This window comes from Triturus cristatus, chromosome 8 (genome assembly GCF_964204655.1).
Source record: "Triturus cristatus chromosome 8, aTriCri1.1, whole genome shotgun sequence".
In the NCBI taxonomy this organism is placed as follows: Eukaryota; Metazoa; Chordata; class Amphibia; order Caudata; family Salamandridae; genus Triturus; species Triturus cristatus.
Genome location: NC_140591.1, coordinates 794,426,216 through 794,570,394, shown reverse-complemented (window position 1 = coordinate 794,570,394; position 144,179 = coordinate 794,426,216).

The following is a 144,179-nucleotide window of genomic DNA, read 5'->3' as shown; positions in this document are numbered from 1 at the left end:
CTTACCATCAATCTTGTTAACTATCTACTATCTTTTCACACTTTGGTGTGTTTAATAAATCGGACGTTGGCCTCTGTTCACATTCTTTGGTACTATTTTTAAACTCAATCGGTGCCTTTTCATGATTTCATTTTTTTGGTACCGTCTTCTGGGTTATATTACTTAATGTATATGTTTTATGTCAATTTTTATATATCTAGTTTTTTATACTTTATTTGTTTGTTTACAGCCTTGAGAAAGTCTTTAGTACCAATAATGTACTGACGAAACACGTGTTGGCTGTTTTCGCTTTTGGATTCTGATACAACTATCAAATAAAAGAATATTTTGCATCACAAACAACATGGACCTTCATCATACTTTTTCTGAATAGAAGATTTCCACAGACGAACTTTTGATATATATATATATATCTGTTTCTGTTCCTGAATAACGCATGTGTTTATTATTGGTTATTCAGTTTGACTTCATATATACTATTCATGGTTGTGCTGTAATAGCTTTATTTTTTCATGTTATACAGGTAGATTTTACATCTACCTTATTGGCACTTTTGGGTAGTGAGTGCCTATAGCTAGCTAAGCACCCAAATCGATTGTTCATATAACCAACTGTTTGACGCCATCTTACGGAATTGTATACAACTGTGTGCTCTTTGGTGTGCAGGTCTTTTCCTTTTAGGAACACCACTACCCTTCTTTATTTGTTTATAGTGTGTGATGTTAGTGCAATACTAAAGCTAAGGAAAGAGCTAAAGAAAAGCAGATAAATTGCCATTGCTTCCCAGCCCAAAGAAATTGTAGAAATGGGTGATACTTGTACTAGATGCGAATTGTACGACAGGCATGTTCCAGATCAAACCTGATAATCCAATCTCACGCCAGCCTCGACTCCTAGAAGCGGCAAATGCAATCTATTTTGGGATATGCTTAAACAACCCATTGTTATTGGACTCAAAGGCTAATGACAGGACACATGCCAGCAGTGTCCTTTTCTATGAGAAGGACACCATCTAAAGTAGTTAGTATTTCTGTGTCTCTAGTGAGATTGTCAGAATCCCTATATTCATAAGGAATCTCCGACTACAATGAAAAAGGTATAGGAATGAAAGACAGAGCTGAAGGCTGCAGCCTCTCAGTTCTTTATGACAGCCCCTTCTGGCTTTGAGAAACCGGGGGGTTGAAGGAAATGAGAACCCACCACTGCTTGTTGGTGTGGTGTACTATTTGTCAGACAAACGACAGCTGCCAAGAAACAGTGTTCACCTACGGCTGGTAGAGAAAAGTTGGAAGGCCTTAGTAAGGGAATTACATTAAAGAGAAGAAGGTGAACATTTAAGATCAGGGTTTCCCTTTAAACAATGATTGTTCTTTAGAGTGCCTTAGGTTACTGATCACAGAAAACATGCTTATAAGGTGCTCAGATGACTGAGACACTCATTCACAATCCAGCGCACTCCCAAATGCAAATTGCAGACGTGGTACCAGCAGCTAAGAGCGGCGGGGCCAGCTGAGGGGGATTTCGAGAAACGACCATGAGGGGAAATTAGTTATTTATTTAATTTTCCCTTGTGGTCATCTCCAGCCACGGTCGGTAGTAGGAGTAACTGCAGGGCGGTGATGTGGGGAGGGGGAGGGGCAGGGTGGGGGGTAGTAAACTATGGATTACGGAGGTTTACAGGTAAATTAACATATACATTTGTTTTATTAATTTATATGTTAACTTACCTGTAAACCTCGTAATCCATAGTTTAAAACCCCCCACCCTGCCCCTCCCCCTCCCCACATCACCGCCCTGCAGTTACTTCTACTACCGACCGCGGCTGGTCATCTCTCGAAATTCCCCCTTCTCAGCCGGCCCTCCGCTCTTACCTGCAGCAGCCACAGCTGGCAAATTGTACACACAATAAATTCTGATTATATGGGGGCATGGTATTAATTGGATGTACAAGGCTTGCACCGTTCAAAGATTCATATCTAGGAATAGGGGATAACAAACAAATGGCACATATTTTCACCTGCCCTGAGGATCTGAAATACAAAAGAAGTGCTAGTAGGAGTTGCAGCAGGTTTTACCTGTAACAAATCATACAGGTAAAAAAGGTCTGGAATTACCACCCGAATTGTTTTTTTTAACAATTACAAATTCGATCTTCAGTGTCACTGGCAACACTGATTCAATCTTGAGTTTATTTTTCACAATACAGCATATATTAGCTGAATATTTCATTGTATAAATCTATGTTATAGGTTTCAGACTGTGCATGTGTGTAAAACTCTGTACTATGTGAGAATCATTTCCTATGTGAGGCTGTCTGTGTAAGAATATGTGTGAGACTCACTGCCTCAATGGGAAACTCCATGTGAATATGTGTGTGGCTGTAAGAATATCCATTGGTGAGACTGCATGTGTGAATCTGTGGATTTGGGTGTTAAACCATCTGTGTGTGAGAGATTGAATTTGTTTTATTCAGCACACGTGAAGATCTGTTTTACCAGTGGTGAGCAAAAAGGTGGGGGCTGGTACCCGCGTGCATTCACAATTTTGCACACATATGCCCACTATTAACAAGCTCACACACACCGATTCACAGCATGCTCTCACAAATACACATAGATTCACACATACACACCCATACCAAACATTGACCCCCACTCTGAGAAACCACAGCGGTCAGAGACCTCTATATGCGCTGGGGCCTGGCTATTGTTTCTGACACCTCTCAGTGACATCTGTTGGTTGTTGTCCTTCTGGACAGAGTTCTCCTTGGGTTGGGGACAGAGGTCTGATCCAAGGGGTGGACTGGACCACATCACCTTGCTGGCCATGGTGGTACTGTCTAACTAATGGGATGCATCTGTGAGCAAGGTAAGGTTGGGTGCTGCACAGATGGGGTCCACAGGTGGGGAGAATGGTTCCCCATGGGTCAACTCAGTGGTCCCTGAGAATATAGACAGAGGGATCCAACTGGGATCAGAGGGGCATAGAACTGGCAGGTCCCCTGCATGTTCATGCATCTTCATGTTCTATCAACCTAAGTAGGGACATTCATCAAGATATTAATTATTCTATCCTAGCGTTAGGCTGGAGGTGGGTTGTGTTGGAAAATCGCCCTCCCTGAAGGGTCACCCCAAACTTTTTGCCTTCCTCTGTCTCTTATTCTGGCCTTGTTGTTGTTGGCTTTAGGACTCTAAGCACTTTGCCACTGCTAACCAGTGCTAAAGTGTGTGTGCTCTTTCCTCTAAACATAGTAACATTGGCTCATATCCAATTGACACATTTGATTTAAGTGGAAGACCCTAGTAAAGTGCACTACATGTGCCCAGGGACTGTAAATTAAATGCTACTAGTGTGCCTGCAGCACTGATTTTGCCACCCACTTAAGTAGCCCCTTAACTATGTCTCAGGCCTGTGCATGCAGTTTTACTCGGCCATGTCAACCTGGCAAGTTAAGCCTTATGCCAAGCCTAAAACTTGCTTTTTAATACATATAATTCACCCCATAAAGTAGGCCATTGACAGCCCATGGGCAGGGTGCAGTGTATTTAAAGAGTAGGACATGTACTTTTAAGTTTTACATGTCCTGCAGTGAAAACCCTTAAATTTGTTTTTTCACTACTGCAAGGCCTATCTCTCCCATAGGATAATATTGGGATTATCTTACATTTTATGAGTGAAATTTCCAAATAGGAAGCAAAAAGACCTCCAAGTCTGGTGTTTCTGGAATCACAATTTTAAATCACTACTTATGGTGAAGTTAGACTTTAAATTGCAATTCTGAAAATGCCACATTTAGAAAGTTGTTGCAGCAACTGCTCACTGCGCCACTGGATTTAAGCTAGCCTGGCTGATGAGGGGTGATGCCCTAAAACCGGTCCCAGGATGCTTGTTTCTGGTCCAGCGAGGACCTGGCTTGATAGTTTGGGCTGGACTATTCCAATGAGAAACAGGGTCTAGATTGTTTTGCATATAGCTGGGTCCAAACTGGGGTGGCGAGGTGAGCAAAAGAAAGATGGCTTAAACCCAGATATTCGTGACTGGGGGTGAATGTTGGCATTGTTCAGCATGCCATCCATCACTTGTTCTTTTTACTTTTACTTGGTGCCTGCAGCCTGTCTCTGATCAGTATGGGGTGACAGCTAGTCTTTATTTATTCCCTCTAGACAGCCACACACAGAGGGGACTTAGGTGTAACTTGATGGATCTTAATGGGTGGATGGGAGGGAGGATCTGGGCACAGTCTTACACCTGAATATGATGTGTCCTGTTCAAACACAAAGGGCTACATACCCCCCCTGTGGTGAGTCTGGAGCAGTGGCAGGAAGGGAGGACCTCACTGCACTCTTAAGACTCTTTTATGAAGTCTCCCTCACTTCAGAGGCACATCTGAGTATATGTACTGGATCTCTGACACTACCACTGCAGTACACTTCTGGACCTGAAACCACTTTGCAAGGACGAAGAACTGCTGTGCTAAAGGACTGCCACTCTGCTGGACAACTGCACTGGGAGACTGCTGCTTTGCTGTGTTTTACTGTTGCCTGCTACTCTCTCTGACTGGGTAAAGACTGGACCTTCATCTCTTAAACTCACAGTGACTTGAAGGGCTACCTGACTTACCTGCTGATCTGAAGTCTCAGAGGCATAACATGCTTTAACCCCTCCTCCTGCACCTGGAAAATTGGAAGTGGACCTAAGATGTTTGCTCCAGCATAACCAACGCATCATCAGCTGTGACAGAATTGACACATCGCTGCTTTCACGGACACAGGACCGATGCATCGCACATGGAAGCACCACATTGCCGTTGGAACCACTAGATCGGATCCACCGCCTCTCCAGCACTGTAGAGAGACAACTGAGACATCCCCTCAACTATGTGGCTTCAAAACCATCACATCTCAGAACTGGCACATCATCTTCAGAACAGGCGCATTGCCATTATTGCATGGATAAAATCGATGCATCACATCGATTACGCAATTGACACCAAAGCATCACTCGGCTTAACCACGCCTCTTCGCTGTTGCGACCAAGATTAAGGTACTTTTGTTCAGCGTGCCTTTCAGGGGCCCTGTATCCAGCCCGTGCTCCATCACAGTTGGCCTGAACTTTTGACTTTGTTCTGGTCCGGCCCAATCTGATATCCCAAATAGGTGCTTATCGCTAAGCTCTATTTTCACATCTAATCTTTAAAAATTAATATCTCGAATTCTTCCTCTTGGATTTTTTGTCAATTTGGCCTTGCTTTATTTATATAATTACGTTTTATTTTTCTAACAGGTGTGGAGTCTTTTTGTGGTATTTTCATTATTTTAATGGAAGTGTTCAACAAATACTTTACACATTGCCTCGTAAGTTAAGCCTGGCTGCTCTATGGCAAGCTACCAGAGGGTGAGCACAGGTTAATTTAGGGTGTTTTTGTGACTTACCCGGAACAACATTTTGATTCCTGCTTGGACAGGGTGCATGCTTCTGCCAACCAGAAATCCAATTTCTAACAATAATACATAAGCGTACAAAGATACAAATGGGTTTTGCGTAAGCCTTCCTTTGCTGTTAGATAAATGACTGTCAAATAAAAGTAAGAACCTACAGGACTATATGAAGAATGCTGAAATGGATGGAAACTTATCAGTCATTAGTTATCTTGGTTTATAAGCCATTTTCTTTTTAGTTAAGTGAAATGATGGCAATTTGTTTGTGGACACAAGAGTGGTATTTCATTGGCTGGTGAAGACATTTTCTTTCATGTGACCTCTGAGACTATTTGTTATTTTTTTCTTTCTGGAAATTGTATTTGTTTTCACTTGCATTAAAATATTTTGCTGAACAGTTGTTAAAGGAAGTATTTCCAGTTACATGGTTAGAAGTGTTTCTTTAGAAATCTACTGCTCTGTCCATTCTCTGTAATTTAAAAACATGTTAATAGTCTGCACTTGGCTTGCTGAAATGGTTATTGGATGTTTTGATCCCTACCCATCTTTATCAATCTGCCTGTAACTATCTATCTGCCTCTATATCTCGATGTCTCTGTATCTGGCTCTAGCAATCAGTCTTTATTTAATTAGTGTTGTAGCTAAGTTATCATGGACCCTAGTACAAGCAATCAAATTTGCCTCCTCACCAGGGTTACTTTTCTGTCTGTCTGCTGCCCCCGACACTCCTCAACTTCCTTGACTGAGTTTGAATCTGCCATATAAAAATGAATTCCCATTCTGACATACACTATTGTATATACACTCCCTGCACTGCATTTTCGCAATTCGAGGTTTTAACACTAAAAAGCATTTCCAAAGCCGATAGGCTTGATCCTTGTAAAGTGCATGCACACAAAGCATATCATGGCACATCGCTAACTCTGCTCTCAGACAGGCATGTGCCTTACACTGCACTTTCACAGACACAGCTTTCAACCTGTAGGACTCGTATCCCGCGCTCGCAAAGCAAGTTAATCCTGCAGTCACACAAGCACATCACTCAAAATTGCACTTACAAAACATGGTAACTATCTGGTACTCACACAAGCACACTGCTCACACACAGGTACACTGCTCACTAAGAAGGAGCAGAGTTTAGACAGATGGTGGCATAGGAGACACATGCTGAGTGTCTGGTGCATTGGTCCACTAGTGTAATTCAAAGCTGTTGAGGTAAACTACACTGAAGTCTGAATGCCCACTGAGGTTATGTAATCTCCCATGAACCACACTTGGACCAGCACTGCAGACTATGTGAGTCTGATCTTGGTAGACTTTTGCAGGAAAGAGTCTTGGCATTAAAAAGTCCCATTTCCCTTCTAAAAACAAGGTAGTGGTTTTCTTTGTAGTGCAAACATATGATCAAATAAATAAAGACAGAAATTATGAAAACAAAAGAAAAAACATGCTAACTAAATATGGAGGGCATGTGCTTCAATAAAACAAACAAAAAGTAAAGATTCACACTTATGAGTATGAAAAATACCATTTCAAGATGGTGGCATGGTTTAGAAGCTTACAACAGTGTTGCTCAGTGCTTTGCATAAGAAAATAGTGGTAGAGTAACAATGGTGGCACAGCTGCTGGTGCTCCCATTACTCAAGTATCACTGATCTTCATTTTCTGGGGGAGTTGTTAGAAATTGGGTTTCTGGTTGGCAGAAGCATACACCCTGTCAAAGCAGGAACCACAATCCTAGTCAGGGTAAGTCAGATACACACTTTAATTTAACTTGTGCTCACCCTCTAGTACCTTGGCACAGAGCAGGCAGGCTTATCTTGAGAGGCAATGTGTAAAGTATTTGGGCAACACTTCAAACAGTTACGCAGCGAAAAATGCCACAAAAGACTCCACACCAGTTTAGAAAAACAGATTATGAATTTATGAAAAAATAAGTCTGAAATTACAAAAACCCAAAGAGTAGAAGTCTGGATATGAATTTGTAAAGATTAAATGTAAAAATAGCGCTTAGAAGCAGTAAGCGCCTATAGCAGCTATCTGGTCATGCTGGACCTGGGCAAAGTCAAGAGTTTAGGTCGATCACAATGGAGCACTGGCCGGATACAGGAGCCATGCAAGGCCTGCTGAAAAAGTACCTAGGTCTGGGAAGAGTTCTGATGCAGAGTGACTGAAAAACTCAGTCGCGCTATGCAGACTTCCGCAAGCGGCTGAGTGCGCTAGTTTGCACCATTCAGGCTGATTTTTAGTACCGGTTATTTGTCATGTGCTCGAAAATCAGCACAAATGGCACCATGCACAGCGCAAGAGGGTGCTGCTTCTTTCTGCCACTCGAGTACATGTTCTACTTGAGTGGAAGCTGCTCGAGTGGCAGCTTCCTCAATGCGAATGGAAGGTTTCTCAATGCGAGCTGTAGCCACCATCTGTGACCACCCGTGTTGAGAAATCACACCGGGAGGTGGTCTGGAGTAAGGTTTCCTCGTTCACCAACTTAACATAGGTGACCGAGGAAAAAAGTCTGCGGTCGTTTTTTGGAACTCTGGGTGCTACACGGAGGCAGAGAAGGAAACTGCTAGCAGAGTGGAATTTCACAGCCAGACCTAAAAGTACCTTGATCCTGGTGGTTGCAACAGAGAGATGAGGGGTGCAGCTGACCGATGCTTCCCTATTGATCCCACAGTCAAGGTGATGTGCCAATTTTCTACATTCAGTGGTAGTGATGCAAAGGTTAAAAAGACCATGTTCCGAGCCAAAAGACATTAGTTTCATAGATTATGTGCAATGTTTTTCCACACAGTCGATCTTTGCGGCAGCGATGCAGGGGTTCTGAAGCATCAGTTCTTTAAGGCGATGTACTGATTGCGAGTGCAATGCACCAATTCTGCTCCTGCAACTGTGACAATGCATTGGTTCTGCTTCTTGTACACAGGAAATGCATGATTCAACTGAAGCAGGCACCTGGGTCCACTTCCAATGGACCAGGCACAGGATCAGGTGGTGAGACTTATATATCTCGGAATCTCAAAAACAGGAGGCAAGCCAATAAGCCATTGGAGATCCCTTGGGTTCATGCAAAGTCCAGTTAACCCTCAGCAAGGACGGGGTTAGAAGGCAGAAGAGCAACAAAGCAGAAAAGCAGAGTCATAATCCATATAGCACCACAGCAGCGCTTCTTCCAGACAGAGTTTCTTTACAAGTCCAGAAGTGTCTGATTTGATGGGGTCAGAGACCCAGTTATGCTTTTAAAGTTGAGGTGATTTCAAAGAAGGTTTTTTGAAGTGCACTGAGGCCTCTTCTTCCTAGCCCTGACTCCAGACTCACTACAGGGGGGTAATCAACCCTTTGTGTGGGGACAAGACACTGCCTATTCAGGCATAAGTATCAGCTCCTCTCTTCCATCCTTCCTAGGATGAGCCATCAGGATGCAGATGGGAACTCAGACTCACCTAACCTTCCTTTGTGTGTGGCTATCTGGAGAGAACGCACAAAGTCCAGCGGTCACCTACCACAGATGTGTATTGGACACAGGATTCAGACCCACATAGCTTTAAGAGCAAAGAAATGCCATATTTCCAAAAGCGGCATTTCTAAAATAGTATTGTTAAATCCAAATTTGCCAACAAAAAAAGATTTATCGTTACCATTCCAATGTTAACAAACATGACAGAACTACTCCTTCTCAATAAGGAATTAGAACTTTAAAGTGTAATAAGGAATTCCCAATGTTAACCTATGAGAGGAGTGACCCTCACAGTAGTGCAAACTGCATGTAGGTTTGTTTCACTTCCAGGACATGCAAAACTTAAAAGTACATGTCCTACCTTTTACTTAAACAGCACCCTGCCATATTGGCTACATAGGGCCTACCTTAGGGGTGACATGTGTAATACAAGAGGATTTTAAGAATTGGCAAGGGGTTTTAAATGCCAAGTCAACATGGCAGTAAACCTGCTGTAGAATGTGTCTATATAACATAATAAGAAAGAGACTCCAGGTAAGTGTCCAAGTAAAGGAATCTTTATTCCAGATGCAGAGACCCAGGACAGCTCCAGTAAGCAGAGAGGCAAAGAATGAATAGACCACAGCTAGGATTCTAGAATACAGAGTACAGTGACCTAATACATTCTTACAACCTCACATTAGATTACATACAACTTTATTGATAAGGAGTAAATACATAAGATAAACAGATAAACACTCTCTACACACCCCCTTCCTGTAACAATGAAAAACAAAGACAAAATAAAAGCAAAACAAAACAATTAATAATACACAAAATCGTTAGAACGAAAAGGAGCAAATCTGATACGAGAACTACTCCTCAATTGTCTGCTATCACCCGATCCACTTGAGAATTTTGGCTTAGCATTTTCATCTATATTACTAGAACATGAAATAACACAGCCATCACCTCTGTCCCCTAAAGAATGAGAAAGACAAGCCATGTTCTCATTTAAGTTGCGCACACGAGTGAGATCACCCAGATCAAACCAATCAGTATCAGATTGAGTTTTAACTCGGTCATAAATTATCTTGGCTTGTTCATCAGTTAGTTTTATTAAAACATTTTGATTCCATCATCCACGATCTTGTAATAGAACAGCCATTTTATCCCATTCTTGTCGCCAATATATGTAGAATATGTCTCTATAACATAATAAGAAGGAGACTCCAGGTACAGAGTACAGAGAGCAGAAGCACAGGGGGTCCTTGGCTTCCAAGTGTAAGTCATACAACACTGGTCAAGAGCATCGCAATGTTCCTTGAAAGACATTGAACAAGTATGGCACTGCTGGGCCTGTGCAAAGACACACCATTTTTATGGTACTACGGGTGACTGTAATCTTGCTTCAAAGACATAGAACAAGTGCGGTGCTGCAGGGTCAGCCAGTGCTAGAGCCCTTTAAAGGCATGAAAAAAGTGTGGTATTGTAGATCCACTGTAAGCTTCCTTCAAATACATGAAACAATGTTGGCATTGGGCAGCACCATTTAATGACTCCTGTAGATACAATGAACAAGCAATATTTCAGATTTGGTACAGGTGTAAGAAACAGCACTGGGGTGCATGGGTGAAAACTAGGCTCACAAGCATAGCAGTATTTCTACACACCAACAGGTACAGCAGTAGGCAGGAATACGTACGTCCTTCACACCCATAGAACACATAGCAATCTGGTCAGAAATAATGCAAGCTTCTCCTGCATGTACAGAACATGGACCACATTTGCAGCAGCAGTCAAGTGGTGTGTGAAAGCACACACACACACACACACACACACACTGTGCAACAGTGTAAGATACCCCGACTGTCTATCACTGTTTCAGTCTCATTCTTTCTCATCTGTTTCTGCCTGTCTCCATCTCTAACATCCTCTGTCACTGTCTAAATCTATCTGTGACTATCTGTGTCTGTCTACTATCTGTCTGTCCCTCTCTATATATACCTGACAATATCTATGGGTGCCTGTTTTTATATCTTTATCAGTTCATCTTTCTCTGTCTGTTGCTGCCTACTGCCTCTCTCAATCTATCTCTACCCTTTTCTATATGTCAATGGGCCGGCTCTAGGGCGGTGCGATCGGTACCACCGCACCGGGCGCTGACATGGGTGGGGTCGTCATTTTTGCAAGTATATTATCATTTACAAAACACCTGCTGCCGCGTTCCAGGCCTCCAGAAATTTCAGGGATCAATTAAAATGTCAAGATAACTCCAGTGATTAATCGTATTACTGGAAAGAGACAGAACTTTGTGTAGTGGAAGTTTTGACTCATCCAAAGGTAGCTCAGAGGGTTAAAATGCCTGCTACTAAGAACGTGTACCATGCAGATAACAAAGTTCCTATAATGAAAATAGGTCAGTGGGTTACTCCTTCTGTAAGAGAGCTCCTTTTGTTACTTGTTGTTTGTAAGTCAAACTCCTAATATAGAACATTGAGCTATTAACTGTCATCAAAGAGCTGTGTGTAAACTGCAAGGTATATGTTAGAGCTATATGCTTTCTTGCCTAGCCTTTCAATATCCTAATCTTATCAAAAGGGTTCATTTGGGTAGAAGACAATTCATGTTATTAAAGAGACCCTATACCATGTTACATTTTAAATTCTGAATTTGTGCTTTTCCAGCATAAGGACTCTTAAGCTATATTGCCTCAAAGTATTGATTACGTTACTCCTATACTACACCTTGTAGATCTGTCTGGTGTAACATTTCCTATACACTAATTTACACACCTATGATTGTTGCTGTGCAATGTGTGTGTGATGTAAAGTCTCTAAAACCTTACACTGGTATGAGTGGTGCTATAAAACTAAATGAATCCGAGAGACAGTGGTTCTGGAGACTTGCGGGGCACTGTTAAAGGGTGGTGGTGAGGGAATCCATGGCAGAGGTGGTCATTGGGGGAGGGTGGGGCTCCAACAAACATTGTTGCACAGGAAGCCACCAGTGTTAAAGCCAGTCCTGTATACGTCTCTACATGTATCTGCATTTATCTTTCTCTATCTACGTGTGCTCAGCTCTCTCAGTCTAAGTCTTTATGTCTCTATCTTTTTCTGCCTAGCTCTATCTGTCTCTATATATCTGTATCACTATCTGACTCTAACTTCTCTATCTATATGCCTGTCACTACCGATCTGTCTTTATCTCTATATGTCTCTCTCTCTTTCGCTTTCTGTCATTATTTCCATTTGTCTATTTCTGTCTGCAGTTTTCTGTATGTCAGATTCAACTGTCCTGTCTGTCTCACTTGTCTATCTATGTCTATGTTTCATCTGTCTCTCTGTGCTATCTGCACGTCTGCTTGTCTCTCTCGCTCAACTATATCATCTAGGCACTTTAAACGTTCACGTTCTAACAATAGCTTACACGTTTGTTTCTACACTGTTTAGTATTTAAAAATCTACTTTCCGTTTACACATTTGTGTTTCACTAAATATTCACATCATATGTAAAAGAAAACATATATTTTTCTACTTTCAAACAATAAAGCAATTTTAAAAACAACTAGATATTCTTTTCTTTATTATTTCAACAATCTATCAAATATATTAACCATTAAAAAAATTAATTAATGTTAGATGGGGAAGGGCGGCTGGATCTGAGATAAACATTAGAACTAAGACTGTGCTTTCCTTGCGAAATTGCTTTCTTAGTACAATGAAAGAATCAGTAAGTATCAAAAATACATTCACATCAAATCCGCATTCATTCGTTACAAAACAATCTTTGCATATTCAAGATTGAGTAGCAAAGAAATGTGAAATACCATATACTTTACAGTCCATTTCTCTGTTGTTTTTCATGTGGAAATTATTAAAATATTCATAAGCAAATTATGCCAAACGTACTTATTTTGCCATGTAATCCTGCAACAATGAGAACTAAAAGAACATCACTAACTTGAGAAACTTATTTGTGCGAAAGTGAGTGCATAACAAACCTAATAAAGTATATTTGCCCTCTAAACATATCAGTGTATCTTATTCAGGTGTCATAATCGCATGAAACCTGGATGTTGCACCAGTCCAGAACTTCTTTAGAAAGGGAACAATCTGTTACGTGAAAATGTTTTCACAGGTTCCTCGAACTGCTTAGTTGAGGCTCCAGGGCACGGATGTAAAAGGTCCTTTGGGCCACCATCCCTTGCTTGATAGGTTTTAGGTGCTGCAGGTAACTTGCCTTCAGGGCCCTAATTGCTAGAAGTATATAGTTGACATGTTTCAACCCCTGAAGTTTATACGGTCTCTACAGGACAGGTACATGATGTTTTCTATCTAGAGCGAAAGAATGGAAGCTTTGTTAGAGGTGTGGTCTGTGAGCTTTTTGGGAAGAAACCAAACCATAAGGAAACCATATATTTTTACTTAGCTGATAATTTTTCTCTTGTGGCTTCCGTCACAAGTTAAACAGAGGAATTTAAAAAAAATATTAAAGGTGTGATGAAGACACAGAATGCTACAGAGTCGTCAGGTTATAACTGATCCCATGTGTTTACATACTTTAAACTGGGAACTTCCTAAAACATCAGTCCTATGTGGGTCAGACCTGACCTATGGGTACAAACGGCTTGTTAAATCCATGGAAAGGATAAACTTATGCCAAGAAGAAACTTCAACCCATTATGGCAATCTGACCTGAACATACCTGTTGTGCATACTTGCAGATCTCTTTTTGGAGGTTCTTAGGCAGATTACCCTCAACACACTTCGTGGAGTTACTGAGAAAATGCACTGCTTTAGCCAGAAAATTATCTATGCCTCCAGTGTGACTCACTGGTTTGGTTTTACATCTAGAAAGGTGTCAGTGTGGCAAGTGTCGTGTGGCGAGGGCTCATGCTGTTCAATGCAATTGAAACATCTCTGTGAACTATTGGAGAGTCTGGAGATTCTCAGAACACCAGTTGTGGGATATGGTAGGAGCCTGTTCAAACTGTCTAAGTATAATGATATGTTTCCAACCAGAATGCTGGGTGCATCTTGGTTTGGATGCACCCATTGGTTTAAATGTCATGATGGGAATTGATGTCCATTCTCATGCAGTAAAATGATTCTGTGTCAACAAAATATTTTTTGAGTGTGTAGAAACAATTTATTCTTGAAGTAAACAAGATGATGTATTATTCATTGAGCAACAGAGAGCTCTTTGGAAAATTGTGTTGTAATTGTGTGTGCCTAATTTTGTGGTGCTAACAGTTTAGAATGGGCTGTGAGAAAGAAAACATGTGTACAATGCTTTGTAGAATAGTTAGTCCAAAAAATGAATTGGGACCCCAATTATTTTTGGGGAAAATTGGATACTCATTGTTATTGAAAAACGTATCAAGCAATAAACCCGAAAATGTAGATTTATTATGTGTGAAAATAAGTGTTGTACCTGACCCTTTAAGCAGGGTCATCCCAAAACGTTTTGCCTTCTTCCTCCTACTTTTTGCTGAATTTGTTTTTGTTGGCCTTAGGACCTTGTGCACTTTAACGCTGCTAACCAGTGCTAACGTGCTTGTGCTCTCTCTTTAAAACATGGTAGAATTGGCTTATACCCAATTGGCAATTTTCATTACTTACAGGTCCATAGTAAAGTGGTATTACGTGCATTGAGGGCCTGTATAATAACTACTACTAGTGGGTCTGCAGCACTGATTGTGCCACCCACTTAAATAGCCCTTTAAACATGTCTCAGGCCTGCCATTGCAGAATCTGTCTGTGCGTTTCAATCTGCCATGTCAGATCAGCAAAAAATAAAGAATTTTGCCAGACCCAAAGTTGGACGTGTCCTTTTATGTTTTACATGTCCTAGTAGTGAAAAGCTCTTATATTTGTTTTTCACTACTGCCAAGCCTATCTCTTCCATAGGATAACACTGGAGTTGCCTTATTACATTTTGTAAGTATAAGTTCTAAATGTAAAGAGATAACCAGAGCATGTTTGGTGTCTCTGGAATCCTAATTTAAAATCATATCTTATGGTGAAGTAGGGTTTTAAATTACAATTCTGAAAATGGTACTTTTGGAAAGTTGGCATTTTCTTGCATTGCCATTTGGTGCTTGCAGTCTGTCTCTGGTCACATGACTGTGTAGTTTGCAGTTGGGTTTTGTGTATTCCTCCTAGGCACCCACACACAATGGGAGCTTAGGTGTGACTAGATGGGCCATAACTTGCAGTATGGGAGAGATGAGCTGGGCCTAGCCTCCCTTACACCTAAATAGGCTGTGTCCTGTCTCCACACAAAGTGGTTAACAAGTCCGACCCTGCATTGTCACTTTAGTGAGCTTTGAGTAAGGGGAGGTACTCAATTCCAGGCACTTCAAAGACACTGTCTAGAAGCTTTTTCTACCTTCGGGACCCAGATCACCAGTGTATAGAAGAAGGACCTCAGACACCACCACTTCTGTAAACTTCTGGACCTTGGATTCCCTGCCAGGAAGAAAGACTGCTGTACAGCTACAAGGACAGAGACTGTGCTGGACTGCTGCTCTAAAGGAACTGTTGTCCTGCTGTGCTTATCTGCTGCCTGCTTCCCTCTTGCCTGGGATAGAAGAACTGACCAGCAACTCCATCTTGAACCCAGGACCCCAGAGTGACTCAAAGGGCTAGTCTGCTGGCCTCCTGGCAAGAGCCTCAGGGATATAATAAATTTTCCGGCAATTTCTGTACCTGTTTTCAGCACATTGTTGATCCCCAAGTGGAGCCATTCAGATCCTGGACTGGACCCTTGGTGTGGCTCTCAGGTTCTTCAATTCAAACTTTTGGGCTCTTTGTGAATGCAAAGGGGCCCGTTCACACCGGTACCGTGCCACTAGCTCGGACCATCAGCTCGAGCCGCAGCCAGCCCATCTCTTGGTACATCAGCATCATCAGTCAGTGGGGGGCCGCTAATACTAAACTCCAGCCCGCCCATCCGAGATACCGGCCTGCTTTTCGCGTCACGCTGACTGCTGCCCATGACACTCTCCTTGCTCCTGGTGACCCTCTCCAACATGAAAAGGACTCGTGGCACAAAACTTGAGAAGGTAAACCTTCAGTGGGACTAATCTGGGACTGTATATGACCTGCACTCTATTGTGTTCAGCCTGAACTTTTGACTTTGTCCCAGTCCAGTGTGACCAGAGAGCCACGTTGGCACTTTGAGCTTTTCGGTGCTGATTTGAAATTTATGCTTTAAAAAATCATAACTCTGGTTCTACTGACTGGATTTGTGTTTTTTTATCTTGTTTTATTTATTAAATTCTGTTCTATTTTTCTAACTTGGTGCCTGACCTTCTTGCTTGGTGATTTCACTTTTTTACTGTTTTTAGTGTTGCACAAATACTTTATACATTGCCTCTAAGTTACGCCTGACTGCTCTGGGCAAAGCTACCAAAGAGTAGAGCACATGTTCTTTTTGGGGTTGCTTGTGCCATACCTGACTATGATTGTGGTTGCAACTTGACCAGGGCTCACACCCCAGCCAACCAGTAAACCACTGTCTTACATTGGTGAGCAGCAGTGAGGATCAGGGCTTGTGTTTGTGCAGTGCCATATAGGGTATAGTGATTTTGTGTGCATAATAATGATAATAATTAATAAATATTTAATAATAATTTAAATTTTCAATTCTCCTTGATTGGTTTCTTTTTAGTTTTTTTCCAAATTCTTCCCCTGACTGTTTTAAGTGAAACCACACCTGCAAGAATAGAATTTGAGCTAACCAAATGAATGCCTACACTGTGGCTCAGCTTAATGCATTCTGCAATTAGAGGGGCTTCCCTGCAAAAAGCAACACCATGAAGAGAGAGTTGCAAACGGCACTGAGGGCCTGGGCAGAAGCCCACCAGTCAGGGGTTGAAACCACAGAAGGGGATGATATGATGAATGGACAAGGAAAGGGCCTCCCTGAGAACTAGGCTGCAGTTTAGGGGTATAACTTGGCCCCTGAAATGGAGCCCCCCACCAGGGCAGGGAGCAGTGTCTCTTTCTGCAGTCTGTCCCCAGTGGAGCTGGCGGAGAAGAGGAAGGAAATGGAATTCAGGGTGGAGATAGCGAAACTCAGGATTGCGGAAATGCAACTGGCCATGATGGCAGCAAAGGAGAAGGTTGAGAGAGTATTGGTAAACAAGAAGGTTGAGAGAGTCTTGGAGGATAGGAGACTAGCAATGAATGAAAGAAGAATGGCCAATGAGCTAAGTGTCAGAGAACTGGACTTCAGAGCTAAGCAGGTGGAGTCCAGCAGTAATGGTGGCAGCATACGTGCAGTTCCCTCGGAAGATGGGAGGGTTCATGTTCCTAAAGGTCTGGTGCCTGACTTTGTTGTGGGAGACAATATTGATAAGTGGTTTGAGGCTTATAAGATTGCCTCACACATGCACAAAATCCCTGAAGATGGCTGGGGAGGCTAGTCTGTGTAGGCATATCCCTAGCGAGAAGAGGGGCACCATGCTGGCCATAGAGAAGGGAGACAGGATGAGGTATCGCACAATGAACTATACTATCGTCAGGAAGTATGGTCTGATCCAGGAGAAGGACAGACAGAAGTTTAGAGACAGTCAGAAGCTGGCCCAACAGACCTGAGAGGATTGTGCGGATTCCTTTTGCAAGGCTCTGGATGGTTGGGTATAGATCAGTGAAGAAAAGGATTATCAGGGCTGTTCAACTTGATTTCAAAGGGGCACATGTTCGGTCTTTATTTTCCAGATCCGTGCCAACACCTGATTGATAGTAACCTCACTGACCCCAGTCGGATGTATGACATTACAACGCGTGTCATTACGACGCGTGCAGTTACATCGCATGCGTTACAACGCATGCGATGTTACAACGCTATGCCATTACAACGCAAGTCTTTACATCGACTTGCGCTAGATGGCGTGCTAACATTAGAAAAGTGTAATTTACTATTCCAACTCCAGTCCACTTAACAGTAGGGAAGGTGTTGGGATAGTAAACTACACTATTTGTAATGTTAGCACGCCATCTAGCGCAAGTTGATGTAAAGACTTGCGTTGTAATGGCATTGCGTTGTAACATCGCATGCGTTGTAACGCATGCGATGTAAAAGCTGCGCGTGGTAAAAACCGCGTTGTAATGGCTGTTCCCCACCCCAGTCAGCTTGCTAAGCAGGCAGACTGCTGGATCAGCTGCAGGGTCCAAAAGAATGTACCTGGGAGTGTCCCCAAGAAGGGTGGTTTTGGTTCCCTCCAGCAGGGTGAGGAATATATCCAGGAAGACACAGACAGGTCTGAAAATAAGAGGGAAGAAAAGGCTTCCCACATCACTTCTGAGAAACATAGAGTAGGCTCTAGTGGCAGGTGGCCCAATGTGCCCCTTTTCCAAACTGACTGCTTTGTGTTATCAGCTAGGACACAAGCAGGGGGACTATGTCTGTACTAAGAAACCATACATTGGTGAGACCTCTATAGGTATGTCCAATGTGGCCTTAGGGGTAAGAAGTCCCCAGGGGCAAGTCTTAGACAATGCCATGATGCCCCTTAGCTGGGAGGTGAACTTGAAGGGTGAGCTGGTGATCTCTGAGGGTGAAAGTCATCACTTCCACCAGGTGAAAGTGAATGAATTCTCAATCACTGCTCTGAAGGACACCGGGCTAGCCAGACCATGATAGTGGAATGTCTAGTTTCTCCAGAGCAGTACACTGGCCAGGTGTGTAGAATGACTCAGTCCCATGGGCAGGACTTTTTCTGCCCTATTACGCTGGTATTACACGAGTGGGGCAGATGTGACTCAGAGGAGGTTCATAGTAAGTCCCCAGATGCCTATAAACTACATTCTGGGGAATGAGTTGCGCCTGGTAAGTTAAACCTGACTGCTCTGTGCCAAGATACCAGGGGGTAGAGCACTGGTTAATTTGGAGTTTTCATGTGCTTTACCGTGACTAGGGTTGTGGTTGCTGCGTGACTAGGGCTCACACTGCAGTCAACCATTAACCCAATTTCTTACAGTACACATACTCTAAACACAATTAGTGATGGCTTAGTGACTTGAAGACTTTTCATGTGTGAGTACTTATCATCTTCTCAAAATGGGGTATCTACAATTTGGAACGAACCACTTCGGTAGATTGCAAGTACCAGTGCATGTATAATTACAAACAAATTTTCTTTGGATCTTTTACTCCAGACTTTAAATGTAATGTGTGTGTGTTATCTTTCCCACTGAAAATGGGATCACATTAAGGGGCTCATTACAATGTCGGGCGGAAACCCTCCGCCTGACACCGTCTTGGAATCGGGACTGACCGACTTGAGGTCGGAAGTTCCGAGCGACGGATTACGATGCGACCGAACACTATTTGGTCGAATTCCCATTGTTCCTATGGGAACCCATGTTACACCCGAGAACCGACTGTAACACTAGCTCCTGTGGTGAAATGCGGTGTTTTCAGGAAACCCTGCACCCTGTGGCATTATATTTGGGTCAACATGGGTTTAATAGGCTGTTTAGACTTACCTAAATTACTATAGCTAGAATGAATCTCTGACACCTTTGATGGGCCCATACGCAGAATTTGATTGTTTTAAATGCCATGTAAAAAAGAAATGACACTACATATAATCATGGGAGCAAGAAAGAGACATGCTACTGGTTAAAGAAACAATTCAGATAGAACCTAAAGACACAATTAAAAGCCAATAACAACAAACAATACAATTAACATTTACTGGAATTTCTCGTTTAGGTTCCAGAATACCAGGGCTTAGCAAGTGGATGCAGCTAAAACTTTTTGAGACTGGTCAACTGGAAAACTCAAGGGATTCATTTATTGGTTTAGCTCTCATGGTAGGACTGAAAACAGCCACATTTGGTGTAGCAGATTATTTTTTGGGGGGCAAAAGATGCATCTGTGTTTTTAACCTTGGTAATCTGGCGAAACACACTGATTCACATATTTAATATTTGCTAGCCCCGAGTAAAATATAATATTCATCCCCAATTGACAATCGCAGTATCTACTGAAAAACACAAAAATCTGTTTCTAAATTCTTGATTTAGTCAATAGAACCCAAGTGCTGAATGAAGAGCTAAGAATTCCTGGTGGTCAAGCAGGGTTCTCAAATCTATAATGTGTGCAAATGATACCATTTGATGTGCCGCCAACTTGCCACTCTTCATTCCGACCCGCGGTTTTTCTCCAGACCAATTTATTAATGCGCTCATTGACAAAAAAAGCCGTCTATTTCCTGCTGTCTTGTAAGAGAAAACAACAGAGCCTCGTGAACGGCTGGCGATGGAAAGAAAGCGCGCGCGCCTGTGTGTTTTTTTATTCGCGGAGACAATCCGTCATGCTTCCAGCGGCGAGTGGTACCTGTCTCGAAGGCCCTTTTGGGCGCCTCTTATAAGAGAGGTAATCACTCGGTCGCGCTGTCATTTTAGAAGCTTGTCTGGTGGGCCTGAGGCTGTTTACGAGCTGACAAATAACACGTTCACATTTTGCGATATGATATTAATTTTAAAAAAAAAAGGAATTCCGAAGGGAGCGGCCCATTGTTACATCCAGATGTAATTAGAATTCTATCTACCTGGCTGAGCATATCGATGCATTAGCGAGGCGACACATTGTCATGCAAATCCGTCCTTTAAATTGATTTGATTAACTAGGGAGTTGAGAAAATCTTGATAATTCTGAAAGTTATCTACCTTACCGAAATTAACATAGCGACGGATTGACATAGACGGGCAAGGCATACGAAATCAAAATGTGTTAATAATCTATTCATTTCGAGATTCTCCGGAGCAGAAATTGCGCACTTGCTAAACAATTATGTTCCAAGGTTAATGTACTGATTTGAAGTCAGCAGCGACGCGCGGGGCACCATCTCAGCTGTATAAACAAGGCGTGTGTAATAGCGTGACTTTTGGACAAGGCACATGAAAGTCAAGAACACGTATGGATTATCGATTATCAATCATTTCGGCTCGAGTGTTTACAAAGCTATGAATACCTTTTTTGTACGGCTCTGTACATGACACGTGCCGTCTCTATACGCTGTATTTAACAAGTGTTCATTGTTTGCTACGTCGAGAGAGCTACCGGTGTCGATTTCAAGTCCACAGACATCCGACATGACTACTAATTCATACTAATTCACATTTTCTGTTTATTTTCGTTATGGTAGGAATCAAAGGATGGTCCAATCTTTTTAAAATCACCCCGACCTCTGGTCTCTTACATATTTTGGGCCTCATTTATGAAAAGTGATGCATCGCTGCGCGAAAACAGCAATGCCTCACTTTTGATTGCGCTCTCCTTGCGACTCCAACGATGCGTCATATTTAGAGTATTATGCATCATGTCGCAAGGTGTTACAGATGCGTATCTGTAGGCGCAAAAATGACGCATTGCTGTAGTGTGTCACTAAAGTGGCGCAACTCCAGCAATGGGTCATTTCACATGGGCAAGTCCCATTTTAAATGTGCCTGCGTCAGTCTTACGCCTGCTGTGAGGCAGGCGTAAGATATTGTCGCATTTGCGTCCTAGAAGAGATGCAGAGAAATCTTATAGATTGCACTGCATCACTTCTACAAGGCTTATTTGCGTCAGAACGCCCACCCTGCGGGCCTAATTTATGAAAAGTGACACATCGCTTCGTGAAAACAGTGATGGGTCACTTTTCATTGCGCTCTCCTTGCGACATGCTGGATGCGTCATATTTACAGTATGACGCATCATGTCGCAAGGAGTTACAGATACGTCAGTATTTCTGACGTATCTGTAGGCGCAAAAATGACGCATTGCTGGAGTGTGTCACGAAAGTGACGCAACTTCATCAATGAGTCGTTTTACATGGGCAGGTCCCATTTCAAATGTACATGCGTCAGTCTTACGCCTGCTGTGAGGCAGGCGTAAGATATTGGTGCATTTGCATCCTAGAAGTGACGCAGTGAAATCTCATAGATGTCAAAATGTCAAAACGCCCACCCTGCATACATTATACCTGGCCCAGGTATAATGTGGTGCAGGGGTTTACAAAGTGACGCATCTATCCAGATGCGTCACTTTGTAAATATGATGCTACATGGCACATTACGATTGGCAGCAGCCTTTCTTTTAATTCATTCCATTTCGCTCTTCTGTGAACTCTTATGTCATCATGTTAAACCACAATGTTTTATTGCAGTAGTTATGTTTAAATTAATTTTAGTTACTAGAACACCATACCCCAGGTTACTTTTTAAAAAATATTGGCAAACAGATTATTTCTAGTTAATATGACTCTGGCACCTGCACATTTAACACAATTATACTCAGTGTTGGAATTAGAAAAATGTTACACCAGGAACCCATCATTTTGTGGTCAAGCTGTGGCAGAGGAAACGGGGGCAGCATCACGAGGGACAGAGCTTGAAAAGCAGTCAGTCAACGGATATATTTATTTTTAAAAACTCTGCTGCAAAGAAAGTGGTAATAAGGACATATGTAACAGCAGATCTATTCTACATTATTTTACTGGTCACAAAGAGACTGCATTTTAAAATATCCTACAGGGTTAAAACACATACTGCAGAGATCTTTGCGTTCCCAATAAGATCTTTACTTTCCCAATAATTTCGAGGGGATTATAAATAGTGGTAAGAGAACTCGAGTGGTTAACATAGTTCTTGGAGAGTTAAGTGTTTATCCAGTCACAGTTTTGAATCCTAAAGTAGCATCAAGGGTTAATGTGCCTGCTGCAAAGTGCATCATGTAACATGCAAATCACAGATATGTATTTTAAGTACATAGGGAAGTGGGCTACTACTTTTGACAACAAAATCATTTTGTTTACTTCCAGTTTATAAGTTGCAATACTTCTACTATAGCACAGTGTACTATTTACCGACATCAAGGAGCTGCGTGCAAACTGAAAGTCATGGGTTTAGGTCCTTATTGTTTTCCTTCTCAACCGATTGTTATTTGAAAATTGCAAAGAAGGGTTGCTTTGGGAAGTAATAAAGTATTTTTAGTACTGAAATCCACAGTCACTGTGTTACATTTTTATCCTGAGTTTGTGTTTCTCCTGTCTATTCACTCTTAATATATAATGTTTACAAGTATGGAAATGTGAGGCCAACACTTTATAACCCTTATTGGCCATCGTAACAATTATTGTACATTGATTTACACACGTGTATGATTTATTGTGCCTCTGTGTGCAATGTAAAGCGCTCTGGCACTGATGAGCAGCACTATAAAATAATTAATAACAAAATAGTAGGTGCCTTTTAAATTATTATTTGGGTAATTAATCATTCACGCAGATACATCTTGCATTCTTACAGTGCATGGACATCTTTTACATAGGGGTTGAACTAAGTAAAAAACCTGCATCCAAATGATAGTTTCTCTAAAGTACTTGTGAAATGATAAGTTGTATGCCTTTGTTTCATTGGTGTATTGATGTTAGACTCCAGATGGCTTCCAGCCAAAATGATAGTTCAACCAAAGAAGCACTGATGACCCATTAAACCAGGCCTTTGTTTTGGGGGTGATGGAAGTAAGAACAAGAAAGGCCCCTCATTGCCTGCAATGTCCTGGCCCATACAGAAAGTAGGCAAGGTGGGGGCACTGTCAAATTGTGTCCCCATGTCTGAAAATGATACCAGGACACAATATATCATGTTTCCCTGAAATAGCTGAGGGAGTCAGGTTTCGGTCATTTCCTCCTACTTTTCATCGCTGATTTTACTTTAAATATCTATCTGGCACATTTCGTGATTAAAAGAGAATATAGAAAACTGTTTGAACAGCACAGAAAAACAGTTGATGTTGAAAAACGTAATTCTAGTAAAATGTTAAGCACAGAGGAATAGCATAGGGAAACAAATCAGCCTTCATTTAAAACGTGGAATACAATGAGCTGCAAAATAAATTCTAATTTATAGTATGTGAAATATGTTGGTGCAGATGCACTCTTAGTGGCATGTGTTAAACTCTGAACCAAAAGCAGGATGTGGTTTGTGAAAACATAAGAAAGTTCAATGTTAGATGTGTGCAAGGAAGATGAATACCAGTTTCGTACTCCTATCCTCATGAGTTTGTTTTTTGAGTCTGTAGAAAATCTTCCAACTGTTGTCATCACAAACTGTATGCAAACAATCAATGTGTATACGCCAAGAATGTGTGTGGAGACTATAAATGAAGAGGCAAAATGAACACCACTGGTACCCTAATAGATGTACGTTCTGTAAAGTATGACACATTTTTCACTTTATAAATAAGTCACATAGAAATCAACATACTGCACAGAAATTTGCATATTCACTGAGCAATATGATGTAATTTTTTTAGTTTAACTAAAAAGTAACTTAATATTTTTATTATTGTTTTGCCATTTAATTTCTCCTGAATTAGCGTATCGTTCACTGAACTGACAAAATCAGATATGTTCTTAGCATGTAGAAATACATACTGCTTTTTCAGCATAATCATCTCATGGGGATACTTTGAACATGAAAGCTCACCCATTGACTGCATTTGATATATCATTGTGTATGTTAGTATTATTTATATGTCTTTGTATGCAGACAATTCCAAAAAGCAGGGAGAGGGAGAGAATAGCAGAGATTCATTCAGCTTCCGGAGCTAGTACTTAAATAATCAAGAAGAATGAATAACTTTGGTCGTTTTCCAGAGTCTCTTTGAAATTTTCTGAGGAGGACCCTCAGCCACACTGTCACGGCAGTGGTATCTCTGCTTATTTGATTAAGTGGGATGAATCATCATAGGGTCTTGGCACCTGAGTTTCCCTTTCTTCAGGTGTTCATCATCCTCCACCAGGAGGGAGACTGTCTGGTGTGTGATAATCGTGAGTGAGAAGAGTGTTGGAATAATAAAAAATTATTAAAAATATCTTCTTGCTTGTTGTTTGACCATGTGCCCGGTGAGCATTTTGTGTAGCCAGCCACTCTGCTTTTGCCATAGGCCTGCATGTATTCTTTGTTGTGGCCATGCGTCCTTGCTTGCTGTTGTTGTTTGACCATGTGGCCGGTGAATATTTTGTGTAGCCAGGCAGTGTGATTTTGCCATAGGCCTGCATGTGTTCTTGTTAGAGCCATGCCTCCGAGCTTGCTGTTGTTGTTTGACCATGTGGCCGGCAACCATTTTGTGTAGCCAGCCAGTGTGCTTTTGCCATAATGCTTGCATGTGTTCTTTCTTAGGGCCATTGCTCTTTGCTTGCTGATGATGTTTGACCATGTGGCCGATGGCCAGGTTGTTAGCCAGCTAGTGTGCTTTTGACATAAGCCTTCATGTTTTCTTAGTTGGGGCAATGCTTCCTTGTTTGTTGTTGCTATTTGACCATGTGGACGGAAACCATTTAGTGTGGCCAACGAGTGTGCTTTTGTAATCAGCCCACATGTGTTCTTTGATCTGGCCAAGCCTCCTTGCTTGCTGTTGTTGTTCAACCATGTGGCTGGTAGCCATTTTGTGTTGCCATTCAGTGTGCTTTTGCAATAGGCCTGCATGTACTCTTTGCTGGGGCCAGTCCTCCTTGTTTGTTGTTGTTGTTTTACCATTTGGCCAGAGACCATTTTGTGTAGCTAACCAGTATGCTTTTGCTATAGGTCTGCAAGTGTTCTTTGTTGTCGCTGTGACTCCTTACTTGTTGCTATTAGTTGATCATGTGGCCGACAGCCCTTTCGTACAGGCTGCCACTGTGTAAATCTTTTTTTTCTGGTTTTTAAAGCCAATTTTTAGGGAGATTGATAGGAGAGAGCTATGCCTTTTTGTTTTTGTTAACTTTGTTTACTTTTCCCTGATATCAGTTCAATATGCTTGAGGATCATTCTAGTATATGTATATATGTAGTCCTCTAGTTTAGCGGCAATTGCGTTTATTATTATTTCCTATTTAATTTTGTTTTTGTTTTTTCTTTCTTTTTTGCAAAAAAAATAAAAAAAATAATAATAATAGTTTTTTTGTTTATTTTCTCTCCATCCACCTCCTGCCAGCAATAGGTGCCTGCCGCACACTAGCATTCATTTTTTTAAGTATTGTCATTACTCATTTTCCATTTTCTCCTGGACCGGTGGGCCCTCTGCCTCCTATGTGCACACAGCTACACACCAGCATTAACTTTTTCAGGATTATTCAATTTTTCCCTGAACCCCCTGCCAGCCATTGGTGCACACACACTAGAAATCATTTTTATTCCATTTCTCCCTGGGCCCACTTGCCTACCATTGGTGCACTGTACACCAGCATTCATTTTTAAAGGCTTATTCCTCTATTCAATCGACACCCTTCCTGTCATAGGTGTGCAGCGCACACCAGCATTCATTTTGTAACGATTATTCAATTTTCCCCTCCTCCCCCCTGACTTCCACTGATGTCTTCCTTAGATGTACATAACGCAAACAGTTACATCTGTATGTTGTTGTCCTGTTTGAAAATTACATGGTATGGTGGTGTGATTTGATTTTGGAATGGATACACTATTGTTGTTAATAAATTAGGATAATAAGGAACCACACTAAATTACATTGTCCGTACAATGAATAATTCAAACTGCAAAAATGCCACCTTTCACTAAAAGTTTTTCTTACATGTTTGCTTTTAGGTGCACAAAAGACATCACCCACAGTACTGCCAGACAGAAGACCTGTACAAAGTGGCATGACCACAATACGTGAGTTAAGCCCCCCAGTCTCTCCCGCTTGTGCAGCTAAGTGGCACTGCCAACGGACAGCTTCCAGATGGCCCAAAAGAAAGTTCTTGTCAAGAAAGTGAACTGTGAGGAGTAGAATATGTAGAATAAGAAGCAGATTGCCACCAATGGCATGCAACCCAAAACCTTTTTCAGGAAACATGTGCCTGCTGCACCATTCTCCGAGGAGCAAGCTGGGAGCAGCACTCCCGCATCAACGGCACATCCCAACCTAAGCCCAAGGCCAAGTCTCTCAGTGAGGCAGCCTCTGCAATCATGGTGAAGAGCAGTGAGTCTGAATTGGATTTGTCTCAGCCACAAACTAGTACCCAATCATCACAGAAAACTGAGCAAAGTGGGCAACAGGAGCCACAGCCAGGAATAGTAGAACTTCCTGAAGTAGGAGCAGAACAGGAGGTTGAGGTCCCTGCTGAGCAAGATGTACCTATTGTGGTACCATTGTCTTCCAGATATCCAGAAAGATAACAAAATGGTACTCCACCATCTTCTTCGAGCCCTCCTTCAGATGATCTAGGCATGATTTGGTTCCTGGCTGAGTCCGAGTCATGCATAGAGAGTCAAGGGAAAAGGAAAGTCTCAGCAATCTCGAAATGGTACAAGGGTCAGCTGGAGACACCACTGCATAGAGGGACTGCCCCAAGACGCACATTGAGTCTACTACTTCCTGAATCTCTCAAAATCTTTCGGAAGTTTCCTGTGTCAGAAGCAGCACAAAGGAAAATAATCAAAGCTACTATTATGGGCAAGTTTAGGCAGGAGGGGCCCTAAGAACACAACCACCCAACAGCACATTTGTACATCAGAAAGCTGCTAAAATATTAGCGCTGAACATCCTCGCATTTTCTGTTTAAAATTTGTGTAGACCACCTGCACAAAATGGAAGGTTCCCAAGGGGACCTAGTTTGGCAGAGCTGCTGTTCCAGTTCTTCATCATGATGTTCTGCAATTCGTTGGACAAGCTTTGTAGCAGAGTGTTGTTCACACTATCCACCTGACAACAGACCTGTGGACCAGTTGTCAAGCCACTGATTACATGTGTATCACTGCACACTCGATCTTTTAGTGGGAGTTAGGCAACAGCTATCTACCTACAGGTCTCTACACCGAAGAAACCCTTGAAGGCATTCAACAGCATGCAACAGTTGTCATGTTTGCCGTGGAGAAATTCAATACAGCTGCAAACATCTTTGAAGACTTTAACAGCAAGGTGTTTGAATGGCTGCAAACCAGAGGTCTCAAAATTAGATTTGTTGCCTTGTACAATGGAAGTAATCTAATTACGGCCATGGCAAATAGTGGCTATATCAGGTTCCTCTGTATGGTGCTTTCCTTCTGAGGGTTTCACCTGGGAAGTCAGCAAGGAGGATACTATGATGAGACAAGGTATCCCGTTGTTGCATGTGGTACCGGACCAGTTAAAGAAAGTGTTGCAAAGGTTCGCAGCTGTGGATGGCAAAGGAAAAGCACATGAGTTGATTGAGAGCTTAATCCTTTGCTTGACTGCAAATCCAAGGCTGCAAAGACACATTGATCATTCAAAGAGTACAACTGTGCAACTATACTTTATCCACGGTAAAAAAGATACTGCCCACTTTAATCCCTCTTTCTGAAATGGATGTTTCACTATAGAAGACATGGATTGTTAATCAAGCGAGAGACCTTGACGAAGGATGGCTGGCAATTAGAGTCCTGGGCAGAAGGTCTGGGGTGCAGCCTTCAACTTCCAAAGAGGGCAGTGATGTTGTTTCAGAGTAGTCAACACCAGCAGCAAGAACCCCAGCAACAACAACTACAGGAACAGAAGAAATTTACCCAATCTCCACATTTGCTTGGTTACAAGTGCCAGGATTTAAGTCAAGTGCAGAGGTGAAGGCAAAAGAGGTTGAGCAAGTGGCAGCACCTATGATGATTCAGAGGAAGTTCCATAACTATCTGGATGACCCAAAAGAGGTCTATGTGGATCAAAACCCATTGGTCTATTCATATGGGAATAGGCTCCAATGGCTAGAGCTCAGCAAGCTTGCTGTAAAGTATCTGGCTTATCGAGTAGCCAGTGTGTCTGCTGAGGGTGTGTTCAGTGCATCGGGTGCAGTTATCATAGTGAGAAGGACCAGCTTTGCCTAAAAACGTTGTGAGATTAACCATAATCAAAATGAACCAACACTTCATAGCACACAATTATACTGTTCCTAAAATAACACAGGAGGAGGAGGATGAGGAGGATTGGTCAGACTCAAGTGTGTTAGCTGACCAACTTCTGGGTGAGCCACACATGTATGGCCAGATTGGAGTTGGACCAGTGGTCAGTGAAGAAGCCACTCCGTTCCCTTCATGGACATTGGAGACAATGCCTGCCTTCATCTTATGCCTATCCTTACTTTTTTCATCCCCTAGCAGTGCTGCCCTAGTAGAGATCATTTGATGTACTAGACTGCCAAAATGTGTTGTATGCATCAAAGAGGAGATACAAATTGTGCACCATCGTGCTTGGATTAGAATAGGTAACTACTGCACCAATGAGTGATATAATATTGAGTGATTGTGAGTGATGACTGGTGATTCATGTGGTGGCAGACAGTGAGGAATGGTGTTCACTGTTTCACTAATTTGTAAACTTGATTTTGATGATTTGCAATGTTTGGGGCATGATGGGTGATCATTTTTGTCCTCAAGGTGATTGGCCCTTTCACACTTAGCAAGATTTACTTGCAGGGTCCACTCTTTGTTTCTGGTTCTTCAGAGACCAGAACAGTCAGTTTAGTTAAGAAACACAAGTCTACACAAAATATTCAAATTCTGTTTTTCTTCTTATTCATCAACAGCAGTGCACTGCAGGTCTATCTCCCTCATTTGGGTTGGGATAGAATTGGACTTATTTGTTCCTTGGAGTCAGGAGGAGGATGGAAGGACTCAGGGCAAGACTATCTCAACAGCCAGAAGAAGGGTGTTACTGACTTCAAAGGGAAGCTAACATGATGATGACTCTAAGAGGCCTACTGAGCTCTGAGGACTGGAGAGAGGTGTGTTGATTTGGGAAATGTTGCTAAGTGTGTATGTTGGCTCAAATGTGAAACTCCTTACGTGGTTGTGGTCATGGGGGCCTGTTCTAACTGTAGACAGACATGTGATGCCACATCATCATCACATGATACACACACGCGGCTAAATGGTATGATGACAGTTGTGAGATTGATTAGCCCGGTACATGCAGCTACTTTTCCATGATTGTTTGCAAATTGCTCACACTTCTCAGTTAATCACGCATGAATTACTGCTGCAGCCTACGCCCTTGCTCTGCCTCTGTGTCTTGATTCGCTCTTCATAAAGATTTCTGTTTTACAGTCTGCAGGTACTTCTCTTCTGGACGAAAGGCAAAATCTCTATAACACTCCTGCTTAGCCTAACAGACTGGTTCAGCCAGGCACCCAAGACGGACATTCTGAGAAGAATGCAGTTGCACCACACAATTTAGCATTTAATAACAGTATCATTTTTCTTTTAACATTCATAATGTTTAGAACTGTGTTGGTTCACACCTCCAATTTGTTTTTTTTTCACACCTAGATAAAAGAACATTTAGATATAACTTGGGTCTCAGGGGCTGAAGGACTGTTTGCAATGCATTTAACGGAACTGTCTCATTCATTCCTTTCCTCACACAGCAGATTTGATGATGATGATGATGAAGTGCTGCTCATCGCCCTGATGAATATTGTTTTTGTGTAGTGTTTGCATTTGTCACACATTTCCCAAACTCCCTGTTCCCATTCACTCGTCAAACCCCTAACCCCCTTCCCCCAGGCTGTTTGATTTATCAAGGTGCACTTAATACACTCCATAAATGGATCACACACTTAGTGGGGCACATGTGATGAAAGCACATTAACTCACTGCCGGATCTTCTATTACCTGAGAAATAGCGCATAGCAGCCCCACTTACCCACCCATGCATAAAAGGGATCCATAATTGACATATATAACATAATTCCTCAACATCATCATTCAGGCCTTGTTTTGCATAAACGCTTAGCTTTGTCCACTCCTGAATCTGAGTCCACTTCTCCTGACTCTGGGAATTTGTAAGTTTAGTTTTAATTACATACTAGCTCCCCCCCTGCTCAGAAGAAGTTACTATTACTAGTTTTTGTTGTAATATTAGGACTTCTTTGTTGTGTCATGGTGGTAACCTTGTAAAGTTATGATATAAATATAACCTACTAACTTTGTGCTTTCTTTCAATCTAGTTGCATGTGATGGATAATCCCTACCGTTGGAGTTCCCTAGGTTGGAGTGGGACCTCACTTGTGATGCCTTCCTTGTTAGCTCGTTAGCCTGCTACTACTTCCATCACCATTAAGAAGGCACCTTGGGAAACCCAGCAGTAAGGATTTGGAAGATTAGGTGAGGTAGCAGCCATTGCTTCATCTATTCATGTGATAAAACTATGGAGGGAAGTGAGCTACTTTAGTTGGTTAGTAACTAACTTCTACTGCAGATAAACTCTTGTTTATCTTGGTCGTTGTAGGCTATACAGGCATTGGCAGCATATCCACTAATGGTCAATATAGTTACAGAGGGCAGTAGGACAAGGGTAAAACTTACCACAACTAACTGTTATACATTTTGATAAGTGGAATAAAAGAGCAGGCTGCAAGAAAAGGCAGCAGTGCAAAATAAAACACAAAAAATGATTTAAGGCATAAAGTATCAGAATATTTTTTCCCTTTACTTTATCTTATTAACAACAATATAAATAAAACCCAACATCTCCACCCACAACATGCCCATCCCTCTCCCCCTAAAAAATTCCCCGTCCCCAACCAATGTCCAAAATGTCCAAAGAAAACTAGTCCAACGTCTAGTTCCTTTCCAAAGTTCCACCCTCCCACCCACAACAAAAAGTTCCCCACACTAAAAGAAAAAGTAAAAAAGGGCTTCAGAAGAGGGCATCATCAATGTGGTTCTGGAGTATTTTCTCTTACTGTTGTAGGTTTGTCACCTCCTGCCAAAGCAGCGCCAGCTACACACGGCATTGGAAGTGTTCTGGGTAGGGGGCAGCAGTGGTGGTTTGAGCGGATCCCTACTGCCAGTGATATTGTGGCCAGGATGGAAGTGCTGGCGGCTGGCGGAAGGAACTGGACCCCGGTGCAGTGGCAAATGCCATCTCAGCCTCCTCCTCCTCCTGAGCCACTAGCAGATGGTATTCAGTCTGGAGGGCCTCTATCCTCAGCCGCCACATCTGGGATTCTATCTCCTGTTGAGTAGGTGGTGGCGGTGGACCTACAGGAGTACCTATTTCAAGAAAGTAAAAAGAGAAATTGTAAAGAATGCTCTGTTCAAACACTTGTTGAAAATGATACTGTGTCACAGTAGCAGTGCATTGTTGGTCCCCTTGGGCCATTGACATTTTTGATGTGATTAGGAGTCAGAGGGCCATTTTTACCCACACATGCCTCATAAAAGCACTGACTTGCTGCAAGGAATTAAGCCAGAATGCCACCATATTAAGAAAGCATAGTAATTTTTGTGTAGGCTTTTTTAGTAAAAATAATATCAATAGACACTTTGTATGTAAAAAGAAAAATAAATTACCTCTCATTAATGAGTAAGTCATTATGCACTATGCAAGTATTCTTGTTGTGCTGAATTGATGGAGGCATGCTAGCGGTTCGGGTACTTTGCTGCTCTCAGCAGTCTGCAGCAGGGGCAGCTGTAATGGACAATTACCTTACTTTTATTCCAATGTTCCTGCTCTTCTCCAAATACCTTTCAGTTCTACTCTGACTGAAAAGTATCAGATGAGTAATAATAATAACACTTTACATAGAAAACATGGATATCCTGTCTTCCATATGTAGACAGTGGGAAAACATTGCTCTGCAGTACAGGCAAAGGAATGGGATGTAGATTATATTGGGTATGTTTGTCATAGAGTATCCCATTCACAAAACATAAAATCATGCAATTAGTCCCACTTTACTTCCTAGCCTCGCTCTCCACCGCAAATTATTTTCAACAAATACATTTGCTTGGCAGTAGGGAAAGAATTTAAGTTACTCTACTGCAGGGTAAATGTAGTAATCACTCTAGAAATAGGTAAGTGGTAGGAAACTCCCTTACTCACCATAACCCACAGCTCCCTGGAGCCTCAAAAGACCCCAGGTTCAACAACAGATTTGAATCATAACATTTCATTAGAACTATACCTATTTCATAATACAGTCCTCTGAATGATGAATACTACAACACCTCCTTTCTTGACAGATTAAAACTACCATATACATCACCAAGAAAGTGAAGACATGTTGTACTCTATACATTTTCTATAATGTCCAATTTAACAACTTAACAACTCTGTCCATGAAAAAATATTTCAAAAAAGAAATAAACTAATATATACATCACATGAAAAAATACATCATGAATAAACACATAATAATAACTAACAGAACACAAATAGATTATCACAACCTAAGCTCCTAATATGCTATATCCCGCCCAAACATGTGTTCAGTGATGTTCCTGATATGCCAATCATCACCCAAACCTTTGTGGATCATACACTCTTCTACCACTTCTGTGTGGCACATTCTGTTGACCACAGTCGTCCACTAAGACTCCTTAACCCTCAGTTCTGAGTGTGACTTGATCCTGCAATTTGTTTACTCTTGATTAATTTCTCCAATCTTCTTTTTGATCCTGACCATTAAGCAAGACAGCAAGACATAGCATCAACCCTCCGAGGCTGACCAAAGTTAGATAAACCTTCAGGCACTTTGTATGGGTGCTTAATTCTAAGTGAATTACCAACTTGTAATCTGGGTCCTTTACTTTTTGTACAACCCTCACTACTTTGTTTTTTTCCCTTTCTGTCCAACACATGTTTGGGTTTGGACTTCAAATCCATATTCTTTTCAGGAACAACTTGCAAACCCCACTTCTTCATCCAAGCAGGACACATTTTGAACACAGCTATTCTCCCAATAAACATTTCAAATAGACTTGTTCCAGAAATGCTATTTAATGTGGTATGGTGTGCCCATTACAGATGTGGTATTGCCTTGATGATATCCATTCTAATACTCACTGCCCATTTTACACACTCAATCAACATATGGTTCATCCGTTCCACAAAACCATGTGCTTGAAGATGATAAAGAGCAACTGTGATGAACAATATTAGATTGTCTGAGAAATTCACTAATTTCCTTTGAAACTAACTCTACTCCATTCCTGCAAATATGTTTTGGAAAAAACAACAACTCCTATATGCTAGGATCTGTCATAACCTGAACCTCCTACCATTTGCTGTTATAGTCTACTACCACCACAACAAGTTTGTATTTTCTTGACAAAACATGGAATGCCCAATGAAATCTACTGATAGTTGTATCTTTGGTTCCTCTGGTAATTCCACTGGTTGACATGACCTTATCAATTGTGCAACAAATCCCACACTTTTTATGCACTTCAGATATTTGAACATCCATCAATGGCCACCAGAAGACACTGTGGATTCTCCTTTTTGTAATGGTTTGACCAAGAGGATCTTCATGACCTAACTCAATTATACATGTCCTTAAACCCTCCGAAGGGATAAAATTCTTACCCCACATTATCACATTGTTTTCTTCTAAAGACAATTCTTCAGATATTTAAAAATATGATTGCATTTCACTAGGAAGACTTTTCTCCCTAGGCCACCCCTTTACCTTGTATTCAATCAATGCACTCCACATTCTTCAAACCATTCATCTTCTGAGAATCCTTCTGATGAACAGACATCCGCAGCTGCAATCAATCACTCCTCATCTTCCTCTGGCCTGCCAACCTCATTTATCACTATGGGCATTGGTGATCTTGAGAAAAGTCTGCTCTACTACACCAGGTATATATTCAGCCTTAAAAAGGTATTGGAACAATTTAAAGCTCAACCTAGCTACTGATCCTTGAAGTATAATCTTTAATAACGTTACCATCAAGGATATAAATGAGGGGCTTATGGTCTGTCATCAACCTAAATGACCTAACCCACAAAAAAGCTTGAATCTTTCGACTGCCCAACCACAGGGTAAGAGCTCTCTTTCAATCACAGAATAATTATTTTTACTTGGGCATAAAACCCCAGAAGCAAAACCTACAGAGCATTCTCTGCTTTTGATACATTTGGGTGATCATTCCTCCCAAGCCATATAAGCTTGCATCCACCGACATAATGCACTTTTGGTTAGTATCAAAATGAGTTTGAGTCTTCCATGAAGCAAATTCCTTCTTAAATTGATCCAATACTTTTTGACAGTCTTCATCCCTTAAAAAATATGTTCCCCTTCTTAATAATGATCTTAAAGGTTTGGTCTTAGCCACAAAATTTTGCATGAACTTCAAAATGAAAATACCTGGTCCTTGCTAGTAGGGCTGGACACTTGACAATTGCTTTAATAAACCCAGGGTGTTGCTCCACCCCACCCCACCTTGAGAAATAAAACATCCCAAATACTCAATGCAGCTAGTTGCAAAGACACACTTCTATTTGTTAGCCACTATGTCTGCTTCCTGCAACTTTGTCAGAACCACATTAAGATTTATTTTATCATTTTTCTTTTTAATTTTACCTGACACTATAATGTCATCCTGAAAGGCTACAGTACCTCCTACCCTTTCTAGAATATTCTCTATTATGTGTCTAAAAACAGAGAAAGCCGAGGCTAATCAGAAAGGCAATTTTTAAACTCAAAAGTGGCAACAGGGTAAACAAAAGCAGTAAGATGTCTAGAATTGATATCCAACCCCATTAGCGATATGCTGAAGCAAAGTCTATTTTTGAAAATATCCTAGCACCTGAAAATGTAGTTATAATGTTATCAATTTGCCGTTGAAGCACAATGAAGGGGTGAATTAAATTGGACAATGAAGGACACATGACCTTGGTTGGCAAATGAAATGGGACAGCATCCTATTTTCCAGCCATGCTGCATTGTCATGGAAAATGCTGATATACTGTATAAATGAATGAAAACAAACCACAACATTGGGGGATCAACCATGATCATGGCCACTCTCTTGGTATACTGTTTAAGCATGAGCTAGAAAAGAAAGCCTTCCCAACAAATATTTGTAGAGAAAAATAACTTACTGGGCCTGCAATCTTCACAGTAGAGTACCTAAAATCTGTTATGTTAGTCTTCAGTACCAGGCCACAAAATGTATAATGGGAGAGGTAAAGCTTACTAACAAAGCAGAAGAAAGCTACATACTAATACAGACAGCCGGAAGTCAGCTACAGAAACATGAAATATAGAAAAAGAGATAATGCAGGGATCAGATTGTAACAACCATTAGATAGAAGAGGAGTTGAAAAAACATTAGACAAAACAAAACAAAGCGAAACTATTTTATTAGTGGGGAGAGGTAAAAGTTAGGGTAATATTAATAACAACAGGACTTACTGCAGAACGATCAGCCACGGCACTTGTGGTGGTAGTACTTCCACCCATCGTAGCATTGGTGGTGGCAGCCCCTTCACCTACACCCTAATCTGCCTTCGATGATGTACTCTTTTTGCCCTTGGATGCTGATGTAAGAAATAGAGAAGATAAAAAGAAAAAAATTAGTGGTACTGTTAATTGCCCCCAAAATATTTTGACAGGTAAAGGCAAATGCAGTAACACTGTACTTTTCTAAATCAGATCGCCTATAGTTCTAGTAATGAGTTGACCTACTCTGAATTTCCAAAGTCCTATACCTAATTTCCTAACCTCCATTTGGAACTACTAATGCATTAAAATGAATGATCTTTTTTTCTCAACCCCCTTTGATAGGCAAACTCAGTTTCCCTTTTCAATGCATTGACACATACCATAAATCACTAAGAGATCGGGACTATATGAGTTACATAAGGGAAGTCACAGAGAATGCTAACTCACTTAAATTACTACCACCACTATCTTCGTGACAGGGCAGAGGAGTCAGCATGACTTCTTTAATAATCAGCCCAAGCAAGAGTCAACGAGTACAATTAGGCAGCGTTCAGTGCCTGGCTAGCACAAACTGAATCACATAATATTTGTAACATAAGTGTAAGTTACCTCTGAGTGTGAGCAGCATGCTGTTTGAAAAAGATTAGCATCGTAGAACACAAACCCAAAAAAAATTATTTACCAAACCCCACAACCTCGATGCCCAGCAGATCGAGCTGGTCCTATTCTCAATCGAGTACGTCAGCCCAGCGATGTGAATGCTGCTGCATGGTGTGCCTGACCTCAGTGCTCCGGCCAATGTACCAGCACACTCTCTCCCACAGCAGCGGATGCTCCCACAGGGTGTACCCCCTCTCAGGCCTGGTGCCTGCTACCAGCATGACGGGAAGGTGGTGCTGCGCAAAAAAACATAAGTGTGGCCACCGTCAGCTATGAAAAAATGAGGCAGGCCTGCACCCCTTGGAGGTGCTGGCGACCACAAGTTGTGCAGGGCGCAGCTGCACTAGCTCTGCCCCTTCCACTCTGGCACTGCTCTCCTGGGTAGGAATGGAAATGAAAGGAATAGCAAAAATAGGAAGGATGAGAAGAGAGAGAACAAGAAAGGAAGAACTAAGATAGTAGAAAGAGAAAACAAAAAACGTTCAAAACATCACATAAAAAGAAGGTATAGACAAAAAGATAAAATACACAAACAGAAAGACACACACTGATAATCATAGGTAAATGAGGAGTGGATCAGTGGGATAGGGGGAGGATTAATAAAATATTAGAGGGATAGAAAAAATCAGGTCGAGTACCTTGCAGAGAACAGAAAGCAGGCAAAACTGCATGGTGCTGTTTGCGCTGATGTTTCAGTGCAGAAAGTGCTACTGACCCAAAAAAGCAGCGCAAACGGGTGGTTGAGCATTCTTCTGCCTGTTTGTGGAGTGCTGTGGAATCTTGTGAAGTTTTTTTGGAACTCCACAGAATTCTGCGGACCAAATTTGGCCAGTTCTGCCCAGGGATAATGACAGGAGCTGAATGTTATAGTAGATTAGACACAGTGGTCCGGATCACAAAATGGATGGTCGAAGAATATATGGTAGACGCCGGCCGTGACTATCACCACACAATATGAATTTCACATTATAGAAATTCAGTAGATGACAGGTGGTGGTTACTTCCAGTTGGAATCACATACATTTTAGATCACACTGTTTATCAATTCCTGGTGAAATGAGTCTCAAAATCATGTGGCAATTCCACACAACATTGAAATCTACACCATCTGTCAGGAACATTAACTCAGCATTCTAAGAGCCAGTGTGTGCAAATTTAATGAGCTAATGCATGTAAACACATGCATGCATTCACAAATGCTTTTTGCATGTGCTTGCACATTAAAGTTCCTTTATTGTGCAGGTACAGAGAAGAGGGACAGTTTTACAAAAGCAAATAAATATAATAATAAATTAAACAAGGGAGTATTTCATAAAATCATACTTCACAGACAATGCCATCTTATGATAACCCACAGGTCTATTCAAGGTAACCATAAGTAGCAGAGACCCTGCTCTGTAACATTAAATGAAACCTGTTGGTTTATACATGAAGAGTGGCACTCACCTTCCTTCAGTTCATACATTGTCCTATTATGGAGGATAAAGTTATTTTTGGAGTTGGGAAGTGGCAGTTTTCAGGCTCATGCAAAGGTAGCATTAATCACAGTACTACACGCATTCGCCAAATGTCCCTATTGAGTCACACACAAGTGCTTAGAGATTATTTCAATACAATGCAGTACTGTGCACCGTAACTACATGTCCTTCTTGAGTTAGGTAGAAGACCTTGATGATTCTTTCACAAAGATGCAATACTGCAAACGGTTACTACATGTCTCTCTTGAGTCAGGCTCAATTCCTTCACTTTTGCTACTTTGCTAATCTAATGATTTGAGTACCTTTCTAATGTCTTAATAAATATGCCAAAACTGGAAGACTACGGTGCTAGTCATTTTCACAGCTCTAGGTTTTCCTTCTCATATGATTAAGAAGATGTGGAGCTCTGCAAATTGGCAGTTAAGGTCGATAGTGACATTTTGTTGATAAAGAGGACATATAATAAATATTTCACAATTGCTCTCAGGGCCAGGGGTAATCTACATGTATATGATGCAGCTCCACTGATGAAAGGTTGACTAATATTTAGACAGCATAACTTCCACTTCAAGACAACACAGGGTTGCCTCGAGGCTTTTGGTTTTTTGCTTAGTGTAGGGCAGAAAAATAATCTGCCTCACATGTGCTATTGCGATTTGCTACAGGTGTGTGATGCCTTACTGAAGTAGTCCTCGATCGGTTTTAACTTTGACACCAAAATGTTTATACATTTTATAATTGTGTTGTTAAAGTGTGCTGTTCCCTTTTGTTGTTCTAAATGTTTGTTGGATTATCTAATTGTTTATTCATACTGAGCACTTTAGTAATATTTCTTTATATTTCCTTTTTTATTTATAAACCTAATTCAGTGATATATAAAATGAATGATCAATAAACCCAGGTAGACAAAATGGCAAATTATGCCACACAATAATAAGTTATTAGAACTACAAGCAAACAGCACAATGGACTTGTGAATACTTTAAACTATCAGTAAGAATATACAATGAATGCAAGGGCTCATAAGAAGAACTTATAGCAGATATTGGCAAAATCAAAGTATATTAAATAAATGAGCAATGTTTACAGTTCCAATTCTGCTAGGCGTTTGAGAAGGTGGGAAGTGAAGGCAAACTGTAAAGCTTCTCCCACTTCTTTAATTTATCATTCAACACTATTTAAAAGATATTCCTCATACATAAGGCCAAAACAAAATACACCTGTTTGAAATTTCAGTTGAGATTGTCAGCTCCCTGTTGACCTTATTTCTAATCTCCTACTCTTGTTTAGATTATGTGAGGTGGATGTTTGAGGATTTATGACCTCATAGGCGTCTATGACTCGTTAATCCGTAAAAGAGAGTTGCAAGTTTTGGGTTTCAGATCATGAGTGGTGATTCCTTTGAAGATAACTGGGTTTTAGTTAAGGACCAACATCAGTAAATGAGATGCATCTGGCGCAAGCTTTCTGTGTCTTTTACAATTTATATTAGGAGTGAAAGGCAGAATGTAGATGTGTGATTGGAGATCAGTTACACATTTCTGCCTGGAGAAAATATTGATGCCTTGGCTACAATAATTAATGTAGAATATAAAAACTCTACCCTCTGGGCACCATCTACCAGTAAAGTAGGCTAATAGCCCTGGCTAGGTACTCCCAGATGCTCCCAATGAAAATAGTTTCACCCATTTCTGGAGCCTCTGAAAGTGATAAATCAGGCACTTCATGAGATACACACACACCCACATAACCCACATATATGTGTGCAAAACTTCAGATGTTTTGCTCTGTTTTTACATGTGGTCTGCTATGGGATGTGTTGTGCCTGAAAGGGGCATGAATTAGGGTGCACATTGAGCATGTTGCATCATAACTTGGACAGCAAGCAACTGGGGTTCCCTCTTTCATCCTAAACCTTACAATTGAGTTTTTATATCTAAGCAATATATATTGATTTGTTTAGTCATATCCTGTGGAGTGCACCCTAATTCTCTTGAGTCAAATTTCGCACCTACAAAATCTCCCCCTCGATCAATATGCATATTGCTTGACATAACCAATGACAAACTAAATTGCCTAAACATGTCCCAGATTTTGTGTGCATTTATTGAACGATGCCAAATTTTTTTAACAAATGAACACTTCTTTGACCCTCAATTGAAATATGCCCGGACCTTAGGGACCCGCAGGAAATTGAGATAAACCATGAGCAGGCTAAACATTTTAGGTTTTTGTCAAATTTCACATAGAACCATCAATTGGTGCCAAAGTTATTTGTCAATGAAATATGTATTAACTCCTCCTTTTATTTCCCCATTGGATCGGTACAAAACCTGAAATTCGAGCACTGGGCATAACTTGTAAACTGCCTGCCACATTTCATGAAGATTCATCAAACAGCACAAAAATTATAAGCACATGAAATTTGTATTGCTCTCTCTTTAACTTTTCCCCTCCTTCAAGGATTGGTACAAAAGACTTAGCAAAGGCACACTTTTTTTGCCCCTCCACCCCACATTAACTGTCCCACCCTTTATGGATCTGCAAGAATGTGAAAATACCAAGAAGAAACTAAAAATTCTGTGCATCTGCCAGATTTCATGCATATTCATTAAGCAGTGCCAAAGTTGTAAGCAAATCAGCAATGTTTTTTCAAAGGACAAGATATGCAAATTAGTCCTTTCAAGCCAACCTGGCACATTTTTGAAATGCTACTATCTCACAAGCTATTGAATAGGGGAAACAGCATTTACAACACAGACAGAACTATGCAGTGCCATTACAACTCAGGCACTACAATGAACGTGTCGCTACCACGAGTTCCATTCCAAGCAAGTTGTTACAATGACTTGCTTTAAGGAACGTATTGTTGGATTTTATATCTAACACCTTCCCTACTGTTGCACAGACTGGAGTTGGAATAGTAAAATATACAATTCCAATGTCCAGCGCTTCCCTAAGGCAAGTATTTGTAATTTCTTGCGTTGTAATGGAACACATGGTAATGACGCGTGTGTTGTATTGCCCGCGTTGTAAAGGCATGCCTTGTAAAAGCATGCATGAATATGTCATACATCCATTAAATGGAGTTATATCAATCCACAAAAACATACTTTTATCTGTAAAGAATAACTTTCATGATAAGTTTATTGAAAATCTGTTCTGTGATTTTGGCTGTAGGTGACAGATCAATTTCCTATGTGAGCTAAAATGGAAAAACACAACTTTTTTCTTTTTTGACCACCCTCTTAATGTTTTTTCCCTGTATGGAACTGCACAAAATGTGGCCCAAAATCAATTGATTGCATTAAGCTTGTTTCAGATTTGATGCAGATCCATCACAGGGGAGTTCAAAGTTATAGGAAATCAAAAAATATATTTTTTAACCCCTTGTATGCCCATGACGAGCTGGACTCGTCATGGAGCACAGTCGCGCTGTGTCAATGACGAGTCCAGCTCGTCATGAGGCATACCCTAGGGAATCCCTCTGGTGCGGGCACCGGAGGGATTCCCTTTCTGCCAAAATAGCCTCGGGAGCTGGGGAAGAGCTTCCCCAGCTCCCAAGGCCCCCCCCCCCCTTTCACTGTAATGACGATCGGCGCGCACGTCGCGCCGACGTCATTACAGTGAAAGTGAAACTGAAATGAGCTAAGACGTTCATTTCAGTTTCACTTTCTACGTGCTCAGGGGGCTATCTCAGCCCCCTGAGCAGGTAGAAAGACGGGAGAGGTATCGTTGGAAAGGGGAGAATCTCCCCTTTCCAATGGTACCCCTGCTTGGGGATCGCCACAGGAGGGCGATCCCCAAGCAGGGATCCACCCACTAGACACCAGGGAGGGGGGAGCGGCCCCTTGGGCAAGGGCCTTTGCTCCCCCCAAAGAATATTGGCCAAATGTAGTCTTTTTGCCCCCCTGGGGGGCAGATGGGGGCAGTAGCCCCCAATCTGCCCCCCCCCCCCGGTGGGGCAAAAAGCCCACTAGACACCAGGGATTTAAAAAAAAATACAAAATAGGGGTGGGGGCTGCCCAAAATGGGCAGGCCCATGCCCCCACCCCACCCCCAATTACTACAGTCTTTCTGCCCCCCTGGGGGGCAGATGGGGCATTGGCACCTAATCTGCCCCTTGGGGGGGGCAGAAAGCCCACTAAAAACCAGGGATTAGTTTTTAGTTTTTCTTTAGGGTGGGGGCTGCCCGCAATGGGCACGCCAATGCCCCCACCCACCCGCCACCATTACAGCCTTTCTGCTCCCCCTGGGGGGCAGATGGGGCAGTGGCCCCCCAATCTGCCCCGCCGGGGGGGGGCAAAAAGCCCTCTAGACACCAGGGAAATATATAAAAAAAAAAATAGGGGTGGGGCTACCCAAAACGGGCAGGCCCATGCCCCCACCCCACCCCCCAATTACTACAGTCTTTCTGCCCCCCGAGGGGCAGATGGGGCATTGGCCCCTAATCTGCCCCTTGGGGGGGGCAGAAAGCCCACTAAAAACCAGGGATTCGTTTTTAGTTTTTCTTTAGGGTGGGGGCTGCCCGCAATGGGCACGCCAATGCCCCCACCCACCCGCCACCATTACAGCCTTTCTGCTCCCCCTGGGGGGCAGATGGGGCAGTGGCCCCCCAATCTGCCCCGCCGGGGGGGGCAAAAAGCCCTCTAGACACCAGGGAAATATAAAAAAATAAAAATAGGGGTGGGGCTACCCAAAACGGGCAGGCCCATGCCCCCACCCCACCCCCCAATTACTACAGTCTTTCTGCCCCCCCGAGGGGCAGATGGGGCATTGGCCCCTAATCTGCCCCTTCGGGGGGGCAGAAAGCCCACTAAAAACCAGGGATTAGTTTTTAGTTTTTTTAGGGTGGGGGCTGCCCGCAACGGGCACGCCAATGCCCCCACCCACCCGCCTCCATTACAGCCTTTCTGCCCCCCCTGGGGGCAGATGGGGCATTGGCCCCCAATCTGCCCCCCCCCGGGGGCAGAGAGCCCTATAGACACCAGGGAAATAAAAAAATAAAAAAATAGGGGTGGGGGCTGCCCAAAACGGGCAGGCCCATGCCCCCACCCCACCCCCCAATTACTACAGTCTTTCTGCCCCACCCGGGGGGCAGATGGGGCATTAGCCCCTAATCTGCCCCTTCGGGGGGGCAGAAAGCCCACTAAAAACCAGGGATTAGTTTTTAGTTTTTTTTAGGGTGGGGGCTGCCTGCAATGGGCACGCCAATGCCCCCACCCTCCCCCCCACAAAAATGACTTTCTGCCCCCCAGGAGGCAGATGGGAGCTGTAGCCCCCAATCTGGCCCCCCTGGGGGCGCAGAATGCCCACTAGAAACCATGGATTTTTTTGTTTTATTATTGTAGGGGTAGGGGCTCCCCAAAATGGGCATGACAATACCCCACCCCACCCCCAGAGAAATTCCAATATTTCTGCCCCCCCGGGAGGGCAGATGGTGGCAGTGGCCCCTGATCTGCCCCCTGGGGGGGCAGAAAGCCCACTAGGCGCCAGCGAGTACGCCAGCTTTTTTTATGCGTGGGGGTGGGGGCTGCCCAAAATGGTCATACCAATGCCCCCACCCCCACAAAAAATAGCCACAGTCTTTCTGCGCCTTTAGGGGCATATCGGGATGAAACCTCCTTCCCCGATTCCCCCCTGTGGCAATGTACTGTGGAGCTGACTGGTCTATGACCTAAGAAGCTCAGAATGTAGTATGGATTCCAATGTGGAATCAGAAGGGCTATCGTGGGGGTTCTGTAAGTGGGAGTTGAAGATGAGCTGTTGGTGGATGAGGTGCCAATAAATCCACTTGCTTACTTATTTGGCCTGCCTCCTACTTATTTATGTCCTCAAGGACACTACATTTATTTGGCGATGAGCGGGAGTAAAGGCACCTCAACATCGACTTGGCACTAACCTCTGGAAGGTGTCTGCGTGGATCCTGGAGCTGATTTTCACCATCGCTGGTTGTGAGGAGGCGCAGTTGGTGGCCTTTGTGAGTGGCGTTGCTCCGGGTGTGACACAGCGGATTTCTTGCTGGAGAAGATTTTGCGGCAGGAGGAGAACAGCTGGTGGTATCTAGAGCGCGAGGCCGCTCCGTTACATGGATTGCCCTTCAAGGCCGTGAGCGCGAGGCTTCTGCGTGCTTGCAGAGGAGTTACCAAGGGAGACGCGATGCTTCTGCGCTCCGTGACATGGATTGTTTTTCAAGGCTGTGAGCGCGAGCGTTACCAAGGGAGACGCGAGGCTTCGGCGCTCCGGGATATGCTTTGTCTTTCAAGGCTGTGAGCGCGAGAGTTACCAAGGGAGACGTGAGGCTTCTGCGCGTGTGCCAGTAATTCCCAGATGGAGGCTTGGAAGTAGCCAATGAGAACCTCGTTGGGGGCCATTTTGAGTCGTTGGGAAGATTACAATGCACTTGTGAGGAAACACGGTGTTTGGAAAAGACAGAACTTTGTGCTCATTTCTCTTGGAACCTGTGGGAATCTGCACAGTATTCATACTTCATTGGAAGTGTGTTTATAACTTGTTGTTCCCTTATGTGAGCCAGCTGGTCATAATTACTTTAACATTTTATTCGAATTTTGGATGGGTTAGTGCTACCAAGGGTGGAACTGGTCGCTTGTTTTTAAAAAAAAAAAAAGATTTTTTTTTTTTGAGTGTTCAGATTTGATGTTTATTTTTGATAGCTTGGTAATATTTAAGATTTAAAAAAGTCTATGGACATGCAGAATGTAACGCAACCTCCGTTTTTTCTAACTAGTCCAGGTGAGCCGAATGTAAAATGGCAGAAATGGAAAAAGATTTTTACAAATTATGCGAGGGTTTGTGGCACGAATCTCAGTGCCGAACGTAAGCATTCGTTATTGTTGCATTGCCTTGGGGGTGAAGGTCAAGAGGTGTTAGAACATTTACCTGAGTTAAGTGCTTCCGAACAAAGGAACCTCAATGAATATGAAATATGTATTGAACAATTGGACCGTCATTACCTGCCAAGGCTGAGCACGATAATGGAGAGGTATCATTTTGGTCTAAGGGGACAGAAAAAAGAGGAGTCGGTGGAGGAGTATGTTTCGGCTCTGAGGAAGCTTGCTTCCTCGTGCAAATTTGGTTCTGCTGTGGAGGAGAGGATTAGGGATCAGTTTGTGTTGAGGTGTGCGCATGATGATATCAGGAAAGAACTCTGGTTGAAGGATGAACCTCCGCTTGAGGAAGTGATTACTATTGCCAAGCAAGTTGAGCACATGAGGAAGTGTGTTGACGAGTTGAATGAAGAAAAGTGTAAAAGTGAAGAAAAGAGTAAAAGTACTGTGGTTGAAAATAAAATAGAAGAGGTGGTATGTCAAGTACAAAAGAGGGAGGTTAAGGGAAAAGATACTAGTATATCTATGCCTGGCAATGTAATCAGTTCTCCTGTTGGAGGAAAACCTGTGTGTTTTAGATGTGGACGTTTTGGGCATTTTGCTAACTCACCTTATTGTCCTGGACTGAGAGCCATCTGCAACATGTGTGGTCGGAAAGGACATTTCGCTAAATGTTGCAAGGGTAAAGGTAATAAAGATAACAGTGTAACTGCAAGAAATCAACCTGAAGTAAAGTTGGTCACATTTCAAGTTGATGCAAGTATAAGTGATCATCCTTCTCATGTGGTGGATATAGAAGGGGTACCCCTTAACTTTAAGTTTGATTCCTGTTCGCACCTGACAATAATTGGAGAGGATGTTTTTATGCAACATTTTGTCAATAAGGTGAAATATTTCAAGAATGATCTTTCTCCCATGGGCTATGGTGGTTTACCTATAAAAATGTCTGGATATTTTGTGGCCACCATTGAACTTTGTGGGAAGATGATTGCGGGGAAGATATATGTTGCTAAGCGGGGTGATTCTCTTATGGGTTGGCCTCATCAACGTCTATTGGGGGTATGGTTAAACCCCAATGTCTCTCCACAGGTTCAAGTACAAGCGGTTGGGGATACGTCTCTCAGGTTTGTAGAACAGTTTTCTGACATATTTAAGGATACTTTGGGGTGTCTTAAGGGATACAAACACCACATTAAAGTAAAAGTAGGAGCGGTACCTGTAGTGGCAAAAGTAAGGAGGATTCCGTTGAATGAACAAGCTGGTGTTCAGAAGGAGATAGATAAATTGGTGAAAGCAGGCATAATTGTACCAGTTGAAGCCACAGAGTGGTTGGCTCCGATAGTCGTGGCCAAGAAGGCCACTGGCGAAATTCGTCTTTGCATTGACTTGAGGGCATTGAACAAAGAGGTCATAGTGGATAAGTTTCCCTTACCGAACATTGATGAGATGGTTGGTACGTTGGGTGGTGCGAAATTCTTTTCAACTCTCGATCTGGCCTCGGCGTACCATCAAGTTGTGTTAGATGATTCCTCCCAGGATCTCACGGCTTTTGTTACCCCCATGGGTACTTTTAAATTTTGTAGAATGCCGTTCGGGCTTGTGTCGGCGGCTTCTGTGTTTCAACGAATAATGTCACACATTATCAGAGGTCTTATTGGAGTTAAATGCTATCAGGATGACCTTTTGATTTTTGGAAACACCTTACAAGAGCATGATTGTCGGGTTTTTGCTGTCTTGCAACGTCTAAGGGAAGCGGGTCTTACTCTTAGGAAAGATAAGTGTAAATTTGGGTTGCAGGAGGTAAATTATCTTGGACATTGTATAACTGGACATGGAATTTTTCCCAAGAAGGAATTGGTAGAATCCATCATGAATGTTTCTGTACCGGTCAACAAGGAAGAATTGCTTTCTTTTCTTGGTATGGTAGAGTTTTACAGTAAATTTATCCCTGGTTATGCAAGTAAAACTCATACTTTGAGGAAATTGACTGTAAAAAATGCGGAGTTCTTGTGGTCAAGTGAGTGTGAGGAGGAGTTCCTTTTGATCAAGAAGGAGTTGAGTAAAGCGCCAGCTCTTCATGCGTTTGTGCCTAGTGATCCGACGGTTATTATGACGGATGCTAGTGAGAAAGGGTTGGGGGCGGTGCTGCTTCAGAAGAAGGATGGAGTGGATTGCTTGATTGCTTGTGCTTCAAGGTGCCTAAGAGGGTCTGAAAGGGGTTATTCAGTTATAGAGAAGGAGTCTCTAGCCATATTTTGGGCTTTAAGGAAGTTTAAAAATCTGGTGTGGGGTGTAAAGGTCTGTGTTTTGTCGGACCATAAGCCCTTAAAGGAGGTGTTTTCTAAGAAAGGTCTGGACTCTATTTCTTCTAGAATAAGGAAATGGATTATTTCTTTACAAGAATTTAATTTTGAAGTTGATTACATTCCAGGTGTGGTCAATAGGTCTGCTGACTGTCTTTCTAGGTTGGTTGATCTTAAAGGGAGCAATGAGGAGGATGGTGAGGATGATGATGAGGTGGTTAATGTCTGTGAAATCACGGATGGTACTGTTACCCAGGAGGATTGGAATACTGAGATTAAAAAGGATGATGAGATTTCAAGAGTGATGGTGATGTTGGGAGAAGGTAAACGGTTGGAGAAACCGTGGAGTTTAGTTTCTGATGAGCTTTCTGTGGTGGATGGCTTACTTTCGAGGGGCATGAGGTTGGTTCCGCCGTTGGGTATTAGAGAGAAATTGCTCAATTTTGCCCATATTGGTCATCTTGGGATTGTCAAGACTAAGGAACTGTTGAGGTTGCAGTTTTGGTGGCCTGGCATGGATATGGAGATAGAGAGGTTGGTTCGAGAATGTCCTGAGTGCTGTGCTAGTGACAAGATTTTGAAGACTAAACAAACCCCAATGGTGTGCAGGAAGTTACCTGATCATCCTTGGGATGAGGTTTCTATTGACATTGTTGGACCTTTGCATGGGGTATGTGATACTCCATATCTAATAGTAGTTCTGGACTTATACTCTAGGTGGGTTGAGGTAGGTGCTGTTAGGGATGTGTCTACGGTGTGTGTCATCAGGTTTTTGCAAGAAATTTTCAAAAGAGAAAGTTTTCCTAACAGTATTCTTTCGGACAATGGACCACAGTTTACCTCTAGTGAGTTCAAGGATTTTATGGTGAGATGCGGAATTCAACATAAAAGGTGTGCCATATATCATCCTGAAGCTAATGGTGCAATAGAAAGGGTCAACAAGACTCTTAAGGAGAGTATTCAGTTGGCAAGAGCTAGTGGGTTGAATTGGAAGGAATCACTTCAAGATAGGATTTTGGCTTACCGGGTGTCCCCTCATTCAACTACTGGGAGATCTCCTTTTGAGTTATTTAAAGGGAGAGTACCTAATACTTTGTTGTGTCCTGGTTGGATGAAGTTAAACAAAGGTTTTGTTGATAATCAGGTAGGGAGGTGGAGGGATAGAGAGATAGAGAAGCAGTCTTTGAGGAAATGTTATGTTGATGATAAGAAAGGTGCCCAATTTCAGGTGGGGAAGGTTGGGGATATGGTTAAGATAAGAGCTCCTGTGGGGTGTCAACCTTGGTCGAAATATACTAATGTAAGACCTGTGGTTAAGGTGTTCAACAACGCTGTTAAAACAAGTGATGGGAGGATTTGGAACAAGAGTCGCGTTGTAGTGGTTAATCCTGTTGCTTCTGTTGGTCAAGCAGATGGTGACAGGTTAATCTCCGGTCCTGGGTCCTCTGTTCCTTTGTCCTCTGGTTCTAATCTGCCTGGGGTCCTGAGGGGCATCCGGGAAAGAAGTCAAAGGGTGCGTAGACTTCCTCTATATATGAAGGACTATGTTAGGTCATAGGTTGGTTCTGCTTGAGTGTGGGGAGGCTCATTTGCATATGTCACATGTTAATGTTTTACTGTGAAGCTTTTCTGTTCATTTTAGTAACATGTTTCTCTCTATCTTGATTCTGTGTGATAATTTCTCTTGTTTTATTATCATTTGCAATTTTGTTATTATTGTTAAGGGGGAAGATGTGTGGCAATGTACTGTGGAGCTGACTGGTCTATGACCTAAGAAGCTCAGAATGTAGTATGGATTCCAATGTGGAATCAGAAGGGCTATCGTGGGGGTTCTGTAAGTGGGAGTTGAAGATGAGCTGTTGGTGGATGAGGTGCCAATAAATCCACTTGCTTACTTATTTGGCCTGCCTCCTACTTATTTATGTCCTCAAGGACACTACACCCCCCAGGGCGGCAGAAAGCCCACTGGGCTCCGAATTGTTTTAGCAATGTGCATACCTGTGGATTTTGGGCCCTAGCGCAGTTGGCACGTAGGCAAACCTAGCAAACCTGTACATTTTTTAAAACTAGACACAGAGGGGAATCCAGGATGGGGTGACTTCACTGGCTCTCACCAGGTTCTGTTACCCAGAATCCATTGCAAACCTAAAAATGTGTCCAAAATAACACATTTTCCTCACATTTCTGTGGTGGAAAGTTCTGGAATCTGCGTGGGTCCACAAAATTCCACCCACCCTGCGTTCCCCAAAGTCTTCAGAGAAAAATGGTACCTCACTTGCATGGGTAAGCCTAGTGCCCGTGCTGCAGATCGGCGCATATTAATTCTCCCTACTTCCACGGACAGAGTAAATCTACAGTCACACGCACATATACTCATCATACGCTAGGGCCCATCACACTAAAATTCACACTATTACTCTATCCACACTGAATATAGGAGAAGAAACCTAAACCAATCTGCATCTAAACGTGGTCAATGCGACCATAAAGAAATTGTCCTGAGTCATGATTTAAAACATAGGAAATACATTTTAAAACTCAATAATGACAAAGAAATAACCACCCGACACAGGAATTCAAATAAATGCTTATTTATCTAAATTAGTTCAAAATGAAAGTCAATCATTAGCAAAATCATTATTCTCATAGTTACCTATTCTAGCTAAAAGGGTCAGGACTGGTTTCTCGGTAAAGTCTCTCGAGCTGCCGTCCTCAGCATAGGTTCAGGAAGAAGTCCAAAACGCGATGACCACAACGAACGCGATGAATGTAATGAGCGCAAAGTACACGGACCCTCTCTAGTCTAACATATTTATAAGGAAAATAACAAAATAAAAGTTACAAACAAACTTTGGATATCCGTTGAGCCGCTGAGCAGAGCGAGCAGGAAAGGAAGTCTCTTGGTTACATTTAGAAAACCTCCGCTCAGGAAAAATCACAAAAATAAAAATACGGAAGAAGGAAACTCGAGTTTGCAAATGTTGCTTTCGTGAATGCTCTTCCTTGGTATCATAGCAGAGCCACCGCAGACTGGTCATTGTTCATTGTGGCTTTATCCTTCTCCAAGGACAATTGGAATCATTCCCAGAGCTACTGTCTTCAAGGAAACTTTCTACTCAGGCAGAAGCTGTGGTCAGGTGACTTTCGACCATGTTCAGAAAGGCCTCTCGTCAAAATTCAATCACTCGAGCGCAGGCTGTAAATGGCAGCCATCTTGTTTTAGGCCAAAACGGACCATCTTAATTAAAAGAAACACAAAACAACGTTACCACATCATAATGATTATACAGTGTTAATCCCCACTAATACCCTTATGTGTATGTAATTATCTAGCCTTCTGCAACGCAATAAAGCATTAGCACACGTTATTTTAAAAGCACAAACTCGAAACAAATAGCACTTCTGCGATACTCATTTAATTAAACCGCACATATTATTAAGCAACATATATGCATTCCCATGTGTAGTTTTCTCTCATTAGTAATGTTGATTAATCTGGACATTCAACAAAACAAACTATTAATTTATGTTTTCAAATTAGTAATTTTAATCATAACATATAGACAAAACTGGAGCTTAAAACTCGATAAATTTTCAACAGAAAACTCTGCTCCAGCAATCCCCCCTTTGGTGATATCTTATCACCACAAAAACCAACCCAAAAAAAAATGTAGTCCCAATTTTTAGGAGAAATTGAAAATGTCTTTCATGACACAACAGTAAACACCAGACTCTCTCACATCATCCCTCTTCGACTCCAAGTACACACTCTCCCTCAATTCTTCTAATTCTATTTCTTGTGGGTCTCTCCTTGACCTCTTTCGTTTCTTTTCAGCATTTCCTCTAATTATTCTCTTTTTCCCTCCCCTGTTTTTACAACACAAACACCCCAATCTTAGTATCAATAAAGCAACAATTACACATGTCAATGGAAATAATATTTTACCAATAATGGTACTACCTATCTTAGCAATAAAACTCTTAACAGCTAGCAGTTTATTAGCTATTTTAGTCCAGATACTTTCAGCTTCCAGTGGTACTAATTCTTCATGTAAATCAGTAATATTTTTGATATAGACCTTTAGGTCTCTACTTTTGTCAGGAATGTAAGTGCAACAATGTTGAACTTTCAGCATTCCGCAGACTCCACCCTCCTTGGCTAATAAAATATCAAGGCCAAGTCGATTTTGCATAGACATGGCGCGTACGGCAATCATCTCTGTATTTACCAAAAGAAACCCTCCAACGGTACTTGTCGATAAGCGATCCACCACTGTTGACAGTTTCCGAATTCCATATGCATTCAAAGAAATTCCCACTGCTGGAATTAAAGCTCCAAAGATATCACCCACGATTTCTGACCAAGTTTCTCTCTTAAAACGTGTTAGTAAATTAATGTGTTCTACATCTTCTATCCTATCTATATGAAAAATCTTTGGAAAGACCAGGCCCACATAACACGTGCCATACCAATGGTCAGGCAACTTGTAATAAGCCTTGTTCCCACAAACATAATACACTCCTGGGAAAACTGGATCTTCACCACCTTTAAAACCCCATCCTGTTGCAATGAAGTATGTATCATGACACTCACTAGTCCCAACAAAATATGTATCATATTGGGATCTCTTTCTGGTAATGCATAGTTTACCCTTCTGTGGTGCATCTAAAGCCAACGTTGGACTGGCCCCATTCCTCAACTCCTTTCCCATTTCAATATCCCATATTGTCTCGCTCAATTTATATTTCCCTGCCTTCTCATGCATGCTCACTCTTCTTTCCAATACCATGTTTAGGAAAGCCTTCTCTTCTTCTTTCAGACTGCAAGTTAAATTGTTTCTAAAAATGTAATCTAAGGTTAATTCTTCTTTCTCAATAAAAATCTCACCAAAAATGTTAGCTTCTTTAGCTGGATTCAGCCTTTTGTTCATAGGCAATTGCCCAAAAATGTTATCTCTGTTAGACATCTCATAATCTATTTTCCCTAACAAATAAAAAACACTACTTAGCACACTACATGAAATTCCATATGTAGCTGGTAAATGGTGATAAGTAACACCCTCTGAAACGGATGCAGGTAATTGCATACATACGTAGCAATCCCTAACTTCCATTGTTTTTACGTATTCGTACAACAACTTCGAAAAAACATTGCTAGAAAAATCGTTAATTGGCCTATCTTTATGTATGTAAATGTTACTAATTCTAGTTGGAACTACTTTCTGTGAACTCTTCTCTATATTAGTCACATTTTCAGAATGTCTTCCAAAAGTATCTATTGTAACTCTAAAGGTAACTAATAAAGCTAGTACACCCCATAGTAGCATTAATAATCCAGTACAGCAGCAGCACATTCTACACCATCTTTTCAAAAAGGCACATCTACTTTGATTTTTCTCTGTGTTAGCCATTTTACTACTTTGGCAGTGTCTTTTGACTTAGCCTCTTCTACTCCACTACTGAGTTTTAGAACTCTAGATTATTTCACACAGCTAATTTCAGATCTTTTCTTTTCACTTTCTTCCAAGTGACCCCTTCAGTTCACTCAGTTTGGATTATTATCACTTTTCACTTCTTCTTCAGCAACATCAAATTGTATCAGATCATAAACAACATCCTGTGCATCTGACTCTTCTCCAATGTCAGTCAAGATTACTTTCAGGATTCCAACAGTTTTCTCCTCAACCACTTCTCGTACGGTCCCCTCTGGATTTCCTTGACTCTCTGCCTCTTCACCTTCAGACAGTGCCACGTACGTCCATTCCGGTGACCTATACTTCTGGTTAGGTTTTCTTATTCTCTTGATCTCCTCTGGTTCTTTTGTGACTTTTTGTTTTTCACCCTTTGCTTGATTCTGACTCGACACCTCGTTCACCTGTTCAGCTTTCGATTAATTTGCTCGTGTCAGTCTGTACCTTAGCCTCTTTATTCTGTTAGGCCAAAGATCTCCTCTTACAACCCTCTTTGGTCTCACTTCTTTATTATTTCTTTCTCCGATCCAAGTTCTCTTTCTCAGAACTCGACCCTCTGATTTCTCATTTTCACTCTCATCTGATTCTGTTTCATTTGCCTCTTGTTCTTCAACAATTTTCTTTCGCTCCACAGTCTTTTCCACCACCGATTGAGATTTCCCTAATTCTGTCCCTCCTCGGGTCTCCGACACGCAATCTTCTTGCTGTCTACTTGTCCCTTCACCTAGCTTATCAGGAATGTTCCCTACACCTCCTCGGGGGTCTTCCGCAATCTGTCCCTCTCTATCTTCTTCTAACCCTACCTCTTCAGGTGTAATCTCAAGTGGATTTTCAACCTCCTCATCTGATTCAGGTGTAGTTTCTGTGGAATTGCTCTTTTCTCTTCTACTGCTTGTTGGAACTTCAGGCACTCTTACAGAATCCGATCTCTCCTCCGAGACTCTCAATGTTTCTCTTGAAGCCTCTCTTGGAAAGGGAAAAGAATCACCCAACTCTCTTTCTCCTTCACCCCTTTCGGGATTTTTCCCCCTTCTCACTGGTTCAGTTTCTGCATCATCACTGGAATCTGACTCTTCAAAATACTCCTTACCAGTCCCATCCTTTGGATTTGGAACTCTCAGAGTATGACTCGCATGCACCCAGTTTTTCACACCAGCACACTTTACTGCAGTCGTTGTAGTCAGAATAACTTGTCTTGGCCTTCCCCACCTTGGAACCAAGCAATTTCTTCTTCTGTGCACCTTAATCCTCACCCAGTCCCCTGGACTCAGATCATGGGCTTGCTTCTTCTCAAGTGTGGTAGCGTCTTCTCCAACCTGGTGAAACACAGAATGAACTGCGTCAGCCAGGCCTTTACAGTAATCCAAAATCATGTCATCAGTTATTGACATCAACTTGTTGACAGGCACAAATGCATGTCGCATCGCACGTCCCATTAAGATTTCGTGCGGACTCAAACCTGTGGTTCTATCTGGAGTAGACCTAATAGTCATCAACACTAGAGGCAAGACATCAGGCCATTTCATTCCAGTGGCTAAAAACATCTTACCAATTCGGTTTTTAATTGTGCCATTCATCTGTTCAACGACTCCAGAAGCCTCTGGTCTGTATGCACAATGTAGCTTCTGCTGTATGCTCAATGCTTCACAAATTAAACCCATGAGCTCATTATAGAAGTGTCCACCTCTATCAGACTCAATTGTCACTGGGAACCCGTACCTAGGAATCAATTCTCTTAACAGTAACTTTGCAACTGTTATTCCATCATTCCTCCTAGTCGGATAGGCCTCCACCCATCTTGAGAACAAACAGACTACCACTAGAACATACCTCAATTTATTCACTTGGGGCATTTCAAGGAAATCTATTTGCATTCTGGTAAAAGGACCTCCTTCTCTGCCTATTGTTCCTAGGCTCACCACTGTCTTTTTTCCAGTATTGAACTGCTGACAAATCAAACATCTCTGACAGATGCTCTCTGCAATCAACCTGAACTTTGCATTGTACCAGGTTTGTTTAAAAGACCTAATCATTGCATCCCTTCCCAGATGTCCCTGGCCATGATACATTCTTGCCATTGTCGACAGCATTGAGTTGGGCATGACTGGTCTACCATCCCTATAGATCCAAACATGATCTGTTTCTCTTGGGGCACAACCTGCCTTGATCCAATCTCTCATTTCCTCATCACCTGCCTCATCCTGCAACTGTTTCACTTCATCCCACGTTTCTAGGACATTAGTAAACATCACAGAACAAAAAGACATCTCCCTTTCTCGTGCCCTATTAATCGAATGATTGTTCTTTGCACAATACTGTGCTATGTCATTGGCAAAACGATTACCAAGAGTAACAAAATCATCTCCTTGTCCATGAGCAGCACATTTCACAACTGCTAGCTCTTTAGGCAGCTGTATCGCCTCAAGCAATTTTCCAATCACTTCAGCATTCTTTATTGGAGTCCCACTCGACGTCAAGAAACCTCTCTGTAGCCAAAGCTGGCCGAAATCATGAACGACTCCAAATCCGTACTGACTATCAGTCATCACAGTCACTCTCAGATTCTTCCCAATCTTGCAAGCTTTTGTCAATGCCACCAATTCAGCCACTTGAGCAGATCTCACTCCTTTCAAAGGCGAAGCTTCCATAACTTCTGAAACCTTGCACACCGCATATGCTGCACTCAGCACACCATCATCAGTTCTCAAACATGATCCATCCACAAACAGCACATGATCACTCTCAGGCAATGGCAAATCTCTTATGTCTGGTCTTGGTTTCGTGCAGTAGTCAAGCACATCCAAACAATCATGATCAACATCATCTCCAACATTCACATTGTCAGCATCCGGTAACAACGTTGCTGGATTCACATTCACACATCTCTCAAGAGTCACATTTGATGCTCCCAGAATGATTTTCTCATATTTAGTCAACCGACTATGTGACATACACTGAGTTCTGCTTCTTGTCAAAAGAATTGCCACATCATGAGGTACGAACACCCTTACAGGATATCCCATTATTATACCCTCACTCTGTTCCAAGCTTCTGCATGTAGCAGCTACTGCTTTCAGACAACCTGGCAAACCCACAGCTACGGGATCAAGTGTTGATGAGAAGTACGCAATCGGCCTTCTCAGTTGTCCATGTTTCTGAATTAACACTGAAAGTGCACATCCATTTCTCTCACTGCAGTACAACTCAAACTCTTTCTCATAGTCTGGCATTCCCAAAGCAGGGGCTTCACACATTCTGCTCTTTAACTCTTCAAATGCTGCCATTTGTTCTCCATCCAGTTCCAATGGGTCTCTCACCTCACTTTTGGTCAACTTAATCAATGGCTTTGCTATCAGGGAGAAATTACTTATCCACTGACGACAATAACCCACCATTCCCAGAAACATCCTCACTTCTCTCTGGGTCATCGGGGCTCTCATTCCTCTGATAATTTTGATCCTGTCATCGGTCACCTTTCTCAGACCCTTTTCAATATTGTGCCCAAGATAATGCACCTCTTTCTTGCAAAATTGCAATTTGGCTGGAGACACCTTTAACCCTCCATCTGCCAGATGATTCAGTAAAGCTATGGTATCTACTTCACAAGCTTCACGTGTCTTCGATGCCACTAGTAAGTCATCGATATACTGCACTAGCACTGAGCTTTCAGGCATGATCAAACTCTCCAATGACTTTTTCAACAACTGATTAAATATCGAAGGACTCTCTGTATACCCCTGTGGGATACGACACCATGCTAAAATACACTGGCCAAACCGGAATGCAAAAATCGGCTGGCTATCATGATGCAATGGAATTGAAAAGAAAGCATGACACAAATCAATCACTGTGTACCACTCAGCATCATGAGGAATCTGATACAAAATCACTGAAGGATTTGGCACAATGGGATAACATGCCACCACAATTTTGTTAACTTTTCTCAAATCCTGTACAATCCTGAACTTTCCATTAGGTTTCTTTAGCCCCATTATCGGTGAATTACATGGGCTACTCAGTAACTCTCTCAAAACACCCTGTTGAATCATCTTGTCAATTATAGGAGTAATTCCCTCAATTATTTCTGGTGTCAATCTGTACTGAGGAATATTAGGATAAACAATCCCTTCTTTCACTGAAATCTTCACTGGATCCACATTATTCATCGATCCCACATCTTCTCCAGTAAAATCCCAAACTGCTGTTTTCACTGTGTGTCTCAACTCCTGTGGCAAATCATCTGGATTAAACACAGCATATGTACCAACAATTTCACTCTCTCTATTATCTAGAGTCATCCGGTACAAAACATCCTCATCTGGTGTCTCAAAAGCTATTCCATCCGGAGTACAGAAAATTGTACAATTCATCTTGCACAATAAGTCCCTACCTAACAAGTTCACTGGACTGGTATCACAGACTACAAATCTGTGCATGTCTGAAAATTTCCCTATTCTTACCCTTACTGGTTCAGTAAGACGAGTCTTAATCTGTGTATTGGCTACACCAACTACTTGGATTGCTTCGTCCGAGAGAGGAAGATTTCTAATATCCGCTGACCTGACAGTTGATCTCGTTGCTCCTGTGTCTACTAAAAAAGTAACACTCTCCCCATTTATTTTCCCATCTACAAATGGTCCTGCCTGGTCTATTTCTAGAGTTGCACCAAGTATGCACTCTTCCTCCTCTCTTCGGCACCGTCAATAGTCCCCTTCAGACTCACTCCCCTCATTCTTTAACCAGTACTGCTGTACCAGGTTAGAACGTCTCGGTTTGTTTACCTGCTCATCATTGTAGAATCCTGAGTCCTGGTTATACTTTTGGGACCCTCTATTCTGCGGCAAGGGCAGTTTTGGCTCTTGACGCTGCTGTCTGACAACCTTCTGCTGTTGTTGCTGTTGATTACACCCCTCGTTCTGCACCTGTTGATTTAAGGGTTTATTTTCATTACTCACTAATGGTGGATTGGTACACTCGGATCTCCAATGCCCCAATTGTCCACAGTTGTGACAAGGGAACTTTTTCTTTTCCTCCTCTAGATTCCCCTTTCCTTTTCCCGCATATCTGGGTCTAATTCCTGGATTATTTGCCTGTTCCATCAACTGTGCTTCTTGTCTCTCAGCAACTTTCACTTGTGCCCACATTGCTTTCTCTTTCAGCTTTCTCTGTTTTGCCTCAATCTCATCACTGAAGTACTTTGCGTGTCTCAAGATTTCATCAATCTTTTTACTCTGCCAGTCAACTGTATGCTCACGTATCCTCTCACTGATTTCAGGTCTCAGGCCATATACAAACCTGTATACAAAATGACTCAAATCTTTGTCACCCAGGTGTTCATCTCCACTGAACTGTTTAAAAGCCAGTATCAGCCTTTCGTAAAAAGCATGAACTGATTCTTTTGCTTCCTGATGTGTTCGATCTATCTTAACCCAGTCTGTCTCTTTTGGGGGTACTTTATTTTTCAGGAACACAATTACCTGTTCATATTTTTTCATAACCTCTGGATCTGGTGCTCCTGTTTTCGGATCTCTTGGATATTCCTTTGCAGGCCAATCTACAACTATTTTACACTTTGCCCACAAGTCTGCTGGAACAATTATATCAAACAGACTATTCAGGTCAATCCACAGCACTTTTGACAATTTCACAAACCTGTCTACCTGCCTATACCACTCGACGGGCTTTTCTCTCAATCGAGGGAAATCATTCGTAAATGACAAAATATCCTGTCTAGTCCATGGGACATGTACGTATCCTCCTCCAGGAATCTCTCTCATAGGATAAGCATCCACTGTTTTCTCTTTTTCTCTCATGGGAAAAGCTGAGTAAGTCCTGTCCACTGAATCTTCCCTTTTCTTGTACCATCTATCCTTCCATTTTTCCACATCACCCCATTTTCGCAATAAGGTAATCATTTCCTTAATCTGCCCTGTTCTGCCAGCACCATTTAGATTTTCAATATCTTTGTCAGAGAAATCCACCCTGTAAGGCTTCTGCAAAGCTTTCACCTTATCCATGTCAACTCCTTGTTCATTCGCTATTGCTTTCAACCTGTCATGTGTACTCTTAGCCCTCCAGGTGATACTTTTACACATAAATAACAACTCTCCATCATGATGGGTTTTTAGTATATCTGTAGGAATTGTCCCTGCAATAAGCTCCTCCAATTCTATGCGAAACCTGGCTACATCAATTGCCTGTGAACCATCCTCTGCTACCAGGAAACTGCTGCAGATCGGCGCATATTAATTCTCCCTACTTCCACGGACAGAGTAAATCTACAGTCACACGCACATATACTCATCATACGCTAGGGCCCATCACACTAAAATTCACACTATTACTCTATCCACACTGAATATAGGAGAAGAAACCTAAACCAATCTGCATCTAAACGAGGTCAATGCGATCATAAAGAAATTGTCCTGAGTCATGATTTAAAACATAGGAAATACATTTTAAAACTCAATAATGACAAAGAAATAACCACCCGACACAGGAATTCAAATAAATGCTTATTTATCTAAATTAGTTCAAAATGAAAGTCAATCATTAGCAAAATCATTATTCTCATAGTTACCTTTTCTAGCTAAAAGGGTCAGGACTGGTTTCTCGGTAAAGTCTCTTGAGCTGCCGTCCTCAGCATAGGTTCAGGAAGAAGTCCAAAACGCGATGACCACAAGGAACGCGATGAATGTAATGAGCGCAAAGAACACGGACCCTCTCTAGTCTAACATATTTATAAGGAAAATAACAAAATAAAAGTTACAAACAAACTTTGGATATCCGTTGAGCCGCTGAGCAGAGCGAGCAGGAAAGGAAGACTCTTGGTTACATTTAGAAAACCTACGCTCAGGAAAAATCACAAAAATAAAAATACGGAAGAAGGAAACTCGAGTTTGCAAATGTTACTTTCGGGAATGCTCTTCCTTGGTATCATAGCAGAGCCACCGCAGACTGGTCATTGTTCATTGTGGCTTTATCCTTCTCCAAGGACAATTGGAATCATTCCCAGAGCTACTGTCTTCACGGAAACTTTCTACTCAGGCAGAAGCTGTGGTCAGGTGACTTTCGACCATGTTCAGCAAGGCCTCTCGTCAAAATTCAATCACTCGAGCGCAGGCTGTTAATGGCAGCCATCTTGTTTTAGGCCAAAACGGACCATCTTATTTAAAAGAAACACAAAACAACGTTACCACATCATAATGATTATACAGTGTTAATCCCCACTAATACCCTTATGTGTATGTAATTATCTAGCCTTCTGCAACGCAATAAAGCATTAGCACACGTTATTTTAAAAGCACAAACTCAAAACAAATAGCACTTCTGCGATACTCATTTAATTAAACCGCGCATATTATTAAGCAACATATATGCATTCCCACGTGTAGTTTTCTCTCATTAGTAATGTTGATTAATCTGGACATTCAACAAAACAAACTATTAATTTATGTTTTCAAATTAGTAATTTTAATCATAACATATAGACAAAACTGGAGCTTAAAACTCGATAAATTTTCAACAGAAAACTCTGCTCCAGCACCCGCGTCAGGCAAAGGCCCAAAACCTATTGCGAAGACATCAAAATTACCTATCACAAAACAACCTGGTTTTGCAAAGGGGGTCCCATGAGTTTTTGGCCCCGGGCTTGGCGGCCATCTAGGGAAACCTACCAAACCCACACATTTCTGAAAACTAGACACCCGGGGGATTCCAGGGAGGTATGGCTTCCGTGGATCCCCCAACGTTTCCTTACCCAGAATGCCCTGCAAACCTCAAATTTAGCTGAAAAAATCACCTTTTTCACACATTTTTGTGGGGGAAAGTTGTGGCATCACCGGGCTGACACAAATTTTCTACCACCCAGCGTTCCCTCGGGTCTCCTGATAAAAATGGTGCCTCACTCGTGTGGGAGGCCCAAGTACCCGCGACAGGCAAGGGCCCAAAACGTAGAGAGGCGACATGAAATTTGCCTAACTCAAAACGACCTGGTTTTGCAAGAGGGGTCACTTGGGTTTTTGGCCCGGTGCTCGGCGGCCACATAGGGAAACCTACCAAACCCCCACATTTCTGAAAACTAGACACCCGGGGGATTCCAGGGAGGTATGGCTTGCATGGATCCCCCAACGTTTCCTTACCCAGAATGCCCTGCAAACCTCAAATTTAGCTGAAAAATCACCTTTTTCACACATTTTTGTGTGGGAAAGTTGTGGCATCACTGGGCTGACACAAATTTCCTACCACCCAGCGTTCACCCGGCTCTCCCGATAAAAATGGTGCCTCACTCGTGTGGGAGGCCCAAGTACCCGCGACAGGCAAGGACCCAAAACGTATTGAGGGGACATGAAAATTGCCTACATCAAAACGACCTGGTTAAGCAAGGGGGGTCACCTGGGTTTTTGGCCCTGGGTTCGTCGGGTTCTTGGTGAACCTACAAGTCCTATATATCCCCACAACCAGTAATGTCCAGCGGATGTAATGGTATATTGCTTTCAAAGAGCTGTCATAATTAGAAGAAGTTACAGGTGAAAACGTTGACACAAAAGGCTGTTTTTTTCAACTAATTTTCAATTTATCCTATATTTAACTGTTAGTTTCTATAAAAAAAACCTTGATGGATCTACACAAATGACCCCTTGCTGAATTCAGAAGTTTGTCTTCTTCTCGAAAATGTATAGCTTTTCAAGATCCATTATTGCTTTTGTACCCATTTCTGCCATTAACTGGAGGGAGGTCAAAAGCAAAAAAAAATGCCAAAACTGTGTAAAAAATGTTGGGTTTCTGACAAAAGTCTTGTATCCCCGAAAAGCTGGGAAAATGGTGATTTCAACCCCACAAACCCTTTTTTGATAACATTTGCAGGGAAAAATCCAGATGCTTTCATTTGCAGCCTGTTTTTCCCTTTTTTCCGAAAAAAAACAAAATTTTGCTGTATTTTGGCTCATTTCTGTGACCCCTCGAGGAGAATCCACAAACCCTTAGTACCTTTAGAATCCCCATGATGTTGGAAGAAAAGGACGCAAATTTGGCGTGGATACCTTATGTGGTCAAAAAGTTACAGGGGCCTCAGCGCACACTACCCCAAATAGCCAAAAAAGGGCGTGGCACAGGAGGGGAAAAGGCCTGGCAGCGAAGGGGTTAATGGTAAATGTGACCCAACTAGAACTACAAAGAGGAGACTTCCACAATGTAAGACTACACACACACACACACTTAGGAATTTCAATAATAAAAAAAACTTAGATATTCACTGAAAAAACAAAGGTTAGATGAACATTATGGTTAGATGAAAATGTCCATTAAAGCATACTGTTTAAAAAAAATCACTGACATTCACTAGTTATAGTTATTTTAAGTAAATATAATTTGTGCCATGTAGTAGCTACAACTCATGCCCTGCTATGCCCAGTGTTGTCATCAATTATGTCATTTCAGGCGTTGCCGTGATCCTATCAATTATGTTGTGAACATGTCATGAATCATGTAATATGTGAGGTAATTAGCAGTGCATGGCAAGTGAACAAGTTATAGTTACTTTAGGTCATGAACTATAGCTACTTACGATAACTATATAGATTTAGGAGCTTACATTTGAAAAGGAATGGACACCCTTTTTTATTTACCAGTACCAAGGATCCTTTCCCTCTGCAAAACATTTTTGGCCCCAGGACACCCCACACCAGCCTTGGGGACATTGTATCCCTACCATTCCCCTCCTTTATTGTTTATACTTTGTGCAAGACAGGGGATTGAGTCTAGAGTCCTAAAATGGCTGCCCCCACATCTTTGTTGATGTGGTGGCAGGCAATCAGATCTTATCTTTAGATCTGTCATGTCTGCAAATCCCCTGCGGCCTAATACATACATGCATTCTGAGCTTTAATTTCTCAAAGCTACTGAACAGATTTACACTAAATTACCCCCAAAAATTTGACATGATTCTGTTCAACCATTATCGATTCATTGCGGTTCAATTTTTAAATGGAAAATTGCATGAGAAAAAATGTGCTTTGCCCCCCTTTTTTTACCTCCTGCTTGATGGATCACCCTGAAATTCTCCAGGAAGCAGCTAAGGTGGATGACACTTTTTGTTTTGGAAACTTTTGTGAAGATTTGTCAATCGGCTCCAAAGGTATTAACAAACCAAAAGATATATTTCCTATGGAAATGTGGTCCTATCTATAACTAAAGTGGTGCTTGGGTGGCCTTGAAATGGTTAAAAGGTTATGTATATTTAAATGGTTGGTCCTGCGGGAGTCACATGGGAGTCCAGAGGTAATGACATTTTAAAACATAGGGCCCTCTCATTGACTGAGGGAGTTTTTTTTTGCCTTTTGCCATTGTGGTCCTGTGGGACCAGCAGTGGTTTTTAAAAATTTCAGAAGGTGCAAGGTAGGGACACCCTTGCCCCCCTGGAACTTGTGGTGGGCCGCAGGAGGACCCCACCAGATACTAAATTAAAAAATAAATAAAATACCTAATGTTGGTTGGGCATCTGTGGGATGATGGGTGTCCGTTGGCGGTCAGATACAGGGGCTCACTGAAGGCCAGGCCCGCATCCAATCTCCAATGGGCAGGGTTTGGCCAGATGACAACCCCCTTCTGTGCATGGCCTTTGAGTTGGCCATTTTGCAGTGTATTGGGCACAGGACTTGGCTGGAGGCCAGACTCTGCGATCAACCAACTGCTGCACATAGACCAAGGCTGTGTGCAGCAAAGGTTGGATGCATGGCCTGGCCAGGCCCTGCGTGCACCACCTCACTGCACACCACCAAACGCCTAGCTCAGTGAGCAGTTGGCCACCCGAGGCATGGTTGGGTTCAGGGCCTTCCCAGAAACCAGGTCCTTTAGCTAACACTTCTGCTACACATGACCAAAGACCAAAGGAAGTTTGCAGAGGGGGAATTCCCTGAATACGAAAAACAAAAACAGAAATTTACTGGAACAAACAAAGGTTAAAGTGATGTTATAGTTAGGAATGGTAATAATATCTTAACTTATGTTACAAACATCCTAGACTTTCACGGAAAACAAGAAAGATTTAGGTGACTTTATATTTAGGTTATTAAATAACAGAATAACTAATGTACACAAACAAAAAAAATATGAAAATTCATCATTTATATTTCACTGAGCTAAGTATAATATACTCCAGGCCATGCACTGCTTCTGATCTCACATATTACATTACTCATGACATGTTAAGTGACATCACTAATGAAATTTCAAATGACATAATTGATGATATCACTGATGACATCATACAAGCATTGTGACAGCGTCTTTAAGGATTTGTGGAGCAATTCAACATGCTAAACATGTGACCAATTCTATTCACCTTAGTGGGATTACCCTCCTAAAGACTTCACATGACCCACCATTGTAAGTCACAAGGTTGACAGGTGTAAATTTGACACTGAAAGGGCCCATTCTGCCAAGCCCCATGGATAAAGCACTGTTGTTTAGTAAAATACACTACACACATTCCTGAATAGGGCAACATAGCATACAACCTTAGAGCTATGCTTACAACATCAATGTGAGATAGACCTCCTCTAAGTGAGCCACCCTATTTTAAACACTATTCAACAATCTGTTATACCTCAAATCTTCGGTCACGTTCTGAAAATAAACATCAGCACCTTATAAATGTCCTAGCCACATAAAATTTGAATTTAGCACTGTATTATAAGTATATAACATGAGCATGTGCCCAGATATCCACTGATGGATAATCTATTGTCAAGAGACAAAATGCAGTGGATGACAACATATTTAGTAGCTGTTTATATTATGTTCATGTATGAAGTGCCATGTTAACATCTGCATATGAAATAATGAATGTGGTTTCTAATAATCAAATATAGATGGTGTCTTCTATTTCCATGAAGCTTCCTGTGATATTGAATTAGTTGCAAGACTTTTTACTGCCTTAGCAAGCTCGGAAGCCATAGTGTTCTGTGTTGTATTTTGCAAATTTTCCAAGAACATTACCTCTTTTTCAAACCTGGCAAAGAAAAAGGGATTTTGTGAGAATAATTGAGTTAGTATTTAAAACATAAATTATATCTTCCCCTCAAGGCTGTTCTGTACTTTCTTGAGGGGAAAGTCTAGACACCTTAAAATTGTATATATAGTAGGTTGAATTATTGTTTTCAAGCAAGAGCCCTGGTTACTTTAAATGGTTATTGTTGTTAATCTTTTGCTTTGCTGCCTGCTATTTTGCATTACATGCTTGTTGGAATTTAGGCTTTCGGATGTGTTATATATTATTTTTAAAGGAAGCTGTATGGGGTGGCTGGAATTATCTCAGAATAAAAGTAGAAAGGTGCTTGACTGAGCGCCACATGGCGACCTTAAGTGCCAGAGTTAAAGATGATGGGCCCGATTCACAGAACTAACTTAAGACAAAATCCTAAACTTACTACCATTTTGGTATTCACAGAAAGCACATACTCATTTTGATATTCACAGAAGACACTTACTCACTTTGGTATTCACAGAAGTTAGGAGTCCTAACTTTGGGACTCCTAAATGCCTTCTCTGAATACCGAAAGTCTTAAAATTAGGATTTTTCTCAGTTTAGGAGTCCTAAAGTTAGGACTCCTAACTTTACTGCTACTACTAAACTGAGAAAAATCCTAAATTTAAGGCTTTCAGTATTCACAGAAGGCATTTAGGAGTCCTAAAGTTAGGAGTCCTAACTTTCCTACTACTAAATTGAGAAAAATCCTAATTTTAAGACTTTCGGTATTCACAGAAGGCATTTAGGAGTCCTAAAGTTAGGAGTCCTAACTTTACTACTACTAAACTGAGAAAAATCCTAAATTTAAGGCTTTCGGTATTCACAGAAGGCATTTAGGAGTCCTAAAGTTAGGAGTCCTATCTATACTACTACTAAACTGAGAAAAATCCTAATTTTAAGACTTTCGGTATTCACAGAAGGCATTTAGGATTCCTAAAGTTAGGACTCCTAACTTCTGTGAATACCGAAATGAGTAAGTGCCTTCTGTGAATACCAAACTGAGTAAGTGCCTTCTGTGAGTACCAAAATGGTAGTAAGTTTAGGATTTTGTCTTAAGTTATTTCTGTGAATCGGGCCCGATGTTTCACCAGACGAACGGTTGTGGAGAGCAGCCCAACACCGGACCTGGCAATTAGTTAAAATTAAATAAGTAGAACCAAGGAACATTTTAGGCAAAAGTTTAACAGTATGTAACTGTTTTTGTTGATTGCTCACTCACATGACTTGTATTGTTTGTGGCTAATGTATTGCCTAATGTATTGTCTTAAGACTGTGCACAATTATCATCAGGGTAAGAGACAACAAGAAGAAAAAAATGATAATGTTTGGGCAGGAAGCAGTCCAAAAGGACGGAAAATTTGTATGAATATGATTATACAGTACAGAGTGTGCAGGATCTAGAAATTGTACAGTAAAGAGAAAATATTCAGGATTGACAAGCCCTGGTACATAGAACCTTGAAAGATGAATAAATGAGAAAGAGACCTAACAATCAAGTCACCCCAGCACCTTCAAAAGCCTCTATGGGTACAGAATGAAGTTAATTTTGATTAAAGGAGATCTTTGGGTATTAGTGTGTGATAAATTCCCTTTGCCCTATATAGGATGAGTTGTGGTCCCCTCAGCCATCAACAAATATCATCACCCCTCCCCAGGTACTCTGTGACACCCTGGCAGACTTCTTCCATGACAAGATCACCACCATCTTCAGAAACTTCAAACCCTATCCCACCACTACCGAGAGCCTCAGCCTTCTCGCCCTGATGAATGAAAAACATGACGATATGCTCACCACCGGGGAAGAGCTCACCACACAAGAAACCAGTGCCATCATGAACTCTGTCCACTCAGGAATTCTCATGGACCACTGTCCACACCATATCTTCCACCTCAGGAGCAAGACCATCATCAGCAAGCTCCCCACCATTTTCATGCCCATCTACCCAAAAGAATGGAAGCACGCAGGAGTCAAGCCCCTACTCAAGAAACTTTCAGCTGACTCAAGCAAACTCAATAACTATTGTCCCATCTCTCTGCTGCCCTTTCCAATCAAAGTCCTCAGGAAGGCAATCAAACCCCAACTCATAGAATACCTGGAGAACAACAACCTTCTGGACACTTCTCAACCTCGATTTCGCACATACCATAGCACTAAACCCGTCCTGATCACAGCCACAGATGACATCAGATCCCTCCTTGTCCAGGGAAAATCTGCAGCCCTGATCCTTCAAGACTTCCTAGCAGTGTTCGAGGCAGTATCACATCACACCCTGGTCAAGAGGCTTCACTACACCAGAATCCAAGGAGACACCCTCAAATGGAGTGTCTCCTTCCTCACCCAGAGAATCTGCCTACCTCCTTTCACACCAAATCCAAGACACCATCTGCAGCATCCCTCGAAGTTCGTCCCTCAGCCCTACTCTGTTCAACACCTACATGAGTCCCTTGGCCAATGTCATCAGAACTCATGGACTAAACATCATATCCTACATCAACGACACCCAGCTCCGTCACACTGTCCAACTTCTACAGATGCACATTGAGCATTGCCCAATGGATGAAAGACAACTGCCTGAAACTCAACACAAACATGACTGAAATGCTGACCTTCAGGGACAGCACCTCCCTGTGGAACAATGCATATTGGTCTTTAGATGAGGACCCTTACCTACTCTGATCGTCTATGCCCGCAGCAATGGCATCATCCTAGACAGTAAGCTCACCATTAAAAGAGATCAACATAGTCTCATCCTTCTGCTTCCTCACCCTTTGCATGCTGTGTAAGATCTTCAAGCGGCTCCCCATTCACACCAGACAGACTATCAACCAAGCAGTGGTGTAGTTAGGGTTTTGGCCGCCCGTGACAGTCCCTGCATTTGCTGCACCAAGGTGGCTGCATTGAAGAGTGGGGGAGGTTCAGGGCAAGATTCTGCCCTGGGGGAATGCTGGCAATTGCTGCCCTGAGATGGCAGGTAGGATTGGGAGGAGGCCACCTCCCCCAAAACTCATGCTGCTGGGGCAAACCACCCCACCAGCCACCCCTTGCTATCCCACTGCAACCAAGCTCTTGTAACCAGCCAACTGGACAACAGCAATGCACTCTATGTAGGAATCACTTTGCACCTCCTCAAGAGACTTCAGACCATACAGAATTCATCGGCTAGACTCATCCTTGACCTACCAAAGTGGACCCACATCACTCCCACCTCAAAAAGCACATCGACTTCTCATTCAGAAGAGATGCCAGTTCAAGATGTTGACCCACAACTTCAAAGTGCTGCACTGCTAAGGACCAGAATACAACAACCACCGCCTGAACTTCCACCTTTCCTCCAGACACCTGCGCTTCACCTCCCTCTGCTTTGCCCACACCCCCACATCTGCTGTAGCAATAGTGGAGGAGGCACCTTCTCCTTCCTTACAGCAAAGTCCTGGAACAACCTCCAATTTCACCACCAGACCTTATCCTCCCTGCTAGAATTTAGGAAAGGACTCAAGAACTGGTTGTTGACCTGTACCATCATGGCAGCAATTTTCTCAGAGCCTGGATACCCTCATGGGTGATTAGCTGCCCTATACAAATTCTGATTGATTGATTGGTCACAAATCCCAGACCCTTTTTACTTTATCTAAAGTGTGATTGGAATATAAAGAAATGCAATGTGGGCCAGACAGTATAAACATAGTGAGCCCCCACCGACAGGGACGCTTGACCATACTATGTACCATCAATATGGTACACACCCGTGCAAATAATTAAAAGAGTTGATGGGACTCACTAATGAGGATGAGAAATGTCCTTTACAAAGTAGGGTAATCTGCTGAAGGGACTGAAAGACACCAAAAAGAAAAAAGACGCAGAACGGTTGCCATTATTTTATCCATTTCCATGAGGAGGCATGCAAGCGCAAGCATGAATCTCACATCCGGAATATGAAAGACACTCAAAAGAAGCTAGAATACCAAATTAAGCACCTTAAGTAAAGGGTTAGAACTTGTGCTCCAACTCCTCTGCCTCCTCCCTATATCTCCCCCAGATTGCAGAACCAAAAGATAAGAGAGGGAGTGAGGACACAAGGATTTATTGGAAATGTTCCTTATGCCAGCTGATGGGGCCAGAGGCACAGCCGGAGCTGAACCTGGAAATGGTACAGTGTCTGTGGAACCACCAGTGACTGGAGCACAAGAAGGCAATATTCACGCGAATGCTGCAATGTGATTGGCTGACAATAAAGCAACCAGACTGGAGGTTGTTTCCCTACTGTGGATCGTTCTAGAGTAAGTGCATGTCCTCCCTGGGGCATAAGGGAGACCTAGAATCACTCTTGAAACTTGAGACAAACTGCATGGCCGGTGTTTAGACGATCTTCACCTTCACCTCATCTAAGTGATGGTTATGATGAGAATCCATCCCCTTCTACCCATTGAGAGACCACTCAGCAGCATGTGGTAGAGTCATGCTCCACTTTCCCTTGACCACCTGGACTTAATGAGCATAAAGAAACAATTCCCCAAAATAAAGGAAAACCCCTCCCAGCTTTGTTAAGAATTACAGAGTGTGTTTGAAGTATGCAAATCCAATTGGGCAGATGTAAATTAATTTTTGCAATGGAGAATGCTGTGTGTATCACAAGATTGGTGGAGAAAGTGTTGTGGCCAAGTATGTACTACAGGCATGATGGGGAGTGGAACGCAGCAAAGGATACACTGTTCAATGTGATCCGGGAGATATGCCTAGTTTTAACTGACTGGATTAAACTTTCCACTTGTAAACTGTATAAAAGTGAGGCTTTGGATGATTATATGGAGTGACTTAATGATGTATTTGAAAGGCACTCAGGTATAGATAACCAATAGAGATGGCTCAAGAACCTACTGGAGCCGCTTTAGTGAATGGATTGTTACTAAATGTTAAGAATCAATTGACTATTTTTGAAGGCAGACTAAGAAGTTAGCTTAATTAGTGACCATCCCAAACTACTGTGTTATCTTATGTAAGACAATGTTGAATCAAAATTTACATTTTAGAGATTACAGAGCATGCAGCAAGTGATTACAGGAAAAGGGCATTGAGCTCTACGGGGAGAGGCTGAGGATTTCAGGGAAGTGGAAGAATTGGAAGGGGAAATGAAAAGGGCATAGGAGTGGTCGTGATGCTGGGAGGTTCTTGTTTTGAATGCAATCAATTTCGGGCACTCGGAGCAAAATTGCCCTAGCACCGCTTTGGTGTGCCAGGTCTTCCAGATCAACCTGAGTACCACCAAATTGTTCAGAATCCCTACCCTGAATTTTAGGATAGTCTGAGAGGTTCTGACTGTGAAATGAATACCTTAATATCTATAGAACAAAAGGGCCCATATGTAGACTGCGTCATTAATGGCAAACACACCACTTGCCCTACTGATACAGGTGAAATTCGGCCAGCCTTCAATACCTCTAGATTACCCTCTTTGCCTCTCTCACATTTGTTCATAGATGTAGTCTGTATTTCCAATTAACTCTTTACCCACCATCTGATGGACCCTGTGTCCAGCACTGTACAACTTATTAGTACTAACTTTTGTTGTTGCTTAGCCCCACTTCTCTGACAAACCTGCTAAGCAGAGATAATCTTTGCAAGATGACCTGTCTTGTGTATGTAACGCACAACAGAGAGTTTTGGAAATACCTCAGATACAAGAGAGTAAGGCATTATGTGAAGGTTTGAATTAGTATATTAGTATAAGGTTTGAAAACATATCTAAATGGACTATATGCATTTTATATATAAGCATGTGCTGGAGGCTAGGATTGTATTATATTGGTGATCTTTGATCACATATTGGGTAGTAGGGTGAATCGCCATACCTCATGAGCACTGCATCCATATTATCATACAACAAACACTTTGTGCACTTCCTTTGAGCGCCGTTTCAGTTCCACTGATTACTCTTATGAAAGTATACTTTAATCTGGGTAGCTTGGTACAAAAAGCAGTCAGGCTTAACTTAGAGGCATTGTGTAATGCATTTATGCATCACATAAGCAGTAATAAAATGAAAATACAACTCAAGGCAAATCCCAAACCAATTTAGAAAAATAGAGTACATTTTAATAAGCCATTTGACACCAAAATAACAAAAATCCAATCAGTAGAACCAGAGTTAAAGTTCAAACTAGCTCCTAAAAGATCAAAGCGCCAACAGCAGATATCTAGTTGTGTGAGTCCGGGTCAAAGTCGACAAGTGTAGAAGGCTTTTATGGCCTTCGGTTCGAATACAAGAAGTGGATTGGGCCCGGTCAAGCAATTACCTTCGGATTTAGAAGAAATTCTGAGAAAAATATTCTGAGAAGGTAAAAGTTCAGAGGGGCAAGGCTGCAGGAGATGTCCGAGGAGGCAACCTCATTGTCGGATGGCCTTGGGTCGAAGCTGTGTTGAAGATTTCTGTGTTCAGACTTAGTCATTGAAATGAAAGTTGGGACAAGACAGAGGGCTGTAATCAATGACAGCTCCATGAGTTTGGAAACCCCTTCGGCGCAGGACTGCAAAAAGGGTTTGCTGCTACGAAGAATAAAGAAGTGGGAGAAGTAGCGAAGTCAATCCGATCAGCAATGTACATCAGGCGGATAGGTGAGCAAATTGATCATGGTCTCCTCCTGCTTCTCAGAGGAAGTTTTGGCCGAATTCTTTTTAAGTCTTCAGTTTTGGGATTTTTCCAACTGGGCACCTTAAGCACCACAACCAATTGTCCAGAGCTAGTAGCGTGCCTCTTGGGAGTTCAGGACTCACTCAGGCTTGGACCTTGTGCAAGTACAAGATGGTAGGAGCCTTTTATGTCCCTCTGGCTCTAAACAGGAGTCAAGCAAACCAGCCTTTGGAGTCACTCTGGTAGTCCTGGGTACAGGTGATGATGTTGGGCAACAGCAGGGCTGGCTTCTGAGGGTTCTGGGAAGGCTCAAGGCAGAAAAACTGTCCGTTCAGATACAGTAGCAGTCTGGCAGAGTGCACAGCAGGCTACAGCAGCAGACAGTCATCGGTGAGTCCTACCACAGGTCCAGTAGTGAACTGAAAAGTGGTTCAAAAGGCCCTATTCTTATTCCATGGTACACCTCTTCTGGAAGGTGGGAGAAGCTTCTGGAAATGTTCTTTGGAGTGCAAGCAAATTTCTGACTCCCCTAGCCTGGCTCCAAGCTGGCTACAGTGACAATGTAGGGTTTTTAGGCCCTTTGTGTGAAGGCAGAGCATAGGCTTTTCTGTTGTAAGTGGGGCTGTGCTCATCTCTGCGCCTTCCCGCCAGCAGATGGCTCATTGAGGGCCACCTAATCCTTCTATGGTGCGATTGTCTGGGAGGAATTCACAAAGTCTATCTGTCAAATACACAAAATGCTGTGACCGAAAGCAGGCTGCTAGCACAAAGGGCAGGAAAATACTAACTTTCCGTAGGAAGGCCGTTTCAACTATCTGTAGGCTTTTCTCCTCTCTAATTCCTATGTATGGAATGACAATGGCTTTGAATGAAATAAGAAGGGACGCAGAAATTTTGGAAGAAATCGTACGTTTCTCTGCAAATGCTTTAGGATTAGTAACAGAAAAGCTAGAAGCCCTTGCCAAAATGTTGATTCCAAATTTACTGACTTTACCTTATCTTCTAGTGGCAAAAAGGGAGTCTGAGCAATTGTAGGGACTGAATGCTGCACTCACATTCCCAACACTGCACAAGATACAATGCATCCATACCATGAGTCCTAATGGCATCTGGGCATGGCTAAGAGAAGTTTTTGACCCTATTTTTTTTTTAATTGTTGTCAACTGATGTTTATCTATCAGAAAAAAGGAGGACTGTGAAAACATTTAGAATGTGTTTATGTTATGCTCATATATTCTTGTGAAGAACCATGTTAACAACCACCTATGTAGTGAAGACTGTATTAATTAATAATTCAATATGGATGTTGTCTTCTATTAGTAAAAAGCTTCCTGTGACATTTTTTCAAGATGTTTTAAAGCCTTAGCAGGCCTTAAAGCCATAGTGCTCAGTGTTGTGCTTTGCATATTTTCCAAAAGTGTAAGCTCATTTTCAGACTTGGCACAGGAAACAGGATTTTGTAAAAAAAATATTGCAGCTAGTATTGTATCAATGAATGTTATCTTCCCCTTAAGGCCATTCTGTGCTTTCTTGAGGGGAAGACTCTAATCTTGCACATTAGATACGTTTCTGAGGAAAGTAACACGTTTCTGGAATGTTTTAATACTGCATTGAGAGAAATTATGTACAAACTAAGCTGATTTTACATTCATTTTAGCTCTTCGCTCCAACTGATCATTATCTAGAGAGCCCCGGTCAACTAAAATTGCAATTGTCTTTTATCATTTGCTTTGCTGCCTTCTATTTTGCAATAAAAGCTAGTTGGCCCTTAGGTCTCCTGAAATATTGTTGTTTATGTTTTTTTAACGAGTGGCATAACACAAATATATCACAGGGAACCACGAATATGGATAATATGTTATGGTTGCCTTGAAATATGGATTGCATCATCATGATGCCACATCAAAATCATCCGGACAGCTTTAACATTGTCTGGGCTACTAGAATCATGTGGCACAGAGAACCAAATTATGCAGCAAGGTTATATAAATTATGTAGGAAAATTGCAAATTGCACATTATGCAGCACATTGTCTGGTAGTATTATTTTCATCGATTTGAGTTGGAAACATTTTTGGTTCTCTCTTACCCTTACTCATAACTCATCTCTAATCCTATCGTATCACTAAGCTAACACTAGCCCACAATATATTGTAATCCATGCTCCTAAACATATACATATACCTAACACAATCTCTAACACTTTCTCTTCCCTAACCTTCTGCTCCAACATTGCAATGTTGTTTTTCTGTTTCTCCCTGTTTCAATTAGAACATTCTTCTCTCAGTGGATGGAATGACTAATAGCTTTACAGCTGCTCTGCCTGAGTTTACCATATACCAAAAAGGACCTACCCAGAATGAATTTTTTTATTTTTAATAGCACTGTGAACGCTCTATAATCAATACCCGTGGCTCATTCAAAACTATTGTATTTATTGCCACATGTGTGGAAAATGTTACCATTCGCCAAACGCGTCTAGTATCACAGGCTATTTGAATAAAGACTCCTATATGTCTCAGTGTTTCCCTGAAATAATGTGCTATAAGGAAAGCTAAACAGAACCACTAGTGTGATACCTATTCAACCATAGAGATGGAAAAAAGGTGGAGGGGCAGGCAGTGCCTCACGGAAGTAACCCCAACGAGGATGCGTAGACAGGTACTCGCCTACTACCTCACGTTCTCATCATAGGCTACTGCCGCCAAAACAGAAAAGAAAGTATACATAAGGAACTCATATTAATCCTAATAACTGGTGTCTAGTGAAACTTATACTCTACTCTGTGTCTATATTCAAAGAATAATGGAAGTGTCGACCCAAAAGCAGGAAGACTGAGTCTGATCAGGACCCACGTCACTCCAAGTTAAAACCGAGCACGACTACACTGGCTGTGTGAGACTTTATTCTATGCTGTGTGTCTGCTCATTAAAACCAACATGTTTCGTTGCCTGTTTAAATTAGCAGCAACTTCTTCAGGGCTAGGGTCGACTGGCCTCTCTGCGTTGCTAGTTCAGACCAGTAGTTTATCTGTCTGCACCTGAGGGAAACACAATTAAAAAACACACACTCAGTTTATCACCCATATTAGTCATATGGGTCCTACACATGTACATAAAAGAACTTAGAGGCTTCGCCTGAATGCTTATACAAGACGGTGCCTGCAACACCTGTGACATTCATATTTACCGTTATGGTTGTTGTCTTTCAGCATACCTCAACCCTTGGTGTATGTAGATGTGTATCACATCAAATAGTCCTGGACTGCTTGCCCACTGGCCGCGGATTCACGTTTCTAAAAAGCACACAAACACACCCAGTAGTTACACATTTCGACTAGGAATTTGCAACCCCCTCTGTTCGTGTGCCTATTGTCAACTGTGCTGGAACTTGTTGCCTCATTACTCCAGACGTTCACGGATGTAAACCACATTTTCGTTATGTCCCCCGTATGTATTGCTTTCGTACACGATGTACTGAACTTCACGCCCTCAATCCTGACCCATGCATGCAGACTGCTCTGCGAATGATACTCATGCCCCATGTTCATAGCTCGTAAGTCGACTGGAACCCCCTAATGTCGGTCCCTCAGTTGTAACCACCCGCCACAAAGGTAACTTTTATGTCTACGTCTATCGGTGGCTATTTAATCAGGTCATGGGGTCACCCGGGGTTACCTCCTCAAAATGCAGCTAAGAAGCGATCTCACCTCGTCAGCCTTGCAGTCCGGATGTCGCTCACCCTGCATCACGGGCTGGAAGACTGCTTCCTACTTAAATAGGTAACGCGCGCTGCCATGCGCGCATGCGTAGTTATTTGCTGAAGGCAACGGCGGCCATATTGTGTAAACCGCTATAGCTTCCCGAGCTGCGCCTTGTATTCTATATTTATCTGTCGCGCTCAGCTCCATTCAAGTGTTAACAAATTGCTATATGTCGCCCATCAAAGTTGTAAAAACTGATGACTACACTACTGGTGTAGGTTAAATATGCTTTTTTACCATAATTTGTGTATGTATAGACCACTTCGTTTTTTGCATCGATACACGCAATTTGTCAACATGTAATTTGAAGGCTATGTCATCGAAGCTGCTCAAAGGGTGTTTAAGTGCTAAGGGAACTCCATCCAGCTACTCTCTGCCCAAATGCTCACATACAGACACCTAGCGAGTGTGGTTAAACGGGGAGGTCGTGCCCAAGAATAGACCGTTAGTACACTACCTTGTTCCACTCAATATAATCATTGAGACCCTGTTGATCTGCTTTCTCTTGAAAAATCCAACGGGCCTCCTTAGTTGTTAACCTGGCTTCCATATTGTGGATGTCACCCAACACCCGCTCCAATACAACCCAGCGGAGATCTTTGGGGCTATGTCTGGCCATCAAGAAGTGTTGGACCAGTTTAGTGGTTAGTTTACCCACCCGGATGGTACTAAGGTGTTCTTGTACTCTAACCTTCACTTTACGTGTGGTAAGGCCGATGTAATGAAGACCACAGGGACACGTCTGCCTGAGTTTACACCAGTCATTAAATAGCTTCTTCCTTGTAATAGGCTCTCAGCCATGACTCAGGCCTATAACCTGGCTAGGGTACTTTAATAACAGGCATAGCTCTATAATACTATATTAAGTAGCAGGACCATTACTTTAATGTCTTTAAAACAGGTGTTATTCTGTCTCCTCAATGATGTTAATCTTTCATCCCTTAGCACACTGAGGGGCATATTTACAAGACTCTTGCGCCACCTTAGAGTCACTTTTTTTGACCCTCCATTGGCAGTGTGCAGGCCCATATTTTCAAGGCCATGCAAAGACACCCTGTGTGGCTTTATGTTATAAAATTTGTAAAGTGCATGGCTGCCTCAGCAATGGGGAGTTTCAGCGCTAGACTCGACAGTGAATAAAATGTAAGGAGAGACTCAGGTGAAAGAGAAAAGGCCCAACAGAGTACCAAATGGAAATCAACCAGGTCTTCAGAGATTTCCTAAAGAATCAGTGTTTCTGAATATGCCTCAGAGGAAGAGGAAGGGCATTCCAAAGGGCATGTGCTTTTGTGCGGAAAGCCTGGCCACTAGCCCTTACTATTGTAACATGTGGCACTCAGGCCAAGTTAAGACCAGCAGAGCGCAAGGACTATGAGGGGAGGTACTTCATCAGCAAATTGAATAAAAGCGGGACCTGCTGGGAGAAAGATTTTATGGGCAGTGCACAGAGCCTTAAACTGAATACAATTGTCCACCTGGAGCCAGTGTAATTTTCGAATAGCGTCGGCAATGGAGCAGTAATTTGGAAGAGAAAATAGCAAACCTGCCGCTGCTTATTGAGCCATCTGTAGTCTTTTAATCACAGGCTTGTTTGCTCCCAAGTAAAGGATGTTTATTTCCTCCATTTTTTCCGCTTTCTATGTGTGCTGCATTTTGCAGCACACATAAAAGGAGGAAAACCCTGTCAATGATTGTTTTTGTGCTGGAAGGTGTCCCTATATTTCTACCTATACTTAACTGTTAGTCATATTTCTGTTATAAACTTGAAGGGGTCGATTCACAGAACTAACTTAAGACAAAATCCTAAACTTACTACTTTTGGTATTCACAGAAGTTAGGATTTTGTCTTAAGTTTGTTTTAAGACGAACTTAAGACAAACTTAAGACAGACTTAAGACAGACTTAAGACAAACTTAAGACAAACTTAAGACAGACTTAAGACAGACTTAAGACAGACTTAAGACAAACTTAAGACAAAATCCTAACTTAAGTCTGTCTTAAATTTGTCTTAAGTCTGTCTTAAGTCTGTCTTAAGTTTGTCTTAAGTTTGTCTTAAGTCTGTCTTAAGTCTGTCTTAAGTCTGTCTTAAGTCTGTCTTAAGACAAACTTAAGACAAAATCCTAACTTCTGTGAATACCAAAAGTAGTAAGTTTAGGATTTTGTCTTAAGTTAATTCTGTGAATCGGGCCCGAAGATACAATTCTCCATATCTTTAAGAAAGGGGACCGCTCTAATCCAGCCAACTATAGGCCGATAAGCCTTATTGATTGCATACAGAAAGTTTCAGCTAGGTTGGTTCTGAGCCGTATCCAGGCCTGGGTTGAGGAAAATGACATCTTGTCTCCACTCCAGGCGGGCTTCCATTCTAGAACCAGCTCTATTGATCAGGTTTATTTTGATTTATTGGCGTATAGTAATTATAGGGGGGTACTATCTACGCAGCTTTTGTCGACCTTAAGTCGGCTTTCGATCTTGTCCTCCGCAATAAAATGTGGAGAGCCTTTTTGGAATTAGGCATGCCACTAGAAATTTTGGCTTTCCTGGTTACTTTACATGACGCCAATTACGTGCAGGTACGTTGGGATACGCAAGGGAGTGTTACTCAAAGGTTCCCTATAGCGAAGGGGGTTCGTCAGGGGTACGTTTTATCACCAACCCTCTTCTCCCTATATATTATTAAGGTAGTATAGTATTTTCAGAACTACCCTACTGATGCACCAACTCTAATAGGTATAAAGATCTTGCTGCTTATGTTTGCAGACAATACCGTTATACTCTCTAAGACACAAAAGGGCTTACAGTGTGCCCTAGCGAGATTTGAGGAGTTTTGTCAGGACCATGATCTTTTAGTGAATGTGGAAAAAACTAAATTTATGGTCCTATACAAACATAAGAATATTAAGGGTAGAGTTGAAATGAAGGAAAGTATTTTGGAACAGACTCAGAATTTTACTTATTTGGGGGTAACTATTGGTAGTAAACTCAGTTGGAAGCCTCAGATTGATTTACTTACTGTCAAGCATGCCCAACTCTCAGGTGCCCTGCTGAAGGAGCAGCATTGTTCATACACCAAACCAATTGCTCCAGTATTAAAAATATATACTACAAAAATCTGTGCCTCAATTTTGTATGGGGCCGAATTGTGGGACTTTGCCAATCTAGTTCCCCTAGTAATAGCCCAGAATACATTTCTGAGGTCATTAATCGGCCTTCCACAGTCTACACCGCTATTGCCCTTATTTCTAGATTTGGGTTGCTATTCAGTTGAGGATGTGGCACATTTTAGGCCAGTGGCTTACTGGAGAAGGCTCTGGGTCACTCCAGAGCTTTCCCACTACGCACAGGCTATTCTGGAAGTTAGGGAGGCTGGCGGTATGAGTAAATTCCATGGCTAAGGCGAGTAAAAATCACTCTTTGTGAGATGGGGATGAGTAGATTGTGGGTAAATCTCGTTGGAAATCCCTTCCCAGTGAAGAGTGAATTTAAGGCAGCGTATTGGAATTCGCTTATTATGAAGTGTTTTTCCCCCTTAAGTAGAGCCTCACTATCCAGAGACTTTCTAGAGCATAAGCATTAAGCGGAGTACGAAGACTACTGGGATCTCATTACCTCTTCAAAAGATAGGAAACTTTATCACCAATTTAGGGTTGGTTCTCTTCCCACCATACCTTGATTAGCAGTAAGTGCCCATTCTATCTCAGCCATAATGAATCGCTGGCACACATTTTCTTTGTATGCCCAGCATATAAAATCCCTAGGACCAGATGGCTGAAACTCCTATGTTCAATTATGGGCACTAGGCTGAGTAGCGAAGCACTTAGGATCCTAAAAACATCTACTAATGAGTCCACAGTGATCGTTGTTGCCAAGTTCCTAGGCTGGTCGTGGGTGATACGCGCTAATGAGAGGAGGTATTGTTAATTCTCCCTCGCTCCCCGGTCTGGTGTAAAATCATTTTGTATTTTTTGCATTGCTGTATTAGTTTAGAATGAACCTAACCTGGTTTTTGTATGCAGGATCGTGAATATTTGTATATACCTTGGTGGCAGCTAAGCCTGAGTTCTTTTTAGCAGTTTTTAGCTATTTATTATATATCTATGTATTTCACCTTTGAGGACCTATTATACTTCTTGTATAAAATCGTTTTAATGTTTAAATATGCTTACCTATTTGTTCATGTATTTCACCTCTTGGATTAGATGAATTGTCTTTTGTGATTTTAAATCGAAATAAAGACTAAATGATGATGATGATGATGTATCAAATACCATTATCAACAACATATTGTTAATAAAGAATTTTAAATCAAAACAGCTTATGTTTGAACATTTCTTTTTACTGCTTCAGGCCATATAGAATGCAGCCATAGAGTAAACCTAGAGATCCCTACACTCCGAGGTAGTATAACAAAAGTTCCAGCATTAAAAATGCGTGAAAATAAAAGAAAGTCTCACCAGGTCAAGCTTTCTAAAATCTGGAAGACATACGGTTCCGTTTTTGAAATTGCACCGTCTGCAGCCCTCCACATCACTTAAAAGTTAAGTTGGTGGTGCCCTGCCACTCCTTGCAGCATCACAGTATATGTAAATATGCCCTTGCAGGCCATTATGAGGTGCTCCCTGCTCAGAGCAATGAATATTATAACAGTGGGTCTTCTGCCTGTTTTTTTTTTTACTGTTCTACTTACTTTTGGAAGGCTGTCGTATTCCTACCCAATGCACCCTTAATCCATCTTCTGTGTTGGAGGCTACTGGGGAGGCCCCGTGACCCTGGTCACCTCCCTGCACTCGCACATGCAGCTTGGTGCAGCGCAAGGGAAGCTGATCTCTCTGCTTCAGCTGCTCCTGTAGTGGGAGCAGCTTGTCTCTTGCTCCTGCCAGCCACAGGAGCAGTGATGTGTGGTAGAGCCTCCCCCACACCTCCTGGTTATGGACAGGGGGAGCACGGAGTTGCTCAATTGTTCTAGGTCCTAGATATGGGGTCCCTGAGCCATATTTTTGTCTTTTGGGCCTGACAATTTGTTCCTTGGCCTCATTGATAAAACTGCAGCCTCTGGGATGGGGTCAATAGGCCTCATTGGACTCTAGGTTGAGGGCCCCACACAGGTCCCTTCCTGTATGTAGCAAATAATGGAACTTGCACCGATTCCTGGGCACTTGCCCATCCCAGGTTTAATTACTTAGAAGGGCTGCAGAGCCGCAGGCACTCAGTTTCAGCTCAAGGGTTCAAAGGTCAGAATATTTAACGGACCATAACTCAGGCCCCAATGAGTGGATTTTGAAATTCTTTGACTTATTTTAATCCTGGTTATGAGTTCTAGCAGGCCTCCTGGCTTCAAAAGGGTGCACTTTGCTGAGAGCTGGTTCCACTGGCTCCTTGCACCAGCTTACTTTGGTGCCTCGCTCCCGATGCTCCCCTCCTCCTGTTGTGGCACTGAAGTCCAGGTCTTCCCCAAAGTGGTCCTCAAAGGGTTTAAGACCTGTATCACTGACCATGGAGAGACCCACTAATCCTGGAGTCACCTGCATACAGAGCCCTTTGTACATCAGGGGGCTTATCCTTCCATCTGTTTATGATGATGCTGCAGGCACAGTTCACGTCCAGGGTCTTCCTCTCCTTCATGTTGAAAGGATAACACTTCTATGCCCAGTCCAGCCTGTAGGGGGGATACACCCCTTTGTCTGATCCTAGAACTGATTCTTGCCAGTTCCCCCCTCTTACCTAGGTTGGGCTTTACCCTGGCTACTGACACTGTTAGGGCTTTGTGTGTGCTTCAGAAAGTCCCTTTGAAGTGCAATCATGGCAGGGCTCAACTCCTTCCAAGCTATCCTGTCGGGAAGACCCACTCCTTTCTACACACAGACCCTTTTGTGCACTGCCTGGCTCCAATACTCATTTCCCAGTAAGAGAGCCAGGCAGCTGGAAACTCACTTAGGCAGGAAGATGACTATTTTCTAAAAGTGGAATTTCTAAAATAGTAATTTAAAATCTGATCTTACCATTGAAGAGGGTTTTAAATTACATTGCACAGATTGCAAGAAGTATTTTTTAGATGTTTCAATCCAAATTTCACACTTAAGATATGTAACAAGGTAGCCCAATAATTCCATGTGGCAGTAATTAACATTGCTGCAGTAAAATTCAATGTTGGGGATATTTCACTGTAAGCACATTTTCAACATTTATTTCGACATGTGCCACTTTTGAATATTTGCTTCCTGTCTTTATGGGCAAAAAGTCCTAGAGATTGGTGACATTAATATTTAACAAGGAATGTTCAGGCCTGTCAAAAGAGGATTTTTGAAAGGCCAAATTTGCAGTTTAAAACTGTTACCGACAAATTACCTGTGTACTACTACAAGGCTACGCACCACGGTAGTGTCTCACGTGCAGACTGCACCAGTGTCCGTGTATGGACACGTTTGTACATGTAGCCAGTCCAGAGAGCCTTCCCATAGCTATGTTGCAGAAGCCATGTCACTGGCCATGTCATGAATGATGTAATATGTGATGTAATATGTGACGTCATGAGCAGTGCATTGCGGGTGCGCGAGTTATAGTTAGCTGAACCAGCTATAACTGGCCACCTCTCTGCAAGGCAGCCATGTGGAGCTTACTGGAGGTACCTGGTGGGCTACTTGGCCCCCAGGGACCCTCAGGATTGACGGGGAATAAACACGTTTGCAGAGTGTTGCTGGGAGGGGCGGGGCCTCCGACGCGATGCTGGTCATTTTTTTTTTTTTAGAAGGGTGGCTGTGTGGCTCACCTTTTGTTTCCATTGTTGGGGCCCTGGGCACCCCATCCCCCGGGGCCTGACCCCTGTTTAAATAAAAATATCTAAATGGGAAGGGGGCCGCATGGGCCCCGCTCCCATGGCCAATTTCCACCCCGGGGACCCCATCCCTTGGGGCATGGCCACAGATTTTTATTTTTTATTTATTTTTTAAGGGGGGGCTGCGTGGCCCCCCTCCTGAGGCCTCTATTGGCCCCAGGGACCCCATACCCCGGGGCCAGCCTTTACTTTTATTTATTTTTTATATTTATTTTTGTGGGTGCCGCGTGGTTCCCCTCCCGAGCCACTTCTAGTCCTGGGGACCCCATCCCCCGGGACCTGGCCACTCCGTTGTGGACCGTGGGGGGAGCCCCAAAGCCCCCATGGTCCCGTCGGCTCCGCGCCTCCTGCGGGAGCCGGGATTGCTTTTCCACACGAGGAGCTGCTGGCATGCAGCTCCCAGTGTGGAAAAGCAATCTGCTTTGGATTTTGGAAGCGAGAGCAGGAAACCTGCTCTCGCTTCCAAAATCCAAAGCAGAGTTTGCAATGATTCCCGCCCTGTCATTGCAAACAGCAGTGTCCCGGGGTTGGGCACTCTGGGACACTGCAGGAGCTGGCTCTGGGGGGTGGCGGTCCCTAGGGCCATCAAGGGCTCCAGGAGGGGGGTGATGCGGTACCCCTCCCAACATGTGCACAGCTCAAGGGAGTTGGTTGTCCCCGGGGCTCGGCGGTCCGTAACGGAACCCCACATTGACATAATTAGTGGCCCGGGGAGGTGGCGGTCCCCGGAGCATGTGGCGGGGTCATGTGCCCCCACAAATATTTGAGAAAAGCCCCAGGGGGTGGCGGTCCCTGGGGCTTGGGGGGCCTTGGAGACAAATTAAAGAACAAGCCCCGGGGGTGGTGTTCCCCGAGGCTGCGGGAGAGCCTCGTGCCCTCCCGCATATCATTAAATAGCCCCAGTGAGGTGGCAGTCCCTGGGCTGCGGATGCACCGGTGAGCCCCCACAATTACAAATTAGGAATTGGGCAATGCCTCTGGGACCTGGCCCACCCAGGGGCTTAAAGAAAAAGAAGCGCGGGTGCATGCACTTCTTGTTAAAAAAATAATTTCGGCGGATTCGCGACCCCAACGCAATTTCTGTCGAAATTAAAAAAAGAAAATGCTTTTTTTGGCCCTGTGGGTCCTTCAGCAGGCCTAGGGGGTCAGGGTGTTTCTACCCTGGCCCCTTTTCTTATTTTTTAGCCTTTGTTTCACTGTTTTCTTGTGACTCAGTTTTACCGAGTCACAAGATGGCTGCCAACACTTCCTGATTTGGAGTGTTGGCAGCCAATCACATTGAAGCTCGTGGTCGGGAGGGTTCGTGAATCCACCGCGTCCCTAGATTTCGAAACTTTTATTTTTTTAATTTCTCAGCAACTACTGAACGGATTGACACCATTTAAAAAAAAGGTCGCTTTCTTAACCAAGCACTACCTTTTTGCCAAATTTGGTGTAAATCCGTTCAGCAGTTCGGGCTGTAGCCTTGGCTAAAGTTCCCTATGGAAAATTGATTATCTACCCTATATTTCTCGAATTTCTTAGGAACTACTGAATGGATTTACAACAAAGATGACTCTTTCTGAACCAAGGGCTACCTTTTTGCCAAATTTGGTGTAATTCCGTTCAGCAGTTCGGGCTGTAGCCGTGTCTAAAGTTTACTATGGAAAATAAGATGGGGAAAACACGTTTTGGGACCCCCCTTTTTTCTCGGCCCTCACACTTGGCGAATCACCCCAAAACTTTCAAGACAGGAGTTGACCTGTCCTATTTCAATCATTCTTCTTTCACCTTCTTTGGAGGAGCATCTCTTTGCAGAGAAGAAGATTTTTTGAACTAAGTTTACACTAAGCTCTAACTTTTTTCTCCTAAAAATGGCTTCAGGGCAGCAGGCATCACCTGCATCTCCTCATACATCTGAGGATGAATTTTTGGAGGAGCCAGCAAGCACACCACGTTTTTCTTCAGTGGTGTGGACATTTTGTACTTTTCCCGAGGGGCAAACGAAGACCAATGCCACCTTGGTCACGTGCAAGATTTGTAAAAAAGTGCTGTCTCGAGGGGATCCGACAAAGAAATACTCATGCGGGACAGCCAGCATGATGAAGCACCTACGGACCCTTCATCCTGTCAATCTTGCACGAGAAGAATGCCGACGGATGAGAGACACTCCTGTTCCTGCGCCTTCCACCTCATCGCAGCCGAGCACTTCAAGAATGCATCCGTCAGCCCAAAACTTGGACATCCGTCCTCAATTTCAATTTTTAAAAGTGCTCTGCACTAAGTGCATTGCGACTTTGTGCTACGGGGAGCAGTCGATCGATCTGATCTGCCGGCGGCAAGAAAGTCACCATTGCAAGTATTTTTTTTTTTTTCCTGAAGTTCATTTTTTTGTTCCTCCTGTTTTGTGTTTTGTTTTTTTCTTCCAGAAAAACCCAAAAAATCGCAAAATCGTTGGAAAAACCCCAAAAAATATTTAAACGAAGAAAGAAGAAAAAAAAAGTTCTTCTAAGAACGAACTTTCCTGGTTTAAAAAAAGAGCTAAATTTCTTTGTTAGTGTGTGAAAGTTTAGATGAATGTATGTGTAGTACGTAATTGACTGAATGAATGTATTAGTAGCGTATGGTGAATGTATAAGTGCAGAACTATGAGGAAGTGCTGCAGCATCACACAGTAACCTCTTTAACTGCAGTGTGCTGTAGTACTTCCGAAGCACAGGGATGCAACATATTTACATAAATATGTTGCAAATCTATGCTTCTCTCTGCACGGCTGCTTAAACTGCAGCCATGTGGTGACACAGGCACCCTTGCACCATAGTGCAAGGATATCTGTATCATGTGAAGTTTGTTTTTCTGCAGGAAGACACACCTTCCTGCACAAAAACAATGAGAAAATGCATTTTTCTCCTTCAATGTATGCTGAACATTTTAGCATGCATTGAAGATATAAAAATGTGGAGAAATGAAAACAATTCTCCTTGTTGTGCTTTCCTACACCAATTTTAGAATGGTGCAGCATTCACACACATATCGAGATTCATGATTTCTGATAAATCTAGAGATGTGTCTTGTTCTATGAGTATTCAGTGCGATCATGCACAACAACACTTATAGAACACCCTTTCAACGCAAAGTGGTGTGTATGATGAGGTTGTATTTACATGGAGTAGAAAAAGTACACAGAGTGCCTTTTCCTCTCTTTGTAAATATGAAAGAGTGTCTTGCGCAATAACTATGTTACAAAAAGTGACATATTTCCGGTTTTAAAAGTCCTTGCGAATGATAGAAGGTAAGCACAGAGTTTTGTCTGCAAAGATGTTCAAAGAAGAATGATTGAAATGATTGCGGTCCTTCAATAGGTACAATGGGAAACATTATGAACCCCTTAAATCTCTTTTTATTGCGGGTCACATTATATCTGATTATGGTCAGATTTCAAAACTACATAGGTATAAACAGAGTGTTTTTAGAAACGTGTTTCAACTTTGTAGCTTCTTGCAGACCTCCTCAGTCTGCATATTGAGACTTAGTTAAACTTACCTTCACAGTAATAGGAATAAAAAATGGTATGCATTTTTTTCAGATTTTCATTGCAATCTAAATTGATATAAATTGCTTATTTTAAAATTTGGATCTGTGAAAGAAAAGAAAAAAAAATTATAACATGTAATAATACATTTTTTACAACACAGCATAATTTCCACAAAGTAATTTGTTTGCCTTTTTTGCTGTTCTCAGAATTTATTGAATTTCACTAGAAATAGTGATTTCAATCGTACTCATCACTTAACAGCGGGCAAAAAAAAACAATCAGAAAGATTGTTAAAAAAAAACAACATGCTATTCTCAGTAATATACCAGAAAATACAAATCACACATATATGAAATGCTTACGGCTTACAACATTTTATAACTTTAAATTATAAAAACTGTAAATATTGCAGCTTTAAAATATTCACCGAATCAATGACCACCAAAAAGTCCATAATTCAAAAATATACCTTTCCTTGAGGCCAAATGGTATTTTTGCACTCCTTCTTTATGTAAATTGTCCAATGGTAGTCCTAGTAAATTATAATAATAAATTCCTCAGAGAATGAATTATCTTCCTAAAACTTTGTCTTTAAAAATATTAGGTAGGAATTTTGTAATTGCCTAGGCAAACGTTGTTTAAAAAACAACTGGGAATCATTACAAAGTATCCAACCTTTGTCACATTTTAGATAGGCCGTGTAATGTCCAGATGTGGTGGAAGGACCATCTTGGAAAATTATAGCAATTGCTACAAAAGTCCTTCCTGATATTGATATTTGTGCTGCTACAAATTGCTTTATTAAAGTATCCAATTATCTTCCGTCAGCTGTACAACATTGCATTATTAAAATTATGTATTTTCCATATTTTGTTAAGAATAATGTGGATAACATTTCTGATTTACATTGGCTACACTCCATGTTTTGATTTGCAACTTTAACTAATTTATTGAAAGACACTGATTTACAGTCCGGTAATGTTAAATACAGAAATCTCTCAGTGCCTACATTGGTGCTACATGTATACATGCAATTTTCACAGTGATGTTCCCATTTGTAAGAAAGGCCAAAAATATTTTCTATTTCTACACCTTCATTTTCAAAAATGGTAAGCATATACATTAAAAATTCCTGAGCATCTTGTTGGATATTTTGCGTAAATTGTGTAGAAACAGAACACACATCCAAAAGATTACGAACATCTGAAACAGTTTGTATTTTACTTGTATCTGTTGTCAACTTTTCATAAACAGAATGCAACAGAGAGCAAAATCTTTTTTGCCGATTCTGCATAATTTGTTCTCGCAAACCTTCCAGATAAAAAACAACATTGACCACTACATTAGCATAGCAGTTGACACCTGAACTATTTTCAAACTGATAACCAACAATCTCTTCAACAGTGTCCAACTTCTTTTTACCTGCAATCACAACATTATCTTGTTCTTTTCCCTTCTTGACACCTTCAGAACAGATATTCTCTAACCTTCTTTTTCGACCAACCACACGCTTTTCAAATACAGGATATCGACCTAAATTTGGAGCATAAACCCTTATTAACCGATTATGCTCTTTTACACAGTTTGCATTTGCAGTAACCTTCGTCTCATCAAAATCAATCAAAAACAAACCAGATAATATTCTGACTCGCGACAAAGCAACATATGCCATACCCTCTTTAAATACGGTAGATCCAATGTTCACCAATGCACTGTCTACACTTAATCCTTGAGATTTATGAATAGTCATTGCGTATGCCAGAGAAAATGGAAATTGTTTCCTACGGATATATAAATCTTTAACAAGCAAAAAACGAACTGAACAACAACCAATTTCTTTAACTTCATCAATCTAATCAAATTTAATTTTTAAAAATTCAATTCCTTCTTTTTTCTGATAATTCACAAAATCCACCACTTTACCCATTGCACTATTAACTAAACCTTTCTCTACATCCAAATTACGCCTTAAAATTACCCGACAGTTTACACACGCATTGAGGTGCCGATTACGATCCGGCAAAAAAATTCCCCGTGCGACTCGTATCCGGACTTTTTACCGTACGAATCGTACAAGTGCCGTACGAACTGGCAATCACGATTCTCATGGTAAAAAGTCCATACGAACCGCATTGGGAATGATTCCCCACACGTCCTCGGGTCGGAAAATGTGTCCGACACGTCCTCGGACGATTTACCGTACAAATGTGAAAAGTCAAGTCCGACCGAGGAATCACGATCCATCCCGTGCGTCCGATGTTACAACCGTATGGAAAAAACACCGTCCGCACCGAACTCCCATTGCAACCATGGAGATATGTGCCCGCATACGCGCCAAACACTCCCCCCAGCACCCTTACGTTCGAGTCGTACTCCCCGTTAATGTACACCCCCCCATATGTACACCCGTGTACGTGTCGAACCCCCACCCGTGTATGTACACCCCAGTATGTTAGAGTCATACCCCCACCCCTGTACGTGTCGTACCACCGTGTACCCACACCCCAGTACATTCGAGTCGTACCCCCACCCCTGTACGTGTCGTACCACCATCTAAGTACACCCCAGTACGTTCGAGTCGCACCCCCACCCCTGTACGTGTCGTACCACCGTGTACCCACACCCCAGTACGTTCGAGTCATACCCCCACCCCTGTACGTGTCGTACCACCGTGTACCCACACCCCAGTACGTTCGAGTCATACCCCCACCCCAGTACGTGTCATACCACCATCTAAGTACACCCCAGTACATTCGAGCCGTACCCCCACCCCTGTACGTGTCGTACCACCGTGTACCCACACCCCAGTACGTTCGAGTCGTACCCCCACCCCAGTACGTGTCGTACCACCGTCTAAGTACACCCCAGTACGTTTGAGTCGTACCCCCACCCCTGTACGTGTCGTACCACTGTGTACCCACACCCCAGTACGTTCGAGTCGTACCCCCACCCCTGTACGTGTCATACCACCGTGTACCCACACCCCAGTACGTTCGAGTCGTACCCCCACCCCTGTACGTGTCGTACCACCGTGTACCCACACCCCAGTACGTTCGAGTCGTACCCCCACCCCAGTACGTGTCGTACCACCGTCTAAGTACACCCCAGTACGTTCGAGTCGTACCCCCACCCCAGTACGTGTCGTACCACCGTCTAAGTACACCCCAGTACGTTCGAGTCGTACCCCCACCCCTGTACGTGTCGTACCACCGTGTACCCACACCCCAGTACGTTCGAGTCGTACCCCCACCCCTGTACGTGTCGTACCACCGTGTACCCACACCCCAGTATGTTCGAGTCATACCCCCACCCCAGTACGTGTCGTACCACCGTCTAAGTACACCCCAGTACGTTCGAGTCGTACCCCCACCCCTGTACGTATCGCACCACCGTGTACCCACACCCCAGTACGTTCGAGTCGTACCCCCACCCCTGTACGTGTCACACCCCCGTGTACCCACACCCCAGTACGTTCAAGTCGTACCCCCACCCCTGTACGTGTCATAACACCATCTAAGTACACCCCAGTACGTTCCAGTCGCACCCCCACCACAACCTCCTAAGTACGGAGCGCACCCCATGCCCCAACATCACAACCGCATGTACGAGTCGTGCCAAGCCACACACAAGGACAGCACCGTACAACCAAATGGCCCATCTACACACCGTACACACGCTCAAAACGCACGTACACAACCAGGACAAAACAAAACAACACAAGAATACACTATTCGAATGGCACAAAGCCACTAAACATGGCCAAAAAACACTCATAAAACACACATTCACTGACCTGCAACTGCCAAAAACAAACAGAGGCCCTAAACACCACCACTCCTTATAACACACCCACCCAAACTTCAAACACAGCCACACCCACCAATGGACCAATAAAAACGGCCCACACACACAAACCATGAGCCTTTGCAACAGACTCACTGCTGCCAGACACCACAGACAACTTACAGCACCTTACTACAAGCTTCACCACACCTTACACTTGCACATCTCCACCCAACCACCTTCACAAACACACCCTCATCACATTCACACACACACACCTGCACAACCACACCCACACACCCACAACCATCCACACCCCCCCCACCATCCACACCCCCCCCACCATCCACACCCCCCCCCACCATCCACACCCACACCCCTCACCATGCCCACTACCAAGAATCCAAAGTTCAGTAACCGAGAGTTGGAGGTTCTTGTCGACGAAATCCTCAGAGTCGAGCCACAGCTCTTTGGAACATTGGTCAGAAACACCAGCATGGCAGCTAAAACAGCCATGTGGCAGACCATCGTCGATGCTGTGAATGCTGTTGCGGACACCAGAAGGACCAGGCAGGAATGCCAGAACAGGTGGTACGATCTGCGGAGGAGGGTCCGAGCCAAGAGGAACACGACCAGGCCAACGCCACCGGAGGAGGGCCCTCCCGCAGACCCGTACACTACCAGCCCTGGGAGGAGAGGGTGATGGCCATACTGCCGGTGGAGGCAGTTGAAGGATTAGAAGGACTCCGAGACCCGGGTGAGTACACAAACAACGCACCTCACATGGGGGGAACGGCATCCACAACCAAAATCACTAACAGGCACGCAACCACCCCAAGCCATCGCATGACTCAACCACACTCCATGAGCACGCACATGCCACTGCTGCCACCATGCCCCATGCACCCAGCTGGACAATGTCAAGTCACAGGCCACAGAAGACACCAACACATGACACGGTAACCCGGATGGCGGGAGGGTGGGCCCCAAAAATCACATAGTGCAACTCAGAAGCAGACAACAATGCCCTCTGTCCATATGGCCCAGGTCACAGCCAGACAAACAGTGTGTCCCCACACAGGAAAGACTCGCCAGCAAATGGCGGACGCCTTGCATCAACACATGGGGGTGAAGGCACTGTTTTGCACATGACAGCAGCTAATGAACAGCCAGCATTGTGAAAGAGTGGCAGCACACACCACCACAGCAGCAGCGCACAGACACACATCACACCCAATGGGTGCCTGGAGATCAGAAACAAACTCACATCAACAAGCCAAGGGCCACTCAAAGATCTGCTAACAGGGTGTGCCCAGGAAGCTGGGCTGAGGTGACAGAGGGTGACACACAGAGGGAGGGAGAGGGGGACAGAGAGGGAGGGAGACGGACAAAGGGAGGAGGCTGACACACGGAGGGAGGGTGAGGGGGACAGAGAGGGAGGGAGAGGGGGACAGAGAGGGAGGGAGAGGGGGACAGAGAGGGAGGGAGAGGGGGACAGAGAGGGAGCGAGACACAGGGAGACCAAATCAGCCGTGTGGCGTGTGCGAATGTCTGCTCGTCAGCAGGTAGACTGCGTGCATGTAGACAAGGGTGGCCAGTCCCAGAACCCCCCCTCTTCACCATGGCAAGACACAGGGCCATGTCACAACCTGTTCACGAGCACAACGACAGTTACCTGGATCATATAAGTGTGTGGATCCACTCCATGTGCACATGTACAGTGCTACACGGAAGGCGCCAATGCATGGCTCGCCACACCTGCCCACTCCACTGCTGACTGCAGTCACACTTGACGCAGCAAGTAAGACCGTGCCACACATAGTTAAAGGGGCCAAAGTGGTGCCCAAGGGACACACCCATGCACAAGTGCACTGTGAGTGGAATGCAAGACAGATCCCAATTCCAAGAGGAAATGTGCCAACTTTGAAACAGATGAAACATGGATGTTGCATGGACCAAAATTAACATTGTCTCTCTCACACACAGGTCAACGTCGTGGTTCACCCCCCAACACTGGGGGGGAAGACTCACAGGACCCGGATCTGCGGTAGCCCGATCCCACCGGCAGCGACCACTCTCACCACTCTGTGGACGACCCCGACCGACCTGGCCCCTCTGGTGTCCACCTGCAGCACCTGCGTCAGGTACAACTGTGCTAACCACCACCCCCACTCCTGCCACATCCCAGGAGACACCCAGGATCCCTTCCCCAACACCACAATGCAGCCAGGCTGGCCAGGAGGGACACGGTGTCCCGGGCACCCAGGAGGAGGCAGGCGACAACGCCAATGCCACCCCTCAGGGGTCCCGGAGACCCGATGTACCCACAAGGGCAGGCCAGGTGCAAGTGGGCAGGGGTGGTGGGAGTGGAGGACGGCGGAGGCGCGAGCCTGACCAGTTGGCTGGGGAACCGGTATTTTCCCATGTCCGTAACATCCTGGACACATACCGGCAGGACACCACGGGCCTGGCCCAGGTTGTGTCTATCCTCGAGGGGATCAAGACCCAGCAGGCCCAGCAACATGCGGAGCTACATGCCTGTCTACTGCAACACCAACGGAGGATGGAGGCCAGACAGGCTGAGCAAGTGACGGCGTTCCAGGGGATTCACGATACACTCCGTCGGATGGCCGACAACATGGCCGACCCTCCCTGTGCCAGAAGGCGGAGAACATCACCACCCACAGGGAGGGATCAGGAGGAGGAGGAGGAAACATCCGACGGAGCATCCCAGACGTCGTCACGGCCTGCTGCTGAGGGTCCCCGTAGGAGGCCGGGTCGTCCACGGAAAGGACCGTGAGGGTCGGCGCTACATCACCAACTCCCAGGACACCTGGCCTGGCACCTGGCCCACTGGAGCAACAGCATCACAGCATCAAGAGACATTATCTGCCACATGGCCCTGCTGGTCACTGGCTGACCAATGTTGACAAAGACTGTGGCATGGACTCTGAGGATTTCAAATGGCAAGGACACCAACTCCCCTACTGAACTTTGGATTCCAAACTCCCGGAAAGCCCCTCACTTTGTCCCCCCCCCCCAATAATAAATCACACTATGAAGAGTAGATGCCTGCTGGTTGCATTATTACCTAACATGTGTCATGTAAAGTCTAAACATGCCTGAGTCATCTTTTGTCTTCAACCATCCACACCCTGGGGCCTGAGTCTGGCACAGGACACATGGGTCACATTGTATTAGGCAAGACAGACATGGAGCACCATGCACACCCGTGATGGGCTGAGGGGGTGGCCGAACAACCGTGCTGACAGACACATTGAGTACAGCAACAGTCATGCGCAGAGGTCAGGGATCCAGTCCAGTGTCCTGGGGGGCATCCAGGTATGTGTAGACAGGTGGCAGAACCATGTCCTGCAAGCTTGAGTCCGGTGGATGCAGAGAATGGGGTCCTGGACAACGTTGGATGCATGGGGATGGCACATGTCACAATACCCACACAGTCATGGACATCATGCCCAATACACAGTCTCAGCCCACACACACAGCTTGCATCTTGCTACTCGACACATTGACACATAGCCACAATCAGGGAATACCATGCCAGACATGCTGGATGCACCGTGGCAACACACCAGCATTGACTGAGAAGAGGCACCTTGGAGGCATAGGGACACCTTTATTAGTCATGTTTTCGGGATTGCAGAGGCAACTTGAAGTACACATGAACACATCATGTGGAGTAACATGTGGGTCCAACACTGGCACCCCCCTTCTGCAGCACAAATGCGTGTTCGCCATGGAACTGGCACACAAGCGTCGGCTAACAGCTAAACACCCACAGCTGCTCACGGAGAGCCTGCCATACACCATAGATCCGCTGATGTGGAAGTCCCACACCATGTCAAGCCAATGCTAACCGTATGTGTCCGAGGGCAGTGTCACACACATTGATGCCATCATCACAATCCCCTATCCCATCACTGATGACTGTCAACCTGCAGACCATCTATTCAGGTGTACACAGCTGCATGTCGTGTCCCATGGTGATGCTACATGGCTGCAGAGGAACCAAACATCGACAGGGGCAGTGTGCATACATCGTGAACAACTGCCACACCCAATACACCGCAGATGCATCCCTTACCCTATGGAGACTTCCAAACGTGTCCGTGCCTGTAACGCTGAGTCAGCCCACGATGTCATGTCCATGAGAAATAGCAGTGCCACAACAATGCAAGCAGCAGACGGCATGCGCAAGTACCTGGGGAAGATAGACACACAAGTAGTCAGCCACAAAAATGCACAGCCACTTGCATGTGCATTTACTCGACACATGTATGGATGACAACATGCTAGGTCACAATTATGACAGGGGAAATACAACCATCACTGCCACCATCACTCCAGTGACACACCCACACACACCTCTGACTCACGTGCCATACATGCAGGTGGACACACACATCACAACACATGCCACACGGGGACCAATGCGTGCACACTCAGACACTGGTACTCACCACTAAGCAAAGAAGTCGCGTATGAGCCGAGTACGGATGTCCTCTTGCGGCTCCACATCCTCCACATCACTAGCCCCATTGCCAAGCCCTTCGTCATCCACGGGTGGATGGTCCTCGTCATGTTGATTCAGGATGAGTGGCACAGCTCTTTCAACTGCCATGTTGTGCAGCATGCAGCAGACCATGAAGATCTTGCAGACCTTCCCCGGGGCATATGGGAGTGCGCCGCCGGTCTTGTGTAGGCACCTGAAACGGCTCTTCAGCAGGCCAAACGTCCTCTCAATCACTCGCCTTGTCCAGCCATGGGCGGTGTTGTAGCGGAGCTGGGCCGGCGTGATGGGGTTGCGGAGAGGTGTGAGCAGCCAAGGCATGTTGGGATAGCCAGCGTCCCCTACATGGGAAGCACATGGAAATTGTTAGAAGTGGTGAAGCGGTCGTGCTGGTAGGTTATGCAAAATACAGGACAGACAGACTGTACCCACCAACAACACATGCCCGTTCGTTGCGCAGCTGCATCATCATTTCAGGCATCCTGCTACGCCTCATGATGTAGGCATCGTGTGCTGATCCTGGAAAATGAGCACAGACATGTGAAATCACCATGTTGGCCTGACACACCACAAGGGCATTAATGGAGTGGTAGTGCTTTCGATTGCGGTACGCCACCTCCCGTGCGTGTGGTGGTACCAAAGCTACATGTGTCCCATCTATGGACCCAATGACATGGGGCATCCCTCCCAGGGCATAGAATCCACGCTTGACCGCAGTCATCTGTTCAGGGGTTGGGAACTTGATGAAGCCATCCAGGTTAATCAACATGGCCTCTAAGAAATCATGCAGCACACGGCAGAACATGCTCTGGGACATGCCACCAACATTAGCTATGGTGTATTGAAAGGTACCTGTGGCAAGAAAATGTAGGGCATCCATTACCTTCAGCTGGGGTGTCAGTGCCGTAGGATACCTGTGCTGCGGTTGCAGGTGTGGTACCAGTCTCGCCGTCAACTCCAGAATCAACGGTTGGGTGAAGCGGTAGAGCCGGATGCTGTCATTCTCCTGCATGGCAGCCAAGTCCAGAATTGGTCGGGCAAGAGGCGGCGCTCTGCAGTAATTTGGAAGTGACAAGGAAGAGTGAGTGCACTACGACAACAAATCATATGTACTGAGCACATGTTAATCTGTCAATACACATATGCTACATAGGGAGTCAGGTATGTGCTACATGCCCAGGACACGTATGGATGCAAGGTGACACTCCTACCAAGACCCAGCTACACACGGAGATTGAGAACCTCCCCATGCCACGCCATGGGAATAGCTGTGTCCCAGTGCAAGTGAACAGCCAGACGCAAGACAGGAGTGACATACGCCCACACATCAGCAGAAGTAGGATGCCGATTGCAGAGACTGGTAGCGGAACACTAGAGCCACAGGTCACATGACATCACACTAGGACAGCCCACACACCTTGCCATGAAGGTGCACATGTCATGACTCACCACACATTCATTGTGAGGATGCAGACATGTCCTTGTCACGCTACTCCGTGTCCCATGCATACATGTGCACCTCACATCTGATACCACATGTGGCATGGTGTGCGGAACAGTGTGCAATGTCAATCTACACACAGACACATGTTGGTTGCTGCAACGGCTGCAGCTTTTGAGGGTGCTCCAACATCAACCTGATGGGAAGCCCCCACACATACATGACATAGTCACATTGTGCACCGTGGGTAGTGACAAGTCAGGTGTGGTAACCCCTGTACCGGGCATCAGGGGACACTTCCGTGTGTTGGTGTCCGTGCCATGCCAGTGACGCTCACCCCAAGTGTGCAGTACGACATGCACACATGTCAAATGAGTCAAGGGCATGCCTGGCACACATTGCACCATCACACAGTACATCTGTAGACATCTCATCATACATCTGGTGCCTTCTCGACTCAGGAGTCATGTTCCACATCACAGGCCATCACACCTGTGCCCCACACATGTAGTAATGCACAGACGATGCCTCGATGTCATTTAATGGACAAGTATGTCCATTCATGGACAAGTATGTCCTTCCATGGACAAGTATGTCTTTCCATGGACAAGTATGTCCATCCATGGACAAGTATGTCCTTCCATGGACAAGTATGTCCATCCATGGACAAGTATGTCCGCCCTATCCCTACCTGTGTGCCGCCTGTCACCACTGTGATGTGTGAAAACCACTGTACTGCTGCGAAGAGGGCCTGTGTACGTTACCATTTCACTATGGGAGTGCTGCCATATGTGTACCCATCGTGATGGTGAGCGTACAGGCATGTGTACGGCCCGTACCATTACGAGTACGCATACGCAAGAACACCCATAGTGATAGGGAGCGTACAGGCGTGTGTACGCTCCCTATCACTATGGGTGTCCTCGCGTATGCGTACTCCTAGTGGTACGGGCCGTACACACGCCTGTACGCTCCCTATCACTATGGGTGGCGTCGCGTATGCGTACTCCTAGTGGTACGGGCCGTACACACGCCTGTACGCTCCCTATCACTATGGGTGTCCTCGCGTATGCGTACTCGTAGTGGTACGGGCCGTACACACGCCTGTACGCTCCCTATCACTATGGGTGGCGTCGCGTATGCGTACTCCTAGTGGTACGGGCCGTACACACGCCTGTACGCTCCCTATCACTATGGGTGTCCTCGCGTATGCGTACTCGTAGTGGTACGGGCCGTACACACGCCTGTACGCTCACTATCACTATGGGTGGCGTCGCGTATGCGTACTCCTAGTGGTACGGGCCGTACACACGCCTGTACGCTCCCTATCACTATGGGTGTCCTCGCGTATGCGTACTCCTAGTGGTACGGGCCATACACACGCCTGTACGCTCCCTATCACTATGGGTGGCGTTGCGTATGCGTACTCCTAGTGGTACGGGCCGTACACACGCCTGTACGCTCCCTATCACTATGGGTGGCCTCGCGTATGCGTACACGTTGTGATAGTGAGCGTACAGGCCTGATACCTGATACCGCGAGGACTCTGCACCCACCCCTCCTGTCTCAGGGCACTGCTGGGAGGACTCAGCACCCACCCCTCCTGTCTCAGGGCACTGCTGGGAGGACTCTGCACCCACCCCTCCTGTCTCAGGGCACTGCTAGGAGGACTCTGCACACACACCTCCTATTTCTGGATATGTACGCTTGGAACATACACGGTGGGGGTACGCTCCATGCATACGCGGGTGAGGGTACGAGTCGTACTTACACTGGTGGGGTGGGGGTGGGCTCCATGCATACGGGGCTGGGGGTACGTGTCGTACTTACACTGGTGGGGGTACGGTCCGTATGTCCGCGGGTGAGGGTACGAGTCGTACTTACACTGTTGGGGTGGGGGTACGCTCCATGCATACGGGGGTGGGGGTACGTGTCGTACTTACACTGGTGGGGGTGGGGGACGGTCCGTACGTCCGCGGGTGAGTGTACGAGTCGTACTTACACTGGTGGGGTGGGGGTACGCTCCATGCATACGGGGTGAGGGTACGAGTCGTACTTACACTGTTGGGGTGGGGGTACGCTCCATGCATACGGGGTGAGGGTACGAGTCGTACTTACACTGTTGGGGTGCTGGTAGGCTCCATGCCTACGGGGGTGGGGGTACGTGTCGTACTTACACTGGTCGGGGTGGGGGTACGGTCCGTACGTCCGCGGGTGAGTGTACGAGTCGTACTTACACTGGTAGGGTGGGGGTACGCTCCATGCATACGGGGTGAGGGTACGAGTCGTACTTACACTGTTGGGGTGGGGGTATGCTCCATGCATACGGGGTGAGGGTACGAGTCGTACTTACACTGTTGGGGTGGGGGTAGGCTCCATGCCTACGGGGGTGGGGGTACGTGTCGTACTTACACTGGTGGGGGTGGGGGTACGGTCCGTATGTCCGCGGGTGAGTGTACGAGTCGTACTTACACTGGTGGGGTGGGGGTACGCTCCATGCATACGGGGTGAGGGTACGAGTCGTACTTACACTGTTGGGGTGGGGGTATGCTCCATGCATACGGGGTGAGGGTACGAGTCGTACTTACACTGTTGGGGTGGGGGTAGGCTCCATGCCTACGGGGGTGGGGGTACGTGTCGTACTTACACTGGTGGGGGTGGGGGTACGGTCCGTACGTCCGCGGGTGAGTGTACGAGTCGTACTTACACTGGTGGGGTGGGGGTACGCTCCATGCATACGGGGTGAGGGTACGAGTCGTACTTACACTGTTGGGGTGGGGGTACGCTCCATGCATACGGGGTGAGGGTACGAGTCGTACTTACACTGGTGGGGTGGGGGTAGGCTCCATGCCTACAGGGGTGGGGGTACATGTCGTACTTACACTGGTGGGGGTGGGGGTACGGTCCGTATGTCCGCGGGTGAGGGTACGAGTCGTACTTACACTGGTGGGGTAGGGGTACGCTCCATGCATACGGGTTGAGGGTACGAGTCGTACTTACACTGTTGGGGTGGGGGTACGCTCCATGCATACGGGGTGAGGGTACGAGTCGTACTTACACTGGTGTGGTGGGGGTAGGCTCCATGCCTACGGGGGTGGGGGTACGTGTCGTACTTACACTGGTGGGGGTGGGGGTACGGTCCGTACGTCCGCGGGTGAGGGTACGAGTCGTACTTACACTGGTGGGGTGGGGGTATGCTCCATACGTACGCGGGTGGGGGTAGGGTCCATACATATCCGTCCCCACGCTATGTGATGCTTGTGCGGGCTGTACCCAGGCCTTTGGCACGTGGGTACGATCCGTCCCGCCATTGTTGGGGTGACGTGGGTGTGGGCGTGGTACGTCTCGTACCCACGCTCTTCAGGCATGGGTACGGGACGTACCGGTCTGGTTGTGTTGCCGGTTCGCGTGGTGACGGACTTCCGTTGTGGCGGTCGCTGGCTTAGCTGGACACGCCCCCACCCCCTCGTAGTGACCAGGGCATGGGAGTCAGGTATATCCTGGGCATGTGTGCTGTGTGACTTTGGTGGGGGTTTTGTGGCCTGCCCTGGTCCTGCCACCCCCACCCCACCCAACTTTCCCCCCTCCCTTAGTTATTCTGACCTTCTGCAGCGTCTGCGCCGGAACCTGTAGAAGAGGTCGACTGCTATGAGGGCCGGGATGACACGTAGGTTCGGGTCCATGTCTGTCCGTCGCGTACGGGTCCTCCTTGTTCGCGTCGTCCTGTCTCTCCGTCGCGTACTGGTCCTCCTTGATCGCGTCGTCCTGTCTGTCCGTCGCGTACTGGTACTCCTTGATCGCGTCGTCCTGTCGCGTACTGGTCCTCCTTGTTCGCGTCGTCCTGTCTGTCCGTCGCGTACTGGTGGTCCTTGTTCGCGTCATCCTGATTTCCCGGCAGTTTTTGGCAGCCGGAAAATATTCACCGTGCGGGATGACGTCGGTGCGAATCGTAATTCCTGGTTCGTGAATGGCAGGCTGCGCGCGTCCCGACGTCACGTCGGCGCTTTCCCGGATCGCATTTGTAGGTTTATTTTGTTCGGTCGGGCTTTTTTACGATTCGTACGGAAATGGTGTTCCCGTGCGAATCGTAATTCCTTGTTTGTAAATTTTGACGACCGGGTACGCGTCGGACGGAGAATATGCTCCGTCCGACGGTTCGTACGCGGTTTTTACCGGATCGTAATCGGCACCATAGTGTCTTTTCTAAACCAGCAGTTTTAGATCTTTTTTTTTCTAAACAATCCAGTTTTGATCTCAACTTTCCCGTCAAAATAATAGTGATTCCTTCATGCTGTATTTTATCGATGGCTTCCATTTCTACAATTTCTTCATTTTCCAGTTTCAATAGTTCTTCGTTGAATATGGAACACTCGCGCAGTGTTGGCATTAAACAAATCACTGATTTATTTTTAGCAATTTCCACGTACACTTTTGCAGGAACTGCATTTTCATTTGGAAAGACATTGTGAAGCAATCGATTCTACAAAGCTTGTTTGCCTTGTTTTGAAAGAATTCCAATTCTTATATCTTGAAGAATACTTCCATATTCAGCATCATTTGCCTTTCGCATATTTGTTGTCAGTTCTTTGTATTCAAAATGAGCCCAAATGTTCACATTACCAACACTGCCAAGAGACTTTCTGGTATCTTCATGGGCTAGTGTTTTAAATACTGGTTGTCCTTTTACCGGAGTCAGTTGTAGTAGATCTCCAGAAACTATGACGTGTTTTCCTCCAAATAACACGTCATACTCTGTTTTAATAATTTGCTGCATTCTTAAATGCACAAGGGCAAGCATCAAGTTTGAGACCATGCTCACCTCATCAATAATGAGAAGTTTCATTTTCTTCAGGACTCTTGAAACTTCACAACAAGCTTCTCCAGATAGCTTGTGGTATTCCAATTTATTCTCATGCTCTACTGGCAGCATTAGTAAATGATGTAAAGTAATTCCTTTAATGTTATGTGCTGTCAACCCAGTTGGGGCAGTGACAACACAAGACAAATGCGAATCAGTTGTTTTCTGCAGATAACTTGTAATTACTTTAATTAAGAAACTTTTTCCTGTTCCAGCTTGACCACTCACATACATTCGGATAGGTTGAAATGATGTGCATGAGCACCCTCTCTTTTCATGAAGTAATCCATGGTCAATCTGCTCTTTCACTTGCTGATATATTTGTTTCTGTTCAACATTTAAATGTTCTTCCAAGTTTCCTAACTGTATTGCATCTTCTTGTGCTTGATTCATTGCTGTTTCCACCTCATTCATTGCAATCGCTGCTTCATTTTCAACAATTGGTTGTCCTATTGGATCTTGACTCAGTGCAGCAGAACTTTGACTGTCTTGAGAACTGTTTCTAGCAATCTCAGCTGCAATTGTAGCTTCTTGATCAATTTCATCATTCAACATTTTGACATAATTTGCGAAAGCACTGCATTGTATGCTATCTTTAGAAGCATTAAATGAATCATCATAGCTGGGAAAATCTCAAAGTAATTCCAGTTCTGAACGCCATGGTTTGAACATTTGCAAAAGGGCTAAATAGTAAAATTCCCTTTTATCAGCAGTGTCGCAACTCAGTTTCCTGTGATTATTTAAATTTCCTTTCCTTTGTTTCACTAGGAATCCTTCGGAACCAATCACTGCATATTTTCCATTGTTGATGTTCTCTGTAGTTTTCCGTTTAAAGGTGTAGTTTTGCAGCACTTCATAGAGACACATGTTCTCAAGATGATGACTTCTATTTGGGTTGTATGTGTCCAACATATTCGTTTTCAAAATGTCTGTACTTTCTAGTTAATTTTATGCTAAATATTCAATTTCTTGAACAGATTTCAGTACCCGATTTTGCATTGCTGCAAGACCTAGACTCACCCAAATGATTCTTCTAGTTTTGGAATATAGACTTGCAGATGATAACCGATCTGAACATTCATATGCTCCAATTTCACGATGCGATAACATCTTCAAACTGAAACTGTATAATTTCTTACTTAGAGTCTTCTCGTGAGAAATCTCTTCCCACATTTCTTTCAATTCAGTCTTTTCTGATTTAGTAATGTAAGACGTTACATATCAAGCAACAGCAATGGGATTGTCCGCAACATACTGAATATCCATGTTAGCGTTCCGCATGGATAAAATAACTGGATTGTAGTCATTTATGTATTTTGATTCTTCGCTTCTTCTTAAGTTGTAGGTGTTTTTCGGAGACTTTCTTGTGATGGTATGTCGCATAGCTGACATAAAACTGTTCACTCTTCCTTTGGATAATACAGGACGTGGAAATCCAAAATGGCATTTGGTATAGAAGTTATCCTTTGACTTGTACTTTCGTCTACAGTATTTTCCACACCTGTGGCTTTGAAATCGTAAGACTTGTTGTTTTAAGTTTTTATCTTCTCTGCTATTGGGAAGAGCACATGAAGCATAATCTTCAATGAAAGACAAAACAGTTTCATCTGAATATGTTCCAAATTTGGGGGCGTCCTTGATCCATAACAACATATGTATATGAGGAGCACCTCTTGCTTGATACTCCTTTCTCCAAAAGAAATCCACAACTTCTCCAAGAGGAGGATTCTTTCTATTGCAGATGAAAGACATCATAGCTTCAAATCTATGATTGAAATATCTGCATACATTGACAGGATCCAAAGAGCACAATTCTCCAGGTGTCTTGTAATCAATATTTTTTATTTTGGAATTTGTCTCTCGAAGAAATTCAAGTAAATCATCCCAAGCATACTCAGCACAGCTTAGTGTAACAAACCATGTAGAAGTTCCCAAGTTCTGTAGCATACATTTCAGTTCTCCATGTCGACGGTACCAATATTCTTTAGTCCCACGCTGACATGCCATCAGATTAATCAACTGAGATTCTAAATGATCATCTCTCTGATGCACTTTATTCATAAAATCCTTTGCAGTTACATTTTGAAGATGCATTCCAGTTTTTAAAATGTGATTTACTGCATATGAAAGTCCAGACAAGTCACTTTCAAACAGAAGATAAAACATATAAGGGATACATTGTTGAAATCTTGGATCTTCTGCATATAAACTTGTTGTCCGATATTCAGATGCAGGAATCTGCACAGGACGTTCATCATATCGTCCACCTTTTCCTGTTGGAAACAACTGCGGGAAACAACGAGCTTCCAAGCTCTCTTCCCATACACTCATGGGACTTCCTGTTGCTTTTTCATTTGAAAGAACTCAATTGTATTCCCCATCACCTCTTTGGAATGAAGTGGATGTACACTGTAATGTTCATAGATCTCTTCACATCTGGACATGTCCACTTTTTCTATTTGTCCACTTATTGTTTCAGTATCTTCTGCTAAATCTATTTCTTCTTCTCCAACAAACACATTTCTATAGTACTCATTATTTTTTAATGGGTACAATGAAGCCTTTTGCACTTTTCTAACATCCACTAACTCTTGCCAAATTTTCTTATTCTTAGTAGGAACACCATTAACTAGAATGACTAGTGGCTCATTTTCTGCATGGTCTACACCAATAGTTTCAATATTTTTCCTTAAATCTAACGGTAAATACACAACTCTTCCTTTCAATCCTCTTTGCAACTCTGATGGAGGTAATTTACCTGTTTTGGGCTCCATACGAACAATAGCCTGAAACGGGTGAACACATTGTATGCGAATAGACTCATACGTGTTTAAATCTATCAGCTCTGGTGGAATTGCAACCAACTCTAGATTATTATGAACAGCTCTAGCAGGCATTTTATTCTCATCTAATTTGTTATAACAATATTTGCAAATACGCTGCTCAGATCCCAAATCAAAACAATCCTCTACCAACAAATAAGGTGCAAATTCCATCCACTTATCATTATCTTCTATTTCACTTTTTAAATACAGATTGACACTCCTAGTCTGTAATTACGGGTTGTACGTTGTCTTCAACATTTTGTTCTACTAATGTGTCAGTTTCTTCACTCTCTTGCTGAGGACCAAAGTAACAAAACTCAATATCATCACAGACCTGCTTCACATCTGATACTGACGCACGCAAAAGAGCACTGTTCAACTCACTTAACTTTAGTGCTGGACTTTTTGCATAATACAACCTTCTCACTAACTTCTGCATTTGAGTATGATGTACTGCCAGCATTCTGAAATGGTGAAAAACACTTTGACAAACTTTTCTAGAAAGACAAGCCAGAGAATGACCTTGCAAACCAGTATGTTTTCTCACTCTGCAAGGGTCTAGTCCTTGCAACAGCTTAATCTTTTGTTTTACACTTTTTTAGTATAGGCTTGTAAAAAACTACATAATTTTTCAATAGATTCCTATCGTACACTGCAAATACTACTGCAATCCCAAGTGTACACAGGGTTTTTAGCACGTCTCCCTAAAACTTCATCAGCTATCACTTCTTCTGCATTTCTTTCAACCATTTTCTCTTTCTCAATTGGACAACCGTCTCTAACCTCATAACCTCTACCACTGGTGTCAACTGCATACAATAATTATTCGCTCTGTGAATAACTCTCTTCGTTATAAAAAGGCTCTGAACTGGAACTGTGTTTCCATTCTCCCCAAAAAAATCACAATTTTTTTTTATTAATAACTCTTTTCCTCCTACTTTTGGCCTTCATTCCATGGATTGGTTTATCTAGTGATCGAATTCTGTTTAATACTAAAATGAACAGTTTCCTTTTTATTTCAAAAGCCTTTTCAACAATGTTTTCAATATGCTTCTTCTTTTTATAAAATAAAGCTCTCTTGTTATATTTCTTCACATCTTTCAGCAAATTATGCACTACTCTCTTGTAAAATATTTTTTTGCGTAATTCCTTATACTGATTTTGTCTTCTTTTACCATACTTTATCTCCTTTGACTGACCATTTGCTTTTTTGCTTTTCCTCTTATTTTGAATTTTTTTCTTAGTTGAACAATTCTCAGTAGTTCCAGCATTATGTACATTCTGTTTGGTCCTACAAATATTTTTAATAAATTGCTTTGTGATCTTACCAGAAGATTTTTTCCTTTTAGCCACATTATCTTGTACATTCAATACTTGTGGTTGATGTTTCTTCAAGCAATCCTCCTGTCTCTATTCTTTTCTTTTTCTTTTTTTTTCTGGCATCATTTCTCTATTTTAACGTTGAAAAACAGTATCTGTAAAAAAGAATCACAAATAAATGTATATTAATAACTTTCAAATGTATACTATTCTATTACTGTAGCAAACACATTTTATATAAAAACTGACTAAGAAACTATAGCCCTGAAGCACAAGTGTGACAATGGTTAAAACACTACATGCATAGTGCATACTACTTTGAAGCAGTTCATGCCCTAAAGCCTACCTCACTAAAAGATTACATTCTAACTGACTGAATGATTACAGTACTATAAGGAAACACACTGGGTGAGTAACAGGGTGTTTGCTAGAAGTGTATGAAAACTGACTGGGGAATTGAAGGTGTGAAAGACAAGTGTGTAGGTGTTTAGAGGACTGCATGCATAGTGGATAGGTGTTTGAAGCAGTCCATGTGCTAAGACCTGGCTCACTGCATGAGTACTTGGATACTGACTGAATGATTAGAGTACAGCAAGGAGAGTACCTGGGTGAATTTATACGTGGTTGGCTTTTGGCGCAGTGAATGGATTAGTACTTGGTACTGAATGGGTCACTAGAGGAGTGCAAAGGGAGTGACAGGATGTTTGCTGGACTGTATGGATACTGACTAGGGAATTGAAGGTGTGAAAGACAAGTGTGTAGGTGGTTAGATGACTGCATGCATAGTGGATAGGGGTTTGAAGCAGTCCATGTGCTAAGGCCTGGGTTGCTAAATGAGTAATTGGGTACTGACTGAATGATTACAGTACTGCAAGGCGAGTGCATGGGTGAATTTATAAGTGTTTGGGTTTTGGCGCAGTGAATGGATTAGTACATGGTACTGAATGGGTCACTAGAGAAGTGCAAGGGAAGTGACAGGTTGTTTGCTGGAGTGTATATATACTGACTGGGGAATTGAAGGTGTGAAAGACAAGTATGTAGGTGGTTAGAGGACTGCATGCATAGTGGATAGGCGTTTGAAGCAGTCCATGTGCTAAGGCCTGACTCAGTGCATGAATACTTGGATACTGACTGAATGATTAGAGCACTGCAAGGAGAGTGCCTTGGTGAATTTATAAGTGTTTGGGTTTTGGCACAGTGAATGGATTAGTACATGGTGCTGAATGGGTCACTAGAGGGGTACAAAAGGAGTGACAGGGTGTTTGCTGGAAGTGAATGAATACTGACTGGGGAATTGAAGGTGTGAAAAACAACTGTGTAGGTGGTTAGAGGACTGCATGCATAGTGAATAGGCGTTTGAAGCAGTCTATGTGCTAAGGCCTGACTCAATGCATGAATACTTGGGTACTGACAGAATGATTAGAGTACTGCAAGGAGAGTGCCTGGGTGAATTTATACGTGTTTGGCTTTTGGTGCAGTAAATACATTAGTACATGGTGCTGAATGGGTCACTGGGGGAGTGCAAGGGGAGTGATAAGGTGTTTGCTGGAGTGTATCTATACTGACTGGGGAATTGAAGGTGTGAAAGAGAAGTGTGTAGATGGTTAGAGAACTGCATGCATAGTGCATAGGCGTTTGAAGTAGTCCATGTGCTAAGGTTTGGGTACTGACTGAATGATTAGAGTACTGCAAGGAGAGTGCCTGGGTGAATTTATAAGTGTTTAGAATTTGGCACAGTGAATGGATTAGTACATGGTGCTGGATGGGTCACTGGAGAAGTAAAAGGAGAGTGACAGAGTGTTTGTGGGAACTGTATGAATACTGTCTGTAATATTGAAGGTGTGAAAGACAAGTATGTAGGTGGCTAGAGACCTACATGCATAGTAGATAGACGTTTAAAACAGTCCATAGAGTAACACTTGGATCACTGCAAAACTACCTGAGTACTGACAGAATCATTACAGTACTACAAAAAGAGTGACTGGGTGAATCTTTTTAAGTTTTTTGGTTTTGGTGCAGTGAATAGATTAGTACTTAGTGCCATATGAGTCAGTGGATGTGTGCAATTGAAGTGACAGAGTGTTTATTGGAGTTTATAGATACTGACTGGGAAATTGAAGGTCTGAAAGACAATTGTGTTGGTACTTAGAGGCCTCCATGCATAGTGGAAACACTTTTGAATCAATCTATGTGCAAAGGCCGGTCTCACTCCATTAGTACTTGGGTACTGACTGAATGATTATACTATTGCAAGAAGAGTGCCTGGGTGAATTTATAAGTGTTTCAGTTTTGGTGCAGTGAATGCATTACTACATGGTGCTGAATGGGTCACTGGAACAGTGCAAGGGGAGTGACAGAATGTTTGCTGGAAGTACATGGATACTGACTTGGGAATTGAAGCTGTTGAAGACAAGTGTATAGTATGTTAGAAGACTGCATGCATACTGCACAGACATTTGAAGCAGTCTATGTGGTAATGCATGGTTCACAACATGAGTACTTGGAAACTGACTAAATCATTAGACTACTGCTAGGACAGTGCCTAGGTAAAACTTTTACATTTTCAGTTCTGGCGCAGTGGAGAGAATAGTACATGGTACTGAATCAGTCACTGGATGAACGCAAGATGACTGATAAGATGTTTATTGCAATATATAGATACTGACTAGTTAATTAAAGAAGTGAAAGACAAGTGTGTAGGTGACTAGAAGCCTGTATGCATACTGTATAGGGTTTAAAGCAGTCCATGTTGAAAGGCCTGGCTCACACCATGAGTACTTAGACACTGACTGAATGATTAAAGTACTGCAAAGAGAGTGCCTGGGAGAATTTATAAGTGTTTGGGTTTTTGCGCAGTGAATGGATTAGTACATGGTGCTGAATGGGTCACTAGAGGAGTACATGGGGAGTGGCAGGGTGTTTGCTTGAAGTGTATGGATACTGACAGTGGAATTAAAGGTATGAAAGAGAACTATGTAGATGGTTAGAGAACTGCATGCATAGTAGATAAGCATTTGAATCAACGCATGTGCAAAAACCTGCCTCACTCCATTACTACTTGAATATTAACTGAATGTTTACAGTATTGCAAGGACAGTTCCTCGGTGAATACATAAGGAATGACTACCTTTTAATTCTACCTAAACTTGAGAACAGGAAATGTTGTAAGCAGTTATGCATATTGAAAGAAATGAAGTACTCAAATGCTTCTCTCACAGTGGTTACACAAATGCACACAGACTCACAGTGTGATTCTAGACAACAACCACTATCCCTAGGAGTTTACCAAAAGTAATTCACTACTGTGGAAGTGGTAAGGGAACTGCACACAAGCTACATATTTCAGAACTGCACTTTAGTGTCAAAGCCTGACTCATTTAATCAAAGCATAAGCATAAACCGCCTTCTAATACTACTAAAACTTGACAATAAGACAGGTTTTAAAACAGTTATCTGTCAGCATATACACGATGTTACCAAATGCTTCTCTCACAGTGGTTCCCAAATGCACACAGACTCACAGTGTGATTCAAGACAAGCACCACTATCCCTAGCAGTTTACCAAAACTCATTTACTACTGTGGAAGGGGTAAGGGGACTGCACACAATCTACATATTTCAGAACTGCACTTTAGTATCAAAGCCTGACTCATTTAATCAAAGCATAAGCAAAAACTGCCTTCTAATGCTATTAAAACCTCACAACAAGACAGATTTTAAAACAGTAATCTGTCAGCAAATACACGATGTTACCAAATGGTTCTCTCACAATCCTTACCCAAATGCACACAGACTCACAGTGTGATTCTGGACAAGCAACACTATCCCTAGCAGCTTACCAAAACTCATTCACTACTGTGCAAGGGGTAAGGGGACTACACACAATCTACATATTAAAGTACAGCACATTAGTGTCGAAGCATGACACATTTTATCAATGCATAAGCAAAGACTGGCTTCTAATGCTACTAAAACTTGACAACATGCCAGGTTTTTCAAAGAGTTATCTGTCAGAAAATACATGATGTTACCAAACACTTCTCTAACAGTGGTTCCCAAAAGCACACACACTCACAGTGTGATTCTAGACAAGCACCACTATCCCTAGGAGTTTACCAAAACTCATTCACTACAGTGGAAGAGGTAAGGGGACTGCACACAAACTACATATTTCAGAACTGCACTTTAGTGTCAAAGCCTGACTCATTTAATCAAAGCATAAGCAAAAACTGCCTTCTAATACTACTGAAACTTGACAACAAGACAGGTTTTAAAACAGTTATCTGTCAGCAAATACACAATGTTACCAAATGCTTCTCTCACAGTGGTTCCCAAATGCACACAGACTCACAGTGTGATTCTAGACAAGCAACACTATCCGTAGCAGCTTACCAAAACCCATTCACTACTGTGGAAGGGGTAAGGGGACTGCATACAATCTACATATTAAAGTACAGCACAGTAGTGTCAAAACATGACTCATTTTATCAATGCATAAGCAAAGACTGGTTTCTAATGCTACTAAAACTTCACAACATGACAGGTTTTAAAACAGTTATCTGTCAGCAAATACAGGATGTTACCAAATGCTTCTCTCACAGTGACTCCCAAAATGCACACAGACTCACTGAGTGATTCTAGACAAACAACACTATCCCTTGCACTATACAAAAACACATTTCTTAATCTACGAGTACTACGCATTAGTGTTCAAACATGACTCATTTCACAAATTCATAAACAATCACTGATTTCTAATTGTACCAACATATAAAAACAGCAGTTATCTCCCTGCAAACACATGAAAAACACAAATGCTTATCACAAAAGACCTCCTCTCAATTAAATAACTCACCTTTCAAGTAGTTTTGTAGATTAAGAAGTATATCAGTCACACACCAGATTTTCTTATACAGAATCTCTGCACAGTGCACCTGTCAGAAAAACCAAAGAATGGCAAAGATTCCCTCTCATTTTCCACACATATACATGTAAACATCAAATCACATTCCTTCCCACATAAATTCAAAACCAAACACACATTTCTATTGGTTAAACATTTCAACCCTTTCCAAATGACATAAATTTGAACCCTTCCCCCAATCTGCCATCTGCCTGTTACCATAGAAATAGGTCATGGAACACTGTACTGAGCACACAGGTCACAAGTTCAGCACACAATGTTGCTAATCAAAACAGCAAGTGTGCTTGACTTTTCAACATATCAGCTTATCATATATAATGTTCCTTTCACGCACTTTTTGTTAACCAATAAGAATCATGCGTTTAAAAAACAGATATATACACCCTACCTTTCAGTGTAGAAGGTTGTCAAACAACCAATGATTTCTTGTCTTTTTTCAAAACTGCATCTTAGCCACCATTTTAGAAAAATCTTACTTTCCAAACTGCCATTTCATTTACAGAGACCATGTGAGTGCATCCAGACCTCCTTTCAAGATGCTTAGAGTGTGGATTGTGGGACACAGCTATATTTTCTGGAGCCAAAGGTATGCAGAAAACAAAGGCATTCACAAAGACCTAGGTTTGCCAAATGTAGACATTAAATGGATTGGACAGAGAGGGTTAAAGTGGCACCAATTGATGCCATTGGTGAAATCCTTCATGCATATCCAACACCCTGACCTCATAATAGTGCACTGTGGTGGCAATGACCTAGGCAATTTGACTAGGGTAAGTCTGGAAATGCTTATGAAGCACACCTTTGCAGAATTGATTTCACTTTTCCCCAAAATTGCCTTTGTGCATTCTAATATATGCCAAAGGCAGAAATGGAACTGGTCCAATCATTTTTGTCCACAGATTGAGAAAGCTAGGAAACATGTGAATAAATCTGTTTCTGCTTTTCTCCGAGACTATAGAATGGGGTCCATTTTCAATAAGAATCTGCGCTTTCATATGCAAGAGATGTATAGGAGAGATGGAGTACACTTTACTAATGAAGGAAACAGAGTCTTCCTTAACAACTTTAGAATCTGTATATGTACTTATTTATAAGTACCAAAAACTCTCAATGAACACAACGGCTCTTTTTTAGAGCCACTCAAGAACAAAACACTTAAGCTTGATGTTTATCTCCCAAAAATGTAAATGTATTATTCCTTGGATCCGCGCACCCAACGCGTTAGGAACCGCGTACCCAACACATGAGAATCCATGCACCCAACGCGATAGGATGTGCGCACCCTGCTCGCATTTCGCCGTTTTTTTTTTTTAAAGGGGGCCCCAGGGGGTCCTTTTGGGACCCCCTAAGCAGATCTAGAGGGTCAGAGTATTTCCACTTTGCCCCCTTTATATGTTTTACACACTTATTCCCCTTGCTTCTTCAGCCTCGCTTCTACCGAGGCAGAAAATGGCCGCCAACAGTTCCTGGTTTCGAATGTAGACAGAGACTCGACATCCAATTAGCATTCAGCGCGTGATCGTCAGGGTGCGCGCTCGGTTCGGTGAGGGTTCGCTTACGGTGCGGGTAGGGTGCGCGGATCCTCCCCGGCCATAGATATCACTAACTTTTTTACCCTAATTTTCTCAGGAACTACTGAACAGATTCACACCATTTATGCAAAAGGCACGAGTCTGAACTGAGGACTACCTCTTTGCCAAATTTGGTGTAATTCCGTTCAGCAGTTCAGGCTGTAGCTGCGACAACAGATCCTATGGGAAATTGCATGGGGAAAACGCGTTTTGGGACCCTCCTTTTTTCTCGGCCCCCGCTTGACGAATCACCATGAAACTTTCAGGGTAGGAGCGGAGCGGAGCGGAGCTGGCCAAAAGTTTGGAAAATTTTGCGAAGATTCGTCAATTGTCGCCAGACTTATTGGGAATAGAATGTTGCGGATTTCCTATGGAAAATAGGTCCTAACTATAACTATCTACTGGCGACCGCCAGTAGATAATATATATATATTCACTGAAAAAACCATAGATTTCAGGGGCGTTATAGTTATTTGGACATTTCACTCATACAAAACCATTGAAATTCCCCCGTTATAGTTAGTTCAGCTAACTATAATTCGCGTGCCCGCAATGCACTGCTGATGACGTCACATATTACATCACTCATGACATGATCAGTGACATCCCTCATGACATCACTGATGACATCTCAAATGACATCACTGATGACATCATCCTTGTGATAGAGTGGCAGACCTCCTCTTACCCTAATATAAGCTTTGATACACACACTCAAAAATACAAACTAACATTTTCAAAACAATGGACATACCAATACCAGTTACAACACACCTATTCAGTAATTCCAAGATCTACACACACATCCACTCATTCACCAACAGTCCCTATACAGTCACTCATACATGTACTCACTCATCATATGTACTCATACACCTATACATCCTGTTACACACCACCACTCATCCATAGAGTTACTCACACACAGTCACACATGAAAACAAAGTATCTAACATCCATTTATTTGCATATACAGTTATACACACACTACCGCACTTACTTCTACAGAAACCTACATATACTTACTCTCTTAAACAATCACTTATAGAAACACCTACTTATTTGTACAGGAACTCTTCCAATCTGGCACTCTCAATAAATACTCACTTATATATACCAATATTCACATATACTAGTTTAAAACATATGTTACTCATAAAGACACTATTGAGACAGTCATTCACTCACTAACACACTCATCCACCTATACAGTCCTGCACACATGCTGTCTTCAACACATACAAACAGTGAGTCACTCATTCATGCATCTATGCACTAAGTAATACCCCCCACCGAACCATACAGACACTCAGACACTCATACTGATGCTCAAAAAACCAACTAATAGCTAAGGACGAGCGTCAATTTCCGTTCCGCTCGCGGAATTGCGATATTTTGACATTTTCGTGTTCCGCGGAGAGCACGAAAATGCCCAAATTTCTGCTATTTGCAGCGCTGAGAAGATTTTTTTCATGTTCGCGCTTTGAAAATGCATTCTCACGCGTGCGATCACCTTACCGGGATTCCTGCATTCGCCGACGAGTTTTCCAATCCATTCGCATGCGCCACGAGATGTTGATAGCCAGTTGCGCTATCCCGTGAAAGTTCGCGATCGCGATCACGTCATTCTTTTTTTTTAAAAAACTTTTGGTGGGGGGAGGGAGGAAGTGCCACAGAGTCTCCAACTTCCTGTTCCTGTCCATCAGGCTCCTCCCAGTGCTTTGTCCATCTCCTGTTCATTCTGCCTTTGGATTTCAGTGGGAAGGATCACTCTTTGTGTCTGCTGCATCATTATCATTGGAGTTGAGGACTTTTGAATTTGATATTTTACAAGTAAGTTGGTGTTGTGTCTGTTTGATTGGGAGCATTGCAGTTGCTGCAACTACAATTTTGGTACTTATCATTCTTTTTTTTTTAAATTGTTGGGGGTAGCCAGTAGGCCCAGAGCTAGTCATGGGTGGGTGCATGATGAAGCAACTGTTCCTGTAGTGTGTGTTGAATGTTTTTCAAACATCATTTAGGGCATGGATGGCATTGGATTGAGTTGGAAAATGTGTTTTTTGGGGGTTATTTCTGTTTTTGGGGGTGTGTTAAAGAAATGCCTTTGTTGTGTGTGCCTGGTGTGTTGGTGTGCACCCTGCAGACCTTGTTTTGCCCTGTGGATTTTCGTTTTTGCATTTTATTGCATTAACATGGCACAGCAGTGTGGTTTAGCATGCATCTTTTGCCTGGCTTCTTTATAGGCCTGTTGGCAGTTCATTGTTTGCCAGGCCTCCAGCTTGTTGCTTGTGATTTGCGAGTGTCCATGTGGCTGTGGGCCTTTTCTGGTAGGAGTTATTAGTGTGCTGCTTTTGCCATATATAGGCCTGCATGGTATTCCTTTGTGGCCTAGGTTTCTTGTTGTGGGCCTGGCCATGAGGCTGGCGGCCATTTTGAAGGCAGGCAGTGTGTTTTTTGCAACAGGCCTGCATTGTCTGTCTTCTGTTTCTTGTAGTTGGGTGGGCCTGGCCATGTGGCTGGCGGCCATTTTGAAGCCTAGGCCTGCAAGCTTGTGTGGCCTTGTCTGTCCACGGGCCTGCTTTCATCCAGTAGGCTCAGAGCAGGTAGCCACAAGTGCATTAAACAAGTGTTTATCTGTGTGTTCTGTTGAATTTAAACATCATTTAGGGCATGGATGGCATTGGATTGAGTTGGAAATCGTGTTTTTTGGGGGTATTTCTGTTTTTGGGGGTGTGTTAAAGAAATGCCTTTGTTGTGTGTGCCTGGTGTGTTGCTGTGCACCCTGCAGACCTTTTTTTGCCCTGTGGGTTTTTGTTTTTGCATTTTATTGTATTAAAAAGGCACAGCAGTGTGGTTTAGCATGCATCTTTTGCCTGGCTTCTTTATAGGCCTTTTGGCAGTTCATTGTTTGCCAGGCCTCCAGCTTGTTGCTTGTGATTTGCGAGTGTCCATGTGGCTGTGGGCCTTTTCTGGTGGGAGTTATTAGTGTGCTGCTTTGCCATATATAGGCCTGCATGGTATTCCTTTGTGGCCTAGGCTTCTTGTCGTGGGCCTGGCCATGAGGCTGGTGGCCATTTTGAAGGCAGGCAGTGTGTTTTTTGCAACAGGCCTGCATTGTCTGTCTTCTGTTTCTTGTAGTTGGGTGGGCCTGGCCATGTGGCTGGCGGCCATTTTGAAGCCTAGGCCTGCAAGCTTGTGTGGCCTTGTCTGCCCACAGGCCTGCCTTCATCCAGTAGGCTCAGAGCAGGTAGCCACAAGTGCATTAAACAAGTGTTTATCTGTGTGTTCTGTTGAATTTAAACATCATTTACGGCATGGATGGCATTGGATTGAGTTGGAAAATTTGTTTTTTGGGGGGTATTTCTGTTTTTGGGGGGGTGTTAAAGAAATGCCTTTGTTGTGTGTGCCTGGTGTGTTGGTGAGCCCTGTGGGCTTTCGTTTTTGCATTTTATTGCATTAAAAAGGCACAGCAGTGTGGTTTAGCATGCATCTTTTGCCTGGCTTCTTTTATAAGCCTTTTAGCAGTTCATTGTTTCCCAGGTCTCCTGCTTGTTGCTTGTGAGTGTCCATGTGGCTTGTGGCCTTTTCTGGTGGGAGTTAATATGGGCCTGCATGGTTTTCCTATTGGCTTACTGCTTCCGTCCATCCCCTTTGCCAGCAGCAGCTCCCTTCCATTACATTTGTATTTTTGTGGTTGTTCTTATTCTTTTCTATCCTTCCTGAGAGTGTAATGTGTGTATACTGGACACAGTAAGTAGTTTACCATAGCCCTTGTTGCCAAAGTCTCACAAATGGCTACACTATATCTTCTATTTTTTTGTTTGTACTAGTAGTAATTGAACCACAACAACAAATGCAACATTTCACTCATTTTCTTCTCCTGGCTTATTTGCTTTTAGGTGCACAAAAAGACAGAGGAGGAGGTAACTATCAACATCCTCCGTTGTACTGCCAGACAGAAGTCCTGCTGCGCACCCCATCATGTCCAACTGTGACCACAGACATCTCTGCAACTTGTGCACCTGCGTCCTGTCTGACCTCTGAAGAAAATGGGCCCAAAGAAAGGTACCAGGTTCTCCAGTACCAAGAAAGTTGCCGGTGAGAAGAAGGAACAGAAAAAAGCAAGAGGCACTAACCACGACTGGTGTGCCAGCAAATGTGTTTTTTGGGACCAAAAAACACACGCCTGCAGCATCGTTGTCCGGCGGGAACCAAGCTGGGAGCAGCACATCCGCACCAGCGGGCCAACCATACCAACCTAGGCCCAAGCCCATGAGTGTCGCAGAGGTAGCCAGTCTACTAACGAGCAGCGATGTTGAAATGTCAGTATCGCAAAGTAGTATACAATCAACGCATGCGGAAACTCAGCAGATAAGTCTGCAGTAGAAGACGCAGCCGCAAGAACAGCAGCAGCAGGCGCAGCCGCAAGAACAGCAGCAGCAGGCGCAGCCGCAAGAACAGCAGCAGCAGGCACCGCCGCAAGAACAGCAGCAGCCGCAAGAACAGCCGCAAGAACAGCCACAACAACAGCCCACAATAGTAGTTGTTCCTCCTGAAGTAGGGGCATTTCAGGAAATCGAGCTTCCTGCAGACAAAGTGGGGCAAGCCACTGTTTCAGAAGATCCATTGTCTTCCAGACCCCCAGCAAGGAAAAGGAGGGTTATTCCATCATCTTCTTCTTCAAGCCCCGCTTCTGATGAACTTGATGCCACTTGGAAGCCACCAGCTCAGTCTGAGAGTGATGCACGCCACAACACAAGGCTAGTGAAAAGGAAGGTTCCAGAAAGCCTTAGTTATGGAGGTAGATGTACAAGAAGGGGGATGATGATGATGATGAGCCAATCATCACGGACATCACTCAAAGGATATGGAGACCAACATTATTACCCTATCCAAAAGGGCTGCAAGGGATGTAGCACGGATACCACCAACACAGGTAACACCACCACGACCTCCAGCTTCCATATTTTCATTTGCAAAGGAAAGGCAGGGACCTACATCCAGCTCAACCACCACCTCAGTAGGTAGTGGTAGAAGTCGCTGTGTAGCTGCTCAGAGTCACATTCTAAGCACACTCCCAGTTCATCTGGTATTGAAAGTGGCACATCCAGCAGCACCAGAAAGTTCTCCTCCCCAGTTTGGGACTTCTTTTCGGTTAGCAGTAAGGAGGAGAACCTTGCTATATGCTCAATTTGTCGACATGCTGTTAGGCGGGGTAAGCTTGGTACAAACTATGGTATCGGAGGCCAAACAGGTCATCTCAAATTACACCACACTATCGTGTGGGAGGCTCACCTACTTCGCTTAGAACAAAGTAAAACTCAACCCATTGTTGTTGGGCATGAAGAATCAGGGGACGATATTATTGCGGTGGAAGGTGAACAAGAGGGAGACAATTCTTGCTCTGTCCCCAGTAGTGTAGTAGTACCGCCCACATCCTCCTCAGCAACATCTCAGTGGCACTGCAGTAAGAGTCTGAGTCAGGCTGAGACACCAAGGCAACCAAGTAGTACTGCAATGATTATGAAACAAAGTGCGTCGTTGAGCCTAACTGGGTTAAAGAAAACTGCACCACAAAGGAAAATGATCCAGACTACCATTGACAGCATGCTTAGGTTGGAGGGGCAGTATCAATGCAACCACCCAACGGCACGGTTGTACAATACGAAGCTGGCTAAAATGTTAGCGCTGGACCTTCTCCCTTTTTCATTTGTGGAAGGGGTGGGTTTCCTTGAATTTGTGTCAAACATCTGCCCTAAATGGAAGGTTCCCAGCTGGTCCTATTTCGCAAGAGTTGCTGTTCCAGCACTACATCATGATGTGCTGGAATTGGTTGGACCAGCTTTGCAGCAGAGTGCTGTTCACAGTATCCCCCTAACAACAGACATGTGGACCAGTTGCCAAGCCACTGATTACATGTGCATCACTGCACACTGGGTCTCATTTGTGGGGGTTAGAGATAAGATATCTGAAGGGGCTGTTGACACAGCTGAGATTTTTAAAGATACTCGGAAACATGCAACTGTATCCATGTTCGCCATGGAGAAATCTCATACTGCTGTAAACATATTGAAAGAGTTTCAGAGCAAGGTTTTTGAATGGCTGCGCCCAAGAGGGCTTAAGATTGGTTTTGTTTCCACAGATAATGGCAGTAAAGTAGTTAAGGCCATGGAGCTTGGTTCCTATTTCAGGGTTCCGTGTTTGGCGCACTGCATTAAAATTATTGTTCAAGACTTTCTGAAAAAGAAGTCATAGTCAGCAACTTATTGACCATCTGCAGAAGAATATGCACTCATTTCACCCATTCTTTTAAAGCTCGGAAGCAGCTGAGGATCATTCAATGTGACTATAGAATGCCAGTCAAAGCACTCATCCAGGAGGTGGCAATACGTTGGAACTCAACTTTTTACATGCTTGACCGTCTATTTAAGTAGTACAGGCCAATCAGTGAATATGTCATGCGAAGAGGGGATGCTACTGTGAAAGGCATGAGCCTTCAGATGGACCAATGGTGCCTAGTTAAATGTCTGACTGAGATGCTTCTTCTTTTCGAGGTCTTCACACGTGAAGTCAGCAAGGAGGACTGTACTATGGGCCAAGCTATCCCATTGTTGCAAATGCTAGAGCATCAGCTGAAGGAGGTGTCTGAAGCATACAAAGATGTAGAGGGAAAAAAGAAGCATATGAGTTGGTTGAGAGCTTAGCCCGACAATACAAGGGTGCAAAATAAGATTTTGTCACAAAAACATTACATTTGTGCCACAATTCTGGATCCACGGACAAAAAGGGCACTGAAGACATGAATTCCTTTTTCAGGAATGGATGTTGCCCGGTACAAAACTTAGATAGCTGAGTCAGCAAGTAAGTTGGAAAATGAACGGCTGCTAATTAACAGCCCGCTAGATAAACCCACAGCAAGAACTGGATCTTCAGGCCCAGTAAAATCGTTACAGGTTTGGTATTTACAGCAAGGCATTGGTAAGTCCAGTGCTGATGCAACAAGAAAAGAGCCCAAAAAACGTTTTGCACCCCTGAACATTGAGCAGATGATCCAGGCCTATCTGGGTGACCAAACAGAGGTGTACATTGACCAAAACCCATTGAGGTATTGGTATGGGAAAAGGGACCAATGGCCAGTGCTCAGCAGGCTGGCGATAAACTATCTGGCTTGCCCTGTCGCAAGTGTCTCTTCGGAACGTGTTTTCAGTGCTGCTGGTTCCATTGTAACAGTGAGAAGGATAAGTCTTGCACCCAAAAACATGGAGAGGTTAACAATGATCAAAATGAATCAGCACTTTATACCACCGAATTACACAATACATGAATCAAGGGAGGAAGATGAGGACAGCGGCTCAGGTGACGGAACTGGTATGTTAGATGATGATTACCTACTTCTGGTTGAACCCCCAGAGTTTGAGGATAAGCTATACTTCCCTGACAATTGGTCTTGCACTTCCAGTTCTTACTGTCTTCCTCACTTATTTTCTTTTATTGGTGTATCTGTCTTTTTGGTTAGAAACTTTGAATCACAACAAATACATCACCACCGTCTTCTAATTGTTTTATTGCCACATACAAGTTTCGGCTGGCTGCAGATCACAGTACACTCCTCAAAATCCTGCTTCTCCATCCTCCTGAATCTCCCTAAATCCATTGCCCTCAAGAAGTCAGATGATGATTGGATGATGCAAAATAGAAGAAAAAAGAACAAAAATATCCAAGTCCCTCCAAAATAAGTGGAACATCATTGATGATGACTACAATAGCTATCCTCCTTTCTGATCCGAGAGAGACTGCCCATTAACTGAAGATGAGAAGGAACAGGTACTGAATGATGCCATGCATTGGACGCTGACTGAGTGAGTTTGTAGTTGTTTGTTGTGCATGAAGTTACTTCATTGTGTACTTTATGTAATAATCTACACACTAAAAGTAACTCAAGTCCCTTTTCCCTTCTTGTATTTTTAATACCAAATTTGTACTTCTACTGCAGGCCGATGCATTGCATTTTGAATATAGGAAGGTGACTCACTTGGTACACCCAAACTGAGTTGACCAACACCATCATGATGACCACAGTGACATATTATCTTCACAGTCACTCAGTACACGGATCGGAGATGATTGATTGAATAAGTCAGGCCATTTCATGAGTGGCATATAAGGTAAACAAGTAAACAACAACCACAGCAGACCTAAATGTCTGTGTAGCGGTGGAGTCAAGTGTAGCGGTGGGATGATTGCAGTAAATTGTAAAATGCTATGTTGTTGGATATGTGCTTTGTCCAACTCTTTAAAAAAATGCACACTAAATGGAGGATGTGCAAAAGGTGGCATCACCGTGGGCCTGCTCTGTCCTGTTAGTGTTGTAGGTTAATGCTGGAAACAGACTAGAGTAGAGATGATGCATCCATGCCGCCTCGCAAAGTGTTCTTGTTGCACTACACCATTAACTTGTTCATTTTTTTCAACTTGGTTTCAATCTCAATATCCCTTTTGTTTTTGCATCTACAATTACAGGCCGGGCCTTACCCTGTGCTATACTTGGGAAAACAATGCACACTTACCTTACCAATGGCGTCACCCAAGATTGATGAACGGAGCATCCATGGAAGGGAGGACCAAGAGGAATGCCGAGATTCAATTCACCATTTGACCAGGATAACACAGTAACATTATCAACTTTCTACATCTTTTAAATAATTTGATTCATTTTTTTGTCTACAATCATTACAACAGTGTGTTCTTGTTGTTATTACTATTATTATCATTAGGTTTGCTCTCTGTCTATAATTTGTCCTTACAGATATTTTAAAATGTTCTTTGCTGTCTGTAAAAGTAAGCCCAGTAACACTGAACACAAACTGTATGTAATCGGGGTCTCTCCTTATCATCAATATCATACATACATTTCTTTTTTCTCCCTTTATATATTGATATGGATATGGTAGTCTACAAAGATTCTGTCATTTGATGTTTGTCCATGCATACTGTTTTTCTTTCTCAAACATTTCCCCAAAACCCCCTTCCCAACCATTCAACAAACCCTAACCCTCTTCCCCCGGGCTGTGTGGCTTATTGAGGTATGACTACATTAAATGTACACCAATAATTTATCACACGCTTGCTGGGGCAGATGTGGCAAAAGGAGCAGTACTTCAATTTCAAGGCAGGGCAGGGATCTTCTTCTGCTTGCCCACCCATGAGCAGTATATTTGTGAGGTACTTTTTTTTACCAAAGGAACCGGCTAATACATCAGCATTAATTCCGGCATTGATTGGATTAATGGATTTCATTCGTTGTCATCCTCCTACACAGCACTAACAGTTATGCTTGTGTCCAGTGTACTGTAGGCCTAGTCAAGTGACTCGACACAACTAGAGTTTATAACTCTGTGTACTACTAGGCTATCCCCACCACCATAATGTCTTGTTGTATTTGGGCATATTATTGTTTGGCAGTAAGTTCTGTACTGTACTTCATGCTACTACTCCTGGAAGAGTCTCTCTCAGGCTACTGACTGTCTCATTTTTTTTTGGCAAATGCTGCTGCCAGTGTCTACTACTACTACTACTACTACCACCACCACAACCATGTCATGTTAGCTAAGAAAACCATCATCACCATGCTGCCATCGCTGTGCCTAAGTTAAACATCAAGCAAAGGTAAGAGAAGTTTGGGGGAGGCATAATTAATAATGGACCTGTTTTCATTAATTCAATTTCACACACCCCTTTGAGTCCAGTTGCAGAGTGCCTAGAGTAGAAGAGACTGACAGTACTAGTAGGACAAGTCACTCAGTGAGGGTGCCACATCTATCTGTTTCTGTCTTACAAAGTCATCCAATTATTAAAATCAAACACTGGCTGTGGGCAGCCCTGCACCAGCAAGGAAAGAAGGATACAATGTGATGTAAAACAGTAACCCCACCCAGAAAACATTAACAACATTGTATGTAAACTTAAGTAGAAATATATTATTTAATACCCTAACAAAAATAAACTATGTAAAAAAAATCCCACACCTGACCCCTTTCCCTAACCCCAACCAATGTCCGTACAGAAAATGTCCAATTGTCCAAAAGAGAAAACCCAACGCCCGATTCCCACCCACCCCAAGAATAATTTAAAAAGGGGCAATAATAACATGGTCTAAGTTCGGCGGGCTTTTTTCAGGAGGACACGAACTTGCTCCTCCAGGCGGGTAACACGGCGCTTCAAAGCGCGGCAGTTGCATCCACGGGGGGGGCAGCACTGATGGAGGGGGGGCGGTGGCTGGTGCCTGGGGCATTGGAGGAGGCTGCAGCTGCTGCCGCCTACTCCTCCTTCTCTTCCAGGACCACCAGCCGACGATATTCGGTCTGTATGGCCTCCAGTTTCCGGCACCGGGCCTTGGCTGCCAACTCCTTCCGGTCAGGTTTCCCCTTGGAAGGAGTAGCTATATATGAAGAAGAAAACACAAGACTATCTTAAAATATACTCTTAGCAAAGCAGTAAGACAAATATTTCTACACATAGTGTCACGGTAGCACTAGCAAGCACATAACATTTGTGGTATGTACTATCTATCCTCCCACTTTCTTGGACTTTAACATTTGTTGGAGTTTCAGGCATTCAACCAACAATGCATCTGATTCCTATCAGCCGCCAGTATAATGCTGCATGCATTCCACGAATACTTCTCTGCCAGTCACAAATCTTAAATCTCGCCCGTCCTTCTTCCTTCCACTCTTCTTTCCCTTTTCGTTCAACCCATCCATCAAGGTTATCTGATCTGACTTTTAGTCTTCTCCATAAAACTTTCACAGCTTCATCAGATAGAAGAGGCCATTGGTTACTCAACTCTCCCACCACTTATTCTTTTACTAATGCTAAGTAAAGGGTGTCTTCAACCGTTCACAACAACCTCTTACTTAGTAAGTCAACTGTACAGTATTATACAGTACACCCTTGCAGTGAGTGTAATGTCAATAAGTAAGGATTAGTAATCTAACTTACCACCGCCCGCCACTGCTGCTGGCTCAACCCCTGCAGCTCCTCCTGCAACTGCCGCCTCCTCTTTTCCTCCGTCAGCAGCCGCATCGCCGCTGGCCCCGGCACTGGTGGTTGGTAGTGCGCCTTGAAAAAACATTACACATTTTTTAGGTGTCATATCCACCTTCCCCTATTTTTACTAGCAAGATTGAAAAATGAGTTAATAGTAATACATACATATACAACATACATCACTAGTACAAATCAGGTAGTAGTAGAGTAGACACTAGTAGTTATATGGTCCCTAGAGTCATTCTAGTCTTTGCTTAGTTAGCCCGAGCCATGCTACCATTTTACTTTTGTGTCTTTTATTTTAGCACACGCGTCATTACCTCGCAGCTTGTTGTATAAAGAGTAACGCCTTTGAGACCACATGAGCACTTACTGCTACTGTCTAAGCACTGCGTACAAGGTCAATCAAAACAAGCCACTTTGTTATGGAGTTCTGGTGTTAGTCCATATTGCTTATCCAAAATGCTACACTTTTTGCCACGACTGAGAAATGCTTGCAATATAACAACGCGCACCATTTTTCTCCTAACAGACGGAAGATTCCATTCTACGAACCAGAGCTTTGCAGAGCTTATAAGTTATGATGTAACCAGTACTAGCTTCTTCTAAGGTGAGGAATCCACAGAATTCACTCAGATCTTCATTTATAATTTTATATAAACTATATTCCTATTCCTACAAAGGGGATGATGGTGCTTCCACCACTGTTCACTTATTATTAATCATGATTTCGCTTTTTTTTTCTTCGTTCTATGGACTTGTAGTTGTTGTAAGTGTAACTAAGTGCAACAATGTTTATAGTTTTAATCTTATGCATTTTGCTGTTGGTGCTGCATTATAGAAAAACGTACATAGCTTGTCAGTTGCAAATAAAATTTTTGAGCTTACATAGACTCAGTGTTATTTGGTGTGGATGGACTTACACGAGCGAAAGGAAGGGTGTGCAAACTGTGCATGTGCATTGCTTCCACGAATGAGAGGTTGGGAGTGTTATGTTCTGGGTTGTCTACTCATTGGGTATCTTGGGGGGGGTTCGGAGAGCTAATAGTAATAAAAAACTATTTTAACTAGTCGGGCAGGAGATTGTGGTGGGTTCTGTTCTGGTTGAGGTGTGAGTGTGAGGAAGGTCCAACCACCCATCACCCACATCCTATTTTCTTGTGCAATGTTCTGTATGTGGAAAATCCATACAACAGTAGAAGTATGTCCTATCCTATCAAAATAGTAAAATCTGGTTGGGCATTTTGTTAGTGGGAATTGTCGAAAAACATCAAGATTAATAAAGCCTCAACGATTAAGAGGAATAGAAGGAGTACAAGAGGACAACCCAAAGGACCGGACTCATCAATGACTAGAGCTACTGGTGAATCTGAGTTTTATTTAAAACCTTTTAAATAAAGGGTGGCCAACTGGGCATGCTTAGCTACAGACAGACTAATAGTAGTAGTACAGAAAGTCATAGCAGAGGCAGTTAGAGGCAGGGATAACAAGAATCTAGAAACAGATAGTCTAGATCGAAGGGTAATTGTTGGTAAAAAATAGCATTAGGAAGCGGAAACAATAGTTCGGGGAAAAAATACGGTGCAGTAAAAGTTAGCGAATAAGAATGAATATTAAAAAAACAGGAAGACTTACTGGGGCCAGCAGAAGAGCCCTTGTTCTGGTCCTCCTGTCCGACTGGAACTGCTCCCGCCGACTCTGCCCCTGTCTTCTTGCCCCTGGGTGCTGATCACGAAAGATATAAGAAAGAAAGAAAGAAAGAAAGAAAGAAAGAAAGAAAGAAAGAAAGAAAGAAAGAAAGAAAGAGACAAACATTGATGATTGGTGTGAAACAAATAAAATATTTTTATAAGACTGTCAAAAAAACATTTGTGTAAACAACAATTGCAATAAAATTGACCTATCTAATCTGGTCGACAAGTAGTATCTGGGGATTCGCGGACCGACTAGTTATTATTTATCTACACTAATCCAGTGTTCCATTCTGATTCCAGAATACTAACTAAGCCTAAGTAGTACGTACCACCTGACCGAGCCCACCGATTCCAGGCGGGCCAATTGTACATTAACCCCTTGCATGCCCGCCCCTTTCCCCGCCCAGTGCCGCGCCTTCCATTAGCGGGCGGAGTTCATGACGAGCTGGACTCGTCATGGGCACAGCGCCACCGCAGCCCATGACGAGTCCAGCTCGTCATGGGCACTGAAGGGGTTAAGTAAGCATTTCCACTTCTTTTAGTCCTCAAAAATGCATAAATGGAGGACATATGCCTGTATTTTTGCATACACAAAATTGTTGGTTGGTTGATGCAGATGTTCTGCTAGTGCTAAGCCTACTAGCACTCACTGAACAAACAACAAAAGGTTCTACTAAGGACTGGCGTAAGCGCACAAGCAGCACTCAGCAGCATGTGATGTAATAGAGGGGGCTCGCAGACCACTAAAAAATTACAAACTTATAATAAGTAACTAAACCTAAGTATCAATCCACCCCTATCTCTTAGTGACAGGACAGAGGAAGGACTAGAGTCACTCTAGCATTACCTAACTTAAGTTTTCTAAAATAAACTCTTACATAATCAGGCAAAATGAGCGCAAACGCAGTAGCGCAGAGCACCAGTGTCATTACAATCACAGAAGACTTTTAAACGTAAATTACCTGTAATGTACGTAAGCAGCAGCTTTCTAGCTGGTTGGAAAAAAAGTACATTCGCAATATATAACAGAGCAGAAAAACAGAAACAAAGTGGTAATAATTAAATAGCTACTCACCAAGACCCGGGACCTCCACTCCTAGCAGGTCCAGCAGGTCCTGCTCCCAGTCCAGGATATCGGATCACCGGTGCGTCAGCTGGTTCTGGCTGCGCCGGACACCCGAGCAGCGAAACACTGCCCGGCGTACCTTTCCACACCTCTGCCGACGCTCCCAGAGCCCGTACCCGGACCCAAGCCTGCCGCCTGCTGCCAGTGTTAAGGGGAGGTGGCGCTGCACAAAAAAACCCAGTGCAACCAACTCCACCTCCCCAAATAAGGCCCCTGCCTGCACCCCTTGTGGGCGCTGCCTTTCGCAAGGAAGGCGGTCACAAGGCTGCAATGCCCCCTGTGGCCCTTTCCCATGGTTCTGGGGTAGACGGGGGTGGCAAAAAAAGGTAAAAATTTAAAAAGTAGGTAAAAGAAATGAAAAAAGCAGTTAATAGAAAAAGAATGAAAAAGTAGTTAAAAACACAAAAAGTAAACAAAAACAAAAAGTATAAAGTCAGGAAAATAGATAGATAGATAATAAATAAAAAAGATAAAAAAATTGTTTTCAGAAACAAAGGATTGAAAAGATAGAGGGAGGATTGAAAAGCAGGCCCCAGAACCATAGCATAGAGTGAAAAACAAGATGGCCGCGCCCATTGCGACCACATGGGCAAGTTCGTGAGATATTTTCCCCCTGAGCACGCAAAAAGCATCGCGAACACGCAATATGCATTCCTGAACAGGAAGAAATACCTAACGCAAACAGGAAATAGCATCACGAGCGGGCGGGACAAGTGAAAACAAAGATGGCAGCACCCATTAGCGACCGCATGGGCAAGTTGGCGGCATATTTCCAATGCGATTACGCAAAAAACATTGTGAACGGGCGGGACAAAAACTTCCGCGTCTTCGTGATATTTCCGCATGTTCGCGATAATTTTTAGCGTTTTCGGGAAGATTTGCGTAACACGATTACACAATTCCACACACCCTTACTAATAGCCCATATAGACACTCATGTAGCTACTCACCAACCCATGCAGCCACTTATACACAAAGTGAGAGACTGATACAGATAGTTACATATTTAAACATTACTCACTAACCCATGTATTCACTAAGATACACCTAATCAGTCAGTTATACAATCAACTTTACAAAAAAAGTATCCATTTAGACACTTATATACCCATTTATTCTTCCATCGTCCATGAGATATACATATATAAAATATATTACATTTTCAGAAAAACACACATTCACTGGATGATGTCATCAGGTGATGTCATTTGAGATGTCATCAGTGATGTCATGAGTGATGTCACTGACCATGTCATGAGTGATGTAATATGTGACGTCATCAGCAGTTCATTGCGGGCGCGCGAGTTATAGTTAGCTGAACTAACTATAATGGGGGAATTTCTATGGTTTTGTATGAGTGAAATGTCCAACTAACTATAACACCCCTGAAACCTATGTTTTTTTCAGTGAATTTCTAAGGATTTTTAAATGCTAATTTCTAACTATAACGTGCCTGAAACCTATGGTTTTTTCAGTGAATATATATATATTTATTATACTATGTATACATGTGAAAATGTCTCGGTTCGCCTGCTTGCCTCGTGGCACAGAAAAAATGGGTGGAACTGACATCAGCACGCCGACGAGGTCCTCTTATGGCTCCGATGATGTCATACGGTGTCGTGAGCGGAGCCGTGCGATTATGACGTCCTTGTCGATGTGGGAGAGCTAGGAAAGAATATCCGTGGAATGCTTGTGCAAGGGATATTCACCTAAGTGTTCAGGCTAGTTCTTTGGGAGCAATTGTTTATGTTGCCACTCCAGAAACCGAAACCAGTGATACGAGGCAGAGGCCCTGCAGATGGCACACGAGGTGGAGTGCCCAGTCGTGTGCACCGGCGGGGCAGCGAAGTGACAAGCACCACAACCCACAAAAAAGGTAAGGAGGGCACTGAATAACACAAGATCTTCTCTTTGTATTCGGCAGGAACAACAAAGTTAAAATGCCCTAGTACCAAAATGTAGAATTAGTGCTACAACGGTCTTCAAGAGGACCTGCGATGCCTCTTCTGCCTCTCGTACCAGGGAGGCGGCACATGGGTCACGCTGTATGGTCATACTGCGGTGGGACGCACACTGGTTGACCTCTCATGGCACTGCTCCACACTTTAGGGAGGACGCTTTCCATTAGCTATGTTTTCTGATGAAGTGTCATGCCAGCCCCGTCCACCAGAAATCCTTCAGATCCAAACAGACTCTTCCACTTTCTCACCGGAAGTGAAACCAGGCCATGCTGACACTTTCACAATACAACAGCTGGGAATGCACTTTTCGGTAAAAAAAACACATTCCTTCCTCCTAATTAATCAAATAAACATCTCACTGAAGAACAGGGGCCAGCTTTGATCGGTAAACAGCCGTTACAATGACTTTTTTACTTTGCGATACCATTACAACGCATGCATTACCACGCAAGCGTTGTACATCGCATTATTACAAATTTTTTTAGAATGCATGGTCATTTACCACGCATGCCTTTACAACAAATTTTGTTGTAAAGGTATGTATGGTAAAGGACCATGCGTTCCAAAAAAAATGCAGACTATACACGTTGTTGTAAGGAAACAGAGGCTGTTCTGTTTCCTCACAGCGACGTGCACCGCCCCTAAGAGACGGCCTGAAACAGGAATCACGAGGAGAGAGGAACCACGAGGAGTGAGAGGTAAGGGGGATTGGGCAGGGGGTGTTTTATTCTAGGGTTTAGGGTAGTGCAGTGGTGTTTGGGTAGTGTAGGGGGTCGTGCTGGGGTAGTGTTTTAGGGTAGTGCAGTAGTCTAGGGGGTCGTGCTGGGGGTAGTATTTTAGGGTTTAGAGTAGTGCAGTGGTGTATGGGTAGTGTAGGGGGTCATGCTGGGGTCGTGTTTTAGGGTTTAGGGTAGTGCAGTGGTGTTTGAGTAGTGTAGGGAGTCATGCTGGTGGTAGTGTTTTAGGGTTTAGGGTAGTGCAATGGTGTTTGTGTAGTGTAGAGGGTCATGTTGTGGGTAGTTTTTTATGGTTTAGGGTAGTGCAGTGGTGTTTGGGTAGTGTAGGGGGTTGTGCTGGGGTAGATTTAGGGTTTAGGGTAGTGCAGTGGTGTTTTGGTAGTGTAGCGAGTCATGCTGGAGTTAGTGTGTTAGGGTTTAGGGTAGTGCAGTGGTGTTTGTGTAGTGTGGGGGGTAGTGCTGGGGTAGTGTTTTAAGGCTTAATGTAGTGCAGTGGTGTTTATGTAGTGTAGGGGGTAGTGTTTAATGGTTTAGGGCAGTGCAGTGGTGTTTGTGTACTGTAGGGGGTCGTGCTGGGTTCTAGTGTTTTAGGGTGTAGGGTAGTGCAGTGGTGTTTGTGTAGTCTAGGGGGTCCTGTTTTAGGGTTTAGGGTTGTGCAGTTGTGTGTAGGTAGTGAAAGTGGTCGTGCTAGGGTAGTGTTTTAGAGTTCAGGGTAGTGCAGTGGTGTTTGTGTAGTGTAGGGGGTCATGCTGGGGTAGGGTTTTAGGGTTTAAGGCAGTGCAGTGGTGTTTGTGTAGTGAAGGGGGTAGTGCTGGGGGTAGTGTTTTAGGGTTTAGGGTAGTGCAGTGGTGTTTGTGTAGTGTAGGGGGTTGTGCTGGGGATAGATGTAGGGTTTAGGGTAGTGTAGTGGTTTTGGGTAGTGTAGGGAGTCGTGCTGGTGGTAGTGTTTTATGGTTTAGGGTAGTGTAGTGGTGTTTGGGTAGTGGAGGGGGTAGTGTTTTAGGGTTTAGGGTAGTGCGCCAAACCAGTCACAATATCCGTGGACAAAGGGGATCCTGACTCTTTTGAACGCTCCGCCAATTGAATAATTTGGGTCACGGGCCCTATCGTGTCCAAGACCTATCAATTCCTTTCTTGGGATCCCTCCTATACTTGGAGAAAAAGGTACATAGTTTCTCATCAGTTTCAGGCGTGTTTGCCACCTTCCCCTTCAGTGAGGGCCTGGGGCATTCTCCCCTCATCCTATTCCCGACCTCCCTTTCAAGGGGTTAATGGATTTCCCCCACCACGTGCTCTGCCACTTTGGTGTCAGGGGTCCACTCCGCCAACCTCGGATGGTCAATTTGGGTAGGCTTGAACATGTTCAAGTGGACCTGGTCCCCAACCCGGCACTGAGAAGAGTGGGATTCTGGATGCCAGGGATGCCCCAAGTCCTTATCCTCATCGGAGGAGAACTCGTCCTCCGATACACCCTCTCCCTCTAAAGGGAAACCCACCGTCGGGGTCTACAATAGTGGTGACAGCGTCACAATTTTCTCCGGACTCCTCCTCTTCCTCCGGGCAGGGTGCATGTTGTAGCGTTCACGCATTCTTGAGGAAGGTCTCCATAAGTTGATCAAATCCTTCCAAGTGCCCTGTGTTATGCTTAACGGCCCTTTTATTCCCCATCTGGGAGCTACTGGGACCCGCCACCAGCAGATCTGGGTCACTGAACACCCCAGGGATGCTTTTCGCCAGCTTATCAACCGGATCCCTAAGAGGTGCCAGCGCCCTAGAAATAGCCAGAGAGAGGGCTTGGTCCACTGCTGGAGGGAGAAGTTGGGGGAGCCATTCCTCCTCCACTTCCTGGTAGGAGGAGTAAAAATGGTCTTCTGGAGATGACATGATAGCAGAGGGTGTGAGCACAGAACAAATGCCCTTAAAATCCTTAACAGTGAAACAACACAGCTGTGATGCACTCAATACATTACAATAAACAATGATTACAACAAAACCATCTGTGTACAAAATGTTCAAATATATGTTGCACCAGAAAAGGGGCTCTGTGGGCCACCTGATTCAAAAATGTGAACAAGTTGCCCCAGATATGTATCTGGGAGGTCCAGTGCACTACAAATGGTACACTATCCAGTGTACAAAGTGTTAACAACACATCATTTAATTGTGCAACAATTTTAAATCATAAACTCTCTTATTCGAATTCGTAATCCATGAAACGTGAAAATGAAATCCAATGTGCCAACAATCTGAATCAGATAGATGAATTTAAATCTGCTTTATTTCTGTAAACTGCAGATATGGTTGTAGAATCAACAGATAATTATTTTGCTTGTAATCAGCGAAAGTCAGAATGTCAAAAGTCCCAATGCATTTCGGGCTCTTTACATGAGCCCTTCTTCAGGGTTTACTGTGGAAGCAATAATATCATGTAGAATCCATATGAAATGGTGATACTTAAATCAACATTACAGAAGACAAAATGGGTCAGTCGAGGGCAGGAAAATGATACACTGCTTTTGTCATTTGATGAAATGAAAAAAAGGAGAAAAATAAAATAAAATGAAGGGAAAATAAATGAAAAAGAGATTATCTACAGTGAACGAAAGTAAAGGAACCCAAACCTCATTGTGAGTCAATCTTCTTAGCTCATATCGAAGCAATCTAGTGCGACATAGAAAAACTTCTATGGTGGTAAACTAACACCTGTGAGTCATACAAGCGTGAGTCTGACAGGAATGTGTGGGAACAAATCATACCTCTACCATAAGAAGAATCACTTCTAGAACAAGCTCAACGCCGTGACACGTCTCTAGACCAATGCCTACAGAAAAAGTTAAAGTGGTGATGGAGGTCAAATGCACTAAGTATACGTAAATCAAATCTCCCCAAAGGTCAAGTGCTTACCTATAATGTGCTCATAAGGCATACTCCACGAAGAAAACCGCCATGAAAATCTGCAAAATCAACAGAATCAAAAACTGCGTTGAAAATTCGATAGAAGTGGCCTAACTGTTCCTCTGCTGAAATCATTGCAATACACGCGAATGTCGCGAAGCCATCTTATTACATACAGTAGTGATTCCTCCACACTAAAACTCTTCAAAGCCAGCAGCTACAGACCTTTCTCAAAAAAAGTCTACCACGCTCACGTACAAAACCTGCCACCATTCATGTTATCTGTCACCCTTGAAATGTAATTGTGCCCGCTAAGTCATGACAAGGCTCACCTCTAAACAGCAAAGTTCAAAGCATGTAAATATCGATGCCCGGACCATCAGCTCTCACAATGGTTGCCAATGGACTACGCGTCATTAAAAGACGTGCTAATGCGTCAATGCATGGAAACAGAGATAGGACTGCATGAACAAGATTAAACGGCGGCCATCTTGGCAAGGTGAATAACCTGATCGACTCAATCTGAATAGAGAAGACCTGCATAAAAGTAAAGACCAAACACCAGTGCAGATGATAGATTATACGAGAAGTACGAAATGATAAATAATAAGTAAGGAAAAATGAAAATGAGAATAAAAGGAAAAATGAGAATACAATGTCAACGAGCTTATTATTAACACAGCCTCATCTAATACAAAAAAATACCTATCCTAAGCAACCGCCAACAATATAAAAGAATGAACAAGCAGAGTTAGCGCATGACTGTACATGAAAATCTTATACAAAACAACATAATTCAAATGTATCATTGAGTCCCTTAGGGGACAAAGTTTGCAAAAACCAGATCCAATACGATTCACGTTGAGATAGAAACTTTGAAGTGTCTCGATCTGGACGCACTTCTACCATCTCTATAACACCAAATTTTAATTGGGCAATGGTATGTTTAGCTTCCAACCAATGTATTGCTAACGGAGAGGTAATCGTTTTGGTTCTGATCCTGCTTTTGTGTTCAGTTATCCTGGTGCGCAGCACTCTTTCAGTTTTACCTATATAATTCAAATCGCAAGGACATTTGATAACATAAATTACGTGATGGCTGTTGCAATTCGCATTGAAATTCAAACTAATCTTTTTGCCAGAGCGGGGATGTGCTAAACAATTTCCCACAATCACTTTATTACAGTGTGAGCAGTTCATGCACTTAGACATACCCTTACACGGTTTTGTACTTTCCTTGGATTTATGAAAAATTTCTTTTAGATTGGGGGATCTTTTGTATGCAAACAATGGAGGATTAGAGAACAACCCTTTAAAATCAGACTCTGATTGAAGGAGATCCCTTCTTGACAGGATGCTTTTCTTAAGCATCTGAGAGTGAGTGGAAAACGTGGAAACAAATACTTCTCTGGCAATGTCGGTTTGTTTGTTTTGCTTTTTTAGCAAATCATCACGATAAATGGCTAAAGACCTTGTGGCTGCCTCATCTACTACATGTAAGGGATAGCCTCTGCGTAAAAAATTGTCTTTAGAAACTTCAACTGTCTGCTGTCCTAACGCCAAATCTGATGTAATCCGTCTAATTCTGAGAAATTGGGAAAATGGGAGGTGGAGCTTCAACGACCAAGGATGGAAGCTTTGATATAATAAAGCATTATTGCGATCAGTTGGTTTTTGAAAAACAGTAGTCTCAATGGTAGCACCAGATACCGTGACCATTACATCAAGAAATGGAATGCTCACAGTTTCAATCTGATGAGTGAATTGAATTCTAGGGTCTATGGCATTGAGTGACATACTTTGAGTTTCCAGATCACTGCGTTATCCGTGCCAAATGATGAATATGTCATCAATGAAACGTCTGTATGTAATCAATCTCGATGACCATGCACTATTGGAAAAAATGTTTTCAGTTTCAAATTTGAACATGAAGATATTCGCATAGCTGGGAGCTCCAGGAAAACCCATTGATGTGCATTTGCTTGAAGAAAAAATTGTTGTTTCCATTGAAAATAACAGTGGAATAAACAAAAGTGTAGTATTTCAAGCAGAAACACTTTATTGGCCCTTATCTTGTCGTGCCTTAATAAAGCCCATTCAATTGCCTCAATCCCTTCTTGATGTGGAATCGATGTGTACAATGATACAACATCTATCGTACATAAATAAATGTCACCAGTCGTAAGGAGATCAATATTTTGCAAGATGTTCAAAAAATGTGTAGTGTCCTGAACATATGATGGACAATTTTGCACAATGGGTTGCAAGAAGACATCCAAGTAATGTCCCACTGGCTCATGTATGGAACCACACCCGGAGACAATCAGTCTCAACGGGGGGTCCATAACGTTTTTGTGTATCTTGGGAAGCATGTATAGTCCTTAAGGCAGTCCCCTCGCTGGTGCTCCAACAGCTGGGCATTCCCCGAAACTGTTATAAGAATAGACTGAGGCGCAATACCAATTGCCACCACCAGGTGGTGCTGGTCACTAACGTGGCCGCGTGGGAAAATCACTGCGTAGCGGTGTCAAAATTAGGCGAGGGTTGGTCGGGAATCAAGCGGATACTAAAAAGGAGACCGAATTCTCAAATGGGCGTAAAGACGGAGCTGCCTCGCTCGGACCAGACGCGCCTGACAGGATCTCACCACACGCAGAGCGCACAGCGGGAGAAACTGAAAGGGGGAGAACGTTCTTAGGCAAGAGCCTGGTGCGCAGGGAATATGAAACAATACCAAGGCAATAATGCTAATAACGTGCACAAGAAACTGCTATACAAACAGCAAAAACATCAGATTAAGCCAAGAATGTAAGGAATGCACTTAACTGACGAGCAGTGAAGAAAGAGGAAGCGGCAGGGACGTCACGATATTATACACGATGGACTGGTGATATCATTGGACTATTGTTTCCTTGGAGACTACCACCCTAATGGTTCATGGGTTGTGTAGTCTTTTGTTTAATGATTGTTGTGTTACGTTTACTTTGAACTGCTATGCAAATAAAGTGACTAAAGATATGCATAATCCTCACCTCCGTCCAGCCATAGAATTCATTAAACTTTATTCGATCTGATTTAGAAACATAGATCATAAAAGTGTACATAAAAACAGAAAATCCTCTTTCCTAATACAATACAGTGAGAATTAATTAAAACCAGTAGGTAAGAATGGGTGTTACAAAGTCTGGTTCAGAGCAACTTCAGGTTAACATATATATTTATATATTACCTACTGGCGGTTGCCAGTAGGTAGTTATAGTTAGGACCTATTATCCATAGGAAATCCGCAACATTCTATTTGGAATAACTTTGGCACCGGTTGATGAATCTTCGCGAAATTTTAAAAACTGGTGGGGCACTCCGGTCTGCTCCTATCCTGAAAGTCTCGGGGTGTTTCGTCAAGCAAGGGCTGAGAAAAGATTGGGGTCCCAAAACGTGTTTTCCCCATGCAATTTTCCATAGGAACCTTTAATCGCAGCTACAGCCCTAACTGCTGAACGGAATTACAACAAATTTGGCAAAAAGGTAGCCCTTGGTTAAATGGTGTAAATCCGTTCAGTAGTTCCTGAGAAAATCAAAAGTAAAATCACATATATATCTGGGCAGAGCCTAACCACACATCTCATCATGAGATCTGATTGGCTGTCAGCACTTCATCCAAGAAGAGTTGGCAGCCATCTTGGGACCAATATACATGATAGCACCTCATTAAAAAGCATTGCAGTTAATAAAAGGTTGTAAGACTTTAGTTACATTATAAATCATTTGTTGATGGTATCATATTAATTTTAGGAATTGTGGTGTGTTCTAAGGTGATTTTACCATATGAAAAAGCCTTCTGCTGGGATATCATGAATCATGTTTAATAGAAAACTATTTTCTCATGATTTTGCCGCAGAGGTTTGGAAGGTGATCTATAAGCTAAACTGAGAGCATATTTTCTGTAAATTCACATTATCTTTCTCAGTCATGTGAGAATGAAGTCTGACATTCTTAGTAAAACATGTACATCCAACAAGGGCAGAGACTGTCAGTTCATTCCTTTGTGTTCTACTGCAGCTTCCCAGAGTGTTCTAAAGAACAACTAGAGCGCTGACAGTCCTACTTATGACAAACGTATTGCACATCTGAAGCCATCTTGATTGTAATAAAGTGGTAACTCTTAAAACATTTAATTTAAAAAAGAACAACATGAGGGGGGTCATTTTGCCATAGAAAGTATGATTAGTGCTGCAGAAAAAATTAGGGCACATTTTGAGTGACTTCTCAAATCCTCTTCTATTTCATTAAAAACTTCTGACATGCAGACTGAAGCATGTACTTTCAATACCAGAAGCAGACTTCCCTGGTGAGCAGTAGCTTTGCTTCAGTGATCTAATGAACAACTAGAGTGCTAACATTCTGAATTTATGGCAAATGTGTAACACATCTGAATGTCTTTTTGATGGAATCAAAGTAAAAATCTGAAAGTATTTCCTACTGAGGAGACTGTAGTAAATGAGGAAATTAGGAACCTTCATAACAAATAAGCCTCCCAAGATGGGCACCAGAGACAAAAAAGCCCATATGTAGCACAAATATCACCCAGATGTAGCCCAAGGATAGACCAATGACAGAATGCCCCAGAGTGTTCTAAAGAACAACTAGAGCGCTAACAGTCTTACTTATGACAAAAGTATGGCACACCTGAAGCCATCTTGATTGGAATAAAGTGGTGACACTTAAACAATTTAATTTGCAAAGGAACAAAATGAGGGGGTTCATTTTGCCATAGAAGTTATGATTAGTGCTGTAGAAAGAAAAATTAGGGCACATTTTGACTTCTCAAATTCTCTTCTATTTCATAAAACAAGACTGACATGCAGACTGAAACATGCACTTTGAATACCAGCAGCAGACTTCCCTGGTGAGCAGTAGCTTTACTACAGTGATCCAATGAGCAACTAGAGTGCTAACATTCAGAATGTATGGCAAATGTGTGACACATCTGAATGCCTTCTTGATTGAACCAAAGTAAAAAACTGAAAGTATTTCCTACTGAGGAGACTGCAGTAAATGAGGAAATAAGGAAACTTCACAACAAATAAGCCTCCAAAGATGGCCACCAGAGACAAAAGAGCCCAACTGTAGCACAAATATCACCCAGATGTAGCCCAAGTATAGCCCAATGACAGAATGTCCCAGAGTGTTCTTAAGAACAACTAGAGCGCTTACTGTCTTACTTATGACAAACATATGGCACACCTGAAGCCATCTTGATTGGAATAAACTGGTAACACTTAAAACATTTAATTTAAAAAGGAACACAATGAGGGGGTTCATTTTGCCATAGATATTATGAAATTATGATTAGTGCTGAAGATTGAAAAATTAGGGCACATTTTGAGTGCCTTCTCAAATCCTCTTCTATTTAATTAAAACATTCTGACATGCAGACTGAAACATGCACCTTTAATACCAGTAGCAGACTTAGCAGTAGCTTTACTACAGTGATCTATTGAGCAACTAGAGTGCTAACATTCAGAATTTATGGCAAATGTGTGACAGATCTGAATACCTTCTTAATGGAATCAAAGTAAAAAACTGAAAGCATTTCCTACTGAGGAGACTGCAGTAAATGAGGAAATTAGGAAACTTCATAACAAATAAGTCTCCCAAGATGGCCACCAGAGAAAAAAGAGCCCAAATGTCGCACAAATATCACCCAGATGTAGCCCACATATAGCCCAATGACAGAAGTGTGCAAAACGCTTTTTTATTTGAATTTTTTCTGCAGTTTTATATAGTGCAGACTGGTCAGGTATTGGAGCGTTACATTTTACTTGGACCCCTTATTGCGTATTTTGCACGAAGTACATGAGATTGATCTTGCGAAACATTGAACTTTACGATTCTGTTAACCTGAAGTTGCCCTGAACCGGGCTTTGTAACACCCGTTTTTACCTACTGGTTTTAATTAATTCTAACTGTACTTTATTAGGAAAGATGATTTACTGTTTTTATGTACACTTTAATGATCTATGTTTCTAAATCAGATCGAATAAAGTTTAATGAATTCTATGGCAGGACGGAGGCGAAGATTATGCATATCTTTCCTCACCTTATCTGCATAGCAGTTCAAAGAAAACATAACACAACAAAATACTACACAACCCATGAACCATTAGGGAGGTAGTCTCCAAGTCAACTATAGTCCAATGATATCACAGTCCATTGTATATAATATTGTGACGTCCCTTCCGCTTCCTCTTTCTTCACTGCTCGTCAGTTAAGTGCATTCCTTACATTCTTAGCATAATCTCCTCCTACCAGGAAGTGGAGGCGGAATGGCCCCCCAACTTCTCCCTCCAGCAGTGGACCAAGCCCTCTCTCTGGCTATTTCTAGGGCGCTGGATTCTTTTAGGGATCAGGTTGATAAGCTGGCAAAAAGCATCCCTGGGGTGTTCAGTGACCCAGATCTGGTGGTGGCTGGTCCCAGTAGCTACCAGATGGGGAATAAAAGGGCCGTTAAGCATAACACGGGCACTTGGAAGGATTTGATAAACTTACAGAGACCTTCCTCAAGAGTGCGCGAATGCTAAAACATGCACCCTGCTGGGAGGAGGAGTCTGGAGAAAATTGCGGCGCTGTCACCACAATTGTAGACCCAGACGGCGGGTTTCCCTTAGAGGGAGAGGGTGTATCGGAGAACGATTTCTCCTCCAATGAGGATAAGAACTTGGGGCGTCCCTGGCATCCAGAGTCCCACTCCTCTCAGTCCCAGGTTGGGGACGGGGTACACTTGGACATGTACGAGCCTACCCAAATTTACCATCCTAGGTCGGCGGACTGGACCCCTGACACCAAAGTGGCAGAGTATGTGGTGGGGAAAATCCATCAACCCCTTGAAAGGGAGGTCAGGAATAGGATGAGGGGAGAATGCCACAGGCCCTCACTGAAGGGGAAGGTGGCACACACGCCTGGATTTGATGAGAAACTAAGTACATTTTTCTCCAAGTATATGAGGGATCCCAAGAAAGGAATTAATAGGTCTTGGACGTGGTAGGGTCCTGGACCCAAAATATTCAATTGGTGGAGCGTTCAAAAGAGCCAGGATCCCCTTTCTCCACGGATATTGAGGCTGGTTGGGTGCACTACCCTAAACCCTAAAACACTACCACTTCCACTACCCAAACACCACTGCACTACCCTAAACCCTAAAACACTACCCCAGTACTACACCCTGCACTACCCAAACATAACTGCATTACCCTATACCCTAAAACACTACCACCAGAATGACTCCCTACACTACCCAAACACCACTGCACTACCCTAAACCCTAAATCTACCCCCAGCACAACCACCTACACTACACAAACACCACTGCACTACCCTAAACCCTAAAACACTACCCCTAGCATGACCCCCTTCACTACACAAACACCACTGCACTGTCTTAAACCCTAAAACGCTACCCCAGCACGACCTCCTACACTACACAAACACCACTGCACTACCCTACACACTAAATCTACCCCCAGCATGACTCCCTACACTAAACAAACACCACTGCACTACCCTAAACCCTAAAACACTACCCCAGCACGACCCCCTTCACTACCTAAACACAACTGCGCTACCCTAAACCCTAAAACACTAGAACCCAGCACAACCCCCTAAAGTACACAAACACCACTGCACCACCCTAAACCCTAAAACACTACTCCATGCACTACTCAAACACCACTGCACTACCCTAAACCCTAAAACACTACCCCAACAAGACATCCTACACTGCCCAAACTCCACTGCACTACCCTAAAACCTAAAACACTACCCCCAGCATGAGCCCCTACACTACCCAAACACCACTGCACTACCCTAAACCCTAGAAAGAAAAAAAACACCCCATGCCCAATCCCCCTTACCTCTCACTCCTCGTGGTTCCTCTCTCCTCATGGTTCCTGCTTCACGTCGTCTCTGAGGGGTGGTGCACGTCGTTGTGAGGAAACAGAACAGCCTCTGTTTCATTACAACAACATGGATTGTCTACATGTTTTTGAGAATGCATGGTCATTTACCATACATACCTTTACTACAAAATTTGTTGTAAAAACATGGGTGGTAAATGACCATGCATTCTAAAAACATGTGTGGTAATGACTTCACGATGTACAACGCATGCGTTGTAATGCATGCGTTGCAATGGTATCGCAAAGTAAAAAAGTTGTTGTAACGGCTGTTTACCGATCGAAGCTGGCCCCTGTTCTTCAGTGAGACATTTATTTGATTAATTAGGAGGAAAGAATGTGGTTGTTTTACCAAAAAGTGCATTCCCAGCTGTTGTATTGTGAAAGTGTCTGCGTGGCCTGGTTTCACTTCCGGTGAGATACTGGAAGAGTCTGTTTGGATCTAAAGGAGTTCTGTTGTTGGACAGGGCCGGCACGACACGTCATCAGAAAACATAGCTAATGGAAAGCGTCCTCCCTGAAGTGTGGAGCAGTGCCATGAGAGGTCAACGAGTGTGCGTCCCACCGCAGTATGACCGTATTGTGACTAGCCCTGGGTGGTGAATTCCGTTCCGCTCGCGGAATTTCGGTAATTTTGCGTTCCGCGGAGAACGCGAAATTGCCCAAAATTCTGCTTTCCGCGACTTCGCGAATTTTTTCTTGCTCGCGTTCTCAAAATGCGTGTTCGCGAGATATTTCTCCCCGAGCACGTAAACAGCAACTGTGAACAGGAAAAAAGCATCGCGAACAAGCAATTCCGCGTGTTCGCGGAATTTCCGCATGTTCGCGGAGGGTTTTTACCGTTTCGCAGAGATTGGCGTAACGCGATTACGCAAATTCCGCCCACCCCAAATTGTGACCCATGTGCCACCTCCAGTATGCGGGAGGCAGATTTGGAATCGCAGGTCCTCTTGAAGACCGTTGTAGCACTAATTCTACATTTTGGTACTAGGGCATTTTAACTTTTTTGTTCCTGCCAGATACAAAGAGAAGATCCTGTGTTATTTAGTGCCCTTGTTACCTTTTTTGTGGGTTGTGGTGCTTGTCACTTCGCTGCCCCGCCAGTGCACACAACTGGGCACCCCACCTTGAGTGCCATCTGCAGGGCCTCTACCCTCGGATCACTGGTTTCGATTTCTGGAGTGGCAACATAAACAGTTGCTCCCAAAGTACTAGCCTGAACACTAAGGTGAATATCCCCTGCACCAGCATTCCACGGAAATTCTTTCCTAGCTCTCCCACGTCGACGAGGACGTCATAATAGCATGGCTCCGCTCGCTACACCGTATGATGTCATCGGAGCCATAAGAGGACCTCGTCAGCGTGCTGACGTTAGTTCCAACCATTTTTTCTGTGCCACCAAGGCAAATAGGCGGACCGAGACATTTTCACATGTATACATAATATAATAAATATATATATATTCACTGAAAAAACCATAGGTTTCAGGCACGTTATATTTAGAAATTAGCATTTAAAAAACCTTAGAAATTCACTGAAAAAACCATAGGTTTCAGGGGCGTTATAGTTAGTTGGACATTTCGCTCGTACAAAACCATAGAAATTCCCCTGTTATAGTTAGTTCAGCTAACTATAACTCGCGCGCCCGCAATGCACTGCTGATGACGTCACATATTACATCACTCATGACATGGTCAGTGACATCACTCATGACATCACTGATGACATCTCAAATGACAGGGGCGTATCTACACTTTCGCACAAAAATATGAAAATGCAAAAAGATCGAAACTAAATGAAAAAGTTTCAAATACAGCAGCGGTCACACGACCCACGACAAAGGAGCCTACTAATGAAATTACGATGAGCAGTGAAATTGATTCTTTGACGAGTAGTCTATCATCCGATGACGACAACAGTAACACAATGAACACAACAGACAGGTCCAAAGTCTTGGATTTAGGAGAAGAAATTGATTTTTTAGTGGTGGATCGTCGCTAGACACTGAGACCAAGAAACCAAAAGAAAAATGAACAAGAATCAATACAAAAAGGCGGGAATGCAGAAAAAAGCGAAATGGTTACAAAAAATCAAAAAAACAGTATCGGCAAAAAAAACAACAATAGACGATAACACCATCATAAATCTATCTCCTATCATCCTTTCTGAAGCTGAAAAACAACTTTTAAGCCTCGGTTTGTACTTTTGTCCCATGAGTGATTTCGCTTATACACGGATGTGCATCGATGTCTTTTGTTATATCCGCAAAACTCAAGTTAAAAAAGCTTTTCAGCATCAAGGATGGTTTAAAAGAACATGAGCTGAGCTCAAATGTACAAACTAACAGTGACCTTTCAGCATCTGATGCTGCAACTTTATTGACAATGAATGAACTTGCTCGTACCAACATAGAGAATGAGCATATGTCGGATGATAACATATCTACCCAACAAAGGCTAACGGATGCAGCAGTTGCACAACGGGGAGCCAATATAAGTCCTTTTAAGCCTAAATCAAGCTTTATTCCCAATATGCCCAAGGATGCGATCAACATCTTTCAAGATGTAAATAGTGGAAGACCTCAAAAAATTGCACCATCAAATCAAACATCGCAAAAGATATAAAAGCAAACAGGAAAATCAATATGCAGAAGTGATTAAAAAACTGAGCAATAATCATCAAATAATTGTTACTACAGCAGAAAAGGGTGGGCACATTATTATCTGGCCACAAAATGATTACATCATAGAGGCACAGAGACATTTAAGTGACCCATCTTGCTATGAAAAATCAACATCAAAGAACTATAACGATGCCAAGACTTTACTTTATACCTAAGGTGGACAAAAAGATGGTACCAGTCCCTGGGAGGCCCATTATATCTGCCATTCAAGGTGTAGCAGAAAACATCACTCAATACATTGAATTTTTTGCAAGACTTAGTCAAATGTTTGCCAACTTATATTAAAGACACCGGGGATTTTCTTAAAAAAATCAAGAGCATTCCAATGTCTGCGGATTCGATATTCATTACATTGGATATTGAATCACTATATACTAGCATTGAGCACTCCACTGGACTCAAAGCATTGCAATACTTTTTAGATACTAGACCATTGGAGTGCTACAGTCATAAAAAAATGATTTTAGAGCTAGTATCCTGGTGTCTTAATAACAACTACTTTCTATTTGGAAATGATGTCTATTTGCAGAAGAGGGGCGTGGCTATGGGGGCTTGCTTCTCCCCCGCCAAGCGTGTTTACACGTGGGCTGGTGGGAGGAGCGGGTCTTCAAATGTTTCCACGGCTCCGGTTTTAATAATCACCTTTCTGAATGGTTGAGATACATCGATGATGTTTTTGTCATATGGAGAGGGGATGAACAAAGTGCCAGGGATTTTGTTGATGAAATCAATATTATTCATGAGAATCTAAAATTTACATCACATAACAGCAAGACACATGTAGATTTTTAGATGTAGGCATTTCTCTCCATGAGGGTAAAATAGCAACTACCCTGCACAGGAAGAGCACTGCGGGCAATTCAATATGGCATGCCAGCAGCGCTCACCCAAACATGTGATCAACAACATCCCTTATGGCGAGTTACTAAGGCTTAAGTGGATTTGTAGCACAGAGGATGATTTGGTGATCTGCACAAATCAAGCTCTGATTAGATTTCAACAGAGAGGCTATCATAAATCTATTCTTGAACAGGCGGTCAACAAAATTAACACTGTATCAAGGGACTCTCTATTTACTACCAAAGTGACTAAGGGGCCTATACCTGATGACAGTGACACTAATTCTGTTCCTAGATTTGTCACCATGTACAACAAACAAGAAAGAAAACTCAGAGATATTATCACTCACAGTTGGCCCATACTTCTTACTGATTCGGTTTTGGCCCCGAGGATTCCAAATTGTCCAACTATCACCTACAGAAAGGGACATTCAATGAAAACTCAAATAGCCAAGAGCAGCCCAGAATTAGGAAAAGACATAATGTGGTTACAACCCCGGCCGGTGTTTGCAAAATGTTCAAGCTGCAGGGTTTGCAGATTTGGAATTAACACCACACAATATGCCACCCCATTCAGTCCAGAAGTCATCACTATCAAAGGGAGCTACAATTGTAGAACCGAATACGTGGTCTATGTTCTGACATGCACCTGTGGCCTACAATATGTGGGCAGTACCAAACTGCAGGTGCATGTCAGAATTCTCCAACATCTTTGGGCCATTGTTAACAACGATGGCTCATACCCAGTCGCCAGGCATTTCAAACAAATGCATAACAACGATCTGCAATGTCTGAAATATTTGGTAATAACGGCCATTCCCAAACTACGTCGGTGTGGCGACAGAGACAAGTTGTTGAGAAGAACAGAATACAAGTTTATATTCGAATTAGATAGCAAATTCCCTAATGGTTAAAATACCACAGAAGATCTGTACCATTTCTTATGATTGAAATCTTCTTAACAATAATATGCTGTATCTCCAAAGCAATGTACACCTTAGATCTTGTCTGGGGAGGCGAGAGACGATACATCTTATGCGGCTGACCTCCTTGTAGCTAAAACGGCTTTTAATCCACCTATATTGCACATTTTTTCTAGGGAATTTTTAGTTAGCACACACACTTTATATTTTTACACCTATTTCAGTGGAAGATCGGTTTTCAATTTAGTCAACTTGCAGGGTCAACATATTGCAATAGATAACTAAAATTGAGTATTAGAACTGCAACTTATGATTATTCTAATATTGGTCATAGATAGAGGACAGGATTCTTCTAGCAGTCTCTATATATTTCGATATAGATATTATATGAGTCTGCAGCTACTCAGGGGTGTATGAATGGTTGTTATGTTTTTTTTAATGTCATCAGCCAATGTTTTGCACAAAGTATTATGTTTACATTGTGAAGCATAATTTGCACATATATGTTTACAGTGTTGCAATTTTGCGTGCTTTTGCACATATTTATTAGATGCATTTAGGCAGCTATTATAAGACAAGCATTTGTTGCACATTGACTCATATTCATATTATCTGATACATTTTCTGAATATTAGAGACCAAATAATATACAGCTTTAACTCGTGTACACCCCTGATGTCTCATTTCAATTTAGACAGTTTTTTGAAAATCTGCAGTATTTGACTATATATTTGCATTCATGCATGTAAGTTTTACTATGGTTTTATTTTCTGCCATCTGTCGAAAAACGCAATGATGTTTCATTTCCGATTTTATGTGGTTTTAGAAAACAGACTAACCCACGTTCCACTCAGAGTCTATTTATATAGTATTTCTTCTATATTCACTAATCACGTGATGTGCACTCAGCATATTTAACAAAATATGGCGGGCGATATCTGATTGTCTATGAGCAAGGATGCATTGTCTGAAACCCGTCAGATTGCAGCTCTGAAATAAACATTTCATCTGTGCCTATCTTCTGGGAGTCGTGTGGTCTCTGCTCGCCGGATTGCGCGACCAGGCACGAGGAAGTGCGGGGACGATGCTGTTGGTTAATATATATATATATATATATTCACTGAAAAAACCATAGGTTTCACACACGTTATAGTTAGGAATTAGCATTTAAAAAACCTTGCAAATTCACTGAAAAAACCAGAGGTTTCACACACGTTATAGTTAGCTGGACATTTCGCTCGTAAAAAACCAATGAAATTCCCCCGTTATAGTTAGTTCAGCTAACTATAACTCGCGCGCCCGCAATCCACTGCTGATGACGTCACATATTACATCACTCATGACATGGTCAGTGACATCACTCATGACATCACTGATGACATCTCAAATGACATCACTGATGACATCACTGATGACATCATCCAGTGAGTATGTGTTTTTGAAAAATTTCAATATGTTTAATATATATAGGGAAAGGCCTGTTTAAGAATGAGTGGG